This window comes from Cupressus sempervirens, chromosome 2 (assembly GCF_028749045.1).
Source record: "Cupressus sempervirens isolate cs-2001-9-10 chromosome 2, ASM2874904v1, whole genome shotgun sequence".
NCBI classification, from domain to species: Eukaryota; Viridiplantae; Streptophyta; class Pinopsida; order Cupressales; family Cupressaceae; genus Cupressus; species Cupressus sempervirens.
In genome coordinates, this window is record NC_143119.1 from 110923600 (window position 1) to 111067778 (window position 144179).

At 35.2% G+C, this 144179-nt stretch overlaps 1 protein-coding gene across 3 annotated transcripts; it reads right to left on the reverse strand.

Moving 5' to 3' along the window:
- Positions 1-34921: 34921 nt before the first annotated feature.
- On the reverse strand, positions 34922-115142 carry LOC149571271 (uncharacterized). 3 transcript variants are annotated; one of them, XM_089812827.1, is made up of 12 exons: positions 115119-115142; positions 114889-115013; positions 63392-63523; positions 62054-62639; positions 59759-59949; positions 59449-59489; positions 59178-59323; positions 58249-59066; positions 58001-58082; positions 48075-48163; positions 35634-35729; positions 34922-35495 (listed from the first exon to the last, which is right to left on the reverse strand). In XM_089812827.1, the coding sequence occupies exons 4-11, from the start codon at positions 62531-62533 to the stop codon at positions 35684-35686; spliced, it is 1893 nt and encodes a 630-aa protein (XP_089668953.1). In that variant the 5' UTR covers positions 62534-62639; positions 63392-63523; positions 114889-115013; positions 115119-115142; the 3' UTR covers positions 34922-35495; positions 35634-35683. The 3 variants fall into 3 exon arrangements, with proteins under 3 accessions (XP_089668953.1, XP_089668955.1, XP_089668954.1); XM_089812829.1 differs by lacking the exon at positions 115119-115142 and having other exon boundaries at positions 34922-35239; positions 35422-35495; positions 114889-115093; XM_089812828.1 differs by lacking the exon at positions 115119-115142 and having other exon boundaries at positions 34922-35242; positions 35422-35495; positions 114889-115093.
- Positions 115143-144179: the final 29037 nt, after the last annotated feature.

Genomic DNA, 144179 nt, shown 5'->3' on the forward strand with positions numbered 1-144179 from the left:
GTTCATCTCTTCTTTCATTGTAGACTTGCACTAAGTCTTTGTCTCCACCTTCATAGCTTTATCATAACATTCAAATTCACCAACATCAGTAAGTAAAATAGAATGAAAATCTTTCTAGAGGTCTACTTAGCCTTGTTGAGTGTCTGACATTCACTGGGTGTGTGGTATTTTTTGTTGCATTTGTTGTAGATCATAAGGAACTGTTGGAACATCAACTTTTGGAGTATCATCTAGCACTACATAATCATTGTCTTTCTTCTCATATCGTTGCAATAGATCTTTGTACAACACTTTCTCATTGAATATGACATCCCTATTTTACAATTTTATGATTTTCAAAATCCCAAAGGTTATAACCAAATTCATTAATGTTATATCCAACAAATACATATTTCTTTGACTTAGCTTTTAGCTTGGTTCTATTTTCAGAATCTATATGAGCAAATGCTTCACAACTGAAGGTTTTGAGAAAAGAATAACTCATCTTCTTACTAGTCCATGCTTCCTCTAGAATACCACAACCCAAAGGAGTAGGGGGACCTCTATTAATCAAATATACAACACTATTGCTAGCCTCTATTCACATATTTAAGGGCAACCCAACATGCAACCTCATGCTTCTTGCATGCTCCATTATAGTCATGTTCATGCATTCAGCCACTCCATTTTCCTAAAGAGTCCTTGGAACATTTTTCTATCTATGAATACCTTTAGTGGAGTAATAATATTCAAATTCATGATTGCAATACTCACCACCATTATCAGATTTGAGATATTTTAATTTCTTTCCAATCTCATTTTCAACCAAGCATTTTCATTTCTTAAAAGTTTGAAATACATCAAATTTTTGTCTAAGGAAATAAACTCATACTTTTCTAGTTGCATCATCAATAAATGTAACATAATAATGAGAGCTACCAAGAGAAGATACCTGAGCTAGTCCCCATACATCTATATGCACAAGCTCTAATTTCTCACTTTTATTTTCCTTCCCAATCTTCACAAAACTCACTCTCGTTTGTTTTCCATACAAACAGATTTCATAGAAATTCATATTAACTCATTTCAAACCTGGTAAAATTTTCTTTGAATGAAGTACTTTCATACATTTCTCACTCATGTGTCCAAGTCTGTTGTACCACAGCATTGTATCAAAATCTATAGCAGCTATTTGTTCTTCCTACTCAACTATAACAATTGTTCCTAAACATTCATTTTTCTCTGACACAATCAAAGTAAAAGGAACAATATGACTTGTAAAAAGATATAAGGTGCCTACTTTCACACTTTTTTTCTACTACAAGGGAACCTTTTGAAACCTTCCAATTTTTATCATTAAAAGTAACTACACAACCTTCATCACCAAGTTGCCCTACTGAAATTAAATTCGTACTCAGCCTTGGAACATGTCTTACCTCATGTAGTAGCCAATGATTCTCATTCTGCAACTTAATTTTAACTTTTCCCTTTCCAACAATCTGACAGGATTTATTATCCCCTAAATAAACAAGCCCAAAATCCCCTTGGACATAATCAATGAAATAATTTCTATGAGGTGTAGCATGAAATGAAGCACCAGAATCGAAAAATCCATGAATTATCAACACTTTCTAAAGATAGAAGTAAAGCATCATCTTTGGATTTGTTACTTACTACATCTGCTTCCTTTTTCCCTTTTGGTTTATCTCCTTCATTGTTCTTTCGAGTCCAGCAATCTTTCTTCTTATGCCTTGTTTTACCACAGTACCAGCAATCTCTCGGTCCTTTGGATTGAGATCTCTTCCCCTTTGGCTTTCCTCTTGATTTCCCACGATTTTTAGAATTATTTCCTCTCAGTCATTCTGCCTCTGCTTTGTAAATTGAAAACACTTCTTGATGTAGATCCACCTAAGTATTTTCTATGAGTTTCCTCACTCAAAATAACATCGATCACATCATAATATTTTAGGGTATTAGATCTAAAAATAGAATTACTCACAGCCATTCCAACTTTCAGGAAAAGAACACAAAATCAAGAGAGCCCTAATTTTTTCATCAAAATTAATACCCACAGAATATAACTAACTAGGAATAGTATTAAACTCATTTAAATGATCTTCAATAGATCCACCTTCTATCATTTTCATATTAAATAAACACTTCATGAGAAATACCTTATTTGAAGCAAAGAGCTTTTCATACAATTTCGCTAGGGTTTCCATCATCTTTTCTTTTGTAATGTTAAATTTCATTGATGGTCCCAAGCATAACCGAATTCTTCCAAGTGCCTTTTTGTCTAAAATCTCTCATTCCTCATTTGTCATAGTTCTCTGGTTTTTAGTTTTTCTTTCCAATGGCTTCCATAAATCCTTCTAATAAAGATAGTCCTCCATTTGCATTTTTCACAACTGAAAGTTATGCCCATTAAACTTGTCAACCCTCTTCTATCATCACTCCCACTCAATCATGAGACCTTCCTACAGAGGATCACTAAGAAAAAATGATGACAATCTGGCTAAAAAGAAAAAACAATAATAGTCTAGCTATAAAAAACCTGACGACCGCATGGCTCTAATACCACTTGTTAGGATTAACCTCAAACAAAAATAATAGTTACATGCAAATATAACCAATACCAAAAAATATTAGATCACATAAAAGAGAACACAAGACACCAAGATTTAACATGGTTCACCCAATCCTTGGGCTATGCCCACCAATAGCAAGTCCAATATTATTATTATCTAGTGATTACAATTTGTAATCCCTTACAACTCAATACTGCCCCAGGACCCCACAATGGCACTGCCCCCTTGATGTCATCTTGGGGGCACTACCCCCAAAACCTCATAGAAATAATCTAGAGGGAAACTGTGTTGAATAAACCTCTGAGTCTGTTAGGCTCCATATCACAACAATGATCAAGTTTTAGATTAGGTAAGCCTTTCACAATTTTCTCTATAGAGGGTAGAGCTCGAAAGTTTAGGTGACCTAATGTTCTATGTCAAATCTCATTTTTTTTAATTATAACTTCATAGTTTAGGGATAGCTTTGAGGCATTACAACAATTGTATATACTTCCATCTCTAAATCCAATAGAAATTGTGTTGTTACTATTTGAATTTTTAGGCCAAGATAGAACTTTATTTTCTTGAAAGGTAACTTGATACCCTTGATTTTCTAAACCATATATAGATAGACTTCTTTTAATTCTAGGAACAAATAGGACATATTTTTATTGTAGAGTGACTTCACTAGTTATTTATATTGAGTAGGTCCTAATTCATTTGATAGGATAAGTTGAGTTGTCTCCTATAACTTCTTTGGTTGAATAACCTTCAAAGGTTTCAAACTTATCTCTAAATCGGGTTATGTGTATAGAAGCTCCATTGTCAATTATTTAGGTTTTTTTAATAGAGTTTAGTTCACTCAATAGAGAAAGAAAGAATAGTGAGTTCTCTATTTCCTTGACTTTAGCCACGTTGATAGGATTTTTCTTCCTTTCTAGACAATACATGTGAGTGTGCACAAATTTATCACATGTGTACCATTGAAATTTTGATAGATCTCTTTTCTTATAGTTTTTATTTTTATTACCTCTATTCCTCTTGAATTTACCCTTCATATTATTTGATTTTTCATGTAATTCTTGAATCTCTTCCTCCTTATTAGGGATGATACCTCTTGAAATTAGTTGAGACTCTTCTTGAGTATAGTCGTTCTTGAGTTGATTGAATTTAGGTAGTGAAGATCAAATAATGCATTGGATAAAATATTCCCGAGAGATTGGTATTCCTCTAAGAACTATTAGGGACAGTTCCATGTCTTATACATTATTTCCAATAGTGGAGAGTTGATCTCTCAATTCATAAATTCTCAAGAAATAGGATGAAATTATATGTCCTTTGTTCATTTTGATGTTTATGAGTTGTTTTAAGGTAAGCAATATGCTTGCATTGTTGATCTTGTATGTATTTTGGATGGTCTTAAATACTTCATAAGTAGGTGTCAATCTTGATATGGAAGGAAGAATGTGGTCTTTAATAGCATCAATGATTATTTTCTTATCCTTTTTGTTACGTCTTTTCCATGTTGTCTTCTCTAGTTCATTTTTGGGCATCTTGTCTTCTTCTATGAATCAATCTAGTTCAAGTTCTTGAAGTTTTGCTAGAATTCAAATTTTCCATGAGACAAAGTTTGAAGTGCCTTCGAGTCTATCCTCAACTCTAATATTGTTCACCGTGATTTCACATTCTTTAATTCTAAGTATAAATTTAATATTTTGATTCAAGATTTCTCTCTCTTACTTAGATTTCTCTACCACCGAGGTTTTGATACCATGTTAAGGAATGTGAGATCTTATGGTAGAGTATTCATATCACTAATTCTCTGATATTTCTATGACTATTAACCTTATAAGATATCTTGAATGATTAGTACATTTACTGGTTTATCTTCTATGATCTAACAATGCAGGGTGGTTGCATCCTTTGCAAGATAATAGAGTATGGAGCTAATCATTGTTGTCAATGCTAATCGATCTGTAGTAGATTGTAGTCTATGGTCAATGTATTCTATCTACAAAAGATTGCATATTAGGGTGCTTAATATATAACTATGCAAATTGTAGTTGCTTAAGATAATATCATGTATTGTGTTGGATGATTTCTCTCAATCACCATATCAATATAAATATAAGAACAAAAGGTCATGTCAATGTAGAGACATGACCCTACGTAGTATGAGCCATGTAGGGCCATGTCCCTACATGGGCATGACTCATGGTAACATAACAAGTCTCATTAGTTAAGCTTGATAACCTAATGGCATAAACATTTATTATTCTAAGCCATTTCTTGAGTGCATTATGCATGTGCAGATTTGATCACAAGGAAACATATTTATTGTTACATAATCATGGAAATGGTTCAATCGATGATGAACATTACTATTATCATGGTCACATCTTTGCACAGTGTCAAGGGTCTCCATTGATAAGACTAATCACAGAGATAGATGCCCGATCTGGGAAACACAATATATTACTGTGAAGATCAATTAATTGATTCTAATTTCATACATCATTATATGTGCGTATATGTGTGTGTGTGTGTGTGTGTGTGTGTGTGTGTGTGTGTGTGTGTGTGTGTGTGTGTGTGTGTGTGTGTGTGTGTGTGTGTGTGTGTGTGTGTGTGTGTGTATTTATATATGTACATATATGTATGTATGTATATGTATGTGTGTACACACACACACACACACACACACACACACATATATATATGTATATATATGTGTATATATACATATGTATATATATATATATATGTATATGTATGTATGTATGTATGTATACGAATCTATGTGTGTATATATGTATATGTATGTATGTATATATGTGTGTGTGTGTGTGTATGTGTGTGTGTATGTACGTATGTACTCTTATGCATATGTCGATGTTCCATGATCAGATCCAACTAATACTATGTTTCAACAAGTATCATTTAGTAAATTAAAAATGCATAATCTCTTATGCTATACCCTCTACAATCTCTTTCAATATAATTATATTTGTCTATATCTATGCTATTATGCCCATTTGCAACAATATCTATTAGAACAACTTCTCTTAAAGGCAATGATAACATCATGCAAAGTATTTTTTTAATACTAATCAGAAACCTTTATCCCCGTGCTATCACATCCCTTGTCTCTATTTATTTTTCCTAATTTATACACTTAGTTAGAGAACTAAATGTAGTTTTTTTTTTTTTTTTAATTACAATGATTATTTGGAAAAAATAACTAACCCATTGAAACCACAAAAATTATGTACAAAAACACCATCAATTATACCCTAAGAACATTGTAACCCTTGTCGCATTTGAGAAGCACATTTTGTGGCACCAATCTTTTCAAGGTGACTTCCTAACAACACTTAGTTGTAGCAAAAAAGAAACCCTCTGGCTCATTTGTAAAATGCATCCATTCCATGGCATTCATTTATTAATTTAGTATATCCTATAACCTTGAGCCACATGCCATGTAAAAATGTACATTATATATATATATATATACCAAAAAAACATATATGCATGCCCTAGCATATAGCCCTATGTCCATTCTCTTCACTCCATTCAATTCTAGTTGTTGTTTGTGATCCATTCTCTTAACATCTTGTACAACAGTTTTCCAAACAAGTAGAATATAAATCATTTTGATCGACAAGTCAAGGGATTTGGTTACATAGGGATATAATTGTACCCTAAAATACATTTTCATCCACCTACAAAAACTAGAATTTCCACCACCAAATGAGTCGTTGATATCCAATATTGCAAATTCTCTAATCTCATTTCATAATTCCACTAAAACAATATTGGAAGCCCACCCTTAAATCTACCTAGTCTTTGGAAATAATATTGTTGAAATCAATAAGGAAATACTTTACTCTAACCACCCCTCCCCCCCACCAACCTTTCTTAAGATAAACTTAGGGAGTAGCTAAAAACCTAGAAACTACTATTGAAAGAAGATTTAAGTCCTGACAACAACACTTGATGAGGTACCCAATCTCAACCAAATCTATGTAAAGAGGAGAAATAGAGAAAATCACCTAGGGAAAACCCTACTCCAAAAAGAGATGGAAAGAATGTCCCAAAAGATAGGAACAAAAGGATGATCATGAAGAACACCACTAAAGCATGAAGCTGCAAACATTGTTAAAATGTTGATCCAAAGAACCTCCATTGAATAGAACATGACTAGGTAGAGAAGACTAATTTTGAAAAGTTGATCAATCAAAGATGGAAGATATCTTCATGGCCTCTAAAAATAGGAATGAAAGAGTGTCCATATGGCAAACGGTCCATCTCACCAAAATGCATAGGTATCTAGTCATTGTAGTCACCTAGTTATACATAGGATCAAATACTAAATATATAGCTCACTCTATCAAAACAAAATAGTATTAGAATAAAAAAACCTCCCGATATTGTTAAGAGGTAAGATGGGAACATTATAATTGAATGCAATATCTCCATTAGGGCCCAATTACTTCAGGCCCAAATGCCACATCAGTGACACATTAGTGAATCATTTTTTGGTCTGTGACATCCATATGGCTATCACATTTAGGCTAGCATTTTGATGAAATCATCACAATATCATGCTTTCATGCCCTTTTGACATACTTGCATTTTTTCGGTCATAACTTTCTCATATGGACTCCATTTTTCAAAAACAAGATATTGTCAGAAATATGGTTCCAAGACCATCGCATTGGTGCGGGTTTGATTTACTAATTTATCTTTTTTGGTAGTTTTTTTTGCTATAAAAGTTAGGGGTTCATTTTTGCACTCCAAGAGACATATCTTGAGCATCTGATCTCTGATTTGGGAATTATTTGTATCATTGGAAAGGTCTTTTTGTAATCTTTCCAATGATGCTCATTATTTTTCCATATTCTAATCTAGGTACATTCTATTCATTTTTTTTTACATTTTTGCATTCTGGTGGATATCTTGGATATCTTCAGATGATTTATCATGGGTTGTATTATCCATTATATTGTCCTTATGTCTCTTATGATCTTTGTAGCATTTTTGCAAATGCACTGAGATAAAAGTGTCCCTCTATTGTGTTTCAGGATCTTGCACATCTTTGTATTTTGTTGTACTTGTACTACATTATAAAGTGCCTTGGGAGGATTCATGTTGGGCATATTTTTCATCTTCCTTTGTCAAGTGAGTTTTCCTTCCACAACATTAGCATCATGATGTGTTGATGACACGTGCCACATGCCTTTATAGGTGTTTGTACTTCTTCTGTACTCTCGATGTTCCTGGTTCTTTCTACAAGAGATATTGCATTCAATTTCAATATTTTTTCTTACCTCTCAGCATTATCAGGGGGTTATGTTGATTCCAATACTTTTTTGGTTCAATAGAGTGAGCTATTGCATTCAATTTCAATGTTTTTTCTTACCTCTCAGCATTATCAGGGGGTTATGTTGATTCCAATACTTTTTTGGTTCAATAGAGTGAGCTATGAATACAGTATTTGATCAATGTACTAGGTGATTGTAGTGGCTGGATACCTATGCATTTCGATGAGATGGATCATTTACCATATGGACACTCTTTTATTCCTATTTTTGGAGGCCATGAAGATATCTTCCACACATTGCAAGCTTGTTGCAGGTGTTGGTATCATCATTTTTTACCCTTTTCACCAACTTGTGATTTTTCATCATAACTTGCTCATACGGACTCCGTTTTTCACAAATAAGATATCATTAGAAAGATAGTTCTGAGAATGTCGCATTGATGCTGGTTTGATTAACTAATTTTGATTTTTTGATATCCTTTTTTGTGATTTATTCAATAAAAATAAATCACTACCTTGAGAAGTGTACCCTATATGGCGGTAATTTTTTTGCCTCATATTCTAACGGTATCAAATTTGGATGTGCCTTATATGAAAAGAGGGGTGTTTGGGCACTACAACCTGAACAGTGAGGTTAATTTTTTCTCAAAGTGCACCAAAAATTAGTGACCCCCTATTTCAATAAAAAATCCTATAATCATAAAACTAGTCCACTCAAACCCTCATTCTTCAGATAGCTTCAAAAAATTTGAACATTTTGTAGAAGATTTGGCTCTCGTACCATGTTGAAGTTGATGAAAGCTCAACCTCATAGCTTCCAAGAATCACTGCATGAAAACACCTATCATAGAAAGAGGGGAGAAAAGGCTATGAATACTCAAATTCAAAGATCGAAAGAAGATGAGGTATTCTTGATGTGCAAAAGCAATTGCAAATTGTATTGAATGAATAAATATTACAAAGAGAGATCAATCCTTATAAAAGGAGATCAAAACCCTAAAAGGTAATTGTTAGAGTATTAAAGTATTTTCTTCTTAATTAAGTTATATTGATTTAATTATTAAGTCACTTATTATCTCTAGTTTACTTAAGTTAAAATTTGGGCATATAATAATTAATTCTTTTATTAATTACTATCATGCAACCTAGGTTTTACTTTTTCGGGTTCTAATCTCCTTTATAAGGATTGATCTCTTTGTAACATTCATTAACTTTTGATAATAGCAATTTCTCTTTTTGCTCATCAAGAATGTCTCATGTGTGGATCTAGGAATTCCAGCCTCCATAGCTTTTGCTTCTCTCTTTTTGTGATAGGTGTTTGCATGCAGGTGTTTCTTGGGAGTTGTGGGATAGATCTTTCATCAACTTCAAAATGCTATCAAAGCCTAGATCTTCATGCTCATGTTCTATTTATGAGAGGTTTGTCTTTTCTCTCAAATCTGCGTCTTTTCTTTCAGAGGGTTTCATTTTTAGAGTTTTTTTTAATTGGATCTGGGAGTCACCTAATTTTGGTGCACTTTGAGCCCAAATGAATATCATTGTTGAGCTCAGAGTGACCAAAAACCCGAATTTTCATAAAAACATTTGTCCAATTTGGACACAGTTAGAATCTAAGGAAAAAATATATATTATTTATAGATTGGACATGTTTCCTGAGGTGGCAATTTTGTGCTTTTCAGCTTAAAATTTGAGGTTTTCAGCATGAAAATTGAGATTTTATTTCTCATAAATTGAATTTTTTGGCACATAAATTAAGATTTTTTCAGCACTCAAAACAAGAATATTTTTATTCGAAGATCATGATTTTTTTTGGCACAAAAATCAAGATTTTGGGCACACAAATATAGATTTATTATTTCACACAAATTGAGATTTTTTTGGCATGCAAATCAAGGCACTTTGTTGTAGAAAGCGATGTGGTTTGGCATGAATCTCGAGGTAATTTCTAGTACTAGTGGGCATGCTTCCCAATGTATTTTGGCATGGATCCTAAGGCAGTGATTTTTTATTTTGCCTTTCCAACTCATTTTTGACCTACCTGTGATTTTTTGGTCATATGTTGCTCATCCAGACTCTGTTTTTCACAAATGAGATATCGTAGGAAAGTTGATTTTGAGCTCGTCGTGATGGTAGAGTTTATTTGGACTTTTTATGTTGTTTGGTTGCTAGTTTATGCATTCAAATTTATAAATTCTATTTTGTACTCTAAGAGACATTCTATTTTCCAGATTCGGCTCCAAGCACATCCCATTCAATTTTTTTCTTTTTGCATTTTGGTAGATGTCTTGGTTGTTTCACGTCCTAAGATCAATTTTTTTGTTTCGGATGATTTTTCATGGGTTGTCCTATCTCTTGTATCAGCCTTATGCCTCTTTTGATCCTTGTTGACATCTTTTTGTAGTATTTTTGCAAATGCACTGAGATAAAGTGTCACTCTATTGCATTTGAGATCTTGCACATCTTTGTGTTTTGTTTTACTTGCACTACATTATAAAGTGCCTTGGGGGGTTTCATGTTGGCCATATTTTCCATCTTCCTTTGTCAAGTGAGTGTTCCTTCCACGACATTAGCCTCATGATGTGTTGATGATAGGTGTTTGTACTTCTTTTGCACTCTTAATTTTCCTAGTTCTTCTTTTTACAAGAGATATTGCATTCAATTTCAGATACATGTCTTACCCTTGGCATTATAGGGGGGTTATGTTGGTTCTATTTCTTTCTTGGTTCGATGGAGTGAGTTGTGTATTCAGTATTTCATCCTATTTACTAGGCAATTGTAGTGACTGGATACCTATGCATTTCAGTGAGATGGATCATTTACCATAGAGACATTCTTCCATTCCTATTTTTGGAGGCCATGAAGATACCTTTCATGTTCAATTGATTAGCTCTTTAGACTTTGTCTTCTCTACCTAGTCATGTTCTATACAGTGGAGGTTCTTCAAAACAATAGTTTGGTAGTGTCTACAGCTTCATGCTTAAGTGGTGTTCTTCATGATCATCTTTTGTTCCTATCTTTTGGGACATTCCCTAATTTGGAGGCTTCTTTAGCCCTTCACTAGTGTTTTTCAGTATTATTTCCATCTCTTTTGGAGTAGGGTTTTTCCCATGCGATTTTCTCTATTTCTCCTCTTTTCAAAGATTTGGTTATGCTTGGGTACCTCATTAGGCTTTGTTGTCGGAACCCAAATTTACTTTCGTATTAGTTTCTATGTTTTGTAGCTACTCCCTGAGTTTTATCTTAAGAGGGGTGTTAGAGTAATAAATTATTTTCTTATTAATTAAATCATATTGATTAAATAATTAAGTCACCTATTATCTCTAGCTTACTTTGGCATGTGATAATTAATTCTTTTATTAATTATTATCATGCAACCTAGGTTTTACCTTTTAGGGGTTTGATCTCCTTTAGAAGGATTAATCTCTTTGTAACATTCATTTACTTTTGATAATAGCAATTTCTCTTTTTGCTCATCAAGATTGTCTAATCTGTGGATCTGAGAATTCTAGCCTCCATGGTTTTTGCTTCTCTCTTTATGTGATAGGTGTTTGTGTGTAGGTGATTCTTGGGAGCTTTGGGATTGATCTTTCATCAACTTCAACAGTAACTAACCTAGGTTACATGATAATAATCATAAAAATATTAATTATTATATGCCCAAAATTTAGCTTAAGTGAACTAGAGATAATAAGCAACTTAATAATCAAATCAACATAATCTAATTAATAAGAAAATACTTTATTACTCTTAACATTTCCCATACGACATATATTATATTCCCTCACTAATATTTGGTTTTTTTTTGCAAAATTTTCATGCATAAGTTAAATTTCAAAGGAGGAGCATTATATATTGAACAGTGATTCTTTAATTCTTACAAAAATGACCATGTCATTAGTCCGAGAATATTTTTAGAAAAGAATGATTATGATTTAAGGACCTATTATTATTTGTGACATCTACTCCTCATTACCAATTGTAGACAATTATATTTATTTCCAACAAGGTAACCATCTAAGCTACAAACTTTGTGAGGTATTTTGCATCTTAACATATTTTTAGAGTAAAATAATGCTCAACTCCACTAAACATAAAACATGGTCCAAAATGTTTTTCTTCGCCAAGGACCTAGATCAATCACTTCTTGGATTGTTTTTCTATGTATTTAAGAGAACCACAAAGATCTTGTAGAGAAGTATCCTCTATTTACAATGGTTGACCCTAGAATGCTAGCAGTTTTGTCTGTAGCCATTAGCATTTATTTAGTTATTTGAAACATGAGACATTTATTGTTGGTATCCTCTCTTGATAGACTGAAATGGGAGCTAGATATTCAAAAATTGGATTTGTTGAAAAGACTTTAAAAACTTTCAAGAAAATTAAATTGATTCTATAAAGCCAAAGTATGCAACCATTGTGGACTAAAGCCAAAATGGAAGCTTTAGAGTTGTACCTCTCATAGATTGGTGCCTACAAAAATTATAAAAGAAGAATTATACAAAAGCATTGACTTGTCGTGGTTTTCTCCCATTTAGTTTTCCATGTAAAATATTGTGTTGTGTTCTTATGTACATGATTATTAAATATAGTAAGATGATATTGTGATCGATAAAGTCTAAATTGGTAAAAATAGTTGTTATGTTGATTAAATCCCCACCTTATTGGAGAACAACTTAACAGAGGAGATGAACCAAAGAGAAAGAAATCTATTCTAAACCAACGAATAGAAATCTAATCACCAACAATCTTCAAAGTAAAATGAAAAAGTAATTTGTAGCAAAAGTCTTCTTAATGCAAGAACACGACTCTCAAACAATGCCAACAATTCCATCTTGATGAGAATCAACAATGAATTCCCTCTTGAAGTTGTTTGGGAATCAACTAATTTCCTCTCCACATTCTAAATTAAAACTTAAGTATATTTAGGAGACAAAAAACATCTCACATGCTTCAACTTTATAGAACGACTTAACAGTATATCCTCAAAATATAGATATTATTTAAACATATAATAGTCATCCACATAAAATAAGTGTGGTTTTTTAATTATTAATTCACAATAATACTGTAATACACATACTACAATATGCAAAATAAATATATGCCAATAACTAGATGTCGCTAAATCTATATAATAAATATTAATTTAGGATCTCATAAAGAAGAATACAATTAATCAACATGTATTGACCAGGACATAAGCAAAAAAGATCAAAATGACTAAAATGTAAATAATCAAATGTAACAAAGCCAAAAGCACCGACATCCTGAAACATGGAAAGAATTGAAAATAACATTAATGGTCGTTGGACAATTGACCATGAAAAAGCTATAGTACATACATCTTAAACAAAAGATCAACCAATATATAATTTAATCCAAGTTATGAAGCATCCGCAAATACCATGACTAAGTGTCAAATAGGTCAGGTTTAGGTCAAGATTTCTCACCATGATAGTCTAACTGACAACAAAGGACTATAGTCACTCTTTAATTAGAACAATGGTATGGGTTAACCTCAAGTGAGCCTTGGTACTATCTCCCCTCAACAACCATTGAAGATTTTAATAACACACTCAAACCTATGGAGCTAGGTGAAGTTGATGCCTAGTACCTACAATATTGCAATGCAAAGACAAGGCACGTTTGTATGTGTGTCATAGTAAACAATAATAGGAAATGAAGGGGATCAAGACATCCTGTGGCACTCACAAATAAGTAATGTGTGCATGTCCCTCTCATAGAATTACATCTTAGAGAATGTCAATATAACATATACATGGAGCATATTCATATCTAAACTATCATTGGAAAAATCATGGGTAAGTCAAATAATCATAAACCATGAAACAATAATAACCAAATAGCTACCATAACCATAATTATAATTATATAGAGAGAGAAACATTAATAATAATCATATAGACATTTGTGTATGCATCAAAGAACATATCATCTAACATCATAAACAAATCTTAATTCCATTGACATTAAGTAGTCCATCATAAACCATCAATGATCAATGAAGTCCTAATCACACACACAGATGCCTTAAAATATTTGCAACACATTAGTAGAGATGAATGCATGTAGAAGGGTATCATTTAACTATAAACGAATAGCATCGATATGTCCATTATAGCATCATCAAGTATCAAACGTGAAATCATCACAAACAAGCTACCTAAAAAGACTAGGTAATTACATTAACACACACCTAGTGAAATCATAATACCCACATAAGTAGCAAGGAAAATATAGAAAGATCTTACAACATCCAACAGACTTAGCCCAGTAGTATCCAAATGAGAACTTGAGATCATGATACCTACTAGATTGTGTTAGTGTTAGAGAGGTGTTATAATTAGTATGTGATTGGTCATATTATGTTTTTGGTAGATATTTTTGTTATAGTTAGTATGTGATTGGTCATATTATGTTTTTGGTAGATATTTTTGTTATAGTTAATATGTGATTAGTCATATTATGTTTTTGGTAGATATTTTTTATTAAGTTCAACAACCTAACAAGGAGGTAAAGTTGTAGATGTTAATATGTTATTAGTCAAATTATGTAAGGTAGATATTAGTGGGTCAAGGTAAAAAAAACCCTTCCAGAGGACTCTTGAGTCATAATGGAGACAAGTGAGATGGTGTGGAAATTAAGGTATTAAATGAAAGGACATGAGGCAGATGTTGTGGGCATAAGGCGTTACTTAAACAAATGTATGAGATGTTCTCTATTGAAAGTTTTGTAGAATGGGAAAATAGATGTTGTACCAAAAGGTCTACAATGTTAGTTTTACATCCTATCTCCACAATGGTGGGAACTTGGATCTAGAGTAAAAGTCTTGATATTTTTCATTGCAATGACATGAAGTAATAATAATAGGAGGCAGTTACAACTACAAGAGCTTTGATGGTCTCTATAAACATTGTGGCTTCAAATGTCAGTAGTCTCAGATATTAAAGTGAGCTTTAGAGTTGTGTTTAAAGTTAAGATGCACACTTTAATGTATGTGGTTATAATGTTCTCGAGTTCTAACATTTATGTTTTGTAATGTAGAAAGTTTGGATTTGTTTTATAATTGTCATAGTGAAGCAAGAAGACTATATCAATCAATCAAATATAGTGCGATGGGCTATCTACTTGTTCACAACTAAATGTGATTTTAAAAATATCACCAACGCATCAAGAAGATTTGATGTTGGAAGCTTGTAGTGGTTGTACGGGAAGTTAAAACTATTTTTTAAAATTATTTTGGTTGGCAAATGAAAAAGGGAATATGAAACAATTCATCTTGTGGTTGAAAAGAAAATGAAAATTTGTTTGGAACAAAAAAAGGAAGAAGTTGGACAAGTAGTTGATGGGTCAGTCCCACAAGTAACCAACTGTTCCAATTGCTCAATGGATATCAAAAAGTGATGAAGCCTACTCAATGAAGACTTTGAAGGATGATGACATAATGATTGTAAAAAGCCTTTATGTAGTATTGTTTAGATTGGTGAGTAACAAACTTCCCTAATTCCTCAAAGAGATTCAAAAATGAAGAAGTCTACTCAATGAAGAGTTTGAGAATGTCGGGAATTGAAAGATAAAAGTTTTACTCTATATGACAAAAATTGGTGTCCTGTGACATATAAGGGAGATGAAAGTATAAAGTTGATGTAATAATTATTTTTGTAGATTCAAGGAGACTTGATTTGTATTTTGCATTATCATGATTGTCATTGTAAATAAGACCAAGTATCAAGTGATTTGTAATGAAATAGAGTAACCTTTTATATATGTGTTGAGATCTTGTAAAGGGTTTGTGTTACTTGGAGTTGGTGCTCTAAACTTGTATGGGGTTGGTGCTCATAGGGTTTTTGTCATGAATGTAACCATAAGTCTTATATAGTCAATGAGGCTTGTGTTGTCAATTTGGTATAAATCATAAGAAATACACTTCCTTAATTGCTCAAAGATTTTGAAGATTGAAAAATGTAGTCTAGTCAATGAAGAGTTTTGAGAGTAAAGAATTTAAACGCATAATTTTGCTTGGAATGACAATTGAAGAATGTAGTCTGGTCAATGAAGAGTTTTGAGAGTGTAAAGCATTTAAATGCATAATTTTTCCTTAGAATGACGAAACAAAATCTATTGAGATGAAATATTTTATTGTAGTTGAACATATGGTGAAACAAGTGTCCATACCTTTTGACATTTATTGATTGCCAACAACAATACAAGGTTAGTTTGGCCCTACCTACAAGGACCTCACTTCAATTACTTGATGATCATTGATTTACATTTCTTATGAGTTTGATGAGCATTAGTAATTTGAACATCATAATTCCATCATTTGAAAATCGCACCGTCTTAAGCATAGTTTACTAGGCAAAGCTAAAACTATTTGGTTCTCACCACAACATCTAATGTCTTATATCAATATAAGTCAAAGTAGTTTAGATTGTCTAGATTTCTAAACCCTTAATCTCATTTGCACGTTATTTAGATTTGAAGTTGGTAGTAGTTAATGCACTTACATTGACATATCATTTACATGTTAGATAAGTCTTAAGTAGGCTAATGTAAGCCCCCTTTGCATAACCAACATACATCAAAGCCAAACGAACTCATTTCCACATTAAGGTCGCAAGTTTGCAATTGGAATAATAGAGTCACCACTATACACTTAATTTTGTATTGGTGTGATCATAAAACATGTAATATCCCCACCTTAAGATAGGATTTAATAATAAACAACCATCAGATATAAAATTTATAATATTAAAAGTATAAATAATATATATGAAGATAAATAAATAATATAATATTAAAATGAAACTATAAATTATAATGTTATATATCATAATAATATAAAAACTATCATATCACTATATTAGATTTCTCTATTTACATGCCAGGTTACGGGTTCTTAGAGTGAAAAGAAAACTATTTTATCTTTCATCGAAGATTTATTTAGACGAGGATCTTACTAGAGCACAGGTGACTGAGTTGAATTAGGCTAGGAACCTTGTAGTGGAGGCCAAACACAGCGGTAAGTGGGTAGTCATTAGGAATCTTAGAGCAGTGATACGAGATTCTCCACCTAGCTAGTGGGAATTAAGACATGTCGATAAGGCCATTAAGGCCAAATGACGACCATGCCAGTAGTTTGACAGGAGCCCCCCGAACCCCTCTGGCTCTCTCCTTGTTAACTATTTGAACAGTAATGGATCCTTTTGGTCGTTGCCAGGTCTTTTTCAGGATGCTGTTGGGTCGGCCGATATCTTAGTTGTCACAAAGACCCATGAGAGTCATGCTCGTCCCCTTCCAAGTCTCGATGGTTATCAGTGGTTGTCAGCCTTCAAGGACAAGGTTCACTCCTCAGGCAGGGTGTGGGGGTCTGGTGGTGCTGCCTGCTTGATTAGTGACAACCTCTTTAGTGCTACTTATGTGGGTCTATTCTAACACACGTGCCAAATTTATGTGGATCTGTGTATGTCATGGCAGACACCGTCAACGAGATATCTTCATTGTGGTTTGTTACTTTCTGCCAGCCTCTTCACCCTACGCCATTCACAGTACCAAGGATGTGATCCATTTACTGATTTAATTGAGTGCATTTCTAGATTCAGTGCCTTTGGGTGACATCATGATCTTAGGCAACTTCAATGCACGGACTAGAGAACGAAAAATCCTTATAAATGACCAAGGCACAGACTTGGCCTGTATTACAAAACTTAATCATGCCAGTTTGGGACTGTAGCATATTTCTGAGGATCGCAATGGACCTTTATCTATCTATGGTCATCACCTCCTCCAACTGTGTGAGTCTTCGAATCTGGTTATTATAAACAACCTTCTTTGTTTTCCTGGATCTGAGCTTTTCACCTGTTGGCCACACTATGAGGGCGCCAATGTGGTTGACTATGTTATCACTGGTACTTCTTTCATCTCTTCTATCTGCAGCTTCACCATCACCCGTCTCCCTCTTGCCAACCATGCTCTTTTGTGCCTTATGCTTCGCTTCTCCCCCCCACCAGTCTTGTTAGTGTAGTTTTTTTATTTTTCCTTTTTTGCTAGGTTTTTCCTACACTTTTTAATAATCTCGCTTAGGTTAATAAAGCATGTCTTATTAGGTGAATAGTTGTGAGGTGTCACCTTCCTACATGTGAGCATCCATTAGCTATCTTGGGAAGATACTTTGCTATCTTTAGTCCGATAGATGGTTGCTCCTCATTGGTTGATGTTGACACCTCCTCCCTCTTCCTAGCCTATATAAGCATGCTACCTGGCTTGTATTTGTATCTCTTATTTTTGCATCCTCTTAATGCTATTTTGCTTCAAGCATTTGCATTACTCTCTTGGAGACTAACTCTATGATGCTATTTTGATTTTGTATCATTTGCATTCATAGTTTAGATATTTACTCTTTGCACTAGTTTTCTGGGTTATTAATCTTTTCAGATTCTAACATGGTATCAGAGCTTTTCTATGTGCAAGAGTAGATTTTAGTTTCCTTATTTGAGAGATTCGGGGGGGGGCAAATAAACTTTATTGTAGTTTTTTGAAAAACAAAATATGCTCTTCTCTTACATCTTTGGATGATCCTGAGAATCAGAAAAATTTTGACAAAAACAGTTTTTCTCTGGGGTTTCAATCTCAAATTTGACAACCAACTTGCATATTTGGAGTTTTCAATCAGTTTTGCAGGTTCCAGCATGCCATTGATGGACTTAAGAAGCTGATCCAGCATTTGCATGTCATATTTTGATTGCTGGGGTCGTTTTCTGATTTTTGGAGCCGTTTTTTACTATTAAAGGCATCTGATTTACACTACAACAACATCTTCTATTCATCAGCAAGAAAAACGCTTTCTGGGTTTTGTTCGCAGCCCTGAAAAACCATCTAGGTATCTTTTAGATTTTGCATGCAAGTTGTATATTTTTCAAAATCGAGCATGCAAAGCTATAGCCATACCCCTCTCCGTTGGCAGCCGCAGATCTAAATGCAGTTTTCAAATGTCTCGTTCTTGCTCATACGGACTCCGATTTTGATGATTCTTGTTATGAACTTGGCTATTTTTTTGTGCTCTATCCACTAATGGAGTTAGTTTTTGATTTTCATGCATGAATTCTTCAGAAATTGCAGATTCTCAGCCGTGACTGTGCACAGTTCTCGTTTTGGAAACTTCGGAGGATCATAACTTTCTCATACGACCTCGTATCAAGGTGATTCTTTTTTTGAAAGTGCATGATTTTTCGAGTAGATCGCAGTGGTGCTATTTGTTTCCTTGATTATTGTGCCCAAGTTTCACTTTTAGCATATGCTCTTCATGAGGGTTTGTAATGCATTGAAATCAAGACCACTAAATATCTCTTTCTAGTGGTAATTGTAAATGCACTAAAATAAAGTGCCAAATCATATTTCTTTGGGGGGGGTTCTTTGATTGAGTAAAAAGGGGGGGGGGGCATTGTCGTGGCTGGATTCTCTTCCTTTTAGCATTTCTTTGCATTCCTTCATCATGGATCAAACAAATATGCCCATCCTAACTCCATACAATTACTTTGAGTGGAAATCACGCATGATAATTCACTTAAGGAAAGCTGGATTAAATAGGATAACTATGGGACTTGAAACTGAACCTGCTAAAGATGAAGACAAGCCTAAGTGGTTTAACAAATGTGATGAGGGATATGGAACATTGTGTTTGTCTGTTTCTCCTGACTTGCTATTTCACATTGAGTCTTTGGATACACCAAATGAAGTATGGACAAAGCTAGAAACATTATTTGGCACACAAGATTCAATGAGGGGTCATATGTTGGAAAATGAATTAATTAGTTTGAGTCCAGGCAATTTCAACACAATCCAAGATTTCTTCACCAAATTGAAATCACTAAGGCTGCAGTTAAAACAATGTGGAATTGAAAAGAAAGATGAACAACTGATTCTCAGTATTCTCTCTAAGCTAAGTTCAGAATATTCTGTGTTTGTCTCTACCTTCTATGCTACTAAGGGTGCACTTGGTACTCAATTCACCATGCCATCTCTAGATGATTTTGCTGTCAATCTTACTCGAGAACAGGACAAGCTAATCCAGATGGGCACTCTTAAGTCCTCTAAGTCACATGCCTTAGCAACCAACCAAGGCACAAAAGAACAAAAAGGACAAAGTAGTAACAACAATAGTAAGGATGAGAAACAAAATAATAGTGAGGAAAAGAAGGATCAGATACCAATTGCTTCAAAAGCAACTATTGATACCTCATCCTCCAAGGGCAATAAGCCTAAGAAAGAAAAGGTTAAATGTGCCTATTGTAAAAGACCCGATCATGATGAACATAAATGTTTGAAGAAACAAATTGATCACTTGACATACATTCTTGAGAAGAATAATATTAGTGTTCCTAAGTCTATCAAACAAAGTTCTAATGAAGAGTCTAACAAGGCAAAAGAAAACAACAAGGGGAAAGGAAAGGGCAAAGCTCTTGTTGCAGTTGCTTCCTCACCATCCACTTGGGTTCTTGATTCGGGTGCTTCACACCACATGGCTTCATCTAAGGAAGAACTTGCATCCTTAGAGCCATGTACTATGCCTTCTATTTTGATGGGTGATGACACTCCTATTGAGGTGTGTGGGAGAGGGTCTGTTGATGTGGGGGATGGCACATTCCATGATGTTCTTTATGTACCCTCATTATCAACTAATCTCCTATCAATATACCAAATCACTCACACAGGTTTAGGCAAGCGGGTTGAGTTCACTCCTGATTCAGTGGAGATATGTGAGTTGCATAGTGATTCTGTAGTTGCAGTTGGGAGAGCAGATCATCAGTCACGGCTCTATCTGTTTTCTCACTTTGTTCCTGATCCTCCTTCATCTGTTTTGCTCACTCACTCTAATGATGTGAGTAAATTATGGCATGAGCGGTTTGGCCATCTTAACTTCCGCTATTTGCATCAGCTCAACCAGCAGAGCATGGTCACAGGGTTGCCTTCAGTTCAATTCTCAGGAGGTGTTTGCCAAGGTTGCATTCTTGGTAAGCATCCTAAGGAAAAGTTTGACAAAAGTAAGGCATGGAGAGCTTCACAGATACTAGAGTTAGTTCACAGTGATTTGGCTGGTCCATTTCAACATCCTTCTTTCAGCAGGGCCCGATATGTCCTCACATTCATTGATGACCTTTCTCGATATACATGGGTGTACTTTCTCAAACAGAAGTCAGAGGTATTTGACCATTTTCAAGACTTCAAAAATTTTGTAGAAAAGCAATCTGGGAAAGCCATCAAGATTTTGTGCACAGACAATGGTGGTGAGTATGTCAACCATCGGTTTGAAAGATTTTGCACTTCAGAGGGGATTGATTTACAGCATTCAATTCCATACAATCCTCAGCAAAATGGTGTTGCAGAACGGAAGAATAGATCCTTGAAGGAAATGGCAAACTGTATGATTCACTCTAGATCTCTTGCACGACAGTATTGGGCAGAAGCCATTAATTGTGCTTGTTATATCCAGAACCGTGTTCCTCACCGAGCCTTGAAGGGAGTTACTCCTTTTGAAGCTTGGAGCGGTCGAAAACCATCAGTTAAGCACTTTCGAGTTTTTGGCTCCCCTGCATGGGCCCACATTCCTACAGAGAAACGTAAGGCCTTGGATCCGCAAAGCAGACCTTGCATATTTGTAGGTTATCCTGATGGTGTGAAGGGTTATCGGTTGCTCCACCCTACTACACATGAGTTATTCATTGAGAGAAGTGTTCAGTTTGAGGAGGGATCTTCAAACTCACTTTCTATCACTTCTCCAACTTCTACCTTGACATTAGAGTCACTTGGAATACATGACAGATCTTCTGATGAGTCAGATTCACCTGAACAGTCTTCTACCTCTACTTCTGATGCAGAAAGTGATTCAGAGAACTCACCTCCTTCTTCTCCTAGTCATCATTCAGAGGTTAATGATTCCCCTCCAGATTCTCCATCTTCTTGCCCACTTTGGGCTAGACAGACCTTGCAGTCTGCAGGTGATTGGGTTGGGGATCCATCAGACACCAGGCGAACTCGTTCACAATTCCAGGATGCTCCACATGTCTTCATTGCTACTGCCTCAGATCCACAGTCCTTTCATGAGGCTTCTGGTATTTCTGAGTGGGATACAGCTATGCAGGAAGAGTATAGTTCCTTGATGAGGAACCACACTTGGGATCTTGTCCCTCTTCCTAAAGGAAGAAAACTTGTTCGATGCAAGTGGATCTATCGGACAAAATTTGCAGCAGATGGGTCAGTTGACAAACACAAGGCTCGCTTGGTTGCCAAAGGATTCTCCCAGGTTCCTGGGATTGACTACTCTGAGACTTTTGCGCCAGTTGCCCGAATGAATTCCATTCGAATTGTTCTTGCCATTGCTGCAGCTAATCGTTGGGAAGTACATCAGATGGATGTGAAGAGTGCTTTTCTTCATGGTGACCTTCATGAGGAGATCTACATGGAACAGCCACAGGGCTTCCTTCAGGATTCTTCACTTGTGTGTCGTCTTCGAAAGTCTCTCTATGGCCTCAAACAGGCTCCTCGGGCCTGGTATGCCAAGATGGACTCCTTCCTTCTATCAGTTGGGTTCACTCGGTGCCATTCTAATCCTAATGTGTACATTTTGCAACAAGGTGATTCACTTCTATTTTTGGTTTTGTATGTTGATGACTTGCTGATCACAGGAAGTTCTTCACCCACCATTAAGGCTGTCAAAGTGGCCCTTCAGGACAATTTTTTGATGACTGACTTGGGCTTGTTGTATTACTTTCTCGGGATTGAGATCCTTCAGTCTCCTTTTGGGATCACCATCACACAATCCAAGTATGCTCTAGATTTACTCTCGAGGTTTCATATGGCTGACTGTAAGCCTGCTCCGACTCCCTTCCTTTCTGGAGTCAAACTTGAGGCTCAATGTTCTTCTCCACTTGTTGATGGCACTTTGTACCGCCAACTTGTTGGGAGTCTCATTTATCTAACTCATACGAGACCTGACATCTCCTATGCTGTAGGCATGGTCTCTCGATTCATGCAAGAGCCCCATGAGTTACACTGGAAAGCAGCCAAGCGGATCCTTCACTACATTCAAGGTTCTCATAGTTGTGGGATTCACTATGCAGCAAGTATTGAGCTTGATTTGGTGGGCTACACAGATTCAGATTGGGCAGGTGATTCTGAGGATCGCAAGTCTACTTCAGGGTATAGCTTCTCACTTGGGTCAGGTCCTGTTTGTTGGTCGAGTAAAAAGCAGTCTGCTATTGCTTTGTCTTCTACTGAGGCTGAGTATCGGGGGGCTGTAAATGCCGCCACTGAGGCCATTTGGATTCAACATCTTCTCACTGAGTTTGGTATCCAGATCAGACGGCCATCAGTCATATTTTGTGACAACCAGAGTGCCATTCAGATCTCACGGAATCCAGTTCATCATCAACGGACCAAACATATAGAGGTCCACATGCACTACATCCGGGAGCTCATCCATGGTCATGTCATTGACCTTCGCTATTGTCCGACTTCCGAGCAAGTTGCTGATATCTTCACCAAACCCTTCACTGAGAGCAAGTTCCTTCATTTGCGAGCTTTACTGGGGGTGCGGGATGCTTCATCTTTTGGGGGGGCCTCTTCCTCTCACTCGGAGTCCTGACTTTTTTGTGGGGAGGTTTCTTTTCTCTCTCTCTTTTGAGAAATCTTATGTACATGGGTACCTCATCAGGCTTGACTTGCCGGGACCCATTTCTACATCCACCTAAGCTTCGCTTATGGGGGGGTGTTAGTGTAATTTTTTATTTTTCCTTTTTTGCTAGGTTTTTCCTACACTTTTTAATAATCTCGCTTAGGTTAATAAAGCATGTCTTATTAGGTGAATGGTTGTGAGGTGTCACCTTCCTACATGTGAGCATCCATTAGCTATCTTAGGAAGATACTTTGCTATCTTTAGTCCGATAGATGGTTGCTCCTCATTGGTTGATGTTGACACCTCCTCCCTCTTCCTAGCCTATATAAGCATGCTACCTGGCTTGTATTTGTATCTCTTATTTTTGCATCCTCTTAATGCTATTTTGCTTCAAGCATTTGCATTACTCTCTTGGAGACTAACTCTATGATGCTATTTTGATTTTGTATCATTTGCATTCATAGTTTAGATATTTACTCTTTGCACTAGTTTTCTGGGTTATTAATCTTTTCAGATTCTAACAAGTCTCACCTTCCCTGTAAGGCAAAGGTCGCTCTACACCTTTACCCACACTCCCATCCCCCGATCGCTTTGGATCGCACCCCTAGCTATTTCCACTTCCGCCTTGCTGAAGGTGATGAGGACCTCTTCATTTTCCACCTATATCGACTCCTCTCGCCTGTGTGTTTCTCTAAGTGTAATCATGCTTCCTCCATGTTTGATCACTTGACCACAGACATCTAGGAGTCTGCTTTCCTTTCAATCCCCCACCGCTCTATCTATAGTTTTAAGCACCAAAACACATGCCCTATGACCCACTGGTTCGATGCCGACTGTAAAGCCTTTCACTGCTGCTTGACTTTAACCTTTGATGTTGGAGTTGATGAAATCCAACTCCGAAGACGCCCAAGATCACCTGCATGCAAAAACCTGTCAAAGGGAAGCCAAGGAAGGAACAGTGTGGAGCAAGGGAAAAACCCTAAACAAAAATGAGAGAAAATATGCAAACACAAGAAAATATGTATTTACAATGAGAATGTGTTATGTTGTGAAATACAATGAGGCAGCTCGAATATAAAGAGCTCAATGAATTTCCTAGAACAAGCTAGAAGACGCTAGGAGATAAGTGTGACAACTAAGCATACATCCACATGAGGTGGAAAGTCCTCGAACAAGGTGAGAGGATAAGTATGAGTTAGGAGAGAACAAACTCTCGTATTGTCAACAACTTATAACAAACTCCTAGACTACAACTAATTAATGATATGCATTTACCTAAGTAAGCTTAAGTAAATAGAATAAATAATTAATAATTAATTATTTACTCTAACATTTGAGACCTTCCCTTCAGTTATTGACGATTTTCGACATTCCTATAGCCAATTTCTTCGTGCGAAGGAACGAGCTTACATTGTTTCACAGTGCAGATCCTTATACAATATGCTTAACCAGGACCCGAAGTGCTTTTGGCGCACCTTGTTCCCACGTTACCCGCCCCCACCTTCCTCCATCGACCTGTGCTTCCTCATCTCCCACACCACCACCCTTTATGCCATCCTAAGCCAGTTGCCTCTCCACCTCATCGCACCCCCTCATTGTCGTATCTTTACCACTTCTATCATCCACGAGGCCATCAAATCTATGAGACACAGTAGGGTTGCTGATGTGTATGATTTCCAGGCGAAACTACTCAAGCTCGGTAGTCTGGTGATTGGCTCCTATCTCACCACACTCTTTAATAAGGTGGTTTGTACCGACTTTCTAGAGTCTTGGTCAAGGCACGTAATCCATATGATTCATAAGTCAAGGTCAATTTCTGACCCCAACAATTACAGGACCATCATAATTGAGCATATCTTTGCCAAACTTTAAGCCAAAGCATTGAATACTATTCTTTCAAGGGAAGTGGACAGGATAAAGTGCAAGGCTAAAGGTCAAGCTGGTTTCAGAGCAGATTCTCAAACTATGGATCATATCTTGACCTTACGAGCTGTAATGTTCCCGTTATAAAATAAATAATAAATCAAAATTTTGTAATGGGCCGATTGATTTAATGTATCTCAGACCCATTTTTATTTTTGTTTCCGTAGTTTGTGTCGTCGTCAGCTATCTTTGTACACCCTCGAAAAGTTTCTCGATTAGTATTTAAGCACAACTTGTAGGTAGTAGTAGGTATGCAATTTCGATTATTTTTGCATACTGTGAATTCCTGTTGAGATTCTCTGTTGTTCGCCATTTCGAAAATGAAATATCTTCCCTTTTTGGCTCTTGCGATTTTGGTGGGAATCAACCCTCACCCTATTCCGTCGCCTATAATACTTCGCTCGAATCTAGCAAGTCAGAGCTTCATTCTTGTTGCAAGATATTTATTATCTTATATATATATATATATATATATATATATATATATATATATATATATATATATATATATATATATATATATATATATATATGTTTGGTTACTTCAAGCTGGCAGTATCTGTGTGTTGGTTTTGTGTTGGCTTCGCCCCTTTCTAACATCACAACATCTATGTACCTCTCTTCACAATTCGTACAACCTCCTGTCTCCATCCGTACCACCACCCCTCCACATCTCTGGCATTTTACTTCATACTTACCAACTTCCTCCTTACCATCTATACGGCCTGCAATTTCCAAGTGTACAGCCTGCATTTGCCCCACCGTACAGCTCCCTAAGACATCTCGTACAGCTATCAACTTGGCCTCCATTTCACCATACGACCTCAGTGTCTATATGCCTACCCTCCTCCCTACACCGTACAATGCCCTGCCTTCACCGTACTCCTCCCCTCCATACACTCCACTGTACAATGACCACATTCTTGTCGTACGGACTGCACACTCCCTATCATACAACCCTTTATCATTTTCCCTTCATGCTTCCTTCAAACCCATATGGACACACATTATTCCATTGTACGGTCGGCCTATAGTTCTTCGTGTCATCTTTCATTGGTTGTGACTGGTTAATCTGGTTACCTCCATGGAAGGAACATTACACGGGTGATCATTGAGGAGGCTCATCATCGCTCTGCAAAAGTCTACTGTTGTTTTGTGGACTTATGTAAGGCGTTTGACTTCGTCCCTAGAGTTGCCCTTTTTTAGAGGCTCAAAGACATTGGGATATTAGAGATTCTTTTGACAACCATTATGGGTCTCTATGAGCGGGTCAAGGGCAGATTCAAGACTCCAGCAAGGCTCTTTAATCCTATTCGAAGCACTATTGGGGTGAAGTAGGGGTGCCCCCTCTCCTCCACTCTTTTTGGCATCTACATCGACAAGCTTGAGGGATTTATCTGAGACTCGTCCCCTCCAAGTGATGGTTGTTATTTACATCAAGTTTTAGTCTCTATCCTTCTTTTTGCGGATGATGTGATTCTTCTTGCCTCCTCACCCAAGAGCCTCCAGAGAACTCTTGACTGCTTGGCCTCCATTTGTGACTCGAGACAGCTTGTGGTTAACTTGGGGAAGACTCAGGTCATGGTCTTCAATTGCTTGAAGACCTCACACTTACATTTCTACTTCTAAGGTCAGGAGATTGAGATCGTCTCCTCATACACTTACCTTGGGGTCAAGTTCTCTGGTCCTCGTTTTACTTTGAGACCCGCCATTCAGCCTCGGATCAGCAAAGGGATGGCTTCCCTTGCCATGATTAAGAGACAGTGCTTCAGACACCTCGTCCAAGTTGTCCCTCCTGGACTCTCGATCAAACCTACTGTTCTATATCATGGTTCAATTGTTTGGGGACCATCGTTGCTTGATTTGGACTGGGCCTCCATTGAGCATATTCAGACTCTCTTTCTTCAACAAATCATCAGATGTCATTGCTCCATATCCCACAGTATCATTCTGGCCAAGTTCGGAGCTCATCCCTTTAGATTGGGGGCTATTTTTGACCTGATATGGTTCATCGTCTTCGTTGTTTTGTGGACTCCTCTAATGGTTGGGACATATTTGCATACTGCTCCTTAGTTGCACTTGCCAGATCCGACACCTCTGTGAGAGCCCGCTGCCGGTACGCCCAAGCCACATCCCTTCTGAGCTCCATTAGGATAGACATTGATCACTTGCCTCCCTTTCAATTCTCGTTAGACACTCCAACTCATCTTCTCCCTTCCAAGCAGGAGTTGAATGAGCAAATCAAACTTGACATCTATAGACAGTACCTCGTTACAACTTGGACCAACCCACTTGGGGGGTTAAGTCTGAGGATGGTGTTTTATGTTGAGCACTTTCTGGACATGCAAGATGGGATTATTGCTCGACCCAGATATTTATTACAGAGCTGGTGACATGCTCTTCGGTTCACGCTAGGATCTTTCAAGGTTCGCTCCCACCGTCTACGAGCCTGGACTGACCACCACATTAATAGAGAGGACTGTATTTGCAAGCTATGCACATTGGCCAAGACTGAGACTAAGTTGCACTTCATTTTCCATTGCCCTATTTATTACAAGATCAAAGGGAGATTTTATTGTTTATTCAGAGAGTGTAACTCACTGACCTCCTTCAACTACACTGATCGAAGATGTTTGGCAATTTATCTCCGAGAGGCGATGCAGCTTCATGATCACACCCTACTACTTATTTTCCCCCAGAAGTAGGCTGCAGAGAAGCTCATTACAAACTTCTTCTCGCCCCTACCCCCTGGGTGGGGTGTGAAGCAACCCTTACATGCCTCCACCATTGTTCACTCCAAATCCGTGCAACCCCGCAAGGCTTATTTTCATCCTCATCTTCATCTTCATCAGCATCATCCCACCAACAGATTTCAAAGACGGCTACATGCTCTCCCCTGCCTAGGTCTGTATCCCTCAGTGCTGGACTTCTTCCAGCCTAGGAAGAATCCTTAGTCTACATCTCGTATCTAGTTCTCTCTCTTTTGTTTGCTTCACCGACCACTGTTTGGTGGTCTACTAGTTCTTTACTTCTTGTTTTGTAAGATTTCAGTCTCATAGACCCTTGTTGGTCTCTCGTTGGACATTAATAAATTCATCTTATCTTATCTATACATATAATTAGATATTGAAATAATACAATAGAATGTGAATAAGAGAAATATATATTTCAACAGTTAACATTATAATATGTTATTAATAAAATAAACAAACAATAATTATATTAATAATAGTAATGAGAATCTCATTGATTAATAAATATTGCTGATAATAAATAATAATTTTGACTATGATAGAAATACTACTATATTTAAATATAAAATAATAATCAATAATCAATAAAATATATGCATAAAATATTATAGAATTATATATATAAATAATCAATAAAATATATGTATTATCGAATTATATATATATATATATATATATATATATATATATATATATATATATAATTAATTAAGACATCGTGAATATAAGGAGACGTGACATTTGGAAGGTCTCTCCTCCCATCCTAACTACAAAAAGGATATTTTTTCTGTTTGTTAAGTATAGAATTCTAATAGGATATTTAAGGACGTATTATGAAAGGTCCAAAATAAGGGACATTACAAAAACACTCATCAACAAGACACATATAACCCTAATAATGATGTATTTACTGCACAAATGTTATACATTTTATTTGTTAAAATAGAGATTATTATTGGAAAAAAAGATGTTGCATTTCCAAGGCCTTCATTAAACGTTACAAATTCTATTCAAGACTAGGAAGCAAAAACTAAACAATAATTTATATTGCACTAATTAGTTAAGGTAGTTCTAAACATTTTTTTTCGAACTTGATGATTTCTGGATGACTGATTAAATTAATCACATAGTCAAATCCAGAAATTATCAAGTTAGTTTATTATTGACTTGGTCAAATCCTTAAAAAAATTCAAATATAAGACAACGGGGGCTTTTGAAAAGGTACATACTCTTGTACAACGATCGATTTATAAACAGCAATGAAGCAGAACAAACTGCAAAGGTATATCAACTAGGAAGTAACCAGAGAGCCCTCCTGCAAGAAGGCTAGACACCAGCATCAAAAATACAACAAAACAAGCACATGCTGAGCCAAAAAATAGAAAACTCAAACCACGCAACCCTCAAAAAGAGAATCTTCATTTCCAAACAGTAGCAGTTAGCTTGTAGCCACTAGGATCTAGAGTTTTATGACTTCCATGACCCACATATTGTTAGGGCATTTTCTTCTTATTTGATCTCCCAGTTGTGACCATGTTTGGCTTTGAAGTATCAAGACGGTGTTGGAATGTTAAGTCACGGGGTGCCAGAGTAGTATGTTGTTCCAGCAATGACAGATAGTCATCATTGGACAACACAATAGTATGTTATTTTAACAATGACAGATAGTCTTCATGGGGTTATATGCTATGAGAAGTCATCTATGAAGGTTTCCGTAAATGCAAAAATTTATGAGAAATAATACCAAAAATTCTTGAGAAATAATACAAAAAGAATTTGCCCATTGTTTTTTGTTCCTTCCACACTTTTACCAAGTTTTTCCACATAAATCTGAGTGTCTTTTTGTTCTCTATTTTTTCTGCCCTATTGATTTTAACAACAGAAAGGAGGGTGCAGGAGACTCCACCGAAACATACAAAGAACAAGCACTGTATTCACCTTTTCTGGGCTATCGGCCAGTGCAGCTAGAGCTGAGGGAAGGAGAAAAACACACTACCCTTCAAAAATGATCTCCAAAGAAGAGACACTTAGTGCCACTCACCACAGGCATGAAGCCAAGTCTTTCTTCCACCTCGACCAACAATTTATTCCAATCATCATCTCCAAAGACCATATCCATTCATCCTCAATCCTCCTACATCTCCCCAATCCTTCCCATCTGCAGCTTTTCCACAGAACTGCATTTCAATCAACATTGAAGACAAATGCATACTGTGCTTGTGGAAGGGACTCGGGAGTCCACATCTTGGGCCTCAGGATTTTTTTAAGGATTAACAAGATCTATTTGAACTTTCTCTTCACCTTAGATATCCACAGCTTTTTGCAAGGATTAGCATTTTTATAAAGCGCTCCTTATTATGCCATCAAAATTCTCATCCAGTTTTAATTGAGCATAGCAAATAAGATGTTATGGTTCTAGTTTCTCCATCACCCATTGGATACCTTAATGTGAAATCCTTCAATGTCAACAAATTGCTGCCACAAATCAGCTAAGGACATAGTCAAAAGATAGCACATAGCCAACTCACACATCTCAAGATACAGAAGGAGACGCGCCATTGCTTTTAGTGTCTAACTTGAGAAATGAATCTATATGAGCTGCTAAGAATTTCAAAGTCTGCTCTGATGAATAAACAAACATGAGATTGTAAAATCTAACCCAAACGGCACCATAGAGAAAATTACCTTTTTAAGGTTAAAGAACAGGTGCGATGGGCCTCAAAGGAGACCTGACAAACCATAAAACAAATGCCCATAAGCTCAAAACCATTTCCTATCCGCCAAAGATTCAAACTACAACAAAAAGGCACCTTTAGGCAGCAATAAGATAAAGGGGGAAATATTGGACCACACTGACTTCACCCAACATGCCAGAGTTACAACCTTCAAAGCCTTGCCATCAAATTTGGCCACCAAAGAGAACTAGTTGTTGAGCATATAAATTCCCACATCTGGCAAGGGCACCTGGACCTATTAAAAGCTCAAAAGAGGTATCTCCAACAAAAATGAGGGGAATAGAATCAATTTCCTATTCTTCCTATCTCTGCAAATCTTCATACCAAGGATTTGTTTTGCTGCCCCCAAATCCTTCATAGCAAATGAATGTGCTACCTGGTGTTTCAGCCACTTAATGTGATTCATATTAGACCCAGCTACAAGCATATCATCAACAAATAAACATAAAATAACGTAGTTGTCATCATCCAACCTCTTAAAGTAAACACAATGCTCTAAATGACACCTACTATATCCATGGTCACTAATGTGTAACATGTGATATAGCTTATTGGTCACCAACTAGAACATGTACCATTTTGATATTTATGGGAAAGAGTTAATTATGCATTGTAGGCTTGTGGATCACCTTATGCAATGGTTATGTAGTTGATTAAGGTGTTTATTCCTTATAATGGTTATATGTATTTAGTTGTGCATTTGGTATGTCCTAACAAGATGACCTAATTTATTACTTGTAATTGGTATAAAGGAAATTTATTTTCCTCATTTGTATTGCATAGGATGTGTATAGGATAACAAATATTGTTGGCAACCTTGATTCTAGAATACCAAAGTAGAGTTGAAGGATTGACAAATAATTTGAGAAGAGGTATGAGTGGAAACTATCATTCCTAGTGGACTTCTATTTTGGCAATTGAGTTACAAATCATTCAATTCATGCTTATTGAATTTATTATCAAGAAATAAAAAATTCTTAACCTTCTTATCCTTTAAGAATTATGCCTAGGTAGTGAGCCTTTTGTTCTTATCAAATCCTAACAAGGTTGTTTTAGCATGAATGATGATGGTATTCCTTTGTGGAAGTGTCCTAAGCATTGGTGAACATGTGATAGCATGGACATGTTGCATTCATGACTGCCTTTGTCATTGATTTTAACATAATAGTAATTTTGTGAAGACTGGAAAAGTAACAGACAAACCATGTACCAGTGCCTACCCCTCGTTTGATTTACAGTTATTATTGTCGAACTCTTTTAGGCCAGCTTTATGTTTATGCTTGATGATCAGTAGCGTTTTCTAGATCGTTGGATATTATTTCATACTCGATTATATGATGAGTTACTTTGGTACTATTTATTTCATGTATGCATGGCAATTCTTTGATGATGATCGTATGCAGTGAATTCCAGTTATTTCACGATGGATTATGTTAAGAAGGTGTTGCAACGTTTCTCTATGGCGAATGCTAAAGCTATCAGCACACCTTTACCTGGTCATTTCAAGTTGACTAAGGAGATGTGTCCAAAGACACAAGAAGAGGACTAATACCTTGGAAGGTACAAATACTTCTAATAGTCCAGTCCACAAAAAATCTTAAAACCCTTAACAACTGCAACCATTTTCTACACATTTTATCCCTTAATTTTGAACAAATGCTAATTTCACACATTGTTTTAGACTGTTCAACTTAGAACTCAACTAAGATTCAAAGTTCAAGCCATGTTTGCTCACATCAAGCCCTGTCTACACATATGTTGCCCAACCCTTCTTAATCAATCCGATGCATTACTATGTACCTATGTATGGAACTAATTTTTGTTTCTCTTCTTGAAGAATCTAATCTTGTAATGATAATTGTGGAATCTGAGAACATTGGGGTATGTAATAAGTTTGTTAGAGGTGGAGCTCATCAAGAAGCTTAAATTGTCTTTGAATCCTTACTTTTAATTTTTGGATACTAACAAAGAATTGCACTACCATGTTTGATGTAAGGGGAAAATGATAATTGGGGCTAGAATCTCAGCCTAGTAACCACCAAGTTGAGGCCTCCCTCAATGAAATTTCAACTACCAGAGGAGACTTCAAAGCCTATGGGTGCAGCACAGGCTGCTACAAAACTAATACATGGCACCCTCCCACTTTACTCACAAAATTGATAGAAGGCCTTTGACAAGTGAGTGATAGGTGAGCGATCAGATGTTGTCATTGACAGCAACATAACTCATTGATATGATCGCTTGTGTTGGCAATCAGTTTTGATATGATATATATGGGAAAAATGTGTAAGTCTAGGAAGGAAACGCGGTATGCAGGACAGTTTTAGTCAGCGACAACTGAGGACTACAATTTTGGGAAGTCAATATATATGATAATATATGAACTACTATTATGGCCGCTTGTGTTAATATGTAATATAGTGCAAGTTATGGTGATATGAATTATAACAGGTCCAGGATGACAGTGTTTCGGGACGGATCTATTGTTCGGATATTTTGGCTTGGCAAATTGAATTGCCTTGCCAATTCAATTGCTTAGTAGTAGTGGGAGGGCATCCAAGGCCTTGACTCTTGGATAGCACGGATTAATATTGTTTTGGTCAGCGTATGAACATGTTTTGTTCAGTGATTGGTGAAGCTGACTAGATAAAAGAATTAAGGTAAAAAGGAAAGTCCTTTTTGGTATGCGAGGATGTGTATGTGTGATATGGTGTTATGTGCGAGCCTTGATGCTGGATCAGAGCAGATGCAAGCTTCACAGACTAATCTGGCGTTGTGATGTTGTATATAGTTCTACTTTTATTGTAATACTTTCTTTTATTGGACTGTGTCCAGAAGGTGGCATTACCTTCACCTTCGAGCAATGAGCTCTCTTTTTGTTTTCTCAACTGCTAACGGTGTTGCAGACCTTGAAGAGGGTCTTGTCTCCTAAAAGGGACTTATGTACTAAATGTAATATAACAACTCCTAACAGGGTCAGGTTCTCTAACAAGGATATGTTAAAATCAGTGCATCATCTTGTGGGTTCAGACCCTGCCTTGGCCAGGGTTTCCTTGAGAAAAAATCTTGCTGTTATGAGTCCCCTTGTGTATGTTTTACTTTCATGCTTTATCATTTCAGTAGTGTTGCTTGATCCTAAAAGGTACCCTCCCACTTTAATCAAAAAACTGATACATGGCACCCTCCCACTTTAATCAGAAAACTGATACATGGCACTCTCCCACTTCACTCAAAAAAAAATTGGAATAATCTGAACAATAAACAAAGGGATATGAAGCATTCTTGCAGCCAGGATTGTACAGGTTTGTGGTGCGATCTCTCTTGATACTTGTAGAGAGAGGTCTAACCATGCCTCTCCACAGTTCAAGAAAACAGTCATTATGCTCTAAAGAAAACTACCTTCCTGAAGAGGGCTGCGTTAAGGTTCCTATCCCCAGAGAATTGTTTAAATCTGCTCCCTCCTCAGCTTCTCCTCTGATAAACCGATCTGCAAACAAACCCCTTGGCTTGCTAACATCCTACCACTTGTACTACTTTTTTGAAAACTGGGCATACAGGCTAGCCCACTATGAGGAAAAAATTTTAATTATGAGTCACCTTTTACAATAACTATGATGCTCTAAACTTAAGTTTCATTAAAGAAAGATTTTCTTGATTTGCATTGTTGATGCAATGCAACCAACTCTCTATAAGGGAAGAAGCGAACCCAAATCCATTTCCAACAAAATCCATATGAAGCAAATGCGGTGTGAAATTAAAGGAAAGATGTTAGAGATACCATATAAAAACTAGCATAGAAGAACTAGTTCAAACTAAATACTATAATGACATCAATACATTAAAACATAAGATACACAAATTTACTTAGAGAAAACAGCTCAACGCTCAAATTGAATCACATGTTGCTTTGAGGAATGATGTGTTGCTTCAAGAGTAACTCCAAACACCACAACAATAAAACGTGATCAGATCCTCTGATTCTTTAACAGGACAAAAAAACACCTTCAACCCTCATTAGCCTCCAATTGAGGAAGAAAATGAGTATGCTAGTAAAATGGTAAATACAGACAAGGTTGGAATGAGTCTTCAGCCCTTGTAGAAGTATGCTCATACTGACTTGTATCTTGAGAAGAGAAGTTAGGGTTGGAAATAATAACTCCAAACAGCTCTGGGAATAAATATTAAAACACAATAGGATCTCCTATAGTTCTGAGAGAGAAAATACATTCAACGCTCATTAGCCTCCAATTCAGGAAGAAGATGAGACTGTTCTGCTAGTAATATACAAACAAAACAGCAAAAATATCAAAACATCCCCAAGGATAACACCCGAAGATTTTGTGGCATTTTCACACATAATTAGCCTACACTTAATGAGTTTGTTTAGATTGCACCAATAGACAAGAAATTTGAGGAAACCCCTCAGTTGAATAAATATATACAAACTACTTACACAACTATCCCAAGGCAAACCTACTCAGAGAATAGTCACATACAATCTGCTCATCAAGGCTGGTTCCATGTAGCCTACAAACAAGAATGTGAGTTTTCTTTGTTAGTATAAAAAGGCAAGAAAATAACAGAAACCCATCATTATTTATTTATAAATACAAACGAATTCACAAAACCATCCCGGGAAGAACTTCAAAGATAATGAACTATAACCTGCTAAGCAGCAATGGTGATTCCACACCATTGAGATATTAAGGTCTCTCTCAGACAGAATAATCTACTGTAATTTGCTTACCCCGAACAAATGATCTGCACCATAGAAGATTTTCCAATGAGATTATAGTGTCAATATAACGTACCATCCAAATCCATCAGAAAGAGTTAACAACTAACTAAGAGAATTTGGCTGGACTGCATGTTATAATCCTAGGCCACCATAATTATTTCTAAACATTATCAATAATCACCAGGGATGAATCCTACAGTCCTGCACTGACATTACAATAGCAAGAATCTACGATCAGGGAAATCAAATCTCAAAATGTTCATCAAAAACACTGTTGCAGCATGCATCAATGCATTAGTTCCCTATTTGTCTTCTTTTTTTTTCCTTGTTTGTATGATCTGCAGAACATCCAAGACATACAAATGCTCGAGGTTCGACCTTTATTGCCTATTTTTTTAATAAAGCATTTAATAGTATATTAATGGTAATGTAGGTATTTAGTTTATTATTTAGTCTTTTAGGTAGTTTCTAATATCTCAGTTAGTTGTTTTAGTATGTTTATATTTCCTTTTTAGAAACTTTCTTCGTTTTTTCCTATATAAGGAGAGTGTGTCTCCCTTTCATAAGCACTCTTGTGACTAATAAAATTCCGTAACACTATTCACTGATTGCCCGATTCATGAAGACCACTATTATTTCTCGTAATGTCAAAGATTGGGCATTTATTGCTCATCTTAAACAGCAACTAGGGAAGACAAATCAATACATGACCATTAAAAAGTGATAAAATAAAAGTGATAGAGAGCCATAAGCTGTATTGCACAAACATCCCTAGACAAACAGAAGATGGTGTCACAAACATAATGGAAGAAAAATTCTCAACATCAGAAGATAATATAATCCAACGTTTTCCTGCTTGTCCATGCAAAATAAAACTCTTGCTGCAAAAGAGCTGCCCTGATATTTTGATAAACTTGTTCCTGCATTGTGAATTAAAGACAAGCATCCTGAATCCTTTCGAATAGATTAAAAGCCCCTGGAATGCCCATGTTTCCTTCTCTTTGAGATTAGCCTACAGGAGCACATGTCAATTTTTGTCCAATAGAGAAAAGGCTGGAAAGCATTATACTAGAATTCATCAGAAGTTAAACCTAAATATTTATATCACATCTAGGGAATTTTGCGAACATGGAAGAATTCTAACATCAGCTGGTACCAGGAAGCACTCCAGTGGGGCATTAAATACAAACATCAGCTTTGCAGCACTCAATGAGACAAATTTGTCATCTGACATTATTAACAAATACTGGAGTTGTTGCATCTGTCTGACACATACATACATGCATACATATTTAGATACAGATATAGATATAGATAAATCATAAAGATATAGATTATCCAAAGCAATATGATGGTTAAACTATATTAGAAATATTAGAAATTTATCTGTAATAAAATAAACCAAAAAATATTCTCCAGCATACTTTCCAAGGGACTAGATGATTTCAGAAAATGATAAAGAAAAAAACTCAAAAATAGATTTTAAAAAAGTGCAAATCCTCTCAAATGAGATCTTCACATTGTGGAACATATCCTTTGATTATTAGTTGTTTTCTTTAATTCCTACATGAATTGACATATTGATACTGTGTATTTTCAAACTCACATCTCCTATCTTGTTAATATTTATACATCCAGATCAGTTTTAAAGGGAGAGTGGCATATCTCTTTATTTTCTCTTCTCTGTTAAAATATTCTGATCCATGTCTTGTACTGCTCTCTTGTAACATCGGGATTTTCTACAACAACTTTCTTCAGTTTTTTACATTATAAAAAAAAAAATCAGCTGAAACTAAAATTCAATCTAGACTAAATACTGAAGTTAAACTGAAACTAAATCTATTCTAATTACTGAATTTTAAAGTTAATCTAATTCAAAAGAGTAAATCTAATCTAATACGGAAATTAAATCTAAATGCTGATATTTAACCTTAATCTGAATTGTTGAAATGAAAAGTTGCATCTAACATGCTAAAAAGAACCATATTATATTTCTATGATACATCTATTTCCAGAAAAAGAAATTTTCAGTTGAAAAATAAAGAACACTAACCTAAAACAAAGATACGTACTGATTTACTTGAGAGACTTTTCCAATTAATTGACCAAGCTCTGACTTTGGTGAGAGGAGAAGCATTCTCGTAGGCTTAACCTCCCAACCGCGGACCTTTTTACTTATCCCCAAAAGTTCTAAATTAATAGAACGGCCCTCCCTACCCTGAGGTCAGGCTTGGGAAGTTCATTGATCCAGTCATCGGAGTACTCAAGTGAGTTGAGGTCCCAACAACTATTCGGTTGAATAACTGAAGCTTCAGGACAACAACGCGATCGTTTTGTTGTGGCAATTTCGCCTTTTATCGCCCTGGCCAGGGATTTCAGAGGTGGGTTTTTATAACCCGATCTCCACCACTCAGCTTGACAACTAATTATCAAAGTGGAATCACATGAACTACTTGCATTAGATTAATTTGTGTATTATCATTTACTGATATCATTCTTGTTTTTCTTTTATCAAATTCATCTACACCTCACACCATCAACAGATCTTTAGATCGGTGTCTTCTCGATGCTTGAACCGTTTCATCTTAAACTTATTTATAAGATTAAGACTCTACATTATCAGAATTTCCTTGGTATTCAGAGTTAATCATTAATACTAGTTGTTTATTTGAGAACAGAACATTTCATGACAAAGTCTACAAATTTTAGACATACATGGTTTGATAAAGGTTTAGTCTATATTCAAAAGGATTTTTGAATTCAATGAAGGTAAACAGTAATATCAGACAATGAATAAGATGAGAGCATAAAGTTTTTATTACATCCATAGTTGGCATAACATCAACTACTTCATTAGCAACCATTTAAACAAGTTCTGTTGGCATTCTTAAATAATCTGGGTGTATGGTAACAGCAAGACTCAATACTATGCATGCAACTCTTATATTTGAATCAACCCGACTCAGAAAGGACAAAACGCGAGTAAAAGTTGGAAGATAAAAACAATTTGTCACATCCTTACTTGGCTTGGCTATGCAAAAGGGTTACTTGATCTTGCTAAGTGACCTCTTCTGTTATCCGCTGGAACCAAAGATCAGAATATGCAAAAATGATTTCGTGGAAGCTCAGAGAATATAACATCGCGGCAAGACAAGATGATATCGCAAGTGATAATGGTAATTGCAGGTTGGTCAATGAATTTTACAGAGTGATAAACGTGAGTGCAGAAGGAGTTTGAGACGGATATCTTAGGATACAAGGCGAATAGTCTTTCTCTAATAAACATACTCAGGTTGCAAAATAGTAGAGTGCTGATACTATGGCGAAACCATGAACAAACGGATATCTTGTTGGTGATGTCCAAAAATGACAAAGAAAACATATAAAAAGATATTGAATGGCTTTTCAGCTTCTACCATTACAAGACTCATATGCGTTTAGAATTCCATCGATTGGAAAAATGAATCGTTGGAACAAAGGTGAAAAAGTCTTATTAATATTATTTAATGTTATATTATTATCTTGGTTAGATTATAATTAAGTAAATACAAGGTGACATTATTGTATTATAGATCCTAATATAATAGTGCCACTTTGCAAATATTTAATTGTGATTTTAATCAAGATAGTGATATAATATTAAATGATATTACTATTTAATAAATAGAGGTAAGAATTTTATTTAATTTTAAAATTTTATTCTATTTTTAGCTCATGTAACTCTCCACTTTGAAATTTGTTGTCAAGCTCTAGCAATCTTGCCATGGCGACTTTTAGATCAAACCTGATATTCCTGATAACTAGGTCATATGATCATCCTATTTCCAGATGACGTCATTTCGTAATGCTTCCCCTCCTTCTCGAGTCTTTATCCTGCAACCTTCAAAACAATCATTCTCGCCAAAACATCAAATTCATAATTCATAATTTGTTAAATAATATCGTTAGGAATTTCATCATAAATACTAACTGATTGAACAACAGCTAAAAACTATTTTCATTTCACATGAACACAACGGCTAAAAACTAAATTCATTTCACATGAACACAACGGCTAAAAACTAAATTCATTTCACATGAACACAACGGCTAAAAACTATATTCATTTCACATGAACACAACGGCTAAAAACTATATTCATTTCATATGAACACAACGGCTAAATTTAACTAACTTAAATTCATATAGTACTTTAGATCGATGCAACGTCTTAAGATAACTGCTTCAATTTCACATGAACATGAATAAATAAAGCAACAGCTATAACTACCATGATGAAACAACGACTAACTTCACTTGAACATGAAAAATTATTTTGGTTCAATGGCTATATTTTAACTAAAAAAAAATTAGGGCAAAAATTGGGATGTAACATACCCACCCCCTTAGGTTTTTCATCGTCCACGATGAAATAATATCAAAGAAAAATAAAAATAAAATTAAAAATAAGAGAAATATTTAGTTTCTAGTTTTTGAAAATAGATAGGGGTATCTTTGAAAGATATCATGATATTCTTCCCACGTAGCATTATCCTCTATATACTGGTCCCACTGGACCTTGCACTGAGTTACTTCTCGATTTCGTAAGCGCAGCTTACGCACCTTGAGTATTCTGGTTGGCTTTACCTCTACCACCCCTGGCTCTCGTATCTGCAACAGCTTCCAATCAATCATGTGTTCATGGTGACTAACAAACTTTTTAAGGTAGGACACATGGAAGACGTTATGGATCCTGGCAAGGGCTGGAGGTAAAGCAATCCTGTAGGCTACTGGGTTAACTATCTCCAAAACTTCAAAGGGTCCCACATATCTGGGGGCCAATTTAGCATTTTTGCCTAATTTAATAGTACTTTTCTGAGGCTTAATTCTTAATAACACCTTGTCCCCTACAGTGAATTCTCTGGGTGTTCTTTTCACATCAGCATAACTTTTTTACCTGTCATTAGCTTCCTTCAATCTCTGACGGATTTGAAGTACTTGTTCTTCCATTTCTAGAAGCATTTTCCGCCCAACTATAACTCTGTCTTCTAATCGATTCCAGCTTACTGGGGTTCTGCACTTACGGCCATACAAGGCTTCAAAAGGTGTCATTTTTAATCGAAGACTGATATGAATTGTTGTATGCAAATTCAACCAAAGGCAGATACGTTTCCCATTGATAATGTTGGTCCATGCAATAAACCCTTAGAAGATCCTCTAATGCCTGATTAACTCGCTCTGTTTGACCATCTGTCTCAAGATGATACGCTGAACTTATATTCAATTTAGTGCCCAAGGCGGAGAATAGTGTCTGCCAAAATCTAGAGTTATTCTTGTATCACGATCTGAAATAATTTTCTCTGGTACCCCATGTAATCTGAAAATTTCTTTTATGAACTTATGGGCTATCTCGGATGCTCCATCGGATAAATTACCTAGAATAAAATGTGCTACCTTAGTCAATCTATCAACCACGACCAAAATACTATTATGTCGATTCCGGGTCATAGGCAACCCCTGTACAAAGTCCATGGATATTACTTGCCATTTCCATTCAGGTACCTCATTTGGATGTAAAAGTCCTGTTGGGTATCTATGTTCCACTTTCACCTTCTGACACTCTAGGCAACTTGCTACAAACTCAATTATCTCTTTTTTCATTCCCTTCCAAAAGTATGAAGGTTTTATATCTGATAACATTTTCGTGACTCCTGAGTGTCCTAAATATGGAGCTGAATGATACTCCCATAGAATTAATCTACGTAACTCAGATTGATTGGGCACATAAATCCTGTGGCGATATCTCAACAATCCATCTTCCTCTAAATTAAAATCTGAATATTTGGGGTCTTGTGGATCTCTAATAAGTGCCAAACTGATTTCTACATAAAAATCATCATGCTCCAAATGCTGTAAAATCTGATCCCTCAATTGAAATTTTACCTTAGTCATTGCTGAAATATGCCTTCTTCGACTTAAGGCATCGACAACCTTATTTTCCTTTCCCTTAATGTAGCTTATGTCAAATACATAATCTGCTAAGAACTCTAACCATCTCCTTTGCCTAGCATTCAAATTTTATTGAGTAAAAATATATTTTAAACTTTGATGATCAAATCGAAGTTCAAAGGGTTTTCCAATTAGATAATGTCTCCACATTTGTAAAGCATAGACTATGGCTGCTAATTCCAGATCGTGTGGTGCATAATTTTGTTCATAATTCTTCAATTTTCTAGACTCATAGGCAATGACTTGTCCCTATTGCATTAACACATCCCCTAATCCTTCACCTGAAGCATCAGTGATTACCACGAATGGTTTCTGTGGATCGGGTACTCTTAAAATAGGTGCAATAGTCAGTTTTTCCTTCAGAAACTCAAAAGCTAATTGACATTTTTCTATCCAAATAAATTTCTTTCCCTTTCTTTGAAGTGTTGTGATTAGATAAGCTATTCTTGAAAAGTTTCTGACAACTTTCCTGTAAAATCCAACTAACCCCATAAAACTCCTAACTTCGGACACGTTTCTAGGTATTGGCCATTCTTTGATCGCTTTAATCTTGATGGATCTACTGCTATGCCTTGTGCTGAAATTATGTGTCCTAGATACTGAATTTCCTTCTGGTAGAAAGCACACTTTGATAATTTCCCATATAATTTATGTTCTCTAAGTCTCTGTAGTACTATCTCTAAATGTTGTTGATGTTCTTCTTCATTTCTAGAATAAATAAGAATATCATCTATGAATACCAACACAAATTTATCTAGGCAATTGCGAAATATACTGTTCATTAAATTCATGAAGGCTGCAGGGGCATTAGTTAATCCAAACGGTAGCACTGTAAACTCATAATGTCCATATCTAGTCCTGAAGGCAGTTTTGTGTATGTCTGCTTCCTTAATTCGCAGTTGATGATATCTTGATCTCAAATCAATTTTCGAGAACACAGTCGCACCCTTCATTTGATCAAATAGATCATCTATCCTAGGTAATGAATATCGATTTTTGATGGTGACCTTATTAAGCATCCGATAATCTATACATAGCCTCATGGTTTCGTCCTCCTTTCTTACGAATAATACAGGGGCTCCCCATGGTGAGACACTGGGTCGAATCATTTTCTTATCCAACATATCCTGTAATTGAATCTGTAATTCCATAAGTTCTATGGTGGTCATCTTGTACGGGGCTCTGGATATAGGTTCTGCTCCTAGTACTAAATCTATGGAGAAGTCAAATATCCGAGAAGGGGGTAGTCTAGGAAGTTCCTTAGGAAACACATCTTGATAGTCTTTTAGATAGGGATATTTTTCTTCAAATGATTTTTGTTTAATTTCCCCATCTTCATAAATATAATCATCTTCGAATGTAGCTTCCCTTAAATCTTCAACTTTTACTGTGAATATTTCACAACCTTTTCTTCCATACTTCTTAAGCTGCATTGCTGAAATCTGTTGGGCTCTTATTTTATGTTTGACCCCTGAAATACTTGTAGGCCTGCCTTGGTCATCCACACAACTTATTGTTTTGGCGAGGCAATCTACCTTAGCTTTGTGTTCGCTAAGCCAATTTATTCCTATGATAATGTCATAAGATCCTAATGGTGCTACGTATAAATTTAGTTCTGTGGAGAAGTTTGGAAAGTCAACCTGGGCTTCGAACAGGCATTGCTCTACCCTAGCCCTTGTCTGGTTTGCATATTCGACTGTCCACGGTTTTGCCATAAAACCAGATCTTTTTGAAAGTTTACTTAATAATTTAGGTGAAATAAAACATTCTGTTGCTCCAGTATCAATAAGAATAGTTACGAGGTTACCATAAATCTTACCCAGTGTTTCAATGGGGCCTATTTGTTGCTCTGCCTATTGGTTATCCTAGGCTGCATGAATTCTTTGTTGAAAAACCTGTTGTTGTTGCGGCAAGGATGGGCATTGTTGCTGATTGAGGTTAGGCATTGTCTTTTAAAATGATTTCTTTTACAAATGAAACAACCTCCTGGTGGTCCTCTTTTCTCATTATTCCTGTCATTTTTGTTTATATGAAGATTTCCTTGATTATCTCTAGTTCCACTGCTTCTATTTTCAAGTTTGTTATTCTTAAGGTCCTTAAAATGTTTCCTTGGTGGTCCAGATTCAGCACTTTCTGAATTCCAATTGGTCTTTCTCTTGCTGTCCCAAATAGAATCATCTTTTTTAACCTTACGCTCTTGGCGCACAGCTTTTTCCAAAGCTTCTTCCATGGTTCGTGTAGCTAGGACATCTACGGCTCCCCCTATTCTATTATTCAATCCCATAATAAACTTTCTTACTTTTAGATTGGTATCCAGTTGGTAAGGGGGTACGTACTTAAGCAGTCTAGTCAATTTCTCCTAATATTTATGAACTGACATTTCCCCCTATTTCAAATTCTGAAACTCCATGAGCTTCTGGTCATAGAAGGTTTAAGGTAGCCACCGTGTTCCAAATATGCTAACAAACTTTTCCCAAGTTATGTCAGTAGATATAATGTTCAATTCTACCTTTGTGTTTCCCCACCAAGTTGCTGCCTCCCCAGTGAATTGATATATACCCCAAACTGCCTTAGAGGTCTCTGAAAAGTTCTGAATCTCAAAGTATTGTTCCATCTCCGTCAACCACGCCTCGGCTTCCTCCCCTAATTCAGTATCACAGAACTTAGGAGGTTTAATTTTCTTAATATCAGCTGATAAGTCAGCCACAATCTCCTTTTTCTTCTGTTTATCAGTTTGCTTAGGGGAGGGAGTCCTATTACGTTCTGAGACTTCAGTCTCAACTCTGGGTGTCTCTTGCATATCCTCGCGATGTTGCCCTCTCTGGGCTGCCATCTCACTCATTCTTTTATCTATTGCTTCTAGTTTCAATTGTGTTTCTTAAAGAATTTGAAGTAATAACTCATTAGAGGTTTGTTGATTCTCTCGAACTATTTCTCTATTTTCCACATCCTCGTTGTTATTCATGTTGTATTTCAGAAGTTCAACCTGTTAGTTTACACAGTTAATTTTAGTTTTTGTTGCTCAAAAGAAAAGTTTAATCCCCATTGTTTGCCAAGATTTTTTTTTTTTTTTTTTTAATTTATTTATTGCACAACTATGCAAATCTTTAATTACAAATCATATCCATTGCTCGACAAAGCAAATTTACAAAATTCTATCTATTGCTCGACAAAGCATAATTGCAAAAACATATCAATTGCTCGACAAAGCAAAAATCTTTATTAACATTGCTCAACAAAGCAAACCTTTATTTACAAAAATTCCTCTAATGAGGTTGCCTACATTCATAGAATATGTTTATTTTTGTTTTGCAACTTCTAGCTTAGTTTGGTACATGTCTCGTACCATCCAAGATCTATGAAAATGAAGGAGAGGATTGCTATGCTGAGCGTTCCAAATCTAAATCAATTTGTTCCTGTATGCTGCCTTCTTGGCCGAGGTCCATTGAATCCTTTCCTTCTTCATTCGTTGTATGGCTTGATACATAGTTTCATCGTCTCGAGGCTCAGAGCAACAAGAATAGTCATACTTAGTCATATTTTTTATGAGGTAAGGAAATATAGGATGTCGGGTTTTCTTGCGAGGTGTTCTATGTACTAGCATCCTGTATTTGTATTCATCTTTATTAGATTTCATGAACATGATGAGCCCCGGGTTCAATGTTGAACCCAGTGCTCTGATACCATATGTAACATCAGGATTTTCTACAACAACTTTCTTCATTTTTTACATTATAAAAAAAAAACCAGCTGAAACTAAAATTCAATCTAGACTAAATACTGAAGCTAAACTAAAACTAAATCTATTCTAATTTAAAAGAGTAAATCTAATCTAATACGAAAATTAAATCTAAATGTTGATATTTAACCTTAATCTGAATTGTTGAAATGAAAAGTTGCATCTAACATGCTAAAAAAAAACCATATTATATTACTATGATACATCTATTTCCAAGAAAAGAATTTTTCAGTTGAAAAATAAAGAACACTAACTTAAAACAAGGATACGTACTGATTTACTTGAGAGAATTTTCCAATTAATTGACCAAGCTCTGACTTTGGTGAGAGGAGAAGCATTATTGTAGGCTTAACCTCCCAACCACAAACCTTTTTACTTATCCCCACAAGTTCTAAATTAATAGAACGGCCCTCCCTACCCTGAGGTCAGGCTTGGGACATTCATTGATCCAGCCATCAAAGTACTCAGGTGGGTTGAGGTCCCAACAGCTATTCGGTTGAATAACTGAAGCTTCAAGACAACAACGCGATCATTTTGTTGTGGCAATTTCGCCTTTTATTGCCCTGGCCAAGGATTTTAGAGGTGGGTTTTTATAACCCGATCTCCACCACTCAGCTTGACAACTAATTATCAAAGTGGAATCACATGAGCTACTTGCATTAAATTAATTTGTGTATTATCGTTTACTAATATCATTCTTGTTTTTCTTTTATCAAATTCATCTACACCTCAGACCATCAATAGATCTTTAGATCGGTGTCTTCTTGGTGCCTAAACTGTTTCATCTTAAACTTATTTATGAGATTAAGACTCTACATTCTCAGAATTTCCTTGGTATTCAGAGTTAATCATTAATACTAGTTGTTTATTTGAGAACAGAACATTTCATGACAAAATCTACAGATTTTAGACATACGTGGTTTGATAAAGGTTTAGTCTATATTCAAAAGTATTTTTGAATTAAATGAAGGTAAACAGTAATATCAGACAATGAATAAGATGAGAACATAAAGTTTTTATTACATCCATAGTTGGCATAACATCAACTACTTCATTAGCAACCATTTAAACAAGTTTTGTTGGCATTCTTAAATAATCTGGGCGTATAGTAACAGCAAGACTCAATACTATGCATGCAACTCTTATATTTGAATCAACCCGACTCAAAAAGGACAAAACGCGAGTAAAAGTTGGAAGATAAAAACAATTTGTCACATCCTTACTTGGCTTGGCTATGCAAACGGGTTACTGGATCTTGCTGAGTGGCCTCTTCTGTTATCTGCTGGAACCAAAGATCAGAATATGCAAAAATGATTTCGTGGAAGCTCAGAGAATATAATATTGCGGCAAGACAGGATGATATCGCAAGTGATAATGGTAATTGCAGGTTGGTCGATGTATTTTACAGAGTGATAAACATGACTGCAGAAGGAGTTTGAGACGGATATCTCAGGATACAAGGCGAATAGTCTTTCTCTGATAAACAAATGCGGGTTGCAGAATAGTAAAGTGCTGATACTATGGCGAAACCATGAATAGACGGATATCTTGTTGGTGATGTCCGAAAACGACAAAGAAAACATATAAAAAGATATTGAATGGCTTTTTAGCTTCTGTCGTTACAAGACTCATATGCATTTAGAATTCCATTGATTGGAACAATGAATCGTTGGAACAAAGGTGAAAAAGTTTTATTAATATTATTTAATGTTATATTATTATCTTGGTTAGATTATAATTAAGTAAATGCAAGGTGACATTATTGTATTATAGATCCTAATATAATAGTGCCACTTTGCAAATATTTAATTGTGATTTTAATCAAGATAGTGATATAATATTAAATGATATTACTATTTAATAAATAGAGGTAAGAATTTTATTTAATTTTAAAATTTTATTCTATTTTTAGCTCATGTAACTTTCCACTTTGAAATTTGTTGTCAAGCTCTAACAATCTTGCCATGGCAACTTTTAGATCAAACCTGATATTCCTGATAACTAGGTCATATGATCATCCCATTTCCGGATGACCTCGTTTCGTAATGCTTCCCCTCCTTCTCGAGTCTTTATCCTGCAACCTTCAAAACAATCATTCTCGCCAAAACATCAATACATAATTCATAATTTGTTAAATAATATCATTAGGAATTTCATCATAAATACTAACTAATTGAACAACGGCTAAAAACTATTTTCATTTCATATGAACACAACGGCTAAAAACTAAATTCATTTCACATGAACACAACGGCTAAAAACTATATTCATTTCACATGAACACAACGGCTAAAAACTACATTCATTTCATATGAACACAACGGCTAAATTTAACTAACTTAAATACATATAGTACTTTAGATCGATGCAACGTCTTAAGATAACTGCTTCAATTTCACATGAACATGAATAAATAAAGCGACGGCTATAACTACCATGATGAAACAACGACTAACTTCACTTGAACATGAAAAATTATTTTGGTTCAACGGCTATATTTTAAATATAAAAAAATTAGGGCAAAAATTGGGATGTAACATCTTTGACCATATGGTACTCTCACTATAATAAACTGAATACGAACCAAATTAAAGTCCAGTAGAGAATAAAGCTAAGGCAATAAACAACTTTGACAGCAAACCTGTGTAAAAGGCGCTTGGCTGACACAGCTTCCAATAAAGTTGAGAATGTTATAGTGAACACATCCTCTTTTTCTTCCTTCTTAACATCCTGTTAACAAACAAGCAAGATACAATTTTAGAGCACATAACAGAAGGTATTGGACATTGACATTCTCTCTTTCCTCCATGATATCCTGTTACCCACAAACAGTATACTAGAACAGAACATTTAAGAGAGAATGATCAACCTAGATACGTTTAGTACATTCATTGCTAGCTTGAGGCTATATATAATTCTATGAAATTATTTAAATTGGAAAACATTTTCCCATCTGATTTATAAAAGACATGATACTATATACCATACATGCACTTATTGCCAATTTATTGACAATAAGTGATTTTATCGAAATAAAATCAGTGTGGCAATGAACTGCTACATTTTAGCGCCAATTTTTATCACTGATATATTGCGAACTTATCGCCGATTTATCGGCAATAAGCCCTTTATTTATCAACCGCAGTCACTAAATAGGGATGCTGACAACACAAAAGGCCATATTGCTGTTTGGGCAAAAAATAAACTTCCACGTCTTTGAAAAGTGATTACCAAGAATTTAGAGTGATTTTTAGTGGATTTGAAAAGGTTTTTGAAGCAAAATCAGATTCACAAATAAGTTTCAAAAAAAAAAAAATTTAATCATTTTTTCTCTTTGTTAAATCTAAGTTAATAGAAACTTTATAACAGTCTTTCCTAAGTACTCAAATTGTTTTAGCGCATAATGAGCAAGATTTAACACCAAAATTTTAGATTTTTAAATTTTTTCATAGTTTTCTCAAGAATATCATATTTTATTGAAAACTTCAAACACTTTATTTTCTTTAAGTTTCAACTATGCTTAAAATTATTTAAACTAATTTAGTTCATTTGCTATATTTTTTTATTGAAATAATATTAATTTGTGGTTTCAATTTGTGTGTGTAGATTGAAATTCGATTAAAATGGAAAATAGAGATTCATTCACAACTAGGTCAGCTACGGGGTCTAATAGTGCCTCAGTATGTAGGCACGCATCCTTAAGGGGCTAGAGATAAGGTTTGAAGTATGTCTAGGACTTTGCATAAAGTGTGAAAAAATACCGCTTAAATACCACCTTGCAGACATCACAAAGCATGACACGAAATTTTTTGAGGCAACCACAAAAGGTATAAAACAAGAAATGAATGGCTTGCTCACTGCCTAAGAAGAGAAAAATTGCAAATAAAAAGGGCAAAACTAGCCATGAGGACAGCAATTTTTGAGTCTCAAGGTATTACAGCCAACCTTGAAGAAGCAACATTTAAGGGCACATCGGGCTCTATTCATGGCCTATGTATCCACAAATCCAGTATCCTCTGCTTCTTCTAGTAGAGCACCACCATCAGTGCCATAGTCATCTTCTATAGATAGATTTTTTGTTCACAATAATGCACCTAAAGTATAGACATCATTGGAGGGTACTGGGTGGAATAGCAATGTGCATTGGCAAGTAAATATTGCTTGTGCTTATTTCTGGGACTTCAACAACATCCCCTTCAATGTTGCAGAAAATCCATATTGGCTGAATTTTGTTACCTGAATTCCTGTGCGGGAGAAGGTTACAAGGTACCTTCTCGTCCACACTTGTATGGGAAGTTAGTTCACTTGTCTTAATTTTTAAATGTTTTACTTTTAACTTTCAACTTTAGTTTTGAATTTTGAAAGCTTACATTGACTTTCGATTTTTAGAGTGTAGACTAAAGTTTTTCTTTTTATATTAACTACTTATTTTTTGTTGAATGTAAGTTATTTTTTAATCAAAATTGTGTACTTAACGTTTATTTAACTTCATAATTGTAGATTGCTTACAAATGCAGTTTCTAGGGCCAATGAAGAGGTAGAAGAGAAAAAAATACAGTAGAAACAATGTAGCTGCACCCTTCTTTCAGATGGATGGACGGATGGCAAAAACCGCACCATCCTTAATTTTTTTATTTCTTGCAAGGATGACATGGTGTTCATGAAATCTGTAGATGCCTCCAACAGGGTGAAGACTATTGAAACTTGGGATCTGATGGTAGAGCAAGTTGTAACGGAGGTGCGAATTGATAATGTGGTGCAAATCATAACCGACAGTGCAGCACAAGTCCTTGACCTTCTTTTGGAGGAAATAAAAATGCTAGATTGGGTGAGAGCGTTATAGAGGATGCAAGAAAGATCACAAAATACATCCATAATCACTAATGAGTTCTTCGCTTGGTGAAAGAACACATACAAGAGTTGGTAAGAAAGGGAAACCAAAATTTTGCAACATTTTTCGTATTGTTGCAAAGTATTCTTACTTCTTTGACAGCTTTGAAGCAAATGTTTGAGAGTCAAGCATGACTAGACTCAATTTTTTTGAAGAAACCTAATGGAGAAACTGTTGTATACACTGTCTTCAACAAACAATTTGCACAAAGAGCTAAGGAAATTGCAAAGGTAACTTGGAAACTTCAAAAGTTGAATTTATTTGTTTTGTATTCAAGTCTTTCATTATTAATTTGAAACTCTAGTGATTATTTTTAATCATTTTCTACTTTTCAATTGTAGGTGTCAGAACTCTTGGTTAGAATTCTTTGCTCAGTAGATGGGGATCAAACCCCAACTAGGCATCTTTATGAAGCCATGAATAGGGCCAAAGAGGCTATCAAAAATTACCACAAAGGGGGCAGACTCAAATTTGACCCCATATGGGAAATTATTGATGGAAAGTGGAACAATCAGCTCCACCAACCTATTCATGCGGTGGGGTACTTCCTCAACCCTCATTTTGCTTCTCTCCATCCTACTTGGATCCCAATGAAAAGGTCGTAGAGGACCTCACTAGATGCATGCAAAGGATTATACTTGAAGTTGAGCTGAAAGGCCTCATTTATTTTGGAATGGACACGTATCAAAATACAAGGGGCAAGCTATTCACATAGTGGAGAGAGGAAGCACTCAAACCCCAGGTGCAATATTTGGATTTTTGGAGTCTTTCATATGATGATAAGTAGATAAAAACTAAAATATGTTTTCACATTGCTTACTAACTCTGATATTTTGCAGATTCTTGGTGGCAAAGTTGGGGTGGAAATGTCCTAAATCTGCAAAGAATTGCCCTTTGAATCTCATGTCAGCCTTGTAGTTCTTCCAGTTGTGAGTGCAATTGGAGCTTGTTGTAGGTCATCCATGTAAAGAAGATAAGTTAGTGCAAAACGCCTCAATGACTTTGTCTTAGTGCAATGTAGCCTTTGGTTGTGCACAAGAAAGGTAGAGGAAACACTAGTTGATCCACTTGATTTGGATGACTTAGATCTTTAATATGATTGGACATTAGAGGATTAGCCTCCATTGTTTACAGAGAATGAAATCTACGATTTGGAGGGACAAGCTATGTAGGGTGGATTCCCAGTGGGATTGGATGACATTCAGGAGGATGAGGAGGATGATATGGTTGATGATGACAAATCATTCCACTTCCAACACTATTTGCATCTAGGATGGAGGTTAAGTCACTACGAGTTGTGCAGAGGGAGGAGGCACAGCCGCAATGAACTTCTAGGACTAGACCCCTACCCCTCCAATAATTTTTATTAGAACTATTGGAAAGGCAAAGAGGCCAATATAGACTATTTTGATGTTGTACTCTTATTTACTTATACTTTTACAAAGACAATTTTCTATGTTTAATTTGCTTCAAAGTTCACACTATCACTACCAGCCATCAACATTCCACATTAGGGTGCCATTTTGTACCCTATTTTTATTTAAATATATCTAGACTCAGCTTGTTTATTTTGTTTACTCATTCACTAACACATTAGATGCAACTCTTTATTGAATCTTGATATTAAAAAAAAAAAATTATAATTAAATATAAGCAATTTTTTAAGTGTCGATAATTACCAATTAATGTCCTATTTTTGGCCCTTGGCAACAAGTTGCCAATAAAGATATTTTTGACTATGGTATATAACATCTACTACAAAAGATACTTCAATATCAAAATTTTAAAATGATCATGTCAGGAATCTGTTTTTTTGGGCAGAAGCCCTTTGTGTGGCCCTCCTCCTTACAATCCATACACCACAATTCCCCTTTCATTGAGTCAAGATTTTTTTTCAAATTTTTAAATTCCTTCATCATCTGTGACATATCCTTCTGCAACGCTCGAACTTTCTTACTTGATTCTTCGTCGTTGCTGCTACTTTTGGAAGATGAATCCTCTGAGTCCAACAATTTGTGTTTCTTATTTTTGCTCATTTTTTGCTCACTCAACAGATCCATCACTTGATTATACGCATTTGTGTACAATGTTGGAGGTACAATCTTCATTTTCTTCTTTAGTGCTGGCCGTAACCCTTCAACAAACCATTGTTTCTTTAATCCGTCAGCCGATGGGCTCCCCCTCTTCCCCACCAACTCTTTCAGCCTTCTTGCATATACACGGATCATTTCATTCTTTCCTTGCTTTGTATTGTATATTTTTGCTACAATTTAGTTATCGTCCCTTAGCAGTTGGAACTTTGCTATGAACTCCTTCCTAACTTATGCCCATGTAGTTAATTTCTGTGGATCGACATCCGAAAACCAATCAATTGCTACACCCCGTAGGGGCTGGAAACTATCGGACCCAGTCATCTTGGTCCGTTACACCGTTTGCCGTCCATATTGTTTCACATATCTTGCAATGTCTGATCGGATCTGTCGTCCCATCACCGTTGAACTTCGGCAATTTTTCCTTTGGTCCTACCATTGCTACTTTCTTCCGATTCTATGGTACTTGTTGTGTACCTGCATTGCTTTGAGTACCCGCACTGTTCTGAGTACCTGCGTTGTTCTGAGGACCCGCATTGCTCTGCGCAACCGTGTTGCTTTGAACAATCGCCCTACTTTGGACAACCGCATTACCCGGTGAGAATAGATCTTCCTCAAGCGAAATTGTTCGATTCTCTGCTTGTATCCATTCGTCGGATGTATTGGGAACGAAGAGTTCACTCCACACTCGTGCTCTTTTGGCACTTCAAGCCGTGCGAGTTACTTCCCTTCCATTTGGATTCTCTACCCTCGACGTATACAAGTTAAGGAACTCCTGCCTTGTCTCTTCCACCAAATTCAATCGCTGTTGAGTCTCTTCTAGCAATTCGTCGGCACTCCTCAATCTGCTAGGTAAATGCACTCCCTCCGTCTGTGCTCCTTCACCCCCTCGGTGTCTGTCGATAAGTTGCTGAAGCTTTTGTCTGCACTCCGCCTATTGTGCTAAAATTAAAACTTCCTGTGTTGTGCGTATTTCATCCTTATCTTCTATCTTATTCCTATCTTTGTTAAGCAGATTCGGCAATAATCTTCATAACACTTCGTTCCAGGTTCGACTGGCAATGGTGCCAAATGTTTACCATACAGGGTAAACGGATACTTATCGCATGTAGTACAGTAAGATATAACAAAAAATAGATACTTTATTCATATACACAATATGCACTCCAATGCTTACAATATGATTATGATGATGATCAATAGTCCCTTCCGGACGGTGTACATATACTTCCCCGAAGAGGTGACTCAACCGTCACGCGCCCTTTCGGATACACTTCTACCCATCAACTACAATATGAATTTACCAACAACAAACTGTCAATCTCGTCAGACTGAGAACAGACATTTGTCCAGAAACATGGAACAAAAACGTTGAAATTACCAAAGTCATTTGTTACTAGTCAGTCATCTAATCAAGAACATAGAAAACACATGCCAAGGTTGTTCGTCAGTGGTAATTAGTAGACCGTGCCTATTGTCATTCACATCAACTACTTTCAATTGAGAGAACCGGCAGCCACATAAGACAAAGAACTAACATCTTGCAGAGGGTAAAGATTCATCAACGTACTTGTTTGGATCTTAAGTGATTCATAGAATCATAAATAGATAAAAGCATGATATATGTTAATCAATAAATCAATGAATATAAATTTGAATTTAGATAAATCTGATATTAAATCAACATGGTATCAAAGCAGGTCTATGAGACGATTCTGATCAGATTTATTAGTTTAGTGCACTTAAATTCCTTATCTATCAAATGGTAAGTAGTATGAAGGTAGAGGATAGACTTGAGGGTGACCTAAATTACGCAGGGTGGAAATTACGAATGAAATTAACCCTAAAAGAGAATGATCTAAAGGAATTTATTGAAAAATTTGACCAACCACCAAAGGGAAGTGATGAATTGTATAAATGGGAGAATTATAACACTAGAGCCATGAAATTGATTGTGGGAGGTTTTAAGGATCATCTACTTCCTATTATTTCTGAATTAGACACAGCACATGAAATGTTTAAAGCACTTCAAGAAATGTTTGAGATAAACAATACCACTAGAATTGTAACTCTGAAAGACAATCTCTCCAACATTAAGATGAACAAAGGAGAATCTATCACTTCATATTTCATGAGGACAACAGAACTAAGGAACCAACTTTTTACGATTGGTCACATCTATGATGAGAAAGAATTAGCCATGATTGCTCTAAAGGGACTGCCACCATCATAGAAAAATTTTAGACAAGGAGTATGCGCTCATTCCAAGCTTCCTAAACTTGCTCAACTAAAGGTTGACTGCATACAAGAGTAGTGCATGTTAAATGTCTCAAGATGATACTTCTACTAGAGTGATGTTCAAGCTCTCACAACCAAAGTTGACAAAAGGAAGAAACCTAAATTCAAAGGGAAAAGGAAACATATAGATTACTCTAAAATACAATTCTTTAGATGTGACAACTATGGTCACTTAGCATCTCAATGCCCTAATAGACTGAAACATCAAGCATCATTTGTCGAAGTCAACAATCCGGATATAGATTCAAAGAGAAAATATCCATAACATGTGAGAAATATCGGACTAAGAGGGAGCTCTTTATTTTTCTTATCATCTTCATCAAACTGTAAAATAAATGTGAAACGCTTTCAAGTAAACTTGGCATGGTTGCAATTGCTGAGATAGAGTCTCAGAATATTGTAATATTTTTTTTTATAAATATAACTTTAAAATCACATTTATTTGTTTGTATTTTCAATACATACTAAGAGTTATGTGCCTTGATCTTTTCTTTTGAGAATGTTATTGCAGGAAGAGGGAGTCTGATACTTATTCAAAGGCAATCTTGAACGAGGAGATTATTCAAACGGAGTTCAAAAGTCTTTGTGAGTGACTATGATTTTAATGGGCCTATCCCCTGTGTACATCATGAGGAACTGACAACTTCCAAATGATCATCACTTGTATTTGCAAAAGTTATTGAAAGGTGATCTTACAATAACTTAATTTTCTATTATGATGGTTATCTTACGATGTCTATGCAAATCATGATAGATTATACCTTGCATGGTGGATGTTTATATGGTCATGTGAATGCGTGTGCACATACCTCATAAACATTTTTGAGTATATGGTGAATATCATGAACTTGATGTTCAAGAGGCCATTATTCACAATACTTGGTGAATATCTTGCAACTCGACATTCTGGAGGTCATTACTCAGAGTATTTGGCGAATATCATATATTGATATTCTGGAGACGAATACTCAAATGTGATATCAAAATGGTCAATATCATGTGTTAATATTCTGCAGACCATTACCTTTTTGAGTACATGGTGAATATCAAGAGTTGATATTTTGGAGAGCATTACTCAGAGTATTTGGTGAGTATCATATGTCGATATTCTGAAGGCCAACACTCATGATATCTAATGTGATATCAAAATATGGTGGAAATTTCTGATCAAAGATTCTCCTTATCTGTCATTTCTAAATGTTACCAATGGTGTAACATCAATACATGTGTTTATTCTTCTAAACTAAGAGCTAGTGTTAATGTGTTAATTCTATCAGTTTAGAAGAATAAACACATGTATAGAGATATAAAGAATATTACAATTATGAATATCTGTTCTGACCGACTGATTAAGTTGACTACCCAAATAATTACTGACCAAATAATTAAACATTGTCCTGGGCATTGATTAATATAATGTTGAGTTTTGCTTAATATGGTAACTCACGACTCCAAGAGTCACGTACCTGATGGGACATGAATCCACAGTGGAGTCACTCCCATCGGGGACGTGACTCCCCAAACCTATATGAATAAGATAAGACATCGACCTGATCAAGAAAACAACAAACACAAAATACTCCACGTCTTCAGTTATCTTCACAGGTTGACGTACCTTCATCTGCAGCCTTAAGCAGTCCTTTGCAGTCAAATGCAGTGAGTACATTGCCGCCATCACCAACAACTGTCAGTCTCATCAGACTGAGAACAGACATTGTGCAGAAACATTGACCGAAAACGTTGAAATTACCAAAGTCATTTGTTACTGGTCAATCATCTAATCAAGAACACAGAAAACACATCCAATGTTCCAGGATTCTTCGTCAGTGGTAATTAGTAGACCGTGCCTATTGTCATTCACATCAACTTCTTTCAACTGAGAGTACCGTCAGCCACATAATACAAATTACTGACATCTTGCAGAGGGTAAAGATTCATCAACGTACTTGCTTGGATCTTAAGTAATTCATAGAATCATAAATATATAAAAGCATGATATATGTTAATCAATAAATCAGGGAATATAAATTTGAATTTAGATAAATCTGATATTAAAATCAACACTGTCAACTATCATGGTAAAACATTTGACTTTTGTATTATGTTTATGCTCTTAGATGCCACATCTGGTGGATAGAGCTTAAAGAAAGCCATCGAGTAGGTTGGTAGATACAAGGGATTGAAGGAAAAATCTTTCTCTCGAGCTAGCTTCTCACTCAAAGATTGGATTGTCACCCAGATAGCTTAGGAGACTGTAGATCTTGGGAATTATCCCCTTACAAGGGTAATGAGACAACTTGATGGAGCTATAACTCATCATGGAGGGTTGAAAAATAATTTGGGAGATGTGTGGTTCAAGAGTTTGAGGAGGGTAGAATCGTGGAATACAAAATTTAGCTTGGAGTTCTATCTGGTACAAAGACTCCTTCAAACAGAAATATTTTGAGGAATATGAGGTTATGATTGATCAGCATGTTTGTTTTTCTGGTAGAAATTAAGGTCAACATTTTGTAATCACCTTAATAACCTAAATAATTAAAATGTCTAGTTAAATTTGTGTATGTTGGGAGCTAGTTTTCCATCAGAGTAGTTTTGGGAAATTGTATAGGACTACAATATTATACAAGCATTTGCATAATACATTGTAATTGACCCTACATGACTTAAAATATTGTTTTCTAAAATATCTATACTCATATTTTTCAACCAAAAAATAATAATTATTCCTTCTGCATTCTAACTTCTGAACATTCTAGTCTTATGCATTTTACCCAATTTCTCCCATCAACTAGAAGCGTATTACAAGATTATACTATTTCTCATGTTTTGTTACCAAGTACTGTAAGTCGGTAACCCACACTTGTATGTCTGTAACGTAACTATTGATAAATTGGCTTCCCCGTTAATTCATTCATCACCTCTGGTACTCTAACAGTGCCTGCTACTTTTTTTTTAAACAAGTTGCATTCCTACAGCTGTGAATGCACGTGGTTCATTAACTGCCAAGTATAAATATATCACCATGGATATAAGACTAAAGAAAGAAATACAAAAACAGGTTTAATTCTCACATTAAGCATGACTAAGACAGATCCAGGAAAATCTTACTATTATCTTTCCTTATTGCCAAGAGTTTAAAATTGTACGCATACAGCTGAGAGAGCATGTTGCTCATTCACCACTAAAGATAAATAAATCACTTTTGATATACAACTGCAGAAAGAAATGTAGTAGCAATTTCATCTCTTGCATCAAGCACTGGCTAAGACAGATCTGAGATGAGCTTACCATTATCTTTCCTTGCTTCTCAAATGCCTCAATAACAACTGAAAGAGGTGTGTCCTCAGGCAAGCCTCCAACTGACAGAACCCTGAAATACAACAGCAAAAAATTCCCAGTAATGAGATTTAATAATTACCAATCACCAGTCACAATAAACACAAGCAGCTTGTACAAGGAAAATACAGATAAACGAATAATTTCTCAAGTACCAGCAACAAGAATTATAGAAACCAAAGAAATGCTAACATGCATACCTGCTCCGCTGTACAGGTACCCCAAGCTTAATCATATTTGTAGCGCCAGGGCCAGCTTCCTGACTATTGCTTGTAAAAGCTGGTAACATGCTTGAAACATTATTTTTTCCATCATCTTCAATAGTTGATTTGGTAATATTATAAATGCTGTGATTTTTTACAGTATCATTAAAAGCAGACTGTGGTCCACTTTGGTCTATGTTCTCACTATTAGATTGTTGAGACTTAATGGTACTTCTACAGCTCACTTTATGATCACTTTCTACTAGATCCTGTGGTTTCCTTGCATCCTGTTGCATTTTATCTGCATTGTTTACATCAATAATTGGGACTTCGTGTCCAAAACCTGCCATATCTTCTACCCTAACTTGAATTCTTCGAGCGTTTATGCTTTTCTCATGGCGAAGGGATAGCGAATCTAGTTGACCTCGCCCCCTTCCTCTACCTGCTGCTGGCATATCAAAAGGGTTTGAAGCCCAAGCAGCTGGCCTCCCAAAGCCATTTCTGGCAAATGAACCCCCTCTGCCTCCCATATTTGCATATGAGCTTCTAACTAAATTCCTACCAGGCCCAAAAATTGGCCTTTGGATCCGATTAGTATTTTCAAATGAACCAAGGCAATTTATTGGAGGTACCATACCAGGTCCATGGGGCGGTATATGCATCATACCTCTGGGTCTAGCACCAAAATAATCCATTCCAACAAAGGGGTGAGGAGGAGCATCCATATTAAAAGGAGGGAGTCCATTGACACCCAGGTGTAAAGCATGGTTAGACATCATCATCTGCTCTTGCATCAATGCCTCCTGGAATTGGATCTGCCAGGATTGTATTTAATTTATTTCTACAAGTTCAAGATGGTATTCAAAAAGTCGTCTCAACTGAAAAAGCTACCAATCTCATGTAATGACTTCTGAATTTGCACTTACAGGTGTAAGCATCCCTAGAGGAATACCACATTGGTTGACAGGACCACGCAAGCCCCTGGGCATCAAAGGTCTTGTTGGAGCCATCATACCAGGAGCCAGGCTTCCATGTGGATGCCCAAATACATGCATATTCAAACCTCGATTACCTGTAGACCACCATCTATTTGTCTTGGTTGAAAACATATTAACTGTGCCTGTTAACTTCTTACCACCAAAGAAACATGTAGCAAGAAAGAAGCTAAAATTGAAAATTACTCAATAGTCAACTCACCAGGTTTGAACTTTGGAAAATTTCCAGAGTGATCAGATCGTCTATCAATCAAAACAACTCAATGAGATTGTTTCAGTCATCCAAACAAACAAAAAAGTATTCTACAAACATACAATCCACTATTACGGTATTGCCAGTGATTATGCATGCACATGCACTTAAAAAGGTTAGAAGTAAGCTCACATATTTGACAAATACCTTGTAGATTAGAAACAATAAAGAGAATCTAGCTTCTCTAATATCTATCAAAAAGTAGAGATTGATGTACATCAAGTAGACAAAATAGAAGTTTTAGGAAGCATTTCACTACCTTCCTCTCAAATAATTCTGCCTGGACAATGTTGCATGTGATTGTGCATCCACTGATTCCTTCCCCTTTTCATCCCTTTGCCATTCAGGCAAATACTCTACATTCCTCTTTTTTCTTTCTTGACCTTCACATCTATCACTTATTCTGCAAGCTTCTGTATTTGCCTCTCCTTCACAGTAAAAAGCCTCGGGCTGTGTTACCATTACCAAACCCACTTATGAGTTTCAAATCTCACTAAATAGTATTTCTTAATCCCCAGCATGTCGAAAACTATTGTTTTCCCCTCAACCAAAACCCAAAAAGAAAAAATTGATCATGGACAATCTCAAGACTTTATGGAGATGAAACAGATAATAGATTGTAACATACATAAAAAATCAATGAAATGAGATACTTTCTGCTATTTAAAAATCACTAAATGGCCCTCACATCATCTGATACCTCACTACCAGTATTGCACTTAGAAAATGCAGCTTGCTCCAAGAGATAAACTTCGAGGCAAATTGGTAACAAGACCTACTTCCAAAAGAAAATCAATTCTCAGCCCCAAACAGTCCAAGGACTGCAAGAACAGAGAAAAGAAAAAGCCAAGCATACAGGCAGGTAACATGCAAGGTGTCAAACTTCATATGCCGCAAATGGACTAAAATGAGTTGAATATATTCTCAAACTTAATTTTTGAATTGGCACTGATTATGCAGGAGAAAATAAGTGAATTATTTATGATGGAAAGAATTGATAAATGAAAGAAATTGGAGGCTTACACTTGAACCCAAGTAATAACGAAAGACATGAAAACACCGAGTGCTTCATACCGTAATCTTTTGATTGACAGCCCCTCAAACTTCTTAGAAAAAAAAAAGAAAATCTCCAAGAAGCTCATCCAGATAATCACACGATCTCTCCAGAATTTCTTGAATGCTGCTTGAAGAATTATTTTTCATTTTTTTTAATCTTTTTCCCATCTCGATTGCTCTGATACACCAATGCTCGGCATATGCCAACAACACCTTCACTGGAAACTGTACTGAAGCCAAAACTGAGCTAAGCATGCAGCACAGTCTTGAATGGAGGATCAGGACAAATGATACTGGCAAGTTGCAAATAATCTTTACACAAATTAACTGTGGCTGACTCTTTCTGGACTTCAATATGGCTAAATAAGGGCTGAAAGCTCATATGTAACTTGGAAACACTAACAAAACTCACTGAAGTCTCACCCAAACCCAAAAAGAGGGAAGCCAATTAAGATGAACCATCAAATGAATCTAGCCAACCTACATCTGGCGTCATTCATATTAACAGAAGCTATAATGATTTTCTTCACATACAAACATATCATAGGACCACTCATCTTAATGTAGGAAAAATTGACTCCTTGGCAACAGAACACTATTACGCACAACTAAGGTTGTGCTCTGGGATCAGATGTTAAAATTGCATTTGAAAATGGATCGAAACAGAAGCTTGCAATACACCACATTTTAAATGAGAAGACTGAACAAACTCAATGTAAAAAATCAACCCAAAGGATTTCAAAGGGATTTTATGGTAATTTTCTCTTTCAGCTACTAACAAAGGGCCACTCATCACACAGCTGAAAAGGTTGTCATTTTTAACAGAAAGCCAGAAAGCAACACAAAGATGCTGACAACAAGTCCAACTGAACACTGGCGCCAGAATTCAAATTGCAAATGAAATGGGGTAAGAAAAGAATTTGGCAATACACAGAATCTCAATGGTAAAGGCTGAACATGCTCATGTTTGCACAGAATAATGTTTAGGACATATGCTAAAAGCATGGAGGACTACCTTCAATCTGCACTGCCGTTTTTGTTAACTCCAACACCAACTGGGGGCCACTTCTCTGAAACTATAGAACCCGTGCAAATTACTGAGAATCAAAAAGAACTGGAAAGAGTTTCAGAAGCAATGCCAAGAGATAATCTAAAACTCGAGGGGGTGACAAAACTGTTATGGAAATATAACAACTAAAAAGCAGAAAGGAAAAGTATATGGTAAAGTCCAGAATGGACAAGACTGTTCTCCAGGTGCTTCTCAACATAGTCAGCAATCTTCATTCCCAACATTGCCCAAATCTCCTCTTGAAAAGCCAAAAGACTAAATGGAAAAAGAGTGATACTTAGAGACTACAGCCATGCTCAGGAATGAGAGACCTCAGTATACATAAATGAGTAGTTAGATCACATCGATAAAAACTTTCTATGGACAGACACTGGCTACAAAGAAAATTGAGTGTGGAAGGAATATTGAAAAACAGGATGATGGGATCACCATGGCTGCATCTTCAAGCTCGCCATCTTCAAGATCTGCTCTCAAATGTTTTCTATCCCTGTCATGCCATCCTTTATCCTCCAAATTCCTAGTGTCAACACTAGAAGCTGTTTGGGAAGCAGCACCATCTTCTTTTTCATCTTTGTCCTCCTCAATTTCCCCACTCTCGACACCCTCTTGACTGCAAGAATGCCTTATGACTAAAAGCTTTGGTGCAGCATTTTCAGCTTCCATCTCAGACCTTTCAGTAGTGGAACACATAGCTGTGCTTATCTGACCTCCAGAAAAAGGACGGACTGTCCTTTCAGGCTGTTTAACATACTCAGTCTGCTCAAATAAAATGGTTTCTACATTTGTGGATGTCAATGAAGCTCCAACCTCTTCATCACCAAATTCCTCATCTAATTCAATGCTGTAGTCAGATCCCTCAAAATCTACAAGTTCTTCCTCGTTGAACTCAAATTCCCCTTCACCTTCCATTGCACTTGCCAAGCTCCGCAAACTACAGATCCGCCACTAAATCATGAACTGGAATACCCTGAATGGATTCTTCGATGTTTTGAGTTTATCATAGGCATTGGTCTTCCTGAAACAAAAACATTGAAATTGTGCAAGTCAGCAGAGAGAAAAACTTCCAATGTAGAAGAAACCATTGAGAACAGTGGACGAGATACTCACAGGAAATGCAGTAACAATAAAAGAATTAACTTAAAGGAAACTGCAATTCCATCACAGAGAGCTACAAGCATTCCTCTAATAGGACAAAGCATCGAGGAAGCATCTTCCACATGGTTCATAACGTAAAACACTTCAAAATCCATGCGCATATCACAAAATTCTAGCATATGCATCAGTCATTGGCACTCTCAAAAAGGATTTTCTAGTAAAATAAAAGCTTTTTAAGCATAGTACTATCTAATAGATAACCATGCTGCTTCAGTTATTTTCTTTTCTATGCAATGGAAGGAATGAACTCCTAATTGTACAACTTTCTTTGCTAATTTAAAAGCTCTGTGGTCAGGTGGGTGGGTGGTCCTTGTGTGGGTTGCACTTTTTCTTGGTGTGGTCTGGTTGATGGTTGTTGCCACTCTGTTGTAGGTATTGTATTCCTTTGTTTTCTGGCCAAATTAGACTGCTTTGTACCATATCCTGGTTCACCAGGTTTATAATCAAAAGTCTCAGCATGGAAGAAGAAGATCTCAATAATGAAGTCAATCATTAATTGAAGAATCTCATTTATTAGAGCCAATGGAAATCATTTATCAATTGCCATACACGCACTACTAATGCAAAGACTACCAATTTATTTTATATATCGGATCTTAAACTTATGCTTACCTCTTTCGCCCAGACAGCTTCGACATTGAGATTGAAGTTGGGAGCTTCTCGGATTTGCCAAACGGTGTGCATGCCCTCGGAGAGATTCCTTCCTGGACAAAGTTCTGAGGCAAATCCCATATTCAAGAATGGCTGCAATAACAACAAATAGTAAATGAAAAATCATGAAAACAAAATAACCCCATGAGAAGTCATAACACAGAACCTTAGCTTTCTATACCATAAACATTGCCAAAAAGACCTTTTATTTATTTTAGGACCTAAAAAGCTTAGCCTTTGGAATTTCTATGTGAGGGGATCACCACTCTTGTGTTCATATATGATTTTAACTTTAATCTTATGTTGATTAGCAATGAACTAGTAATGCTAAGAACTACAAATGTAAAACACAGCAACCTGTTTGCACCTGCATATAGATGAGTTTGCTCAGATAGTATATATATGTTCAACTACATAAATCCCCTCAAATTTACTTGTAATAAATCCATGCAGCTAAGTGTACCAGGTAAATTGAAAAATATGACCTACAATACACTCGCGAAAGCAGAAAAAATCAAAAGTTACAATGATTGAGAACCTCAAATAGACACTGACATACTTTGCAAACTAGTTGCAACCTACCCTGACACTTTAAAGATGTGAAAGCCTACAATAAAACTTAAAACCAGGCTGTCGTTATTAGCATACTAAAAAGTGATGAATGACCTGTAGGTTCACCCAATGCTTTAAGCAAAAATAAGATATACCATCGAGACACAGAGGAGTTTTGTGCATTGAGTTTTGTTCGTCATTTGATTGAAATTTCATGCCAATAACCAAAAAAGATGTTAAAACAATAATAACGTGAAGTCCATAAAATGAGAGAGCCAAAAAAATAAAAAAATGGAGTTTTGTTGTATTCAGTCCAGAAATGTCTTGAAAATTTCAACAATAAGCCCAAAAATGCACTCGAAAATGACAAAACAAGTACAAACAGATAAATATAAAATGGCACAAAATGAATAAGCAAACATTAAAGGAATGCTAATTAATAAATTTAAAAACTTGAAGGGTCATTGTTATAAGCTTGAGAGATCAAATGGTTTGTGGCATAATACCATCAACCCTAAATGCAATGTCCCCATTCTTGAATCCTTCTCATTCATAGTTATATGATGCAAGTATGACAAGGAGTGGCAGTCCTTGCGTCCATTATCAGTAGCAGTTAGTAGATTCAGTGGAAGTTAGACAATAAAAGGAAGAATAAGACAGTTTCTTAGAATAAAGATTACCACAATTAACATAGATAAGACAATCAGCAACATCAAGAGGTAATGAGCACATCAAGTTGTAACATTGGTACTCATGAAGGGACTAACCAATATTTGTCGAATATTCATAAAGAAATCTACTTGATAAATGTTAAGTTGATTGGGAAATCAATGTATTGACTAAGGCAAGAACTTAACATGGATGGACATCTTTAACAATTTCCACATAATAGTATCAATCTATTAAGAGAGATCAATCATGACTAACATCATTGACCCAATGAAGAAACTAATCATTGAATTCATATTACTTCTCTTTTCTTATCCTCTTGGAAATGCCCTGTTTAGAGCATTACTCTTCAATGACTTTCTCTGCCTTCTTCTCTTTGTCCTGTTCTGTAAACTGTATTTGGAAGGGTAATGTGCTTTGAAGTTTCTCTACTGCCAAATCCAGTACCTTCTGTGTATTTTCTTTTACCTTTCCTGTCTTTTCAGCTGCTTAACTGTATGCAACTTTGAAAGTCGATATCTTATTTTATTAAACCTATAATGTTCCATGTCATGCTTGCTAACAAAGATTCAAAAGGTGATGCAGAGGTGCTTGCACTACCTTTGCCAGTATCCACTGCCTTTGTTGGTGTCTGAAGTTTCTGCATTTGAGTCTCTTGACTTGTAGCCTTGATCTTTTCTCTGTGACTATTCTCTGGTCTTCTTCCTTCTCCTCTTCTTCCTTCTTTTGTTCCTCTTCTTCCTTGTTCCCTGTCTCTACCTTTTGTTCACTTTCCTCTTTCTGTCCAGGTACACTTTGATCTGCAGTGTCAAAACTAGGTGGCAATGTGAGTAAACTTGTGGCATAGTTAACAAGGTGCTCCTTGGTATTTCCTCACCTCGCAAAATGTCTTGGTCCTGGTGACCATCTTTATCTTGCTTATCTGCTGCTACCATAGTTCCTTCATCTTGCATGTCCATCTGATCTGTCTTATCCTCCTCATCACTGCTATTGTCCTGAATATTATCACTTACCAAATTGCCAATGTCATATGTTGTTTGGTCTTTAAATGGATTATCAGTTGCATCAATACTCAATAGCGATTGGGACTCCAACAATGTACACATAAAGTCATATAAAAACGCTCATAAACTGTTGTACGTGCTCATCATCTCAAATCAGAATAGTAGGTGTTTCAATCTGTGTTTCCTCCGCTTCATTCTTCAAGACATCAGGCTCACTTAACATTGTTTGTACTGCCTTATCTATATCTGCCGGTATTTCCTCATGTTGTCCTGCCATGATTTGAATTGGTCTCATTTTCCTTTTCAAGTGCGTCTCCTCATCTTTAGAATAGTTTACAATTGTTCCTCATTCTCAATTTCACATAACTTATTGACTGTTACTTCTTTCAATTTCTTGTCTTCCTCTACTGCTCTAATCCTTTTAGCCTTCAATTGTTACATCTCAATTTTTGGCTCAATTTAAAATTCTTCATATAGTCACTAAGGTTTCATGTGAAGTCAGTTAACTGGTAAAATTAGTTATGATCATCTGAAAAGGTAAAATGGTTAATCGTTAGAATTTCATATGAAGTTGGCATGCTAGTTAAACGTTATGATGATATTTTAATGTTATCTTGAAAATTTGGTTATTCGTCATGAATTCATGGGCACTGAAATGGCAGTTAGCCGTTATGATAGTTTATGATTAATAACTTGTTATGATAATTGTTATTATATTGAGGAATATGATATAATTGTGGAGAGATTCCTTGCAGGAGCATGTCAAAGGGTGGAAGCATTGTCAGAAAAGAATTGGGCACAGGGGCACCACCCTCACTAGGCAAATAGGTACAAAGTCTTGAACCACCATGTTTAAGGGTAAATGACTAGGCAATCAATAGTGTACGTTGGACAATACCATGAGCTACGTGGTCAATTTTTATAACAAGAGAAATATTAAACATTTATTATCATGAAAAGAGCTATTACCTCTCTCTTATTTTGAGACCAAGGAAGTGATCAACATTATACATTCACACACACACACACATCTTCTTGCATGTATGTATGTATATATATGCACGTACATATATAGAGAGAACATAATGTTAGAAATAAATTATACATACTCTTTAAATCACACACACACACACACACACACACACACACACACATATATATATATAGGCACAATAATAGATATAACACAATAGCATGATGGCTTAATATATTTAATTTTATATATATATATATATATATATATATATATATATATATATATATGTTTATTTTTGTTTTTAAACCATGGAAATATAATCTTTGTAACTCCTTACCAATGAGCAGTGGCCACCTTCAAGTTGGCATTCATCTTTTAAATATTTGAATTTTCGAAATCTTCTTATAACCGATGTTCCTTGTAACCGAGCATTGTGAAACAATAAATCACCCGTGGCTGCAGGTGGCCTGAGCATATAGTACAATCATCTTATTAGAGGGCCATCACTAAACCAAGAGTTCAATATTTTCTTTTCTATCTTCCTCCCTATTCTTTCTTCTCTCTATCGACACCTTGGACTGAGCATCAAAGAGCATGCGTAAAGCATATCCTAGGATCTATCTCCGCAAAGGCTGATCGATATTGTTTTACAAGTCATGGATCGATCACAGTTTTTTTTTTTTCATACTTTACTTCTTACCAATACAGATAATTATCTATTGCTATCAGTAGAGGATAGTCCTATTTATAATCTACAACACACCCATGTTTCAGCATAGTTATGATTCCCATAAGTACCAAGTTCTGTTGCTATCAAACAAATGATGATTTATTAATATAATCTGCAAATACCAAGGTCTGCAACCACGAGTCACCATAGTAATTGAATCCGAAAAGTATAAGCTTTGTTCTTTTCATTTAATTCCTATCTTTGCATGATAACTACATAGGGATGGATCATAGTCCCCATAACATGTTCTTTCCTATATTATGCATGAAGTAATCTTGTATAAATCTGAATCCTATGTTATGATATTCTGACTTACTCACTAGTATTTGTTGTATACCAGCTAAGGTAAGAAATAGAAAGGTATTCAAAGGAAACCATGTGATAAAAGATCTCATTATTAATAGTAGACTCCTAGGATGCACCCAAGGCTAGTGAAGCTAGTGTGAAAGGGTGAAGAGGAGAAGAATCCTACAAGGAAAAAACAAACCATGATCAGAATTCAAATGCATGGACATCTTTAAAAGAAGTTGCTTAGTCCAAGTCAGCTCATGATTGTCCAAGTATACTCAATTGTCAAGTCGAGTGGTGGAATTAACTACCAAAATGCTCAATGGCTGGACAAGGTGTTCCATGTCTATTCCGAGTAGGGAGGGCCTTTCTCAGATGAGATTGTGTGAGGATAATTAAGGGTCCATGGTTGAGAGGTTAAGCCCCCCACAATGTTTCCCCTCTCTACCAGATGCCAAGACATGCACAAGACAGAGATAAGTTATGCATTCAACATTTGTTGGCAACAAGTATCTTACTTTTATGATATTTGAAATTACAAGTTGAAGATATGATAGATTGATTTATATCATTGAATCAGTTAATTCCTTCATTGACATCAACTTTCTTGTCAATGTAAATGATAAGCAATAAAATCAGTTGATTTTCCAGTTGAACATGAACTATATTTGTATGCATGAGATAGGTTTACCTAGCAATTGTCATTTTTGTCTTTCATTTAGGTGAATAATGATTATGAACGTATCTTCTAACTATATGTTATTGCCATAGTTAGCAATAGAAAGAAAAGGGATGTTACAGTGGTATTTGATGCCCTAAATGGTATTTTTCGTCATGATACACTGGTATTTGATGCCCTAAATGGTATTTGTCTTTACAATATAGTGGTATAGCTATTCATGTCCTAAGTGGTATATGTGAATTAACCTAGATTTTGCAAATGTTGCCCTAGGCGGTTTCCGGTTTTGGAATTTAGGGTATGCAAAACTTAAATTCTTTATTTAGATTTATTGATGATGCTATCAATTGTTACTTACAAGAATTCAATTAAACTAATTGTAACCATTAATCTCATTCACATGAACTGTTATAACTGCCTTCTCATGGATATGGAGTAGTAACTGAGTTTTTATGTTATACTAGTTGTTAATTAAGGCAAGGAAAATGTGGTTGTTACACCAATTCTCTGTATAGAATCTATAGATCCTCTGGTATGCTTCCATGTAAGTTAATAAGATATTGCTTGAACTTCAACAAATACTTAATAACAGAAATTTTCAATTATCTCTATTGGTTGGCATCATACTTGTCATACAATTTATTCGATTGATCAAGTTTTCCATCAACCATAATTATGTTATTCAATCTTCCCAACGCAAGTTTCCATCCCTTTTTCTTCTTTCCAGTGCTTGTCTCAAGTTGCTCTTGGGTTTTTGCAATTTGTCCTCTCATCTTAGGTGCTCCTTTTACTTTCTCTTGATTCTTCTTACTTTTCTTTACAGTCTCAACTTTTAGTCTCTTTGGTCCAAGGCCTTGTGTCATTCCTTGTCGCTCTTTGTCTTCTTTGGTGATTCCTCTTGCTTGGTCTATGTCTTCAAACTTACTGTTGGCTTGCTTGATGTCACAGACAGTGAAGTCTTGGTTGATCTTCTTGTGGTTGTTGACTATGGTGTGGACTAAATATGAGTTATCTTAACTTCTTCTGTGGATGTTTGTTTGACTACTACTATAGATGGTGTTGTTGCAGGTGAAATTGTTGATGCTTCAATGGCAAGTGGCTTAACCAGTAGTAATTCTTTTTTGCCAATAGCATGCATTCTTGTAGCAATTTGCTTTGCTTCCTTCCACTCATCTCATCATTCCTGAATCCAAAAACATTTGATCTATCTTCTTTGCAACCTTCTTCTCTGTTGCTTTACTATTCAGCTTCTCTCTAACTTCATTATACTTTTCCTCATATGTTCCCATCTAGGGCACTCTTCGTCTTTGTTAGATTCCAACATTTTCTTAGTATAATCCTCTAGCATTTCCAAACTAACTTCATATCCCATAGGCTCTACGAAGATTTCTCTAGGTTCCACTACTTCCATGCATGTGTGATCTATTTCTACCACAAAACAAATTCCATCCTTGTACTACTCCACAATTGTTTTGGGAATTCTGAATCTTTTCATCATTTCAATCTGAAAGGATTTTATCATTCTAGTAATATCCTCAGTAATTCTCTGTCTAGGTTGCTTCCTATAATACTCAGTAACCAAGTCCATAGTGCATTTTCCACTATTCCACTCATAACTAGGCATACTTGGAAATCTATTCATAACTTGAAAGAAAAGATGAATATGAAGTGACTCAAATCTAAAAGGCCTATGCTTATCTTTCTTTATCCTCTTCACATTCTCAATTAGTTGCTGCCTCAAGATCTCACACATATTAACTTTCTCTTTATCAGCTGTCATTTTATAAGCGGAATGGATAAATCCAACTGATACAAAGTTATGCCTTGAGTTGTAGTTCATTTCATAACCTATAATCTTGCTAATTAATTTGACATTAGTTTGTTTGATCTAATCTAGCCAAATATCTCTTCCATAGCTATTGTCGGGAAAACGGGTAGTTAGACAGTTGATCTGTCCGAGGAAGTTATACGGATGCAACAATTCGCCTCGCATCCCCTCGGACACTATATGTATACACTTCTCTCTTGAATGAGACACAATTATATGGAGGAACTTGTATGTAGCAATGAGTTGATGAATACAATGTTGTTATATTATCTTTATATCCATTGTTGAGTACTCTACTTATGTGTGCAAGTAATCTTTGTTGACCCACGAGGGAAAACATTTGGCGTCGTTGTCGAGGATTGAACCTAGGACACCCACGTGATAGGCGAGATTACTCACCAATATACTACAACGACTATTGGTGCGTGCACAAGTGCATTGGGCTATTTAACAGCTAGTAATTTCCATGCAGTTGTTCAACAGGTATTGAGAACTATGATTGAATCATATAACAGACGTGGTAGGACGAGCTCCTTCAAATACAAAAAACATCCCATCATGATTTTGTACAAAGCCCATGATTTTTATAGTCCTTGGTATTCTTGGCCAAGGAGGCCACAAGGTGGTAACCACGAATCACAAACTTCCACAGGACCAGAAGGAGTATTCGGTGAAGTTGGTGGGTCGAGACCTCACTGCAAAGGAATTCAATTCTATCATAATGGGTTCCAAGAGTAGAGGATTGAGACACGACTTCATCAAAGAAGGGCATTGGCAGTGTATCGTGGATGTGACAAAGAACCGACTAACCGGAGCAAGTAGGGCTTCAGATATCACCTTGCCACAGATTGTTTTCATGAATGGCATGATGAACGAGATGCTATATGACTAGTCGTCTGTCTTTGCCGATCACATGGAAGAATTTATGACTTTGCAGCATTGCACATTTTACATGCCCCACCATGTGATTGGGCTATTTTTAGAAGCTGCACTTCATCAAATTTCGGCTGATGTATTCGAGCTTCCGTCGAAAGGCAAATTGGCGCAAGAACCTCTAATATTCTATTAGTGACACTTGGACACCAAGGGCACAATAGCTGGCCAGAAGAGAGTGATGCAGGGGTTGAGCACAAGTGACACTAATAGTGGCCGCAAAGATACAAACGAGAGCGAGGATACTACTTTAGAGAGTGACAGCTCTCAAGCTGAGGACGAGATAGAGGTGACCCCCACCGTGTCTTCACCTAAGTCATTGTTTGCACTGCCTCTATTACGTGCAACAACACATTTGATACCCACCATTACCACTTCTCCCATTCCACCATTCAGCCAAGGGAGGCCAGATTGATATGATGCCTACTCCAGCGCCAACCACAGCGATGGAGTAGGTGATGGGGATAACTGAAGTGCCCTCCCAGGTAGCTGAGAGTCAGATAGCTGACGCTATCCCTGACCAGATGAGCAAGGTGTGATGGAAATACACCAGGCAAAGGGTAATGAGAGTGGCTATCCCAAGCCTCAAGTCAAATTAGAGGTCATTGGCACTGAGGCAATCGTGACCATTGCTTCTTCCCTATTAGCAGAACTAGAGAGCGTGGCGCAGTCGGCCCAACCAGAGATGGCGGATGTCCAGGTGATGGACCGGGCCAATAGGTTCCTAAGACAACCGTTCCGACTCACTCCTGTTGATGTCAGTCCCTCCATTGAGTCCCCACAACAGGAAGAGGGTTTGAGGAGAGCACCAGTAGCAGCACCCAAGAGGAGATTCCACTATTCGAGGATGCGCCCAATGAGGAGGATGCATTGGAAGTGGAAGTTGTTCCTATAGGAGACATGGAGATTGATTTAGACCAACAAATTGGGCAAGAGGATGAAGAGGAGAGCTTTTCCTATGGGTCGGATGAGGAGAGACCTAGGGCATACATCAGACCTCTAAAGAATGTGCTAGAAAGAGGTCGGGTGATTGGACAGCATGCCTTGACCAGAACACAAGGACTCCAGCTAATTTGGGCCTACATAAGGCGAACATGCCCTGAGCGATTTCACTCTTGCTTTGAGGCAAGGGAGTGGCCAGCAGTAGAGACGTCAAAGATGTTAGCAGACTGAGCTACAAAAATTGTTTTGGGACTAATCACCAATACCATGGAGAGGCTTGCACATGAGATAGTAGCGGCGTACAAGGACGCCTACTATGTTCAACGACGTGTGGAGGCAGACAAAGTGGTGGTTGTGAAGTCCAGAGAGGTCCAGGTGAAGGCCCGGGAGGAGCTGGCTACTCATTTGGCTAGCCAATAGGCAGCTTGGGTGGCAGAGCGAGTAGTGCTCTTACAGGATAAGGAGCGAGCAGAAAAAGGGCTAGACGAGGCTAAAGCAGCCTGTACGCAGAGGGAAGCTTAGGCCATGGAAGTCGCACTCTTACTGAAAGAGGTAGTTGGGGTCAACATGAGAACTTAGAAGGATTTGCGCATACGCACGGATCAGGTCTACGAGTTGCGCCAATTGTTGAAAACTCCAGGGATGCAACCTACCCCTTAATCTCTGTTTTCTTGATATATATTTGTCTAGCTGTCTCCTATTTTGTCAGTTTTTGAGTATCTAGGAGACGACTTTTCTTTTTGGGGGGGATAATGTTGTCGGGAAAACAGATAGTTAGACAGGTGGTCCATCCAAGCCAAGGAAGTTATACGGATGTGACAGTTCACCTCGCATCCCCTCGAACACTATATGTATGCACTTCTCTCTTGAATGAGACACACTTGTATGGAGAAACTTGTATGTAGCAATGAGTTGATGAATACAATATTGCTATATTATCTTTCTATCCATTGTTGAGTACTTTACTTATGTGTGCAAGTAATCTATGTTGACCCACAAGGGAAAACAATCGCAACATGATTTTGTGTCGATTTCCACTAACTTCTTTACTTGCTTTTCAAAGATAGGGTTTATGCCTTCATTGCTCAAACTAGTCAATTTCTGAATAATGATGTTTGCTATCATTTTAGGGATATCTCCAATCCAAAGCCTATTGTCATGAAATCTACTTAATATGATACCGGTCCATTTAGGCTACTCGAATTCCTCATAAAACATATGTTCCACTATATTCAGATCACCCAAGTGTTCAAATCCTTGCTTTAAAGTCTTGTCATTATTGTAAAATAGATCCATATCAGAAAAGATGTCATTATGTCCTAATGTTTCAAATTTGCAATGCAGTAGGCACGGACATCATCAACATGCAAAACTTCATCTAAAATTTGCAAAAATGCTCCTCCGGGGCCATCTCCTAAAGATATGAGGGGCTGTTTTTTAAACTGATATCTAGGGCGCTCTTTTACATCACACACTATAGGAGTTGTCATCTTCAAATATGATTCAAATGCAGTGCTTACTTCAACCTCACGGAAGAAATAAATACCTTTTTATTTGCGCTTATGGCTTGCACGAAAATTCGTTTCAAACTCTTTCAAATTTGCCTTTAAGTCTTTTTGCTTGCTCTTTGTTCTTGCTAAGTGATCAAATGGTGATGAATTCAATTGATTTCAACAGATAAATCTAAACAGAATCCGATCAGCAATAAATGTGTAATACGTACAACTCAAAAAGTTGTTCATCATACCATGAGTCTTCAATTCTTTGGTGCTCTCACATATGATCATAAAAATTTAAGCGGCATTATATGTAGTCTCCATTATATCATTCCATGCTACTATTAACCTCGCGGAAATTGTTTCCAACATTAGAGGTCTGATAGATTTTAGGTGTTGTATCCCCTATTTTATGCTAAAACAATACTAGTTCATAATGATGTGGAGGGTTCAATACATGCTATTGTTCCATCATATTCTCTGATGAATCTTTTGACTTTTTCACCAATACTTTGTTTGCTGATGTACCTTCTCTTACAAATGTCTTGTCAATACTTTTTACCTGCTTCTTGTTCCAATTCTGATTATTTCTTACATTGTTCATGTTTCTTTAGGTATTAGGGGTTCTAATATTTTGTGTTGTCATGTTAGGTGTCCTCATGTTACTGTTAAAACCATTTGTTCTACAAAATCTTGCTGTATGTCCTAAGTTGTTGCAAATCTGACATGTCGTCACTCTGTTTGCATATCTTAGTCCAAACTGATTAGTCTGTATTCTGCAATCTCTTGTAATATGTCCAAAGTTGTTGCATTTATAACACAAAACTCAATTGGTTATGATGTATTTCATTCTCGGTCCACAAGCTGCATTGTTAGTCCTTACATGCATTCTCATTTTTAATCTTTCATTAGGTTTTCTACATTCACTAGATTTATGTCTATAAATAGAGCAATCAAAACAATATCCAAAAAAGGGTTTAGAATACTTACATGTGCAATCTTTCTTCATGTGTCCAGGTTGGTTGCATGCAAAACATCTTTCATTGAACTATCTCCTTGGATCTCTAGGTTGTTCAGGTTGAATTGGTACTTGATTGTTCAAATCTGCTTGATGACTAGGTTGTTGATTCACAAGTTCTTATTCTTCTATAACTTCATATCCTTTAGATGATTCTCCTTCAACATATTCAATTCTTGTCATATCTCCAACAGGCCATTGTGCCATAATCTGTTCATCAAGTTTCTTTGTGCTTGTACAACTTCTCAAGATGTTGCTTTGTCTATGCAAGCTCTCCTTTCAAAATAGTATTATATTTCTCCAGTTCTTCGTATCTCAATTTTGTAATCTCAAGTTCAGATGTCACCTTAGTAAGTTGTGATCTAATACCTGAAGCAATCAGATTTAAGCTTTGAGAACACAGATCTTGAATCCGATTGCTTCTTTTGCTCATCTTCCATCATACTCATCTTCAGCATTGTGATTCCAAGTTCGTGCTTCAGAATTTCATTCTCCTTTTGAAGCTTTGTAGCTGACTCACAATTCTTGATTTGTTTAGGTGATTCCCTTTTCTTAGATCTTGTACTCCCAATCTGATCTTTCACTTTTGAATTAAATCTTGTGCAGCTTTCAACTTGTTCCTTTCATCATTAACCAGATCTAATTCCTCCAAGGCTACTTCAAGATTCTTCTGCAAATGTATTGAATCCATAGTGATCTCCCTCAAGCTGTTAAACTTCTTTTGAGTTATTGTGCTTTGATACCAATTGTTAAAAAGTAAAGTGTGCTGATATAATTGTGGGGGGTGAATCGGTTATGCACTTTAAACAACTTTCTACCCAATTATGGATATTACTTATGAATCTTAAATTTGGATAAATCAATAAACAGAAAAGTTAAACCATGTATTACTAAAGAAGCTCATAAGACCATATTTTGTTAACTAGGGAAACCCTGACCAAGGGAAAACCCCCGTGGGGATGGTACCCACAAAATGAACCACTAATCAAAAGCATCTTGTGAAAGATATTGAACCTACTAGGAGTCTATTACATCCATATAACATATATGTCATTGTGATAGGACTAGGCCTTGTTAGAAGCGTCAACCCTATTAGCAGATGTAGTTACAAAACAAAATACAAACTAAGCCCACTACCCAAACATGCATATCTTTACAAGTTATATGAATAGATATAAAACCTTGGCTGTGTTGATATCTTCAATATCTAATTTGTCCTTGTAGTTCCACACACACAACTTTCATACAACTGCTCTACTCTACTGATATCTTCAATTTCACATCTATAAAGTATATACCAAGTGTACATATATCAATCATATCATTACAATACAATTGGCAACTTAAACAAAAAATCTTCGTTTATACCAAAAATTTTGAACTATCAACCTTGTTCTGTCTTGCATGTTACCAAATCATCCTATTAACTTTTGCCATGTAAGATTATAACCTTTACCAAGTCGGACTAACCTTGTCAAACAATTAATTCCTTAACCAAAAACTTAGTATTCTGACTGTTTCCCTGTTTTGCGATGTTCATCCTGTCACTAAAAAACTTCCCAAAACATAGCCAAATTTAACAAAAACAATTAGCGGCCTTAACCACATCTTCTATGGTGTCCATACTACCTGTCTCTAAGCCCACATAGCTTAATATGCCTTATGTGAAGCTCACCAAACAAAACTGTATAACTATTCCCTGGTTGCCAATATTAGACAATATTCTAAGTATCTTTCAACCAAACTTATCTTTTGATTTTGCTACCCCAAAAACTATGTTATGTTGTCACTAATGACCAACGTATGTAATGCCTACCCCTAGTTGACTTTTCTGGTTGTAGTGCCAAATTTTTTTAGCTCAGTTTTTTTATTATGTTTTATGATTATCGGTACTTGGTTACCAGATTAGATTAGATGTATTTCATACTTAGTTAATATATGTGATGAGTTACTTAGTTATTTCATATGTTTATGATTATTTCGATGGTGATATATATTTATATTCAGTTAGTGATTTTAGTTATCTTATGATGATTAGTAGATGGATTATTTATATGCAATTCTATGGTTACTTACCCCATACTTGCATGTGTAGGATGGATTATTTATAAGCAATTCTATGGTTACTTACCCCATACTTCCATGTGTATGGTGTACCCATCTGTTTTACTTTATGTATGACATTTTTGGTGGTTGAGGGAGTCATAGTCACTTGCTAGTCGGGATCTACACAATGTACCACTTCCTATCATTGTGTGTTTAGTTTAGAATATGTGTATGTACATGAATGGACTTTATGCAGATTGCAGGTATCGCGTATAGACTTCCCTAAATTGTCAGGATGAGCGTACCCTATCGCAGATTTCAATGGTATAAGTGGGGAGATAACTCTTGAGTCCAAATTCTAACCTAAGCCAATTGTCATAGAAAGTAGGACAAGCATCTGAGTTGTTTACCCGACCGAATTTGTCAACTGACATGAATTCGTGATTTTGACCCTAGAGTTTGTTTTGGTATTCTATACTTTATGATGGATTTTTGTATTTAGTCTTCCGAGTCTGTGCTGATTTTCTTTTTTAATTAAATCAAATTAAAAGAATAATTTAATGATTTAAATTAATGGAAAATTTATAAAGAAAATTCGATATTTAATTATATATAATTAATTGAGAAATTAATTAAATAAAAGAATTATATTTAAAAGATTTTACTAAAGCTCTAATTTAGGCGTATTTATATTTATTTAATTTAATAATTATTATTTAAGAGTTTTATTTTAATAATACACTCGAAATAATATTATTAGTTAAATATGTTGAAATCTGACTGGGGTATGCCCCTTTTAAGTTGTAATAATATAGGACGTTTGTCCCGGGCTAGACTGGAGGTTTTCATCTCCGTTCTTTCCTACCAGTGCCCGTTTGAACGAAGAAAGTTGTACTTTTTGTCTTTTATATTAATAAAATAATCAAGGCCTTGACCGTTTACCAATCAAATATATATATATATATATATATATATATATATATATATATATATATATATATATATATATATATATATATATATATATTATTAGTTAAAATAATAAATATATTATTAAAATGTCTTGTACTTAACTAGAGAGAGAAAACATAATTTAATAAAGTTTATTTTAACCAAATTGCATAAAGCTTATGCATGAAATTAAAATATAGTAAATTAATTAAAGGAAGAAAGCTAATTATTTAAATAAAGATATTTTGCAATTAAATATCTAAAAGTTTGTGCATGAAAATGTAAAAAAGTAATAAATTAATATAAGAATATTGATCAACGAGTTTCCTCACGTGATTGCACAATTAGAACTCCAAATTAGGGGAGAACTCTTTATCAGAGATCTGGAGCTCATTTTGCAAGGTCCGAGGGATTTTGGAGAAGCAATTTTCAGGGAAGGAAGTTTTCAGAGGAAAGGGATTTTCTTGCGTTCTTCATGCGATTGCATGTTTGCGTGTTAGCATCAAATTCGAGTAGAATCTAGTGTTTAATTTCGCAATAGTTTCAGTTTTCCAAGTTTTTGTCTACTTCGTGTCTGGATAGCTCTGTTCTCGGATAATTGTTGATTTGTTTGATTTCATTGATGAAATCCTGGTGTGAATCTTAGTTTATTTTTGTTTCGAAGTTATCTATGTTTGAAAAATGGAGTTTTTTTTTAAACCCTCACTCTTTTAAATTTTAATCAAATGGGTTTTGGATTAAAAATCGAATTTAGAAAGTAAATTCGATTGGTTTATCTGGGTTTCCCTATCAAGGTATTGATCACAATTCTATAAAAAAAAAATTGTTTTATTTTTGTTTTTTATTAAACAAAATTTTAAAAAATTTAATTAAATTGGTGGGCGGGGCCACCAACCCTCCACCCACCCCTGTCCGGCGGCAAGTAGACTGTCAGTGGCCTTTCAACTATCGCACAGCAGACTCTGCTATCGCGTCTCAGCCTACGGTCTTTAAAAGTAAAATAGGTAAGTTTGCTTTTTTTATTTTTTTTTAGTTTTTTATTATTATTATTATTTTTCATTAATATTAATTTTATTAAAGGTTTTGTTTAATATCTTAAATGTTAATAAGTTTTAATATATTAAATATTAATAACTTTGAGAATGTTTTAAAATGCTATTAATAACATTATATTATTAATGATTTTTTATATAATTGTTTATTAATAATTTAATATTAATTATTTTTAAATATATTATTATCTTTAATAAATTAATGATCACTGATTTTTTTTTATAAAATTTAATTAAGGTTTTAATTAACTTATTATTAAAATGTATTTAATCAGTATATTGCGAATTGTTAATGGGTAAACTTGGGGGTTGGTTGACAGTTCAAGGTCATATCTAATTGACTTTTAATAAGATTTTTGAATCTTATCATATTTGTGAACTTGGGAAAACTCGAATAGAAAGAAAACTAGAGAAATGGAAACTGAAACCCTGATTGAGATTGAAAACATTATGAACTGTAATCTTTGGAAATGAAAATGAAAGCTTGAAACCATAGTGAAAATTAAACCTTTGTGTTTTCAAAACCTAATGTATTATGAAAGTTACTTTTGTATGTACTCTGTATGTGATGTGTGTTACTAATGTTGGGTTTCGAGGTTGTCTTAGCTTTGACCAGTCAAGATGTTTACTAGAGGCTTGGGAGTTTTGTCACTGATGTCATTATGATGTTTTGATTACAATCCTTTATACCCAACCTTGGTGACATGTCACGTGTTTCTATGATGAGTTTGATCTAATGATGATTATTGCTCTCCAGTGTTATTGTGTGAAACTAAGGTGGATGATGTGTCGTTCCTGATATAATCTTTGCGTCTTCGATCAGTTATCTTTGGATTGCTTCCCAGTTGCTTGTATAGGACTGAGGTGATTATGTGATTAGTTTTTGGTGATGTCATGTTATGACATGGATTTGGTTTATGTGTACTTGATTTTGGATCAGTCCTATTAGGATGATCGTATTGGTGGAATCTGTGATTATGATCAGTGATATTTCAGTGTTTTCCAGTTACTAGTTTAAGAACTGATGTGTGGTTTATAATCATTTGAGATCTTTTGCTTTTGTTGAGCTTAGGGTAGGTTTTATGTATGTCATGTTGGAAAGTGGCTTGCAATGGAGGTCGAGGCCCTAAAGAGGCTGACAGGTAACCCATTATAGGTTATTTTAATAAGTAATAACATTTCATTAAATGGGTTTAAAATGAAGTAATAAGATATTGGTACCACGGAAAGTCACTAAGGGGTCTGGAGTATTAAAAGACTATTGTGGTAACCTTAGAGTTGACTTGTTAGTATGCCTTGTCTGTACGAAAGGATACTAATGCCGCATAGAGGCACTAGGGGGTCTGGAGCATTAAAAGACTACCGTGGTAACCTTAGAGTTGGCTCATGCAATGACACTTGCCCACTTGCATAGTAGATTTCCTACGTGTCTGTGTTGCCTCTAAGTTTAATTGATACTTGTGTCTTGGTACCCTTTGAGATAGTTTTCTTTCAAATGATTCCTTGAACCTAGATGTTGGTTTTGACTTTTGAGTTTATTATCCATTTGGGACTTGAGTTTATCTCCTCGACGCAATGGGAGTGGAACTTTTTCGGTTCCATGAGGTCGGGTGGTAGTGCATTTTCTTATACCATTAAAGATCCGACCATTGGATGTCATTGTTGGATGTGTTTGTGCAGATGTTCCTTTCTATCTGATCTTGTATTGCTATGATGGATGATTATGCTCTAATTGTATTGTATTTGATTTCATAAATCTTACGAGATGATGTAATCTATTTCATGATGTATATTATTTCAGCCTTTCATACCCTATGACCTATACAATGGATTATTGTGCATTCTGTTTATTGCCAAGTGGCATCCTCTAATTGTATATTATTTAAATGAATTTGTACTTGCAGTTATTCTTTAATATGGATATGTTATATATTGATTTTAGTATTAATTAAACTTGAATGTGATTCAACGTCACGAAACCGTAAGAGATGTAATCTATTTATGATAGTTGTTATGTTTGTGAGTTAATGCTTCCGCTATTATTTTATCTCTTGTTGTTAATGCTTCTGTTATATTATCTATTGATGTTATTATCTTTAAAAAAAATGTTTGACAAACTTAGTAAAACTTTAGGTTAATTTCTTTTGGGTTCCCTAGCGGGGCCTTACAAGGTGATTGTCAGTGGCTAATATTCATCAATTCGCTAATTTTAGAAATTTTTGGCTAATAATTTAAGATTTAATGTAACCTAAATCGCCACATTTTTATAAAATTTAGTTCTAAAAATATTTAATATCGCTCAATATTATATTTTATTAAAAAAATTGAACTCAAAGATTCACCACAATATTTGATACACAATTAGATTTGATTCACCTAAATATTATATCTTATTAGAGAAATTAAAATTAATTCACCAATAATTATTAGCTACTTTAGGGAAATATCACCAATATTTAATTTTCACTATTGATTTAAAATATAATGTAATGATCCTCATAATATTCCATGAGACAAAAAAATGTTCATGTTTTATTCGTAATATTCCATGGTGATTAATGAACTTCCTATTTTTATTGAGATTCGCCAATATTTTCTACACAAAAATTATGATTCCAAACTAATCGCCATAATAAAATATATTTAATATAACAAAAATTGAGATATACGCCAATAGAAATAACTTTATTTTTCAAAATAATAAAGATTCGCCGATATTTTTAATATTTTTCTTAAGGGGGTTTTCTTAAAGTTTACCCTAGACGAAATCAACAATGATAAATATACTAGAGAAAAAGAACTTGCAAAACAAGAAAATATAGTAGCAAATGAAGAAATTTATTGGAAACAGAAATCTTGGAAACATGAATTTTAAAAGCTGACAAAAACACAAAATTCTTCCATAACAACACTCTTAACAAAAGAAATATTAATAGAACTACGAAAATTAAGGATAGTGTGGGGAATATATTTGATAAATCCAAGCCAAAAAGCTGAAGGTTTTTATAAATTTCTATACTGATATCCTTAATAATTTTGGTTCCTCCAACTTGATAGCACTAAACAAGATGTTAGGTTTTATCCCCAAATTAATATCAGCAGAAGATAATAAAAATCTAAACAAAAAATTCACTTAGAATAAATCAAAGAATTTCTTTTTCATCTCAATCTGGACAAATCTCCAAGTTTGGATGGCTTCCAAGCCTTTTTTTTTCCGAAAAAGTTGGGATACGGTTTCGAATTATGGGAGGCAACCAGAAATTTGACATCTCTATTATCTGAAAATAAATAACAACTTAGCATTAATCCTAAAGAAATATGATCATGAGGAACCAGGGGATTTTAGACCCATAGCGTTAGACATAATACTAAAAATATTATCAAACAACTAATCGGGAATACATATTACAAATTATCATTTTATCTAGTGAATTTAAATAATCTAACTGGGCATATATTGTTCAAATTAACCAAGGACAATAGTTTAGTTATATAATTTGCAACCAAAACTACTTCCTTCAGGGATTTCAAACATTTGCGACTTTAAAAGCATTCGAAAAGGGCCATTATTATTTTTGGACGCTACCGAAGCAAAGTTGCTTGCCAAGAGGAATCTCCATATTCACTATTTTTTATCATCGCAACGAAGGATATCTAATGACATTCACAAAAAATCACTCGATTGAACATGTTTCCTGTGATGGCACTTCTCTCATGTATCATGTTCGATGTTTTGAAAACTCCCAATGGTACTTCGGTTACAATTTGACATTCTTTGGTTCTACTGTGGGTATCTAAACCTTCAGTCGTCAATCATAGTTCATATGCGATGTTGTTACATCCCAAATTTTGACCTCTTTAAAAATAATCTTATAGTCATTGCAAACGTTAGTTAAAACTTTTGAATGTCGTGATCTTGTGAAATGGAAGTTATGGTTAACCGTTTATTTCATGTGAAAAGGACTTGTTAGTTTGATTCATGGAAATATGATTGACTGTTATTTCATGTGAAAATGATTTGACAACTGATTCATTATGTGTACTTATTTACTTGTTAATGGTAGTTAGTCAATTATCAATTATTATGTTCTTGATATTTCGATTTAAATGGAGGAACATGTTATTATTGTGGAAATGTTGCAATTGTGGTTGCAGGAGCAGATGAAGGGGAGAAAGCATTGCTAAACGAGATTCAAGGAATGGAGCACTACTTTAGACCATCGTCAAACCATCTGGTATGGACTCTAACTACCTTGATGAAGGATTTAACGGCTAGGCAACAGAATATACCTTGGATAGTCATGAGCTACTTGGTCAATCTTTTATAATATTAAACATATAATAATCATCATAAGAACAATTACCTCTCTCTTGTTTTGAGACCAAGGAAGTGATTAACATTATGAATTTTCACACACATGTATATATGATGTCACCATGATCCTCTGATGATATCTATGAATTACACTTATACATGTGTGTGTGTGTGTGTGCATGTGCATGCTTATATAGAGAGAATATGATGTTAGAAATAAATCATATGTACTCTCTAAATTGCACACATATATAGATATATGTATACATATAGGTACAATCATAGATATAACAAAATAGCATTATGATATAATATATTTAATTATATATTTATATATATATAAATGTTTTTAAACTAGGGAAATATAATCTTTTTAATTCCACATCAATGAGCGGTGGCCACCTCAATAACGGTACCATCTTTTAAAAACTCTCGAATCTGAGAATCCATCTTGTAACAGCACGCGGGAGACTATATAATCTCTTGCAGCTGCAGAAGGAGGGCATTCAAATCAAAGCACAATCACCCTGTGTTGGTTAACAATTTGTCTTCCTTAATTTCAATGGCTTATACCTTGACTCTTAATGTGCCCAATAGTAAATGGAAAACAAAGTGGCTAACAACAGAATGGATCGATGTAGTAATCTATCAAAGACCCTTGAATTGAAAGGTATAGCTCCCTTGAAATGCAAGATTTGCAATGAATTTGTTTTAAGTTTTTGGGGTATGCTCTTAACCAGAGAGCAGAGGAGGCAGAACAAGATTGCTTAAAGCTTCAAACAATCTAGGTGATAAATCTAACTCCTAAAATGCAATCTATTCTATCTTAGATGGAAGATTGAAACCATGTAAGACTACCTACCGCAGTATGAGAGGAGAGAGAGTGATTAATTTAGCAATGCTCGGATTGCTAGAATAATTGAGATTTGACAATATCTAAATTGTCCCCTTTTCCGCTATTTCATCAATCAAATCCCGAGCTTCTCATACTATCTATGAAACACACACGAACTAACGTGCACAGCACAGGGGGATAAAGTAATACTTATACTAAAGAAAGTAAAGCTTACAATCCACTAAGATGAAAGAAATAAAACCAAGTTTATTTATAATCTTTCAATTTTCATTTACACCATATTCATCCCAAGTATTATACAACTAAATGAACAGTAAAATTAAAATGTAGACTCAGAGTCACACACAGTAGTCTCGGCTACAGGGGTTCACCCACAAAATAATTTGTTGTTCTTATTAATTTCACAAAAAGTTGCATATATAGGCCTCTCCAGAAGAGCCAGTTACATTTGATGATTACATTGCAGAGAATCTCGAAGCAGAGGAAGCTAAAAATAGGACTTCGTCCATTATAGAGTTTAAGCCTACTGCTAAAAATGATTACAAAAGAGAATTTGATAAAAGAAGAGAGTGTGACAATTGTCTAAGACAATATCAGAGCATCAAACTTTCTTTGCAGTCACAACCTTAGCTCTTTATGCTTTCATTGCATCTGTTACTTTGTCCAGTTCGTCGACACCTGGGATTATGATGTTATCAGCTCGAATCATCCAGTAGTCATACATCTCTGTCAGCTCTTCCACTCTGGCGACCTTTAATTGGAACTTTTCTGATGCTCATCTTAGGATGGAATCTGTTGCTGAAAGCTCCTGGATCTTTGACAACTAAAAGTTAATTGGATCAGCAGCCTCATCGACAAATGTTAGGAATTTGGCTTTCATTCACTCGATGTCCACCAATTGACCTTTACTAGATACATATGATTTTGTATGCAGTCCTTTAAGTTTTCAAAAATCTTTTCTATGACCTGCACTAAATCGTGCCCATCCTTAAGCTCATTTGTTGATCTTACAAAGCTTTCCACTATGAACTCCAATGATTGCTTCCAATGAAGCAATGATTCTTGACCTGTTTTGAGGATCTCGTGGGTCATGGCGAAGTTAGTCTTCATATCTATTACCTCTTGCAACAAGGCCAATTGCTCCATCAGTTTATTTGATGCTTTGTGCATGGTAGATTCATGACTAGACATTGCTTCCCTCAACTTGTCAGTATCTAACTACAGATTTCCAAGATTCTCGATGAGAGGGGGACCTTGAACCTTCATTTGATCAATCCATGAGTGGCCAATTTGACTGAATTGCCTTTCTTGTTATAGCTTTAAAAGCAAGTTCTTGTTCTCTTATGCACTTGGATCAAATGTACTAGTAGAAGTGCTCCCAAGTGCAGCTCTGATGTAGGCCATTAGTTCTTTATTCGAGGCCTTGAGTACCTATTTCTCCACCCTTAATTCTTCTAGTCTGTCCTCTATCTTTTCATTGGTTGTTTACCATATATTAACCATGGAATCATGCACGAGAATACCAATGTCAATCGTTCTGATCTAAAAGTCATTGGCAGTGAGCTCATGGAACTTACCCTCTTTTTGAGGTTCTGTTATCTCCATCAACATATGATTAGTAAAGGGACCAATGACCAATGCTTCTACAGACTTTTGCTTCTTCATCTTCTTTGATTGTGGCTAAGAAGAAGTAGCTTGCGTGATGAGGTCCTTGGATGGGGCAGCTTCCTCATATCTTCGTTTTTTCCATATCAATGATCTCTTCCAACCATGACTCGGTTGAGAGGACATTGATCGTTGACTGAAGGGTTGTAGGATCGATGAGCTTCCTTGCCACTGGGGGTGTTAGCTTGCTCTGAGTGGCAGTGGGGAAAGCAGTCACTTTAGTAACTAAGAGGGTCAAGGTATCATCATGTTGGGATGCATCTTGCTCTTGACCATCCATGGGATTGGTGTCACCATTAAGATTGATGACTTGGATAGGGGAGGAAGGCTTGGCTACTGATTTCTCTTGCTCTTGCTCTTTATCCTCCCCCTTATCCCCAACTTTTCCTATGTCCGGGCGAGATCCTCCTCCACAAGTAGGGGTAATCTGGACATTCTTCTTTGAAGGTTGATCTTCACCCTGACCAATATATTGGGTTGGGCCTGCTAGTGTTGAAGTGGCAACAATGGTGGAGGTAGCTACAGTTGACTAAGCAGCTCCAAAAGTTACTCCACCAGTTGAGCCTGTACTTCTCGTTCTTTTCTTTCTCGCCCTGGTCCACTCCACCCATTTGTTTGTCCTTTTAATGATCCAATGCATTAGGACCTCCATTGTATCGATAATAGGACCTTCAGGCGAGGTTGACACAATGGGAGTTACCTTGATCTGCTCGAAGGACGAGGGATGCATATAGGAGCCATCATCTGCAATATCAGAAACATCAATAGTCATTATATAACTTAATTTCATTAATTGTTAGCCTAGACCAATACATCTCCCTGGTTTGGTATTCCTTATGACATCCAGCCAAATAATCTTCAATGTCTGGAACATGTTTATGAGCATATCCCAGCTTCAAATGATCTCTTACAAAATTCACCGGATCATATTGAGGCCTAAGTACCTCATAATCCACCAATTTGATCTTTCTCTCAAAGCTTTTAACTAGATTTCGGGCATCAGATCTAGAAGCACAGGAATAGGGTCCAACTACTATTGGGAAGGAAATTCCAGCAATTTTCTTTACATTAGAACACAAGGTGTTAACTTCTTGTATTTGTCAACATAACTTAACAAGAACAACCTTGTCCTCGGGGTATCTAGGGAGCCTTTTGGGGAACCCATCAAAAGCACCGATCCGTAGGTAGGAGAAGCTCAGGAATTGGATGAAAAAGCATCCGAACTAGGCTATAGCCAAAATAGCTTATGGTGAAAATCTTCGCTCAAGGCAGCCTTGCAGTTCCCGACACAATCTCATAGTAAAGGCATCATTCACTTTCATGTACTCTTTGAAGCTCCTCTATAGCTGAAGGTGAGGGTAGAACTCGTACACTCTCGTAGTCTCATCATAATCTTCAATTCTGGGAAGACCCAATCACAAGTGATGCATGGCTAAGGCATATATTAAATATGAGGACATATAGAATTGCTTGAATGCCTTTGTTGAGTATGAGGACATGAGGCAAGCTTATCACATATGATTTCGGCCCAATCGATCAGCAGTCCTTCGGCACATATGGCTTGCACCAAGAAGAAGTGATGCTCAATGAAATCTAGAATTTCTTCCTTTCCTTTCAATCTTAGCAGTAGTGCCAAAATGTCGACAATTTCTCTTTTCAAATTGGTTCCCAACAAGGTTTTCGGCATTTGGCTCTTCTTTGAACAAGGTGTTTGGAACCAGGTTCTCTATATATCCTCTCTTCTCAAAGTCTTTTTTTTGTTGAACATAGATGCAGAGGACCCAAAATCGATGTCGCAGTATTCTTCCTTCACTGGCACACTGAATGCAAATTACATTAAGGCCTTATTTATCGAGAGAAGGATAGACTGATCAGGAAGAAGGATTTGTTTTGTTTCCAAATTATATCTCTCGATACACTCTCTTACTAGTTCTGGAGCCTGCATAGCCATGGGAAATCCAACGGCTTCCACCAATCCAATTTCCTTCAACTTCTAGGTAATTGGATGGATGGGTTGAGAGTTAAGCCTCCTGTGGAGATTACCTAAGTCGTAGAATTTGAATTAAGTATCGGAGAAATACTTCAATTCACTTTCCAAGCCTATGAGTCGATCATAACCTGCTGCTTTGATTGCCATTTGCTTATAATTTCAAAGAGGGGGAGGGGGGCCAATTTGCTCGATAAATAGCCATTAAAACAATGAGGAAGCAAGTTTAAGGCAAATCCGATCAAATAGATGCTAAAATCCGAACGTTGATGCCACACGAACGAAATTAAACACAACCAATGATCATAACGGTAGGATTTGCAATAAATTTGATAATTAACGGCTATTTAAAAACTTTTTGTTTCTATGCATGTAAGGATCCATGAACCCGGAAAACATATTACTCTCTTAAAGTGATATAGTAGCGTGAAAAGTCACTTAGCGAACCAAGGGATTTCAATTTAGTGGAAATTCCCTTATTTACTTCAGAATCCGGAACAAGGATTCACACGATAAGTCTTTATATGTGGAGGAGAAAGCGTAGATCCATCTTTCCTTTGATTCGGGATCATAGTGTGAGCAATAATCCTTCAATATCTTAGGCACTTCATTTTCTTATTCTTCGCATCAAGTATTTGAATACTTGATCTCCTTTATATCGAAAATGCACCTTTACAACTAACTTTACCGGAAGCATTTTTCTGGCATCTCTGCGAAATATTCTCATAGTATACTTGCATAGTTCTTTATCTTTCTAGTCTTTCGGAGAAGTAGCCTTTTATATTTCCGAAGGATGGAAAACTCCCCTGAGACCAACACTTTCCGGGGGAAGAACCACTTTAAAGCATTTTCCCTTGTTTTGGTTAGTTACCTTGTGTATCCTCGAGATGAAATGTTGAGCATGGATTCACCATCACGAGCTCGAATTTATTCCTTTTCAGCATCACGCCCAGGTCCCATTGATGCATAAAATCTTTGAATGGAGCACGAGCCTTGTTGGCTTTGGAAACAAAACCGAATAGTTTCATTTCCATGGAGTGTGCATCAGAAAACATCCAGATCCATTTCTCTGCACAGAAATGGATTTTGACCTTGGAACTTTGACTCGAGACTTTCTTAGCTGTAGCTTTCACTTCTCTAAATCCTTTCATCGTAAGTCAAGCAGATGTATATCTATCAACGCTATCGTGACTCTGATCTTCGGGTTCCTACTCGATGAAGTTCGCCAAGGCGGATAGCTAGCCGGATGATTCAAAATCCAAAGGAAACGAGAATGTTGGAGCAAGAGAAATGTCACGGAAATAAGGACTCACTTCTCATCGGGAAGACACTCAAACCGTATCCCAACCAAACCTAAATCACCTAAGCCCCAATGCATAATGACAAGAATCCCGCATGGAGAAAAAGGAAAAGTGAAGCAAGGGAGACCCAGAAAAGACACAAACTAGGAGTCTTGGAAACTTGATGAGAAGTGAGTCACCTAGGGGCTATCTCTGTAAAGTTCTGCAAATTCTTTTGTTCTGAATCAGACTTAAAGTTCAATTTCGAATGGCAGAGAATGATCCTTCAAATAGTATGTATACTCAGATTGTTTAAAGCAAATATCACTAATCTTTAATGTAGGTTCAAAACCTCTATACTCGATATTGAATGAATAACAATATCTCTGAATTTCCAATTCGTAGGAAGTTGAATACTTAGAAGAGCAGACTGTTGTGTTTTTGTGTGTCTTCTAAACTGCATTCACAACCCTCTAAATATCAGACTAAAGGACGTCACCTTTCAATGACATATCCCTTCACTTGGTTGGTTTTGCATCTCTTTATAAAAACCAGCGATTTGCTTAGAAGAATTAACATTAAATAATAACTAACAAAATGTGTTAGTTTCTTTGTAATATTAACAAGTCTAAAATCGCCACCTAGAGGAGAATATAAATACCAAGCCATACGTTAGATAGTTTTAGAGATAGTGTAATCTACACTCACAGATCTGGTGATTATCAAGTTATAAAATCAACACTCCCTCTTAACTTGATAATCACACAGAGAGATATCATATCTAGCAACATCAACACTGATGAATAAGCAAGAATTAATACTCTATATCTTTCTGAATTTTTTTAGTATGTGATATCATAGAACACATAACACAATGTCATATTACTCAATCTGTGATATGACAAATCATTGTTACTTGTGATAAATTATAGGATAAATCTGAAGAGTAATTTTCCATTCTTCATTTATCCAAGTTGTGACTCATAGAAACTGGTATTTCCATATCACAACAAGATCATGAGTTTAAGATCTACTAGAATACAGGATAAACCCGGAGAATATTAAAATTCTTCCTATATCCAATTTGTGAACCATGAACATAGCAATGTTAACATCACAATATGATCTTGAACTCATCTAGATCTTACAATAGAACTCTACTGTTTAGCACATTATCTAAGAGATCGTCATCTCTCATAATGCCTTTTACATAAGTATTCATTATTTCAGAGATCGTCACCTCTTTAAATAATGATTACACATGGTGGAGCCCATAACAATCAATAGCCTGACAAAATAAAATTATTTTATTAATGATCAAAAGAGTACAAATGGATTACAACTCAACCATACCAAGTCTCCTCCTGAAATGTTCTATCTTTACTCTAGATAGAGGTTTGGTGAGTATGTCTGCTGTCTGGATCTGCAGTGCAAATGTATTCCAATTTTACAGAATTCCTATCTAGCATATCTCTTACATAATGGTAAGGAATTTCAATATGCTTGGATCTATCATGGAAAACTGGATTCACTGAGAGCTTGATGTAACTCTGATTATCATAATGAATAATCGTAAGATTCATGGCTTGCCCAAATAATCCCACAAGTAATTTCCTCACCCATACTGCTTCTCGTGAGGCCATCACTGTTGCAATGTATTCGGCTTTTGTGGAGCTCTGAGCTACTGAAGACTGTTTTCTGCATATCCATGAAATCATAGCTGATCCTAAACTGAAATAGTATCCTGAAGTGCTTTTCAAATCTTTAACACTTCCACCCCAATCTGAATCGGTGAATCCATGCAAATCCAAAGCAACTTTCTCATACTTGAGTCCATAATTAAGAGTGCCTTGTAAGTATCTCATAATGTGTTTAACAGGGACTAGGTGAATCTCCTTCGACTCACACATAAACTGACTTAAGGCATTAACAGCATAGCAAATATCAAGTCTTGTATTTACTAAGTACATAAGGGACCCAATCATCTATCTGTAAAGAGTAGAATATATGGGAGGTGATTCTACAACTGCTTCTTTAAATTTATGTAAATTAATCTCCATTGGAGAAGACATAGACTTGCAATTCCACATTCCAAATCTCTTTAAGATATCTGATGTGTACTTTCCTTGATTAAGTATGATATTGTCAGAACTATGTCGTACTTCCAATCCTAGGAAGCAATGGAGACGCCCCAAGTCTTTCATCTCGAATTCTCTAGTTAGATCTTTCTTGCACTGATCTATAAGATGATCATCACCTATGATCAATAAATCATCAACATACAATATCAGAATTACCATATCATCTTTATCTCTTTTATAATATAAGTTTGGATCAGCTTCATTCTTAGAGAATCCTAAGCCGGTGAGATATTTATCAATCCTTTCATACCAGGCCCTGGGAGCCTGTTTAAGCCCATAGAGAGCTTTCTTGAGCCTGCAAACAAATGCGTTAGGATCATGGGTTTCAAATCCTTCCGGTTGCTCCAAATAGACTTCTTCTAAAATCTTATAATTTAGAAATGTTGTCTTTACATCCATCTAATGTACCTTTCATCCCTTTGATGCAGCAATTGCTAAGACTGCTCGTACGGAGGTATATCTGGCAACAGGAGCAAAGGTTTCTTCATAATCAATCCCTTCTTTCTGAGAAAATCCTCTGGCTACAAATCTGGCTTAATATTTCTCAATACTACCATCAACAGCATGCTTTAATTTAAATATCCATTTGGAAGAAACAACAGATTTTCCTTTTGGTCTTGGAACAATTTCTCAAACATCATTTTTCATAATTGATTGGTATTCTTCTGTCATAGCTTCTTTCCAGGCTGGATGTTTCATAGCATCAGAAGGATTGGTTGGCTCTATTTTGGATAAATCAATCATATTTGTTGTATAACCAAAGAATCTTTTAGGTCTTTTACTTTCTCTGACTATTCCTAAAGGTGCAGCACAGTCTTGAGCTGCTTCCACTGTTTTTATGGCCCAAAGTGGTCTTTTCTTTGAATTTTCTTCAAGGTTCATATTTTGAATTTCATCTTCGACATCTTCTAAATTCTCCCTTTGGGATTTAGATTCACTATTTCTTTCAAATCTTGACAAAAGAGAAGGTTCGTCGAAACTTATGGCTCTTTTGAATGCAAGATCTTCCTCAAAGATTACATCTCTACTAAGTTCAATAGTTTTCTGTCGAGGTATGAAAATTCTATATGCCTTAGAAGTTTCACTATACCCTACAAAGATACCTTTCCTCCCAGAGGGTTCTAATTTGGTTCTCTTTTCTTTTGGAACATGAATGTATACAAGACATCCAAAAATTCTGAGATGACTTATATTGAGTTTTACTTTAGTAAATACTTCTTCAAGGGTTTTATCTTTATGATAGGAGTGAGGGCTTATGTTTTGAATATATACAGCAGTACAAGAGGCTTCTGCCCAAAGATAGTATTCTAGATTTTTGTCAAAAATCATAGCCCTAGCAGCTTCTATAATTGTCCTATTCTTTCTTTTAGCTACCCCGTTTTGTTCTAGGTTATAAGGAACAATGTACTCCCTCTTGATCCCTAATTCTTTACAAAACCTTTTAAACAAGTTTGAGGTATATTCTCCTCCATTATCTGTTCTAAGGGTTTTAATTTTATGTCCTGAAAAATTTTCAATTAGTGCTTTGAAATCTTTAAATCTTTGTAGGATTTCTTCTGATTCTTTGTATTTTAAAAAATAAATCCATGTTTTCCTAGAGAAGTCATCTATGAACAAGATACAATACCAGAATCCTACAAGAGAAGGAACGGACATAGGTTCACATAAATTTGAATTAATTAATTCTAGTACATTATTTGTTTTCCTAGTACTATCATGAAAGGGACTTCTAGTGCTTTTACCCAGGGCACATCTCTTGCAAATACTAGGGTGATCTTTATTTAATTTGGGTAATCCGGTAACCATCTTTTCCATAGTTGATAAAGTTTTAAAGTTTAGATGCCCTAATCTTCTGTGCCATATTTTGTTTGAATCTTTAGTTTCGTGAACTAGGGCTTGAATGGATCGACTAAGTTTTGTATTCAATTCATACAAATATCCCTTTCTTTGACCAATTAACTTAGCTTTCTTGATGGAAGAGTTCTTAGCCCAAGTTAATACTTTGCCATCCACGAATGCAACATTGTGTCCATCGTCTTCAAGTGCAGTAATTGAGATTAGGTTTCTTTTAATCCCAGCTACATAAAGTACACCTTTAAGAAGATGAGTATTTCCTGTTTTTAAGTTTCAAAGTACAGCTTCCAATTCCTTCAACTGAATGTGCAAAGTTATCACCAATGGTAACTTCACCGTTAAGTTTCTTTGATAAAGAATCTAGAGTTGCTTTGTATCTCGTTATATGTCTAGAAGATCCACTATCAATTACCCATGCCTTATTTGATATTTCATTTGATAGAGAGGAATACAAAACACGGTTCTCAGGATCATAAGTATCTTCTTCTCTAATGACATTTGTACAATTTACCTGTTGTTTGGAATTTTCTAGACAATTAGATCTATAGTGTCCAAATTTTTCACATTTGAAACACTTTATTTTAGATAGATCTTTCTTGGGCTTTCCATTCTTTTGATTTCCCTTTTTCTTCTTGAAGTGTTTTTTCTTGCCTTTATAGGAGTTTGCATTAAGAACGTGAAGTTTTTCACCTTCTACTTTTGGTTTCCCTCCTTTCTTTAGTTTTCTAGACTCCTCTTGAAGACAATCATTCTTGAGTTGGTTGACGTCTGGAAGCTGATCTCTAGCACTTATTCCTTGTGCAAATGCTTCCCATGAATCTGGCAATCCATCTATGGCCATGAGCGTTAGTTTGGTGTCATTAACGATGGTTCCTATGCTTGATAATTCATCTCTAATGCCGGCAACTCTTAGGAAATAAGAGTTTATCGATTCTCCTTTCTTTATCTGGATGTGATTCAGTTGCCTTTTTAGCGCAAGAACCCTAGTTGCATTGTTTACTTCATAATGCATTCATCATATCGTAGGCAGTTTAATGTTTCGTAAGCATAGGTATGATATCATTTTTAACTCCATCCAAGATGATTTGAATAGCTTTTCTATTTCCATTGGTCCATATGGATTTGTGAGGTTCAACAGGGGTTTGTTTGGATGCTCCATCAACAAATTGTTTAACATTGTTCTCTTCAAGAATCATCAAGATTCTGAATTTCTAGGCTTAAAAGTTTTCTTTCCCATTGAATCTGTCTTCCGATCTGATTGTATATGCCATTGAAGATGGGAGAAAAAAAACTATTGAATATATATGAGGTCTGATTACTAAAATTTTGCAGAGCCCTGGATCTGATAACCAAGCTCTAATACCATGTAAAGTTCTGCAAATTCTTTTGTTCTGAATCAGACTTAAAGTTCAGTTTCGAATGGCAGAGAATGATCCTTCAAATAGTATGTATACTCAGATTGTTTGAAGCAAATATCACTAATCTTTGATGCAGGTTCAAAACCTCTATACTCGATATTGAATGAATAACAATATCTCTAAATTTCCAATTCGCAAGAAGTTGAATACTTAGAAGAGCAGATAGTTGTGTTTTTGTGTCTTCTAAATTGCATTCACAACCCTTTAAATATCAGACTAAAGGACGTCACCTTTAAATGACATATCCCTTCACTTGGTCGGTTTTGCCTCTCTTCATAAAAACTAGCGATTTGCTTAAGAGAATTAACATTAAATAATAACTAACAAAATGTGTTATTTTCTTTGTAATATTAACAAGTCTAAAATCGCCACCTAGAGGAGAATATAAATACCAAGCCATACGTAGATAGTATTAGAGATAGTGCAATCTGCAGTCACAAACCTGGTGATTATCAGGTTATAAAATTAACAATCTCAACAAGCAACTGGACAAAATTGCAATGAATGCCAACAACTACAAACTTAGAAGGGATAGACTAAAAGTTGGCAAGACTCTGTTATAAGCGTAATTCCTGAACCGCAAGCTTAGCAATTTTCTTCCTCTTTCTATTGGCATCTTGGTTTGTCTACTTTGTCACATGGGTGGAGCCTTACTGCTGAATCAATTGCCACCAACCAACTAGTATCACTACAGGTCATGGATCTTCGAGATCAAATCTTCTTTCCATTCTATGTTCTTATCAATGCCATTAAGCATCTGTTCTATCGAGTATCAAGATAGTCATGTTGAAGTTGCAGATACCATTGAAAACACAACCATATTTCAGTATAGAAACAATTCAAATTTGTTTCAAGCTCTGTTATTTTATTTATATCTGAATCTCAGCTCTCTATATACTGATCGCATAACCATAGGGATGGCTTATAGTTCCCTTAACACATATTCTTGGTTATATTTTGCATGAGTATTCTTGTTTAGAATCTAAAACCAACGTTATGACATTCTGACTTACACACTGGTATTTGCTGAATACTACTTGTGGTAAGAATCAGAAAGGTGTTCAAAGAAACCATATGATAAAGATCTCATTATTAATAGCAGTCTCCTAGGATGCACTCAAGGCTAGTGAAGCCGGTGTGAATGGGTGAATAGGAGAGGAATCCTACAAGGTTAAAACAACCATGATCAAAATTCAAATGCATAAACATCTTAAAAAGAAGTTGCTAAATTCAAGTCAGCTCATGATTGTCCAAATTATACCTTGTTGTCAAGTTGAGTGGTGGTGATTGGGCTATTCATTTGACCATCTAAATCCTTGGCCAAGGTAGATTAGAGGCATGCTTGCCTAAATGGATCACAAAGAGGTTGGTGGTGCCAACTGACAGAGAGAAGGTTGGTGGAGGTATATCCTCAAGCTTGTCTATTGCTGAGTGAACACTCTAACACCGGTATGCTCGGATGGCTGGACTATAGTGCCCCAAGCCTAACTCGAAGTAGGGAGGGCCTTTCTCATTAGAAAAATATGGGGATATGATAAGGTCTGCAGTTGGGAGGTTAAGCCTATGTCAATGTTTCTCCTCTTCTCCGGATGCCAAGGCTTGCACAACACATCGACAATTAGTCCTTAAACATATGTGAATTCTCAGTTCTTATTTACTTTTACGATATATGAGATGTATACTTGTCAATGTAGATTTCATTACTAGCTCTTATCTAAGTGTATGATAGAAGTTAGTTATGAACATTAATTTGTTATCTTCCATATGAATTAGAAATAGCCATTGTTTTAATTATGAATACTTGCAAATCTCAGTTGCTCATTTCAAAATGTTGTTACTTTATGTCATTTCGTTATGAATATTCAGTTATAACCCTAGGGCATGTTATCTATTTTTAGATTGGTAAAAATGATATTTTACCTAATGCTAGGGCATGTTATCTATTTTCAGCTTAGTAAAATTGGTATGTTACAGATGTAGACCTTAGAGCCTGTATTTGTTTGTCAAAATAACATTGAATCGTACTCCTAGGATATTCAAATTTGATATGCGTTCATGTCCCTTTCAAATTTGGAGGTTTACAGCAAGGATGAAGACGTGTATTGGATTCTTTCATAGTCTTCAAACATCCTTCTACTTGTGATGGTATAGCATATTGATTAGTCACTGAGATTAATCACTCAGCCTTTCTTCACTCCTGAACAACTCGCAAACATCAGTACCTTATTTTCTTTCGCTATTCGATAGATGTTAAGCTGTAACATGTTGTGTGTCGAAACCTTAAGGAGATTTTGAATACAAAATTGAACTAGTGGCATGAAGAAAGCATCTGCAATGATGTCAGGGGATCTTGAATCCAATGGAAGAAATGACATATTGGTTAGTTCCCTTAGAGATTCACCATACTGGCCACTTCTTGCAAATTTCTGAACAGCTAAAATAGCCTCAAGTTGTTGCAATGATCTTTATTGCTCTGCAATTTGGTCCCTTTCTTGGGCACTTATTACCCCAGAAAATTTGTATATTTCTACTACAATTTGTTTTGTAGGATCGGGTCCACTCTTTATATCATTATCGCTTGTGTTTTCTTTGCTTTGTCCTAACTTGTAAATCAAATTATCAACATCTTTACTATCCTAGAGAGGATCTTCTATTTGTTTTTCCTTTTATTTTAAATAAATTCTCTTGTAGGATTACAAACCATCATTTGCTCTTGAGGATATTCCCAGCAAGCCTGAAAAACTGTGTTGCTTCCTCTGTTCATATATGTGGTTATCCGGCCTAGAAATAAAGATATTGGCCTCTATCTTTTATGCCATGATGCTATGATCACATGTCAATCCATTTGTTGAGATTGAAAACTAAGGACAACTTCCAATATTGAGCAACAAGACACCTACTTTGTCCAGGTCAACACCAGCATCATTCACAACATCACTCACTACTTCAATATTTTTTGCAAGCGGAGGTGCCCTTGAAGAGAAAACGCTATTGTCAACAAGCTTTGTCTTATGAATTGTTCTATATAAGAAAGGTTTCCACTCAAGTTGAATCTGACTAGTTAAATCATTTCTGGATAAATACAATTTGCAGGAAGCCTTGTCTATAATCCTCCTGCTGTACACAGATGACTTTGATACTAATCCTTCAGGATCTCTAGAAATATGACTTTCCCTGAAGATGATAATATGGCCTCTTTATTTGTACTCTGAAAATCATAATAGGAGCCTATATGCATCAAGATTCAGAGCTGGTCCTCTTTTCCACATTCTTTTGGTTACAGCTCTTGGTGTTTTGAAACATATTATTTAGATATAAGTATTAAGATATGGAGGCTCCAAATTTTTGCAAAAATTAGAGCTCCATTTGGCATCTCAAGAGGTATAAGGCAAGGGGATCCAATATCGCCCTTCCTTTTATTATTATGGCAGGAGCATTTGGCAAAGCCATAAGAAAAATCCAAACAAAAGGAAAAAAACAGAGTTATTACCGTAACAGAGGAAATTCCTAAAATAACTCATCAACAATTCGCTGACAATACCATTCTCTTGGGAGAAAGTTTGATACAAGAAGCCCAAAACTTTAAACAAATTATCACAACTTACATGGAAGCATCAGGTCAAAAAGTAAATGTGAATAAATCAAAGATTCTCTTTATCAACACTTCTCCTAGAGTGAAAAGAGATATATGTAATATTGTGGGATACAAGTAGGGGACCTTCCCATATAAATATCTTGGCATTCAGCTAGAAAAAGGTGTCAGGGAAGGCAAAACCTATAATCTTATTTCTGAAAAATTAGATTAAAAAATGGAAAGTTGGAAAGGAAAATGACTAACTAAAGCTGGAAGAACAACTATGATCAAAGCACTATTATCAGCTATCCCGACTCACCAAATGTCTTGTTTACCACTTCTTAAAGGAGTGAAAAGAAACTTAGACACCAAATTAAGAAATTTCTTTTGGCAAGGTATCTCAGAAAAGAAGAAACGAGCATTGACTAGATGGGATTGGATATGTAGACCTAAAGAATATGGAGGACTAGGCATTAAGAATTGGTGTTGGCAAAACGAAGCCTTACAAGCAACACTCATGGAGAATGTACCAAGAACATGAGAGTAAATGGGCCAAAATTTTATTCCATAAGTACCTCAACAACTCAAATCCTCTATCTCTGTTTAGAAGTACAAATCCACCTAAAGGATCAAGAACATAGAACTTCGTGATACATTGCAGCCCTCTAATATCCAACAAACCTTAGTAGGGATATTAGTCAAGGCGGCCAGGACACTCTATTCTAGGACTCATGGGATGGGCTTCCCTCACCAGACAGCTTTAGCACACCAGCTAATATCAAGAATACTCTTACCAATCTTTGGGGATATCAAGTTAGCGATTACAAGTATAAAATTAATGATGATCAATACAGGGGCTGGCAATGGGAATCCGTCAAAGACACTCCCCTGTCAATTCAAGAAAAACAGATATTTGAACAATTCTTAAAAAATAGATAGGCCAACCACAAAGAAAGGAAGGATAGACTAATATGGAAAGCCTCAGAGGACAGGAAATATAGTGTCAAAAAAGTTTATGAAATGATAATTAATTCCCGACAATGGGATAAGATTGACATTCCCATGAATCTCGATTGGGATGTTGCATGTCTGCCAAAGCCAAGCATCTTTCTATAAGCAGCTCTACAAAAGAGAATCCTTACGGCAAATAGGTTTACTAAGATGGGTTTTTTAAGTCCCTCAAGATGCTCAAGATGTGAAAATGAAGCCTTAACGGTTGATCACTTGTTGTTTAAATGTACCTTTGCTAGGCAATGTTGGCAACGATTATGCCAGAAGCTTAATTGGTTAATAGTATTTCCTGACAATCAATGGGATCTTCTAAAAAGCTGGTCTAAACATGGAAACTATAAGGTCTACAGAAATCTATGGAATATATCTCCTTCCATACACATTTGGGAAATATGGAAAGAGTAATAGAAGATTATTCACAAACAAAAGTCTGGATGCATCCTCTTTCCTCAGCAAAGTGGAGGCTTGAATCATAGAGGTGGTCAATAATAACCTTCGGAACTCATACAAGGAAGAAGTTTCCTTTTCTGAGTGGGATGTAGAGATGCGAAGGAATTGGTTTAAGTTAATTAACCCACCAATGATCTACACTAAAGCAGATAAACAAGCCAGGGCCGAATGCAAATGGGAGCCCCCTAGTAGGGAAAACTAAACTTTGATGGGGCCTCAAGGGGCAACCCAGGACCAGCTAGATTAGGTTGCATAATACGGTCTAATAAAGGTACACATAATTAAACGAGCCGAGACTTTAGGGGTGCTCTCCAATAACATAGTGGAACTAGAGGCCTTGATAGAAGCTATGAATCTTAGCATATAGATGGGCATTAACAAGCTTGCTATCGAGGGGGATTCGCAAATTATACTAAATGCTCTGAGGAAAATAAGTAACCCTAATTGGACATTAAACTCCAAGCTTGAATATTCATTACTATTAACTGACATTTCAGTTACCATATTCGCTTTGGCAACTAGGAAATTGCAAGTCGGTTCGCAAGATATTTGTATTCAATTTGAAATCGAATCCAAATCACAATTTCTCTGTGATATTCGTTGCAAATTCGTCCATATGGACCCTGGTAAAATTTTCATCCAATTTGAGCGAATATAAAAACACGTGTGTGTTCACCTAGGGGGAATTTGGAGTGGTTCGGTGAATTTAGAACGAATTTGAGCGATTGTTGATTTTTGTTGACTTCAAACACTATTTTTACTTTACTAAATTCTTTTATTGATATTATAATGTAAAGTTGTAAATGGTAAAGTTTAAACCTAAAAGGCGTCGCGATTTTATGAAAACATGATGAATGAAAATAGTTCCGTCGTGATTTTGCAGAACACGATATTTCGTGTCTAAAAACTAAAAACTTCTGTTGATTCCTCAGCGTATCATTTGTCGCTAAGTCTCTGCGCACGATCGCTTGGTTGCTTCCTCACTGTGGTTGCTCTCTTAGCGTGGGTTCCTAACAAAAAAAAAATTGTGTTGCATTCCGAGCCCATGGATTATAAGCAGCCTAGGTTGCAACAAATTTTTGTGTTGCATTGTGAGCTCGTTGATTTTGAGCATCAATGTCATCTTGTGGTTCCTCACAAAAAGTTTTTGAGTTGCATGCCTTTGGGTTCTAAGCAACAACGTCATCTTCCTCTCTACAGATTAGCATTTTCATGTAATATTTTAAAGTTAACCATTCTTAAATTTAATTTAATAATTTATACAATCTCTTGACTAAGTGAATCACAAATACAGGCTTCATTTTAATTACTAATTTACTAGTTTACTGCCAATAAACGATTATCCTATATTGGTATACATTATTTAACATGATTCAGATTAACCAAGACGTGATTAGTAGTCAAATATCATGTAACAGTATTGGTACATATCAAGAATCATTTTTGTTTTTCTTAATTTTTTCTTTTTTTGTTCTTTGTAGATTCTTGAAATGGCTGCAAGTAGTTCTGGCACCAAAACACCCCACTTCAAAATCGACAAATGCTCCCCATTATGGAAATACATGGAAATACTTCGACCAATGCCAGGTGGAGGAGGTTGTGTATGGATTTGCAGCCATTGCAAAGAGGAATCAAGTAATTCCTATAGTAAAGTGAAAGCACATTTGTGCTTTATATCTCAAAAAGGCATTAAATTTTACACCAGGAAGCCGAGAGTAAACCAAAAGCTACCTAAAACCCTTCTTCCAAACCACATTGTGAACAAATATATTCTAAAACAAAAGCAAACAGATGAAGCTGCTAGAAGGGCAAGTGCTTCTCATCCATTGCAAAGCGGTAGGCCTTTAAAGAAAGGGAAAATATCATCTATGTCTTCAACTTTCATTACCAATGAACCACCAGCTGAGGATCATCCATTCTTATGTTCTCCTCAACAACTTGTAAGAAAGTAATGGGACCACTGGAAGCATCATTTCAAAATGAAGCTAGAGACATTGCTGATCAAGCCATAGCGAGATGTATATATGCAAATGGATTATCATTTAATGTTGTCGCTCACCATATTGGCAATACATGGTGAGAGCAGTTAATGAGGCTCCATAGGGGTTCAAGAGCCCTAGTTATGGGAAGATACACACCACTTTACTTGATGATGAGGTGGCCCATGTAGACACTGCCATGCTGCCCATCAAGGATTCATGGACCAAAACAAGTGTCACAATAGTACCGGATGGATGGAAAGATGCAAGGAACCATCCTCTGGTAAATGTTATTGCAATGTCTACAAGAGGTGCAATGTTTTTGATAGTTGCGGATTGTTAAGGTCAAGGACGGTCCTTTCATTGCAAACATTCTCATCCAAGCCATTGAGCAAGTTGGCCCTTAGAATGTTGTTCAAGTAGTAACTGACAATGCAAAGAATTGTACGGCTGCCGGCTTATTGGTTGAGGAGCAGTTCGAACACATTTTTTGGACACCTCGTGGTGTGCACTCACTCAACCTAATGCTGCAAAAAAATTGGCACTAAGGTTGAGTGGATTAAAAAATTGTATGAAGAGGCACAAAATATCCAAATGTTTGTCACAAACCACCATATCGCACAAGCCATATTTAGACAATTCTCGAAATTGGAGCTCTTGAAGGTAAGTTCAATTGTTTAAAATTTAAACATGTTTAGAAATCTAGTCACATTAGTTTAGTAAACTTTTTATGTTTTTAAATTTAAATAGATTACTTGATTTTTAATTTTTAATCTACTATTGTTTTGATCTTAAAATAGGTTGCTATGACCCGCTTTGCCTCCAACACTATTGTTTTGGGACGTCTTATCAAAGTGAAAGAGGCATTGTCTAAAATGGTAAACAATGCTAATTGGAGCGTATGGAAACAATCTAATAGTGAAAGGGCAGTTGTCATTAGGGAAAGGATATTACGAGACTCTTGGTGGGATCGTGTTGAGTACCTTCTGAAATTCACTGAGCCTATATTGAGCATGATCCGATCACTGACATGTATAGGCCTTGCTTGGGTGAGGTATATAATGGCATTAACTCCATGATTGAAGATATTAGAGCCATCATAAATGAGAAAGAGCAAGACCTTGATGAAAAGTTCTTCAAGGAGCTAAAAGTAATCATGGAAGAGAGATGGAATAAAATGACTACCCCTTTGCATCTACTTGCCTTTGCATTGACCCCCAGGTTCTATAGCCAAGTTGTCTTCAAGGGGAACACCACTAGAGTTGCTCCATACAGAGATCCTAAAGTTTTTGAAGGGTACAAGGGTACAAGGCAGCCCTCCGAAGACTCTTTCCCGAGCACCTACGATCAGCAGTGAGGTCTGAATTTATGAGTTTTGAGAGCACTGATGATTGTGGTCTTGATGCTCTTGAAGACAAGAACAATGTTGATGCTCATAAATGGTGGTACTTCCATGGACAAAAGTACCAGCGCTTGCAGCCCATTGCCATCAAAATTTTATCACCAGTAAGTTCTTTAATCTTAAGATTCTAATATGTCAATTTCTTGTTCATAAATATCCAAAACTCTTCACTCTATAATTGCAAATTTGTAAATCTTGATAGGTTCCTGGTTCATTATCATCTGAGAGGAATTGGAGCACATACTCCTTTATCCACTCAATAAAACGCATCTGACTAAACTCTAAGAAGGCAGATAACTTGGTCTTTGTGCATTCCAATTTGAGGCTCACAACTCACAAAGAGAATACCTACAAAAAAGGGGAGGCAAAACAATGGGATGTTGAACCAGAGTCTACAGAGTTGGAAGCCACTTTGATGCACTAGCAATTGATGATGGTGAACATAATGATGAGATGCATACTGATGTTGAACCTAATCCTGAGGCTACAGCTGAGACTATGGATGCTAGTGGCACTAATTGTGCTTCTACTCTACAAGTTCCTAATGACGAGGAATTCTTTGATGATTTTTTTATCACATGACTGATAGTGATTACTAATTACTGATTAGTAATGTTGGCATTACTGTTTTTGAATTGAAACATTCATATAGTGGTATATTTTGACATTTTGTCATGCTATTCAAATTAAATTGTGAATATGTATAGTATATGTTGCTAAATTGCTATAATATTAGCATAGTGGTGTATAAACTTTTTGCTGCAGCATATGTTTACATATATATAATTTTTCTTTTTTTCTCTTTAAATCTTGTACGAACAAACCCAAAACGAACCCAACCCAACCCAAAAAAAATTCAAGCGAAAGTCGAACCCGCATACAAACCAGAATCCAAACCAGCAACTTAGACTGACATATTTGAAGAGATAAACATAAAACATATCTATCGAGAAGGAAATAAATAAAGTGGACACATCAGCTAATAATGGTGTAGATGGAGATGACATTCTAATTAGATAAAAATAGTTTTGTTAACTAAACTCAAAACTTTGATATAAGGTTCTAGAAAATTAAATATGCTAATATTAGAATCTAAGTTTAGAACATCATACATGTTAAAACTAGTATCTTCCCTAAGAATGGGAATACCCTAGTTACTTGAAAGCTTTCATTTCAAAAAATTAATTCAAACATGTTTGTATTTGGGAATTAAAATTAAAATCTAACTTATTAATTGTCTTTTAAATGAAGCTTAAAGCTTATTTTCATACCTCACTAGTTCTATATTTAATATTCTTTGAAATCAATACCAACAATGATCTTATCCAAGGCATATATGCATAACTGATGCAAACAAATGATGACTTAAACATGCGCAGGACCATCATCACAAGTTCAAAGGACAATCATTCAAAAGCAACACGATATGAAATGGAAATCAGTAATCAATGATTATATAAAGCAAACAGTGGCAATATAAGTCATGTGTTTCTATTGATAAAACAAGGATATATCCTTGTAAGTTTGTAAGTAAAAAAGGATAATTTAGAGAACCTAGGGCGATAATTGAGCCCTCCTGAAACAGGAAGATGTAAACTTGATTATTTTATTTTATTAGCTATCAGGGCCTTGGCTTTTTACCAAGCAAAAAAAATACAATACTAACCAGTTTACATTTCACTTCTCCAAGCAAATGTTCACACAATACTAACTTTAAATAAAAATTGAAGAGCCTGTAGGTGGAGTCCACAATCCTAATTTGCAGGCTAAATATCGTCAATACTCAACCTAGATTGAAGGCCAATTGTTGCTAATTATAAGTCACGATTGCTTGATATAGGCATCCAAATGGCAACCGCAACACTCAATATGGGTGTTGGTTGTTTGCAGAAAAAATGCCACTTGTTTGTGGCGTCCAAACCCCAGCTATGGTGACGTCCTAATCTAGGATAATAACGAGGAAAATATGCACGACAGTCACCTCCAAATTCACGCTGAAACATACCAATTTCTAGTCGCCAGATGCCAAATCGATCCTCTCTAATGCAGATGCAAATGTAGAAAATTCCCAAACCCTGGAGTCTCTCCCAGCAACAGAGAAGTATAGAAGGAAGATCGATCACCTTAGAATTATCAAAATTAGACTTCAATCTACAATTTCCTCAACAAACAGTCACCTCCTTAGTAACAGCAAAGACATCAAGAGCATATAAATTCAACTACCCTGCACAATTAAATTCAACCTTGATCGATCCTCAAAATTTAATCCACCAAAAACTCCTAGCACAAATGATTTCTTCTAAAGCAACAGAAATACGAAAAATGGAAGACTCAATAACTCAAATTGTAATGTCCCCTTTCTAGCATTCATAGCATGATGTTGTCGTTAGCCTATTTCCCCACAGTTCCGTAGGCTAACTAGGACATTAAAGGGGCTTAGAGGCCATTTGGCCTAGGCAGTTTCAGTTGGAGGTCTTTCTGAGGGGTTCTGGGGCAACTTTGGGCATACTTACTATTTATAGTAAGTCATCTTGGACATGGCCGGACATTCAGTCACAGTGGTATGTCGATGGTAATTGTTTAAAATCGACAGGAAAACTTATTTATCATTGATAAGATTTGTTATGCATTGATAAAGCCATTTTATAAAGTTAAATTTAAATATTTAACTTTATTAATGCATAGACTATAGTTTGTGGGAAATATTTAAATTAAAAGAGTTCCCTTTATTTTTATAACACATTGGAGACATAAGGTACATAAAGAGAGTTATGTTTTATCACACATTGAGAAAACGAAGAATTGAGCTCTTGTGAGAACACTATAAAAGAAATGGAAGAGTTTTTTTTTTTTTATGTATGCTTGGATGAAGATTAATGTTATGTTGCTGGATATCTGATTATCGGGCTTGGAGGACGGAATCCCTCTTTGCTAGCATTCTCTTCGCTATTGGAAGACACAGTCAGGAGGATCAAGGGTGTTTTCACTTCAGGAAACACACTGGGTTTCATTTGAGGCGTTCGCATAAAGAAATTTACAAGGGTTTGAGATGCAGATCTGAAGTTAGTTATTGCTATAGTGCCGCATGAACAGTATTTTGCTACAGTCGGCATGAACAGTATTTTGCTACAGTACGGCGTGAATAGTGTTGGTATCAAGTTTACTTGTTTTTCCGGCTGATTAGAAGTTTGGAGGGCTGCCGACTACATCTGCAAAATACTACGGCAACTAATTCCAGGTTTCTTCTGTCAAATTTTGATACTTTGCATAATAATTGTTGAATACAAGTCTGAATAGTTGTTGCAGCCTTTAAGGCAGCTGTAAGTGCACATCTACATTTAAAAATCACCCTTTATCAGTAGATTGAAAGAGTTTCCAGATTTTTCATATATTGTTGAATGTGTGCCAAGTGTTTGTGAAAATGTTATGATGGGTATTATGCATTTTAATGTCACTTCATAGTTGTTCGTAAATCTACTCATTGGAAAGCAATTTATTGAGGAAATCAGCTTTATGAGTTTGCATACAAAGTGTTTGACAATATTCCTTAAGTTAAATTTCTACAAGTCAAAGTTCAAATCAAGGGAGGATATTACACAAATTCAAACCCTTATATCTCAACAAGGGAATTGAACTTACATATCAAAAAAGCCCTCTCAAGAAAGCAACAAAAGAAAATTTAGATAAATTGAATGGTTTTCTCATCAAATGGGCTCATATTTATAACAAGATTTGGCACTTAACTTCTTCATCACACCTTTCACTTAAGAAGTTTCATCTACACAACTCCATTTTATAACATTAAATATCATAAAGTGTCATTATAATAATGAAGCCTTAATAATCAATTATTAAATATGAACCCATCCATTCAATAGCCCCATCCAATGCAGATGATGACCAACTGCCAACACCACCAATTGCACTGCCAAATATGATAGACTTAGTAAAAATAGCAATTCCGCGACTAAGACTCTCAAATCTCACTATCAACTCACGAAGGTCGCAATGATGAATTGACCAAGCCATCTGCAAAGACTCGCCAAAAATGGGGACATTACAATCCTCCCTCCCCAAGATTGCTTGTCCTCAAGAATCAGGCAACACACTGAACTCCAACCTCCACCTAGATCCCATATGAAGAAGTATTGGATATCTTTGTCATCGCTGAACCAACTCTATACCAATAACATCATCAAAGCCAACGGCATAACCTATAGCATAGCATCTAGAACCTGCGTTGATGATGTAGAAGTCAAGGCATCACAAGAAGACAATTCCATAGGAGGTCTCAGCATACTCTCCTTCACTGTATCCATCCAAAGATCCTACCAACAATCCAACATATGCACAAACAAACTCTGCACCTAATGCAAGTCCTGAACATGTAGGTCAAATATGAAACTGTATACACTCTACTACCACTAAGTTCATCCCTATCCTCATCCTCGGGATGTTGTGATGACTCCACCTCAATCTCATCAGTATAGACCCACATAGCACGGTTCATTGCGCCCTTCGATCTCAGTTCACAAGTGTGACCCTTAGAGAAAGGTCCCTTGCACCAAAAGCAAAGTTGTCTCAGGTCCTCTCTAGAAGCATCATCAATCCTCTCAGCTGACTTCCCATCGTTCTTAGCAACTGGCAAGGACTCCTCATCAACAGGCAGTGGGGTAGAAGACTTCAATGCAAACTTGCCTCGAGAAGATGACTCTAAATCCCTAACTTTCCTCATCGCCTCCCGCAAGGAAGATGGGTCGAACGACTTAACCCAGACGAATCCGTCCATAAACAACATCACTCATCTACACTCAGATAGATCATAGACCATCACTAAGAGCCTCTAGAACTCACTTATGTAACCCTCTAAGCCACCAGACTGCCTCAATTGAGCCAACTCATGGAAGTACACTTCGGGATCCTTCCTATAAAACCTCTCAATCAATCAGTCTACCAATTCTTGATAAGTTGTCTAATCATGATGAAGCAAAACCAATAGATGATGCCACCAATTGTGAGCAACTCCATCTAGATGCAACACACCAAATTTGATAGTGTCCCCCTCAATCATTAGACAACGTGTCGAGTTTATGGACCCAAGCTCAAGTTGTAACTCTACTATTGCCATCGAAGTGCTCCAATGTCATCTTGTTGGCCACCTCGCATAAAACCAATCTGTCGAGGCATTGGTCTCTCAAGTGCAAGACTCACTCTAGAACGCTCCCTCTTCTACATCAAGAATCTATCAAAATTCAAGTGTTGATTTATTGCTTGCAGTTGAGCATCCCACTCCGCAAAGTGTGTAACCACATCATTTGTAAAGGGTGCAGTCTCAATTTCAATACTGACTACATCCCAAGTCACGGGAAAATGGGCCCCCTACATCCTATCATGTGTCAGTGTGTCCAGTCCTGTCAACCCTACCAACTATCCTGTCCCAATCCCCTGCTCTAGACTTGTCACCATCTCTAAACCTATCATCCACTTGAGACCTAGGAGAAGTGACAAAAGCATCTCAAGCACCTTGCTCCCTATGCCAATCTCTAAGGAGTGCAATCCGCTACAGCATGTCATAAAGTTGCTACAACACCTCAACAACATGGTGCTGACCATGCACAAGATCATGTAATGTCTCTCGGACCTCTTTATCCAACTCGGAACCAGTGCCAGTATCTCTAAAGCGTGTATCATCTGAACCACCCGGACTACCAACACCTCTATCGCCTATAGAACCAAACTGAATCTTAGGATTGCCATCTTTGTTCAGAGAAGTACGACCCCTGCAGCTATAATGTCTACCCAAAATAAACCTCTAACCCATAGAACTGAATAATAATCAATGAACAAACCACTGAACACCAAGCCCAATTCCTACAGACTGGCAGGAAACCGCTTTGATACCCACTATGATGAACTCAACTAGCTCTACCTACTGAAGTTGAATGACAATACCATTCTCATTTGAATTGTCTTGTGAATTTTGATTATCAGGGTATAGAACTTACAATATCAGAGCATGTCACTAGATATCAAATTAGATGTCAGACAAATTCCCACAACACAATCACAATTTACTAAATTTCCAGTACCATCTGAATAACTCTATGCAGTGGATCTTTCTCCAACTTAACTATAATTTGCAAGCACTACTTGACTGAAATGAGAAGTAATAATGAACAGGCATGAATAAACTCCCCTTCCATTTATTTCTTTGCATAATAAGTATTAACAATAATAACCAGTTTGCATTTCAGGACTCCAAGAAAATGCTAACTCAATATTAATTTTAAATAAAAATTGAAGAACCTATAGGTGGACTCCACAATCCAAATTTGCAGGTTGAATGTCGTCAATAATCAATCCAGATTGAAAGCCGACAATTCCCAAGCCAAATGCTGCTAATTACATGTCACAATTGTCTGATATAGGCATCAAAATGGCAGTCGCAGCACTCAATATGGGCATCGATTGTTTGTAGGAAAAACGAAGCATGCTTGTGATGTCCAAATCCCAGTTGTGGTGGCGTCCTACTCCACAATTAAAACAAGGAAAAATATGCTCAATAGTCACCTCCAAATTCATGCTGAAACATACCAATTTCTGGTCACCCAAATGCCAAATCGATCCTCTCTAATCCAGGTGCAAATGTAGTAAATTCCCAGAACCCAGCGTCTTTCCCAGCCACAAAGAACTATAAAAGGAAGATCGCACACCTTAGAATTATCAAAATCAGACTTTAATCTGCAATTTCCTCAACAACCAGTCGCCTCCTCAGCAACAGCAAATACAGATAAGGAGACGTCAAGAGCATATAAATTCAACTGCCCAGCACAATTAATTCAAACTTGATTGATCCTCAAAATTTAATCCGCCACACACTCTCAGCACAAATGATTTCTTCCAAAGCAACAGAAATACAGAAATGGAAGAATCAATAACTCAGATTCAAGCAAGGGAATTGAATTCACAAATCAAAAAAAACCCTCTCGAGAAAGCAACAAAAGCAAAATAGATAAATTGAATGCTTTTCTCACCAAATGGGCTCATATTTATAACATAATTTGGCTCTTAGCTTCTCATCACACCTTTCACTTAAGAAGCTTCATCTACACAACTCCATTTTATAACATTAAATATCATAAATGTCATTATAACAATGAAGCCTTAATAATCAAATTAATAAATATGAACTCATCCATTCAATAGTCCCATCCAATGTAGATGATGACCAACTGCCATCACCACCAACTACACTGCCAAATATGATAACTGCCCATAATAGACTTACTAAAAATAGCAAGTACACAACTGAGACCCTCAAATCTCATTGCCAGCTCACAAGGGTCAAGATGATGAACTGAGTGAGCAAACAGCAGAGACCCGCCAAAAATGGGGACATTACGTAGATCATTGATATAATCCTTGAATTTGATGCAAACTTAGAAATTTTATCCATAGAAGGTTGCAAATGGAACATAGAGGTCAATTAGAGTCTCATGACAACAAAAATGACCACACTTGGCCATTAAAATGATAAAGTCAGACACTTAACATGAAAGAAAGAATTCTGATTTTTTGAAGACAGGTTATGGTAAGTCTGAAGACAAGTTAAAGTCGGTCATAACGCTCTACTAAATTCATCACAAATCATGATTCATGGTTCAATTAAAAATTACGAATGAAATTGCAAAACAAACATGATAGGAAATCCATTTTTACCAAAATGTCAAACTAAGATTTTCTGAAGACAATGCTGCAACTTACTTTTTCTGGATGAACTTGACCTTCGAACTAGTTTTTTACACAACAGTACCCTCCAAGCACTCAGCAGCAACCTATTTATTGATTGGATGAGTCAATGAATCATGGGATTTTTTCCTAAAACTGCCCATGTTTCAAAAGTTTTATGACATAAGTATGAAGACGTGTGCATTTCATACCTCCAATGGCTTTGAAATGGGTGTCAAATCAGTCCAATAAGTCTGCACTGAAGATTGATTGAATGAAAATCTCAGAAAAAATTTAGAAGGAAATCAAACTCCATAGAGGGATTTTCAGACTTGGTCTGACGACAAACAAATTCCAGCCTCTCAATGCCTCCAAGATTCTGTTTTGACCTTCCAACTAATCTGCAATTAAGTTTGGAAAGGTTTTGGGGCTTAAGAATTTTATTTGCATTTTTTAAGAAATCGCCCCTATGGAAACAAATTCAGATTAAAATCTAAATACAAATCATTTTGTCTTCTTACCTTGTGAATTCCCTTGTTAAAGGCTGGAAAAAAGGCTCTGATTTTGCTTCCTCGATGTGATATCAGAGTTGATGCCCTTTTTCATCTCAAAAGTTCAACTTTCAGCTTCTTGGCCTCGGACGATTTTCCTCTTCAGCGCCTTCAAGTTTTTTGAATCCACCACCACTAACTACATAGTCAATCTCTTGTTATTTGTCATGGCTGTAGCTTGTTTTTTCAAAGTGGGTTTTGGTTGAGTTTTCACCCACACAAGCAATGTAGGATAAAATCTGCTACCTCAACACTTGTGCAACTTATTCTATTTCCTTTTATTTAATTAATTTAATTTTGAAGTCTCCAAGGGAAAAATGAATTCATGTGGGGATTGCAAAAATATAACTACGCCCACCTTTTACCCTCCCCAAAAGGGGAAATTCGAATCCCATAAGGAACATCCATTGTTATTTACCTTCATCCAAGTGGGAAAATTTGACCCCTGTAGGGATAAATTCCCACATTTATACTTGGAAAAAATCCATCTTCACTTGCCCACAAGTGAGGGAAATCGACCCATGTAGGGATAAATCCAATCCCATACTCAGAAAAATCTTTGCTCGTCCTTGACTATTCTCAAGGGAAAATCAACCCGTGTCTGGATTAATTCATGCTCTATTGGGATATTCTTGACTTTGGGACCCAAGGTTCATGTGCCCAAGGGGAGAATCACTTACATTTGACCATTAACTTTTATTCATTGTTCTTGGTATCCAAAAGGGAAAAATCGACCCATGTCTAAATTTATCGCCCAACACTTCAAATTTTTTATTGAAAAAGTCTCAACAAGTGGGGAAATTCATGTCATGTCCAAATATCATCATTACAAGTGGGGAAATTCATGCCATGTCCAGATTTCCATTATTTTAAGTGGGGAAATTCATGCCTTATCTGGATTTTGATTATTTTGAGTGCAGAAATTCATGCCTTCTCCAGATTTTCATCATTTAAAGAGGGGAAATTCATGTGCTGTCTGGATTTTCATCATTTTAAATGGGAAAATTCAATTTTTATACGGATTTTAAGACATTTATACATACAATGTGCCTTTATAATATAGTTTGGACTACTTTGCTAGCAAAAATATTAATACTATAGGATTTTTGGTTCGACCCACTACAACTCAACCCCAAAGGACTTAAATTTTAATACTCCCACCTTTCACAAGTTGAGAACTTGATTGCCTAGCCACTCCTCAACCCTTTGAAACTTTGAACTGCCAACTTTACCGCAAGAACTTAACTAGAAGCAAAAAGAGGGGTTCCATTTGAAATGGGACAAATAGTGTGAATAGATCACAACAGGTACCTCATTCACCCCTCCTAGAGAACATAAACTATGCACTATATTCCAAGGTGAGTGTGCTGATAGAGGATATAAGATAGTGTTGGATTAGGACAGGCTAGTCTATTGTCATGGATGGGTGGACCGAAATTAGACGTCAGCCACCTATAAACATCATAATCACATGTTTAGTTGGCTCATGTTCCCTTAGGTTCATTGATTATTCAAAGTAGAGCAAGGATCTAGAATCCCAATTTCATATTTTGGGAAATGCCATAGAGGAGCATGGGGCATACAAGTTTGTGCAAGTGGTCACTCATTTGACATGTATTGGATCTGCAAAGTACACTTTGATGGGGATTCCAAAGGCAACCAAGGGGAATATAGCACTAATTGTGTTCTGCAAGACCCTCAAGGCAGAATTTTGGCTAAAAAACTAAAGATAGGGAAAGGGACAAACAACAAAGTTGAATACTTGGATTGCAAAGAAGAGAATGTAGCTAAGAGGGAGATTCCCTCCTGACCATCAACACGACTAGATAGTGGTGGACCCCAAATTGGAAAAAGAGAAATGACTCACTGATTTTGAATTTTTTGAATGGATTCAAGGAGTTTAGGATAAGTCACATGTATAGGAAAGCAATGGTGTGGCAGATGAGCATGCGAAAAAAGCCTCAAAGTTGGGTGTTGTGCAAAGTCAATAATGCCTATGAATGCAAAGATAGGTAGGAGATATAATTGTACCAGTCGGTAAATGGAGGATGAAAAGATGTCATGCCTCAAATTTGATAGAAGATTCATTAAAAAGGATTACATACATTGGGAGTCTAAGATTCAAGCATGTGACTTAAATGTTTTGACTACTATTTGAGAGTTCAAACCATCACAACATTTCATAGATATCTTTGGAGAAAAAGGCATGATAAATACACCAATCGAGCTTGTCAATGAGAATGCATGGCATTCCTAGGTGAGACGAGAAAGAAGAGGATGCATTGTGTGTTTAAAACAACCACTGACTAGTAATTCATGCGGTGAAGATGGTGTATGTGTGTGGGGGGTGGTGGGTGGTGGGTGGTGGGTGGGTTCTCAAAACCAATAATAGATACAGCGTAAACTCAAACATTTTGACAATGCTCTTGGCCTATGTCCTTCATACAAGTGAATCCAAGGAAATGGCAACAGCTCTATGTGAGGATTTGATATGGAAGAAGTTCTTAGGGGAGATGGAGGACGTGTTGAACAATGCGAAGGTCAGGACCAACAATCATCTGCCATGAATTACTATGTCATCTAAAGGCATAGGTGCAAGATCAACAAATTCCAACTCACCTTCTTGAAGAGCCTAGTGGAACTTCCAAAAATTAAGGCAACCATGGCGAAGGGTGTCTTCCTAAACAGAATTTTGGGTTTGGCTTCGAAGGAGGTGTTTGGATGGCTCCAAGCCTACATTAAAGATGAAAACTTGAGGAGAGCGGAAGAAGGCGAGATGCAGGTGATAGAGGGCTCACAGGAAGAGGCAGAGGCAAACAAGGTGTTAGCTGTTGTTGATCATAGCAAATGCGGGCCAGATTGCCTGTCAAAAGCTTGTACAGTGGATGTTCTGGATGGTGCAACGGCTACAGGTGGGGTGGTTTGGGGGGTGGTAAAATGTTCTTTTTTTTTTACTATTTTCACTGGTTTTTTGAAACCCAATTTTGTACTCTCATGGGCTGTTGAGGTTGTTGCTAGTGATGCAGATCCAGCCAGATCCCCATTCTGATTGCAGGGTCAGAATAGGTGATATATAGTTATACTATTAGATTTGGCTAATGTAGAAGAATATACAGTCTGCACTTAACTTGCTTGTAGGGAATGGAGGCAGATTAAAATGTTCACGTAGTTGTATTCTGAAGTCCAGTCACTTTTGGGGTCTGAGCTATCATCTATATATTTATCTGAGCTGGCATCTACATATGTTTCTGATGTAATATTCTCGATATCAAAACAAGGGTCCACTCACCTTAAAATGAGTTTAATCGATAAAAAAAAAAATGTTTACAGATCTTCATAATCTAGTTTAAGCATGGCCAAAGCAAATTAAAGGCGGCCAATAACCTCAACAAATAATTACCGATTAAATAAATAAAACAAAAACAAGCCAAATCATTTTTCGTTCCAAATTTCCAGCTATACAATGATATTAAGAGGTTTCACGTTAAAAAAATGAAACAGCTGCTGCCGGTGGAGCTTCTGACACGGAAAGCATGGCAAATCTTGTGGAATTAAATCAAGTTACCAATAAATAAAAATTGAAGTGATACATCTTTCCGGAAGATTTCAAGCAAACGGTAACATAGACTAGCTAAAGGCCCGTAAATAAAGCAATTTAGGCATAAATGTTTAAGGATATTTTGTTTTATTTAGATGAAAACTTAGCAATAAAAAAAATTTAAAAACCATCGTATTAGATTAAGAATATAGAATGATAAATATACAAGCAAAAAATAATGATAAAAGTAATAAACAAATAAGTGGACTAAACCCAGAAGAAGGATCCCAGCCCTGCTGTGAATCCAAATCAACCAAAAACACATATGAGGAAAATACGAACAAGACGGAAAACAACGTGAAGCAATTTGGCACGTTTAAGAAAACGAAATATAAGATCATTTGCAACCGTAACATTGCATAAACAACGAAGATATTGAAAGTCACAGGCTGAAAAATATCAGAGAAACAAAAATGTCTAAAACTTCTGAAACCATAAAAGTGTAATTAATAATAATACGTTACGTTAAAAAGGTCAAATATTACCTTGGATAGAATTGCATGTGCATTGATTAGGTTTTCTAAGTATGAAACCCTATTTTGGACATTTCCTTGCCTGCTTCATCCGCAGCTTGAAAAAATCAGCTGGAGAAATGGCGGACCAGTTGTATCTGGCAGATTACACAGATGGTCAAAAAAGTAGTCAAAATATAAATACGGACATTTGAAGACAACGAAAATCATCTCGAGTGAGAAGTAATACAAATTGTTCTTACACAGCTTTCTGGTCTCTATGTTTCTTTAACTGCTCCCTTCTTAAAAAACAAATTCATTTCTACCATCTCCTTATGGCTGACACGTGGAATTACTAGTTACTTTTTGAAATGAATATCAATACCACATCACTTAGGCGAAAGTTAAAAAAAATATTAATAACAAGAGCTCTCGTCAGCAGAGATCCCCTACCTACCCCTACCTATTGTCAAAATAGCAAGGTGAAAAATTATTTTAATGTTTGTTAAATACTAAATTTGCAATTAGTTTAAAGAAGTAAAATAATAGAAATATTAAATAAATGAGCAGTGAAGAATTGGTTCAAATATTTGATAAGTAATCATTTCAAAATTTTAATGTTTAGAGTAAAAGCATATTTTGTTTAGTTAAAAATTAATTTATTAGTTAGTATAAAAAAATATAATATTCTTTTTTAATGAAAAAGGTTTTATATTTTTTTTAGATAAGTAAATGTTTGAATTTATAGATTCAATGGGTAACATTTTTAATGTATTTATCTATATAATTTTTTATAGTAAATTTTTTATAGTAAAACAATAATGATATCGTGGCAAAATAATAGAACATAGATATCAAAAATCATTTTAAATACGATAAAATTTTCAATATGTAATGAAATAATAAATATTTAATAAATAAATAAATAGTTGTAAAGAAAATATAAAATTAGACTTTGTAAAATAAATATCATTTTTATAGAGATATAGTTTTATTTTATTTATTTTTTAAATTGGTAAACGGTCGTAGCCTTGATTAATCTTTATTAAATGAATTAATAGTACAAGTGTTCCACCGTTCTGACGAGCACTGGTAGGAAAGAACGGGGAAAGAAAATCTCTAGTCTTGCCTGGGACCGAAGCCCTATATTATACATTGGTAAAAGGGGCATACCCCAGTTTATTACATAATATGAATTTGAAAAAGATGACCAAATTCTTATGTTATCTCAGAAGGTCTTTATAAGTTTGACAGCTAGGACCCTGTACAAAGAACAACACCAATAACCACCAAAAGTGTTAGAGGTTAGAAAAAAAAAAATTAATAAGATTTACTTGGGATCTGGGGGAGCCAACTCCAAGAGATAGCGTATATTAATAAGAGTTTGAAATATTAAAACAAATGAAAGTGATAATAATGTTTACAAATGTTGGCATTGGGGAAAACGAATATAAACGTGATAAATGTCCATTGAATTATATGATTAACTGAATGTCTATTCCGAGATCACAAGTCATTTGCTAAAAATTGGGTGTGCCATGAATACAGTCAACAGTAGCTTAAAAGTTAAACCAAAATAATAATGGAAACCAAAACTTGCAACAGATTTTGAGGCTTTATAAACTATAACTATCTTCATTAATAATAGAGTTGATTTATACAATATCAAAATTTCTGCAGAGAGCATACGAAGAAAACTATGACAGAAATGTCCTGCATACTACCATCTGAATCTAGAATAAAGGCAAAAACATTATTTACACAGAGAGACCCTTATGTAAGTATATACTAATAGCTATATTAGTGGGTCGAATTTAATACAAAATGAGCCATCTGCTACATAAGGATCCAAGTTTTCTTAAAGACCATGATAATTTTTGAAGCCTCAAACAATTTTTTGGCCATTGAACCTGGGGGAAATTCATAAGTTGATCTTCCCCTGCTTGATTGTCGTAGTTGGGAAGGCAAAACTCCACATCCTCCAAGTTGGCGAGATCAATGTCCGGATGTATATAAGCATCAAAAATCCTAAGATAATTGATGAGCCATTCTTGGCCTGGGTCTTCGATGATACCTCTCCATCTTAACAAAAAAATTATATTAGCCTCCATTCTCGGCCATTCATTGAAAAACTAGATATTATCCCTAATGACCAGACAAGGACGCCTCGGGCATCTAGCAAGTTCTAAACTATCCACTTCAAGTTCCATGTATGCCTCATGGAGAGGAATCTAGAGTCTAGCATCAATGTTTGCCACCACAATTTCTAGCCCAATTAACCAGCAGGGGTCAAAGATGTTGTATGGTAGCCGAATAATATCCCATTTTTCTACTCCAACCCTAGCTAAACACCCTACCCAGAGCCCTATGATGTCGTTATTTGTCCTCCATGAATATTCGTAACTAAAAACCCCTTCTCCCCTGCTCGGCTAACTGCTACTCGGCTCATGTCGTTAATCGACCGAAACAGTCTATCCCATTTTTCCTGTTTGATTGGACCGCAGAATGCCATAGTTCAATTTTCATAGGCATGAAAGAGACAAATGTTGGTATCCATGGTGGCCCAAATGCAAATCGCAAGCTAAACCTAGTCTGGAACCTATCGCTATCTAGACTAAACTAAATGAAGTGTCCTAAATCCCAATTAAATAGATAAGGGGAAAGGTCTAGAGACCTTAATTATTAAGGTGATGTCTTAATGAATGCCAAAACTCCTTGCAAAATCATCATGCTGAAGATTGTTTAACATGAGAGAGAGAGAGAGAGAGAGATTTTCTATGAAGTTAGGTACTAGGCCCGATTCATGATTAATGAGATCTCACACGTGAAATAAATATATTGTGATCAAAGCCATTTTCAACAATGATTTATCGGTTATGATTGAACGATAGGGAATTAAGTCCATCAGTTCCTAAATTAGCTAATGTGTCGGCCTCCTTATTGCCCTCTCTATAAATATGTAAAAATCTTACCTCGTCAAAATATGAGAGTCATTCGATGATTGATTTGAGTTTAGAATTTAGTGTCCAATTTGGAGTTTCTTTTTTCCTAAGTGCATTAATAATAATCTGAGAGTCTCCTTCAATCATAAGTTTTTTTTATTTTAAGTTTTATACATAGATTAATTCCTTCTTTTACTGCTTCAAGTTCTGCAATGTTATTCGATACCTTTTCCAAAGATTTAGATCTCTTGGCTAGCCACTTTCCTGAATCATCCCTGATAATACACCCTATGCCTGCCTTACCTAGATTTCCTCTCGAGGCCCCATCAAAATTTAATTTCTTCCATCTTGGAGGTGGGGGTTCCCATTTACATTTTTGCCTGGGAAGATCGATTTTATTTTTGTAATAAAGAGGGGGATTAATTAGCAAGGGCAATGATTTTTTTTATCTCTACATCCCATTTAGAGAATGATCCTTCTTCTCTAGGTCTATTCCTAAGGTCACTATTCATTACTTCTGTAATGGCCACTTCAATTTTAGCAGCTAAATCTTGCTCGGTGATGCTTTGATTTTGGAAGATTCGACGATTTCTTTCTTTCCATATTTCCCACATTATAATTGCTGGGGAGATAGGCCAAAGTTTCCCATATACTCTTTATGTGGCCTCTTTCGACCATCCCATCAAGTGTTCTATCCATTTACTTGCAAGTGGGGTTGTCTAGTTTAATTTGCCTTGGAGCCACTTCCAGTATTTATGCAAATAATTACATTCATAAAGGAGATGATCTACATTTTATTCATGTTCTTTACATAGTATGCATCTTGAAGGCCCTTCAAAGCCCATCTTTCTAATCCTATCTTCTATCAAAATTCTTTTTTGCATAGCTACCCAGAGGAATGTATGTCTACTTTAGGCAGTCCTACTGGGTCCCAACATAGATTGATTGGGAGGGTATTTTCTTCCCATCTCTGTGAGTTTGTAATCCTTCTATATCCGTCTTTGACTTTATACATTCCATCCTTTGAAGCAACCCAAATTAGTTTATCCTCCCTATTTTTAATAGAGATTGGTCAATTCTTTAGAATATTTTCAAGTTTTTCTTTATCCGTCTGGTTAAGTTCGCAATCTAAGAGGGATTTCCATTTCCATATCCTACCTGTATCTAAGTCTACTGCCTTTAAATAGTCTTTCATCTTTGTTCCTCGTAATATTATGAGGTAAGAAATTACTTCTAGTGATAGATCCGAAGAGACTAAAGGGGGGTGCCCATTACAGGAATCTTCCCAGAACAGAGCATTTTCACCTTTCCCTATGTCCCATGTAAGCTATTTGGAAACCAAATTTCTACATTTGATGAGAAAATTCCAACCTGCTGAGCCTTTAGGAGGGTCTTTAATTCTGAAAAGGGATGAGCTATCTTTAGGATCAAGATACTTACTGAATAGGATTCTGGCCCAATTCCTATCCCTTTCATGATACAGTCTCCAAACCTGTTTAGCTCTAAGAGCTTCATTCTGCCATTCTAGGTTTTTGATTCCAAGACCCCCAGTTATTTTGAGTCTATAGATTTTACTCCAACTGATTAGTGTCACTTTTTTCTTATCCTCTAGACCATTCTAGAAGAAGTCACACAATTTCTTTTCCATTTTTAGGTTAATATTTTTGGGTGAGTGAGTATAAGAAAGTTGGTATATTAGAATTGTCGAGAGAACTGCTTTAATCTTAGTGGTCCTCCCGACCTTTATTAACCATCTTCCTTTCCATGATTCTATTTGGTTCTCAATTTTCCTAAGGATGTGATCCCAACCTGGGTTGGTCTTGTTGTTCTTATCAAGGAATATTCCTAGGTACTTGAAAGGCATAATGCCCTTTTTGAACCCTAGTTTATTGCAAATTTGCTCTTCCATTTCTTTGGGTGTGTTTAAAAAGAAGATTTTTTATTTCTCGACATTTACCACTTGCCCTGACGCTTTAGTATATGTTTCTATGATATGTTGCAACTAATTTGCTTTGTTTAAGGTACTAATACCCGGAAGGATTGTGTCAGCTGCAAATTGTTGGTGGGTAGTGTTTTCTACTTCTTTAGTGACTTTAACACCTTTGATTTTACTTTCTGCTTGCGCTGCTTTGATTGCTCTTCCAAACGCTTCTGCCATAATGATGAATAGGAATGGGGATATCGGGTCTCCTTGTCTGATGCCCCTTGATATATTTAAGAATCATTTTGGGGTACCATTGATGAGAAGGGAAATTTTGGGAGTAGAAATACATTGAAAGATAATGTTGATCCATTGTTTTGAGAAACCAAATGCTTCTAAAGCTTTATAGAGAAATCTCCAATCTACTTTATCATATGCCTTTTATACGTCTAGTTCTAATAGTTTCTTGAATGGTGGAGATACCATCTAAAATGGATCTGTCGGGGACGAAGCCTATTTGCTCTTTCGAGATTAGTTTGGGAAGGAATCTCTTTAGTCGGTTAGCCAAAAATTTTGTGAATATCTTATAAATGGTATTACATAAGATGAATGGTCTAAAATCCCCAGGCACTATACTTTCACATTTTTGGGGGATAAGAGTAAGAAAAGTGTGATTAATTTCAGTTATTATTGATCCTCCATTTCATGTAGCTTCCAAGGCTTTCTATAATTTTTCACCCAGGACATCCTAGCATTGCTGGAAAAAGAAGGCTTGGAAGCCATCTGGACTAGGTGATTTGTCTGGGTTTATATTGAAAAGCAGTGCTTTGACCTCTTGGAAGGAGAAGGGTTCATTAAGGTATTTGTTGTCCTCTACTAAAATCAGTTTTGGGATATGATTAAACATCTCCTCCTAGGCAGTTTTGTTTGATGAATCATAATTGTTAAGTGTATCGTTAAAATATTTGATAAAGATATATGTTATTTCTACTAGATTTTTAGTTAGCTCCCCCTCTGGATTCCTAATCTTTGATATATTGATGAAACTTCTATTGTGGATAGTGTTGTTATGGAAAAATTTTGTATTTCGGTCGTCTTCTAGTAACCATTTTTCTTTGGATTTTTGTCTCCAGAATATTTCTTCTTTAGCTAAAATTTCTTCATGTTTTAGTAGGTATTATTTCTCAAGATGGTAGGCTTCATTACCCATACCTTTCTTGATGATTTCTTTGTTCAAGCTATTAATCTTTTCTTCAATGTCTAGCTTTTCTTTAAAGATGTTTTTAAAATGTATATTGTTCCATTTTAGTATTTTTTTCTTTAATACTTTTTAATTTTGATACAAAGAAAAACATTTTGGATCCTTGAAACTGTTCCTCTTGCCACCATTCTCTAATTCGGTCCATAAATGATTTGTCCTTAAACCACATTTTTCTCACATTTGAAGGGATTCCTACTTGGTTTGGTCTGCTCTTTAATTTCCATTTTCACTGGGAAGTGATCAAAGCCTGCCATTGATAGTATTTTTGCATTTACAAGCTTATCCATGCTGAGATCTCCTTTAAGTAAAACTTTGTCCAGTCGTTCTACTATATAACAGAATCCTTTTCTCCTGTTATTCCATGTGTAAATTCCATTCTTTGTAGTGATATCAATAAGGGAATCCTTCTGGATCCAATTTTTAAAATCTTCCATGGCTCTAGGTGCTGGATTAATTCCTCCTTGTTTCTCTTCCTTTCTTAATACCACATTGAAGTCTCCTCCTCAAATGAACATTTCTTGGGTCATTGAATTGATAAATGCACTGATTTCATTCCAAACTACTAGCTTGTTTGCTGTCTAGGTAGGCCCATATACATTTATTAGGATTACCTGCAAATTTGTCTTTGTGCTGATTACTCTTGCTCCTATCCAATTGGTATGACAAGAGAGGATTTTTGTACTAATATACCATGAGTTCCATATCATTCTGAGTCCTCCTGATGCTCCCTGTGATTGATGAAATTTTGATTTCCATTTCCCCAATTTCTTGCTAAGTTTTATTCCTACTTCATAGTTTAATTTGGTTTCTTGTAGTAATGTAATATTAGAGTCAAATAAGGTGAGGTTACGCTTTAAAAAGCATTTTTTGCTAGGGGCATTTAGGCCCCTAGCATTCCATGTTGTGATCTTCATTGCTCCTTGGGAAGGATCTTCCCCTTCCCGCTTTGTAGAATGTCGAAGATCTTTGTTTGATCCTTTACCTGACCAACAGCCTCTTTGAGTTCCTTTAGTGGTTTCCTTCCACGTTTCTGCTTCGACTTTCCACAGTTAGGTGTTTTCATTCCTTCCTAATTTACTAAGATGCCTATCCTTTCAAGATTTTGTTCTTTTATTACTTTTTGGGCAATTGTCGAAACTTCTCTTTCTTGCTGATCTTCTAATATGATTTCTTTGATCATTAATTTGTTGATTTGGTATTCCTTGCTTTCTGTGGGTCGATCTGACCTAGTATCTTTGATTTCCCTACTGCTACCCTCTTCCTCTAGATTATCTTGTGATTCATTCCTTAATCTTTGTTCTTCATTTGAAGGATTTTGCTGCTTTGGAGATGACCCTCTTATTTCTGAATCTGATATTAATTTCTCTGGGGTTGATGCAAACATATCCTTCCCATTGCTAGTAGCTTGCCAGAATTTGTAGCTTTTCTTTTTCCCTTTTTTCCTAATTGTTATGTTGATCCAATGGGCAGAATCTGTTGGTGGGATATTGACCTCTTGCTCATAAGTTTCCTTCTACTCTGCTCTTTCTTTTGAAATGTTCATGATATGTCCATCTTCTTTATCTGATCTTTGAGCCAAATGCACATTGTTTGCTTTTTCTGTCAGATCCTTTGTTAGATCCACTGTCCATTCCTTCATATGTTCCTTGTTACTTCCTGATGTTTTCCCTATTTCTGTAATTCTTATTATTTTCCCTTTATGCTCCTTGTGGATTTCTTTCGCTAGTACACTCTAATCAATTAGATCATTTTGTATCAGGAGTGTTTCATGCAGGAGCTGATTTAATTTCTTGATATTAGATTACATTTCTACTATCATTTCTTTTTCCAATTGACAATCCTTACATTTCTTAAATTTTTTTAGAGAATGTTTGTAGCTGATATTATCCATCCAATTTTCTCCTCTAGATTCGTTCTTTTCCATCTCTTATTGTGGAAGTCCTTTTTTATTTTGTGGTTGTCTTTTATCTTAATTATTGACTTCATTCTCTGCATTCCAATTAGCTCTGAGTTTTCCTGATTCTCTGTTTACCTCATCTTCCGATGCTTTCTATTTGCTTTTGCATCTTTTAACTATTAAACTTTCTTTAATGTTATTTTTAATATGTGATTTAGAGAAGAGTTGATCTAGAATTTTGTCAATTTTTCCTGAGTATTCTTTAAGAGTTAAATAATAAATTGATCTGTTAGTAATAATTTTTTTACATGCTAGCTGGTTAAGATCTGATTTTATGAAGACCCTAATTGTATTTGCTTTTTTTATATTATCTTCAAACCCTATAACTATTCCTAAAGAGTTACCAATTTTTTGACAATGTTTTCCTCCATTAATTCTAATGGAATTTCTGAGCTTTCCACCCATTTGATTGATGTTATGTTTTTAGCATGATTTTTATTGAAAATTGGTTTCCATATTAGGAAATTAATATAGTGTCCTTTGTAAAAATAGTTATCAGATTTTATAATTTCCTCTTTATCCTTAGCATTTCTACATAGAATAAACCAGTAATGCTCGACAAAAGAAGTAATGCTACTTACCTTATCACCCCATTTTTTGGCTATGATGCACACCAGCTTGAAGATTTCCCTTGATGGACCGTTCCAATACATGTAGATGCCCTTTTCCTCATAGTCCTTCCATTTCCCTTTGTTATATGAGTTGCTAATTATGATTTCTTCGCAGTCTCTGCTTTTTGTTGGGAGTCTTTGCTTATTGTTTTTGGCAGCTTTCTCTTTAAATGTTGCTTGATAGTTCTTTCGATGTGGTGAAATATAAACTTCTTTCCTTTTGAAAGGAAAAGCCCTCTACAGATTGTGGTCGCGCTTATTGTTTTGAAGATCCGACGTGCTTTTGGATAAACTTTTTGCTGTTGTCCCTAAGGGAACACTATTTGCCTTTGATATTATTTTGGACCATTCTGCTTGCTTCTCCTAGTGGGGATTTTTGCCCATCTTAGGGCTAGGGTTTAGCTCTGTGATCGACGCATACTTCGTTTTACTAAAATAGTTCTTTTGCCTCTAAATTCTCGTTTCATTTCCATCTTGTTCTAGTTGGTACTGGCTTCGTTTTTTCCTATTTGTCACCAACTGCCATCCTTCTTCGGCTTTAAAATTTTGTCTGGCTTGGATTTCTTTGTTCTGTTTAGAATGTTGCTCGACCAGAGTTTCAAAATTGCCTTCTCCATTGCTGCGGGGAATGTTTTGGTCATCTTTCTGCACTAAAAGAGCATCATACTTGTTACTAGTATGCAGAGGGGGAAAGGGCTTCTTCTGCTATTGGTATGTGAAAGTTCTCGAGTTGGGGCGATGTGTATTGATTTGTGAATTATCTTTTTTCGCCATTTTGCAAGGCAGAGCTCAATCTATTTTTATAGAGATATAGCTATAGTTCAAATTGTTTAATTTATTTAAACAAGATTATTTTTATTTAATTATTGTTTTTTAAAATTTGAACTACATATTTTTTTTACACTTACATTTCAATTTGTAATACAAATTTTAATGATTTAAATATAATATAATAGTAAAATTAATTTTTTTTTTTTAAATAACATAAAATAATGTAGCGAGTAGCCATTGTTTAAAAATATAGAACTTAATGTAATGCATTATAAAATCATGACATTTGAACTAATAGATTTTTAACCAAGAAAATTAAGATTTTTAGAATTTTATTACATAAGTTAGAATTGAGAAATTAATTTTTTTTACAAAATTTTATTAATATATACTAAAGTCTATATATACAAGCAATAGAACTCTTAATGGCAATAATATATTTTAATAAAAAATCAAATTTAATAATTTACAATGATCATTGATTTATATAAAACTAATTTTTGAAAAACTATTGATTTATATAAAACTAATTTTAAAATATATTTAAAATATATTAATATTTTTAAAAACTATTTTCAAAGCTAAAAATTCTTTAAAATGTTGATATATACTCAACAAATTAGTTTTTAAGTTCTATTATCTCAAGTTTTTAATGATATTTAAGATCCAAATTAATACACTAACTACATTAACTTATGTACTTAATATTATAATTATTGCGACAACTCATAGTTGATGCTTTAAAATAAAGTTGTTTTGTTTTGTCTTCAAAGAAACTGTATATTAATTTTGACATTCATTATTGGTGTTCTCTAAATTACAGAGGTGAGATGCGCTTGCTCACTAGCCTCTCTCACCACACGCGATTCTCATTTTTGCCAGAGAATTTTACCATGGTAGGAGATAAGGTCTTTGTAGAAGGCTTTCTTACGGTGGTCGGTCATTTCTTTAGGGCATGTTTTTATTAGTCACTGGTTAAAGTAGTCGAGATTAGAACCATAACTCACTCCCTATATATCACAATACCTTTGTAGAAACCAATGTGATCCTGCACCCTCGAATCCCCTTTTCCTGGATGCAAGCCCTCTATTTATTATATTGGTCGTCACTTCGTACCCTACACTTATGCCTGCAATGTTGTCGATGTCCGACAACTGCCATCTACATGTCTCCTTTACTTTGCAGACCACCAACATGGCATTTAATATTTTTGTCAATTTTACTATTTACAAAAATGGACATAAACCCTGAGAAATTTGGTTCGACCAATCAGAAATTAAGAAACAACTTATCATATTTGATTTATTAAATTCTTGTTTTCGAAACCTTAGTCTTTTGCATTAAAATCTGTACAAAAATAAATAGGGCGGGAGGCAAATGAAAACATAAGTACCCTACCTATATACATAGGCAGGGACTAATAATGATGATGGGCAATTCTTAAGGGCAAAAATTATTACCTTAATTTCTTACACTTCTAAATGGTGACTTGAATTTTTTTTTTATCGGTAAGAGGCTGAAGCCAAGATTAATTATTATGTGTTTTAATTTATTATTATTATTATTTATTAAGCATGATCACAAGTAGATTCGAACTCAAGACCTCTTCAATAAGAGGTTCACAATTTACCATTGTGTTGTAGGCTCTTGCCTAATGGTGACTTGACTTTTTAATATAAATATTAATAGATTTATATTCAAATTAATAACTAGTAATTGTAGTTTGGTGTGTAATGGGTGTGTCAAAGAGGTGGGAAAATTTTGCTCTTATTTTGTATGCATTAATAAAGTATATGAGATCAAATAGTAGTTTTTTAAATAGAAGATGATGTTATTTTTCAACAAAGGTCTCGATTGAGAAGTGATAAATTCAAATTGAAATTACAAAAAATACACACATGCTTCATGTCTATCGTCTCTTTATTTTTCTTCCTGACTCTCTATTTCTATTCACATATCCCTCTCTCATACACACACACATCAATTTAATTTAACATGACCTATTGCATAAAATCATAAACATGGTAATTTAATTTAACAACTCTTGTGAAATATAAACATGCCTTAATTTTTCCCTTAAGTGAATTAAAAGCATCTTGTCCTTAACCTAATACATTGTTAAAGGATGAAAAGATTATAGAATTGCACAGGATTTAAAGAAAATTTAATAAAAGGGTTTTAGTCCCCAAACCTCAAATGCATAAATTATAGGAGATATAGAACATGTAGATATGTCTGGAAAGGAGTCCCCCATTGACTCAGCAAATCCACCATGATCAGGCCTCCATGTTTCCCTATACTCATGCACATTCCCACCATTATAGGATTATCCACTTGTTTATGATCTTCTAGATGCATTTATTTGCCAAGTGGTCATCTTCTTAAATCAATACTATGTAAAATAGAAACCCAAATGTTTGGCCAAATGGTTCATATTGTGTTCTTTTGCATGGACTCCATTCTTCTCATCTCGCCGCACTTACCCATTACACTTGTACAATACTTAACAAAATCTAACAACATATTCACTTAAAATAACACATATTGACATGCCTATCTCTAAGCTAATTCATTAATTGGACACACCTTGAGAGATTTTATTCAGGGTTTTTAGTGTCCAAATTGGTCTTATTATTTATTTAGTTAGTTTCTCTAAAAAGCATATATTTGGCTTGTTTGAGCTAAGGGATATTTGGGTTTTTATGCTTTTTGAGATTTTAGGGCTTGAAAATGGTTGAATGACATTGGAGAGCAATGGGAAGAATTAATGAGTACACAACCAAATCCATTAAGATTTTGAGCTTTGTAGCAATGTTTATATATGATGCAATTTGATAGTTCTTTACTTGACTCAGAGTGGCATGAACTATGGTGGGCATGTTAGTTTTGAGACCTCTTTTGATTTTTCTTAGTCTCATTTAGATACCTATAGGAGAATTGCTCTTTTGTAGTAGTTGCATGTCCATCAATAGTTGAGAATGTTTAAAAAGCATGGATGTCCACTGAATACATCATGGTCACTCATTCCATACTCTGCATAGTTCTAAAAATGTTCATCCCAAGGCTAAAGCTTGATCACCCTCACACATTTCATTAATTACCTTCATTTAGAGGTCATGCATTTTCATCAATTGGAATTGAAATATTATGTTTTCATTGTGTTAGAAATCGAGAGGTTAGGCCACTTCCATACTTATTTGAGAGTTGGAAATCAATGGAGAGGTGAGAATGGACTCATTTTAATGTAAAATGATGTCAGGTATGCCTATGCGTGCATGGAAAAGGGGCACAAAGAATAGCGATGTTGACATTTTTAAATATATGATGATTAAAAATATTTCAATTGCCTCACGCCTCTTTTAGAAAATGTGGAGAATTGATTGAGAAGATCCAAGACTCTTAAATAAGACATATTGATTTGAAAGAGTAATTTTAATGGTTTCAAATAACTATTCACAAAAAAATAAAAAATAAAAAATCAGAAAAACTAAATAGGAATATAGTTAATTGAATTAAAAGTGTAATAACTAATCTAAATATTAAATAAATTGAAGGAAAAACAATGCACACATTTTAGCTTATTGTTAAAAAAATTATAAAAATGGAATTCTTATGAATTATTTCTAAATGTTAAGACAAACCAATACATTTTACAATATGGTGAATGATGCCATAGTTGAAATATGGCATACATGATTTTTGTAACGCCCCACTTAGGAACCTAAAAGAAATAAGCCTAATATGTTACAAAGTTTACTGGACTATTTTTTTTCTTTCTAAATTTTATACAACATCAAAGTAATAATGCAAAAGCAATATACACAAACACAACATTTATATATGCAATTACAATATAGATTTCATTCCTCAAGGGTTCCTTCACGTTGAGTCACGTTTAAGATTTTTTATTAATTGTTTAAGTCTTAAGAAAAATGTCCATTATCATTAAAATATAACATATTAATCTCATAAGAAAAATCACGAATACAACTGGTACAATGAAATACATCTAATGGATAGCATCCACTGCACATGTCAAAGGGTATGCAAGAATAGTTACAAGTATATCAAAATACAAGATACATGATAACATACAATTATATCAACTAAATAGAAGTCTCTGAGATAAGGATAAGAATGATAAAAGTATAATTGTATCATTGAACTTCCAACATCTATAAATATGAGGGGGACCAAAATGGTAAAAAATCACTACCTCCCAACCACATGGTTACTTAGTCAGGCTTCCACTCCCACCGTGCAAGGAAGATAATGAACGATCCACATATAACTAATCAAACCATCAAACATTTCTAAGAAATTAATCCTAATAGCCAAATCTACCTCAAGGGTAACACAAACTACTCAAGAAGAAAATATAACCAAAGTTGAAAGAACATTCATCTAATACCACCAACCACATACCAAGTCAACATACATATAGAAAGTACCTATCAAGTACCAAAATCATGAGATAAATTCCACAAAAGATATACACCTCAAATCAAAAGACACATGTCAAAAGCACAATCACCATGAATCATCAATCACCACCAATGAAAGTAAACACCAACAATAAATACATCCAACAATAAGAAGAACACCAATAACTACACCACTAGAGGCAAACACAAAATCTATGGAGGAGACTTAGGCTACATACTAGGGAGTGTCATCACATGGTCAAACTATTTGAGTTACCTTGGACTGGTCTATCATTAGACCCTGGACCCTCAAGCGTTGAGTTACCCTGGACTGGTCACTCTGGACCCCGAACCCTCAATGTGACACATACGAAACCAAAATAACCTCTCATGAAGACGAAGAAAACTAGTCATACCTCTCACTGGGTATCATCCTATTCTCATCCTTAGCCTATACAAACACTCAAGGCATGATCAAAGAACATCTCTAACTTATCTTTTTAATGTATCTCAAGGAAAAATGGTTAGGCAAGATATTTTAATTACTATGTTATCACTTATTACACAACTTGCAATAGGTTACCCTGGTACTGACCACTTTGGGTCCTAGACCCCTATTGTAAGCCACTTCCAAAGGCACGTACCTAGACAACCTCCCTTAAGCACATAAACCACAATTGTGTCCCAAACCACAACACCCACAATGATAGAACTTGGTTCCTTAACAGGGAACCCAAAAATATTTTTTGTTTCTCAAAACCCAAGTCATCACATTTACTCACCAAATAAATCTCATAAACATAAGCCCTCAATTTTGAATCATAAAGTACATCCTGACATCTAGTCAAATAACCATCATAAAAGAAATCTTAAAATACACCTTTGGTGCACATCCTAGTTTGGCTAGCTAAATAGTTCACATAAAAGCCATCAAAAAATAAAACACCACATTAAAATTTCCAAAACCCATCACAAAAAAAAAAACCAAAAAAAACCTCAATTAGACACACACCAAATAATACAAGGTTCTATCGAATGATTTAGATTAGACTGTTTTCAAAAGTTTTGTTTGATTATATAAAGATTATAAAAGTTTAGATAATTTTAGTTTGCTAATTATATAATAAGTTTAGAATTAAATATTTTATATGTTAAATAAATAATATTTAAAATAAAGATAAAACATTTTCAAAGTTCATAACATTGAGTTTTTATGCATTTTCTCTACGTAAATTAGCTGATATTTTAAATGTTATAATCTCACATGGAATGGTAAAGATCTACAACCTATATCAATGGAAAGATAATTTAATTTCACATATTATTTGTTATTACCAATCCTAAAGAAAAGTTCATTTGAATGGTGTAAACTATGAATCTTCTTAGCAATACTATTCAGATTGAAAGTTACCAGTTTAGAAGAAAGAACATTACTTTTGTTTGAACTCTTGGATCTTCATGAAAATCAAGAAAAGTATTCATAATAGACTTTTTTACAATCCCAAAGAAGACATTTTCCTAAATATGTATTTTGTAAAATTTATAAGTAATTGTTTGTGTGTCTCTAATTGAAAAATCAAGCTCAAATAGGCCTTGTTTAGCATGATAGTCAATCTTTGACTATGTCTATACAAAAAAATCATATATGATTTGTATACATGTTAAATAAAATCCAAAATGGGTGTCTAAATGTATCTTTATATTTTTGATAAAATATATTAAATAAAAGTTATAGCAAAATCACATGTTTCAAACCCTCGAACTGACACACAAGTACCCGCAAATAAGTTTACTCATAATCAGGAAAACACATAGAAGACAACCTTTCCAACATAAATTGAAAAGAGGTTTTGAAACCCCTTACCTTCAAACACCAAGTTGATTTGTTAAGAAGAAGAAGAAAATCAAGTTGTAGACTTTACTCCCAAGCTTTGAAAAAAAATCTTTTACATCAAAATCTGAATGCATAACCTGTAACTTGTCTCCTAAAATCTATGTTCTAAATTATCTTATTGTTCTCCAAGAATTTTCTCCCCACAAAAAGACCAGAATGACCTCTTAATAAATAATAAATAAAACTAATAAAACTAAGGTTTCTAAAATAAGTAAACTTACAAAAGAAAGTAACTCAACTAAAATAAAATAATAGTTTCTTTTGTTTTCTTGTATTTAAAAAAACAAATAAAATCACTTTATTTATTTATTTTAATAAAAGAAATACACAATTTCTACTTTTTTCTCCTTTCTTTTAATATTAAATAAATACATATTCTTTATTTATTTACTTTCTTTTCACAAAAAAGATTTATATTTTTATAATAAACTAAATAAATATCCTTTCTTTTAAATTAAATAATTTATTGCCCACTCATAAATCTTATTTTAATTTTATTAATTAATGTGCAGTTAAATTGCATATAATTAGTTTAATAATTAATAATAATTAAAGCCCATTAGTTATGTGCAACTCTAATTTTATTATCATTGATTAAATATTCATGGTAATTCAATGTTTAGTCTTTAATATTTTAATTTATCCTTTTTTCCAACTTTCATATATAGACTTTTTAAATCAAGTCTTTTAAATTTAAAAAAAAATTAATTAATTTAATTTTCCAATTAATTAAATATCTTGATATTATAATTCTTCTTTTTATTTAAATAATATTTAATAATTATAATATTATGTGATTGATCTAAATATCACAATTAAATCTTTTACCAAATACATAACATAATCAAATCCACATAAGCAAAACTATTCAAAATCCAAGCTCAAACAACACACACAAAGACAAAGTTGAGGTTTAAAAAGGGGTAGAGAGTCAAATATAAGTCCTCCTTGCAAGGAAAGTGATTAGGCTATGGCTAGGATTGGACTTGATCATTATCTTCCCATTCTTACCATTAAGTTATTGTGATAGAGCATGATCATTCTGACAATTCAGGGAAGTCGATGCCTTGTTCCTACAACCTACATAAGAGATGAGCATGTACATATGCATATATATAACTAAATTAGACAGGCAATGGCAAGGACTGGTACATCGTGTAGATCTCATCTAGTAAGTGACTATGACTCCCTCCCTTAACCACATTAGACACGTCAGACATAAAAGTAAAATAGACATGCACACCATACACATGCAAGTATGGGGTAAGTACCATAACAAATCATGAGTCAACTCATGAAATGCTCAGATATAACAATGCATTACTATGAATGTAAAATAATCATCATTTAAGACATATCATCTGACATCGTTGTGAAAACAATCATATTTACTAAATAAGAATCATTAAAGAAACATTAACACGTAAGTAATCATAATCATTATACAACACATGAAATATAATGAACCATGTAATCATAAATGATATTTTCAAATAATGAAATAACATCATACCATATATCTCCGAAACTAACACATGTATGAAATAGGCCTAAAAGAGTTCAACATATATAATATAAAGAAAATTACATGTGAGCCCTCACCTTGACCCGTCATAGCATGGATATTTTATTTACATTTTGATATTTGAGACCTTGATATTTTGACAGTTATTCAAGACTTAGATGGACAGTGGATTGCTTTATCTATTGATTTTGATACTTCAGTAGTGTTTTACATTGTTATATGCACTAAGAACCTGTTATTGTGTAAGAATGTTCGAACATATATGGATGCAACTTTATGACATGATTATATCAGATTTTGATGCAATGCGAAATCTTAATTTGATTCTGATGATTTTTTATTTATAGATAAGTGTTAATTTGATTATGATGCTTTATGACATGCAGATGAATGGTTAGGATATGCAGATAGATGTTAATTTGATAATGATGACTTATGACATGCAAATTTTGATATCTTAACATTTCGAATGGAATAATTGAAAAGACTAGGAAAGGAAATCTAATTTGAATTATGTTAATATGGATATTATTATTACACGCACTTATGTTGCATATGTTTATTTGACCCCCTTGGACTACTAATACTTGAGTTTGATGTGCAGGAAAATGAAACCATGGAAATTTAATGAGGAAACAAGGTATAAACACATGTTTAAATAACTCTACCAAGGTGAATCTTTGTAAGATTCGTAAACCTCGTTATAATGTGTTTATTTTGTAAACGTGAGATGCATGTGTGTAGTATGTATTTCATGTGTAGATTATAAATGTGTCGTGTGTGATATATAGTGTATTTTGTGTGTGTCATTTGACACTTGTACTCGTTATGTGAAATGACATGTTCTTTGATGATGGATCATGTGGCCACCTTATTTCGAGTTTAATGCCTTAATTGGAAAATTTGATTTATTGCCCTAAATTAGCAAAGAGAACAAGGTTATCACCATGGGAAAATTTTAAAAATTGAATTACCTAGCATTGGGAGGGCCATAAAGTAACTCTAAGGTGAGTTTGTGACAAAAATAAACCCTACCCATGTTAGTACTTTAACTTAGGGGGCTAATAATTACCTCTAGGGTGCATAGTAGACCTAGGAGACCCCAAAAAGAATGTATTTTTTATTGAATCCGAAAATGAGGGTGTTATATGGAGGCTTGACCAAATTAGAAAGTCACTTGGCCACTCTCTATCTTTAGAGACAACTAGGGTTTGGAGGAGGAGTATAAGGAGCTCTACTACAACTATTCATTGCCATTGCTTGGAGTGAGGTTGGTACCCATGATCCACAATGTTCTTCATTTGCATGTAGAGTTGATATGGTGTTCTTTCTTTCATAGCAAATATTGGTATATTGTAGACGTGGGTGCGAATTAGGATCTTCTTGTATGAGTGTTGCATGTGAGAGTTTATGTGATTTTTCTTCTTGAATTTTGTTTTTGGTTATGTTGTGAGTGTTTTATGTAATGGGTGTGAAGCATCACTCACCCTTGGGAGGGAAGAGATGCTTGGGTGAAGGGGTTAGTTGGGCTCACACATGTAGTTGAGGAACTCTCCCATGTGTAGAGATGAGTTTATATGTTCAATGGAATGTGGTCTCCTTGTTACTTGCATTTTGGGAGGTATAAGGAAGTGTGTGGAAGAGAAGTTATTGTAAGCCCTAAAAGGGCATGTTGATAATGAGAATATGTGTATATTGTGAATCATAGCTTTGGTAATCCTCCTCATTGAGAGAGCCCACCTTCACCCTATACTTGATTCAATTATTGAATCTTTGTGCAAAGCCTTGGGATGGGATGTATTGCAATGTATTGTGTTAAATCTTGTCATATTGTTGTGATCATGCATGGCATGTGAATGTGTAGTATGCAACCTTTTGTGCCTTGTTTCCCCAAGCTCAGTGGGTGGCCTCCTTGAGGCCTAGGTTGGGAGGTGAGCCTCCATGGTTTCCCATTTTGTCTCTCTTTTGCAGGTATTCACTTGATGAGCTTGGAAGCTTGAAGTTCATGTAGTTTATTCTTTGCATAGGAGAAGAAGACTCTTTATTATTGTGTTGGAAATGGAGAGATAAACTCCACTTGTTATGTGAAGTAGTTGGTATTGTAAGAGTGTTGTTATTGTTCTCAATTCATTTGTCCATAGAGGGAGAGAGATTTGAATAATGTATGTATCAAATGGTCCTTCCATTGTGTATAGCTTGATATGGTCATTCCACCACCCTTAGTTCATGCTCAATAAGTGTGTTAGGAGGAAGATTTGAGAAGATTATGAAAGAGAATTTGTAATGCCCTGCCAAGGGATCCAAAGAATTTCACTAAGTTTGCCAAACAATTTTTTTTAAAACATGAAAGTAAATCCATCTACATCATTCACATGATAGCGGAAGCAATAGTAACAATTCAAATAAAAGTACACATAACAGATTACATTCTTTAAGGATCCCTTAACGTTGAATCACATCTAAATTAACTATTCATCTAACATCACATCCTAATGAAATAACAATGATCACAGGGTATGAAAAGCTTAAAAGAATATACATCCATGTAAATATAGTACATCATCATCCAATATTAATCCATGATGCAATAACATAAATGAAACCACATATCATACATGTTACATCATCACAAAAGATATAAACATCCATCATAAGAGATAACCATACATCACAAACATAAATAACTAAGTGCACGGTTCCTTCCAACCGTTAATAGCATCATTAGATCATCGTGGATCCTAGCCATCCCTCCATGCGTAACATTCCAAATCATCGAAGAGATCATCGACTATTAACATAGTAGGAATGTCACTCTTAAAAACATCCTACTAACATGCAAAGTAAAGCATAATAGATCATCAACTAACATATGCAAATCATCAATGTAAGGAACATACCAGCAAATACATCCATCATAAGGTATATCATCTATCATAATGCTCCAAGAACATAATGAAGATAAATACTAACCAAGAATACTCCAGCCATGGTGTTCCCAACGGATCTCAAATGATAGGAGTGGAAAAATACTACCACCCGACCGCGTGGAACCTAAGTGGTCCACTCCCACCGTGCTGAGGAGATAATCTCAAGTCCCAAACAGGATATCAATTCACAAAGCACAAATCTCTATAAGTCTAGGGATCCTAAAAGTATACTAACTCAAAGGTTCCAGTCACACAAAATTGACATCTAATTTTCAAAGGCACAACAATGACATGTAGGAAACCTACTCTGCAAGCGGGAAAGTGTCATCGCATTTATCACGTACAAGTTACCCTGGCAGTTAGCTAAACTCCACGGGTCCATACTGATCTCATGCGGCCACTAGTATCCTCTCATACTGACGAGGCATACTACGAAATGCAAGGTCGCAACCATGCATTCTCACTACTCCCATCCTAGCTTGTACAAGCACTCAAGGCATGGGCGATAACCAAAACAATTATCTTTTTAAGTTCATTTAATCCTCATTTAGTGTGTAAATGTTATCACTTATTAACCAAACTTACAATGAGTTACCTTGGCAGCCACTTAGGGCCTCGGCCTCCATTGCAAGCCACTTCCCGACACTACAAGTAGATTACCTACCCTAAGCTCATGGAGTCATAAAATCATCACAATCCTGAACAAGCGACTGTAAAGAAAATCCAAAAGATAATCCATAAAAAAAGAATCATCAAATATCCATGATAAAAACATCAAATATCCACAATAAGAATCATCAAATCTCCAAAATAAGAATCATCAAATCTCCATGAGCATCTGGAAAAGCATCCATAGAAAATCATGACCACAACAGTTCTCTATTGGCAACTGAAGGCATCACTGATAATCATAATAATCATTGGTTCTCAATAACCAAAATATATCTCAAAATAAATGGTTCTCAACAAGCAACCAAGAATATCTCAAAATCATACTGATCGAAGACTCCAAAATGGTTGAGTCAAACATGTCACAACATGACATCATCAAGAAATAAATCCACATTTCAGTCCCATCATGGCGACTAGAAAATAATCCAAGGATAACTGATTGATGACTCAAAAATATGGTTAGCTCAAGTGTCTCATACACATACATCTCAGCTTCACACATGAAGACTGATGAACAGTAACAATCAGTAAATACAAACATTTCATAGAGCATATGATCACATAACCATGGTTGGGCTTATAAAGATCGAGACCAAATAAGATCAACATACCATCACATCTCATAACCCCCGAGCCTCTGGTAACAACCTAGGACTGGTCAACACTAGTCAACCCAAAACTCAAAACAAGAAGCATAGAGAATACACGATGCAAACACATATTTTGGTTTTGCTATATTACATAATTGAATAATGTGTGGAGTTTCATTTTCCATTTTCAAGTGTAGGGGTTTCAGTTTTCATTTTCAAGTATAGTTCAAGTGTCTTAAGTTTCGTCATTTGACCTACAAGTCAACCCATTTTCCCCGATAGCATTATCCTAAGAATAACTTAAGGATAAATATTCACTAAAACTGATCATCATTGACCTTTAATTAAATTGTTCTCTATATTTAACCATGATCCATATTCTAAATGATTAACTCTTCTTTAATGTTACTTCAACTTTTAACATAAATCAAGGATCATTATTCGTCTAAATTATAAGAGAGCCAATTACTAGTCTTCGAATAAGAAGATTATAACTTTATTAAAATGATCAATTTAATCAATCAATTCTCATAGGTGCACAATCCATGACCTTTCAACATTCTAATAGTTCTCAATTAGAAACTTAATTAAGTATTACTAAAGTTTGAGTCTTTTAATTTAATCGTTATCATCATTGACAACTATATAATATCTAAAGTCATAATTCAAGTCATAAGACTTATCAACTTCAATATAGATAATCTACAATCTCGTTAAAAGAATTATATCAAATAAATTTCTATTACATAACTTAATTATTAATTAAATCTAATTAACTCTAATTAATTTAATTAATAATTACATATTAATGGCAACGTTCCAATTAATATTAGTTGACTAATAACTAACTATAATTCTGTAAGATAAAAGTCAACTATAATTCAATACTCAAATGATCATATCACTAATTCAATAATAATAACTTGTTACTATTTAATTACAAGCTATATTGAAAATCTTAATAATAATTCTGTAATGACCACATTCATCATTCTTATATGAATACTGATGTTTCCTTAATTAATCTGTATCATCAATAACCATTTAGATCATTATACTATTATTTACTAATAATTTGCTAGACCCAACAAACATTAATAAATAATAAACTCATCAAAACTATTATTAATCGATCTAAAGAACTTTACATAAGCTTCATTAGCTAACTCTTAATACCATTAAGGTATATCAATAATTTAGTTAATAATATATAACGTATTAATAATACCATGGTAATTCAAATTATAACAATGTTATAACAGTGACTCCATGTCAATTAAATCTTAATCCATTATCATTAAAGTCTCCTCATTTCAAAACGTAATATAAAATTACCACCTCTAAATTATTTAATATATATTAAATAGTATTTAATATACATTAAATAGTATTTAATATACATTAAATAGTATTTAATATATATTATAAAAAATTCACTATATAAACTATATTAAAATATCTTTTCTTTTAATTTTCTCTCATTTAAAAATCCATTTACTTAGATTGACTAATAATTAATTACACTTCTTCTACTATTAACTAATCTTAATTAAATTTGATTTAATTAGATTAGATAATAAACCATATAAAACTAATGCATATTAATAAGATTATAATAAGGGAAGATTACAATAATATCTTTAATTCATTCCATGTTTTGATATATTATTTTTTGTGAAGTTTAAGCATAAAGAACTCTTGGTTATGGGAAATGGAGAAATATCTGTCTTTGAATACAACAGTCCCAGTACGAGGGCCATATCTCCCTAATGAACCGTTGGATCAGGCTGAAATTAAAATATGTTGGAGAGAGCCAAGTTGCGCCAATTCTGACTAGAGCGATCGAATAAATTTGATCACGATAAAAAGTTAGGAATGACTGAGTTCAGGTCTATCCAAGGGGCAACGACAGGACAATTTGTGATGAATTAAGAATTTTCTCTTAAAATAATTGTTCTCTAAATTTAACCATAAAAGGGTTTGTTCATACACATTAAAAAATATAATTGATAAAAAGATTACACCTAATGATTCGAATTTTCACCATAAAATTTCTATTTTAAATCCAAATCTTGTCTTTCTAATTTAATATAAATTCGAACCCAAACCGGATTCAAATCTAATTTCTTTCTTAAATTGGATCTAGAGTTTTCTAATAAGTTCTCTATTGATTTCTTCTCAACCAAATAGCATATCTAGATTCCAATTTTTAATTGTAGATCCAATCACAGAGAATATTCAGACACATATAGCAAACACGATGAAGACAAGAAGAGAAAGAGTGCAAATAAATTATGTGATTATCACGAGTGCACCTGGACACTGATGCTAATTTGCCATGCCTCAGAAGTCCATAGAAAATCCCTTCCTTCTCCAACATTCGCAATTCCTCTAAGATCCAAGCCAACCGAATCCTCCAAGTGACTAAAAGTGCTAGAAGAAGCATAGAAGTATGTAGAAAATATATGAGCATATAAACTTCTGCAATGCATGTAAGCTTTGAAGCTTCTATCTTAAGCTTGCAGCTTGTAGCTTCCATTCAACTTGTCCCAAACACATTAGGAGAGCCTCAATTTAAAGGCCTCTAAGATGCATCTAGAGTGTCTCTAGAAACAACTAGAAGATAAGCATGACAACCCAGCATAGGTCTTCTCCAACCTTTTAGTTGAGTCTTAAGGTTGTAAACATCATGTGCTCAAATAAAATGCTAACTCTTAAGTGTAGACAACTTATGCATTCTTAGAGTGCAAACTCCTATGTTGTCTACATGACAACTCTCGAGAATTTGCCAACTCCTATGTGATCAAACATTAAAATAATGCACAATAATTAATTTAATATTTACTTTTACTCTTTCCAATTTAATTTATTTATTTATTAAATCTCATGCACTTACTTTAATAATTTCACTTTTCAATCTTAATATATTTATATTTTAAGCACATGAAATCTAGAATCTTTTAATAATTTTAAATATATTTCCCACTTTTAAATTTCATTTTCAAAACTTAATTACTAAAATATTTATTAGCTTTAATAATATTATTATTTAGTCATTTATTTAGAAATGAACTCCAAATATATTATTATTAAAATAAATATTGTCACATTCCAAATTTAAACTTTTAACTTTTATTTTCAAATTTAATTATTTTGTTTAATTAATTTTTTAATTAATTAAATAAAATAAATATTAAAATATCATATTAATTTTCTATTAAATTAAACCATTAATTAAATCTTTTTAATTAGGCTTAATTAATAGAAAATACTCCAAAGACTTCACAAGGTAAAAATATGAAAACCCATCATTGCCAAAATACATACAAAATCAAACCAAGGGTTTATATCACGAATTACGTTATCCAACGTATTCGGAGGGTACTCAACTCGGATACTTGCCTTAATTTTCAATTAGAACAAATGGCTTAAAAGGGTTGGGATTTGGACTTGAGAATTTACCTCCCCTCTCTTATCATTGAGATAGTGTGATAGGGTACGCTCATCCTGGCAATTTAGAGAAGTTGATACCCGGTACCTGCAACCTGCATAAAAACCATGCATGTACAAACACAATATATACTAAACTAAATAGACAATGGCAAGAAGTGGTGCATCGTGTAGATCCCGACTAGTAGGTGACTACGACTCCCTTCCTTAACCACATCAGACACGCCATACAAAAGCAAACACGCAAAGAAAACATGCACACCATACACATGCAAGTATGGGGTAAGTATCTATGATAATAAATCATCTTACTAATCATCATTAATAACTGCAAACACTGAAAATAATCATCATGCATATTTGAAATGTAGAGTCTAAGTAATCTCATCACATAATAAACTGAATCCATAGCACAATATCTGATAAACTCAAAACAATGTTGCTAACCAACAACATAAAACTAGCTCTAAAAGAGTTCAGCAATGATAACAAAATGTGAACTAGGGCAGGCACTATAGAATTTCATTGCATTGATGTTGTGGTTTCATAATCTTGGATATGGAGGTATTGTAGGCATTAGTAAGATGGAAATAAAACTAACTCTTGCTATTCTATTGCACACCACTCTCATAAAAGTAGCTTGATACATTATGCGATTAAACTTGATTTATGCACAATTGTAGGATATGTATTCAATAGCTAGTGCATTCATATTTAGTTATAGTCCAAAATCGGATATCAATAATGTAAATTGAATACTCAATGTTCTTAAAATCAAAAGCAAGAAGATTTCATTTATGTTTTATATTAGAGCGTCTTGAAATTATACTATGATAGTAATATGGTAGTTGTTATGTGTGATACTTCAAAATTGTTATGTAGAATATGTTTGAGATGTAATATACAATTTTAGGAATATCATCAACTCAAATATAAATAATCATATAGAATATATGAAGAAAACTAGTTCAAAGAGAAAAATGCTAACTTCATAAGTGATCCTGTAGATGCATAAGAACCCTCTGGAAAATGTATGGACAACAAAAAAAAAATCCCTTCCAAGTTTTTTTTTTTTTAATCAATAAATGGCAAAAGCCTTGATTTTATTTATTAATATAAGTTTTTTACATATCCACCGTTCAAACGGGCATTGGTAGGAAAGAACGGGGAAGAAAACCTCCAGTCTTGCCCGGGACAATGTCATTTATTTTACATGTTTCTTAGGGGCATACCCCAGCAATTACATCATGCGTTAATCCTTCTCAGGATATTGATCCTTTTACAATTATCAATTTAAACCATTTATCATACAATTTACAAATGTGGTAGCTTCCAAGGGATTTCATAAGCCGCTGTTATAAAAGGGTGAGTACCAAGAAGATTATCATTGACAATTGCTGCTTAACTTGCTTTTTACTTGTTTGCTTCAACACAAAACCAAACAAGAGATACTTATAAAGAGAGGGAATTAGTATTGTTAGTCCTTAATATAATGTTTTGGTGAATTCCTTATGATAATATCACAATCATTAGATTTTGGGACATTTTATGTTTATTATTTTTGTATGAATTAATTAATCATCCAGGTTTCAGATTGAGATCCATTAGATGTTACTGTATCAGAGAAAGAGGTACCAATTTCTATTAAAAATTTGTAATTACTTCAAATCCTATATTTAGCAGAACATCCGTTTATCTATGTTGACACTTATATATACATGCTTACTCATACTGACGTATATATATCAATGCCCCACATATAATTACATATGTTCCTCTTTTATAGACTGCAAAGTTATTACCAAATCCTTACCAATTTGTTATACATTGAAAACCATATCAAATAACGACTAAGTACTGAGAGAAAGGCCAGATGGTAATAACAAATAAAGACAAGGAAGGGGTAATATAAGCTGAGAGTTAATTTTCACAGACATAGCATTATGTCTGCATAGAAACCTTCCTGCAATTACTAACATCATGAAAGTAAAATAGGGAGTGTAAAAAAAACTTATGCAGGAAACAAGATGATTAGCAATTTGATCATCATATGCCTCATTGGTTCTGATAAAGACATAATATTAGAGTCAATTAACCATACTATGTTATATTTATCCCATAATATAGTTTTTCTATAATATGGAGCAGAGAAAGTTGCCACAAAAGAGAAAGTTTTCTATGAGTTTACCAGCTCCTGCATATACTATTAACCTGTACAGATTTATCCATATTCATATATTTAAACCCTATTTTCATCAGCCTTTGTTCTCCAGAGTTTCAAAGAGCTGTTACTTATGGAAAACCTACTGCATTTAAACAAAATTTGCTCTTATCTAACCTATTTTGGGAGATTCAAATTGCGAGAGCAAACAAAATTACTCTGTTTCTACAGTTTTCTCTATGCACACCATGATAACTTTTGAAATATCCATTGGATTCTCTGACTGGAAGTTGGGGGGTAACACATATGCTATTCTGGCTTTACTGGATTTGTCCAAATTGGGAGTGCAAAAGGATAGTGAAGGAAGATTATCAAAATCTGAACCTGGTTCTATGTAAGCTTTGGTGGACGTGAGATAATTAAGAAGCCATTTCTGGCTATTATCTTCAAGGATTCCTCTCCATCGCAACAGAAAGTGGATGCTTGCCTCCGTGTTTGCCCGCTCCTTGTTGAAGGTGGGATAGTCACAGATAAGGATAATAGGGCGAGTGGGATGTAAAGTGGTATCAAGAATTCTTGGGGGTAGGGCCATGTAAAGTTCAGGAAGAGGAATGCGATTTTTGTTATCAATACTCATTATTGCCTCTTCCAACCCTATTAGCCATACATGATTGAAAATATTGTAACAAAGACGAACAGTATCCCATTTATCAATTTTGGCCCTTATCATGCAGCCTATGAACGATCCTATAATATCACTGTTTGTTCTCCATGTATATTCATACCTGAAAATGCCTTCTCCAATTACCCTACTAATTGCAACTCTTGTCATGTCATCAACTGGATTAAGGCTTCGAGTCCATCGTTCCGGTGTTATATTCCCCCTGAAAGCCATAGTTTGGTTTTCATTTGCATGATACAAGTTGATCAACATTTCCATTGTTTTGGCTGAGGTGAGGTGGAAAAAAACAAGGGATGAAGATTCAGCTAAGTATAGAGGGCCGATGGTTCTAGAAAAATTGAGGAGCTTCTAGAAGTTCTAGAAGGTTCCATTCAAGCTTTCTAAGAATTCGAATGCCTAGTTTTGCTCTCTTTAAGAAGTTCCATATGCTCAATGTTATTTGAAGGGTTAAAATCAAATAACCTTATACAAATATTTATTCTTGAAATAATTTGTTCCGAATACAATACGCCATCCCTTCCATTTAAAGTTATTATTTTAGTGGGTAAGGACTACTCTATGGTTTAAGTTTTTTAATGTAAGGGGCGTGAGGACCTATGTACTCCGGACCATATTTGTATTTTCATATAGCCTGCTATACTTAAAATAATAATTTATCTATATATAATTACCTTATATGAATCTATGCTTATATGTCCTGAAGTATATGGAACTTGAGTATTTCTATTAGGGTTCTTAAAATATTAATTTGTTAGTTTATAATTTGATTAAGTAAATAGATGTCGTTGCCATTCACTCCTTCATTAGCCAACTTATCGGCCTCACAATTTCCTTCACAGTAGATATGTTGAATAATAACTTCTTCTATTTTGTCTAGTTTTTTATTTACTTCTTCTAATTTAGAGTTGATTTTCCAATTTGGAGTAGATCTTTTCCTTAGGGCATTTAGAATGATTTGTGAATCTCCTTCAATTATTAATTTTTTAATTTTATGTTTATTACAGTATGAAAGTCCTTTGTTTACTGCTTCTAGCTCTGCCAAGTTATTGGTTATAATACCTAGGGGTTTTGCTTTTTTGACAAGCCATTGTCCCAGGTGATCTCTTAGGATAAACCCTATTCCAGATACCCATGGGTTTCCACGGGAGGCTACATCAAAATTAAGTTTTTTCCACCCTTGAGGGGGCAGTTCCCATTTGCTTTTTTTGCGTGCTAAGGTGTTCTTAGAATTGTAATATAACGAAGGATTGATTAGTTGAGGCCAATGTTTTTTAATTTCTGCATCCCAAGTTGTAAAAGTGCCTTCCTATTTAGGAGTAATTCTGAGGTAATTATTTAAGACTTCAGTTATGGCTATTTCCATTTAATTGACTAATTGAGAGATTGACATTTCAGTATTATTGAATATTCTTCTATTTCTCTCTTTCCATAATTCCCAATTTACAATTGCAGGGGTGACATTCCAAATTTTATCATCAATGTTTATCTCTCTGCTTTTAGGCCATCCATTGATATGATCCTTCCAAGTCTCAGGTA

Excerpts from the sequence above, each read along its gene's own strand:
- LOC149571271 (XM_089812827.1), bottom strand. The coding sequence starts at position 62,533 with ATGGAAGGTGAAGGGGAATTTGAGTTCAACGAGGAAGAACTTGTAGAT. Across the intron at positions 59,490-59,758 it reads CAGAATTATTTGAGAGGAAG|ACGATCTGATCACTCTGGAA; the intron begins GTAGTGAAATGC and ends TTTGATTGATAG. Across the intron at positions 59,067-59,177 it reads CTCTAGGGATGCTTACACCT|ATCCAATTCCAGGAGGCATT; the intron begins GTAAGTGCAAAT and ends CAATCCTGGCAG.